Source organism: Bos indicus x Bos taurus, chromosome 5 (genome assembly GCF_003369695.1).
Source record: "Bos indicus x Bos taurus breed Angus x Brahman F1 hybrid chromosome 5, Bos_hybrid_MaternalHap_v2.0, whole genome shotgun sequence".
Lineage (NCBI taxonomy): Eukaryota > Metazoa > Chordata > Mammalia > Artiodactyla > Bovidae > Bos > Bos indicus x Bos taurus.
Genome location: NC_040080.1, coordinates 90449394 through 90555983, shown reverse-complemented (window position 1 = coordinate 90555983; position 106590 = coordinate 90449394). Strand labels below are relative to the sequence as shown.

The following is a 106590-nucleotide window of genomic DNA, read 5'->3' as shown; positions in this document are numbered from 1 at the left end:
CCAAGGAAAGAAAATCTGTCACTGCTTCCACTTTTTCCCTTTCTGCTGCTAAGTCACTTCAGTCGTGTCCGACTCTGTGTGACCCCATCGACGGCAGCCCACCAGGCTCCCCCATCCCTGGGATTCTCCAGGCAAGAACACTGGAATGGGTTGCCATTTCCTTCTCCAATGCATGAAAAGTGAAAGTGAAGTCGCTCAGTCGTGTCCGACTCTTGGCGACCCCACGGACTGCAGCCTACCAGGCTCCTCCATCCATGGGATTTTCCATGGGACCGGATGCCATGATCTTAGTTTTTTGAATGTTAGGTTTCAAGCCAGGTTTTTCACTCTCCTCTTTCACCCTCATCAAGAAGCTCTTTAGTTCCTCTTCACTTTCTGCTATTAGAGTCGTATTATATGCATATCTGAGGTTGTTGCCATTTCCCCTGGCAAATTTGATTCCACCTAGTGATTCATCCAACCCAACATTTCTCATGATGTACTCTGCATTTAAGTAAATAAGCAGGCTGACAATATACATCCCTGTCATACTCCTTTCCCAATTTTGAACCGATTATTCCACATCCATTTCTAACTGTTGCCTCTTGACCTGCATACGGGTTTCTCAGGAGGCAGTTCAGGTGGTCTGGTATTCCCATCTCTTTAAGAATTTTCTAGTTTGTTGTGATCCACAGTCAAAGCTGTAGTCAATAATTCTATCTCCAAGTAAATCTACACTCCAATTTAAAAAGAAAAAAAACAACACCTTAATAAGGTAAAGTATGCTACTGCTAAGTCACTTCAGTCGTGTCCGACTCTGTGCGACCCCATAGACGGCAGCCCACCAGGCTCCCCCGTCCCTGGGATTCTCTAGGCAAGAATACTGGAGTGGGTTGCCATTTCCTTCTCCAATGCATGAAAGTGAAAAGTGAAAGTGAAGCTGCTCAGTCGTGTCCAACTCTTATCGACCCCATGGACTGCAGCCTACTAGGCTCCTCTGTCCATGGGATTTTCCAAGCAAGAGTACTGGAGTGGGTTGCCATTGCCTTCTCCAGGTAAAGTATACTTCACCTTATAATTATGCCTAAATGCTAAATGGAACCTTCAAATGCCTCTGCTAGACTTGAAATGGACTTGCTTTTTGCTCCAGGCAGAGGTATAGTTGCTTGTTTGATTTCCTTGTTTGCAGAGGCAACTGCCCTGAGTAGTAAGATGCTTTCTTTTCTTTCTTTCTTTCTTTTTTAAATGGGAGTGTAGATTTCCTTGGAGACAAAAATGCTTTTTGAGTCATCTGTTAACATTTTTCAGGGTTGCTGTGTGTTCCACTTTCTTGCCTGGTCATCAAAGTGGATGGCTGGATACTACTATCTGCTCTTAACTCTGTGCTTGACTCCACTACAGGCTGAAGTAATTTAGAAAGCCCTGAAAGCCCTGTTCAATGAACAGTTAATCCAGAAGTACCTGCTGGCTTTTACAAAATATCCAATCCTGTTTGAGTTTAGCTACCTTTACTTTGTGACTCACTATTGCTCTAACCCATCCACATGGTACTCATCACATCTACTAACCTTATACAAAAAGTGAGGGCCTATGGTAGGCATTTAGAGGGTATCAGTTGAGTGTGTGCCTGCTCAGTTGTGTCCAACTCCTTGCAACCCTATGTACTGTAGCTCAGTAGGCTGCTCTATCCATGGAATTTTCCAGGCAAGAATACTGGAATGGGTTGCCATTTCCGCCTCCAGGGGATCTTCGCTACCCTGGGATTGAACTCGCATCTCCTGTGTCTCCTGCATTGCAGGCAAATTCTTTACCACTGAGTTGAGTATGTCACCATATATAGGTATGTGAGGACTGCAATTATCCTGGGAAGAATTTTTCCTTGCCTTTCAAGGGCTAAGATAGATATAAATATAGAGAGTGGAGACAAGAATTAGTTCCATAATCAATACAATAAAAGGATATTCTTATATCAAGAGAATGACTAGTTCAGTTCAGTTCAGTCGCTCAGTCGTGTCTGACTCTTTGCGACCCCATTAGTCGCAGCACACCAGGCCTCCCTTTCCATCACTATCTCTCGGAGTTCACTCAAACTCACGTCCATCGAGTCGGTGATGCCATCCAGCCATCTCATCCTCTGTCGTCCCCTTTTCCTCCTGCCCACAATCCCTCCCAGCATCAGAGTCTTTTCCAGTGAGTCAACTCTTCACATGAGGTGGCCAAAGTACTGGAGTTTCAGCTTTAGCATCATTCCTTCCAAAGAACACCCAGGGCTGATCTCCTTTAGGATGGATTTGTTGGATCTCCTTACAGTCCAAGGGACTCTCAAGAGTCTTCTCCAATACCACAGTTCAAAAGCATCAATTCTTTGGCGCTCAGCTTTCTTCACAGTCCAACTCTTACATCCATACATGACCACTGGAAAAACCATAGCCTTGACTAGACGGACCTTTGTTGGCAAAGAAATGTCTCTGCTTTTCAATACGCTATCTAGGTTGGTCATAACTTTCCTTCCAAGGAGTAAGTGTCTTTTAATTTCATGGCTACAATCACCATCTGCAGTGATTTTGGAGCCCAAAAAAATAAAGTCTGACACTGTTTCCACTGTTTCCCCATCTATTTGCCATGAAGTGATGGGACCAGATGCCATGATCTTTGTTTTCTGAATGTTGAGCTTTAAGCCAACTTTTTCACTCTCCTCTTTCACTTTCATCAAGAGGCTTTTGAGTTCCTCTTCACTTTCTGCCATAAGGGTGGTGTCATCTGCATATCTGAGGCTACTGATATTTCTCCTGGCAATCTTGATTCCAGCTTGTGCTTCTTCCAGCCCAGCGTTTCTCATGATGTACTCTGCATATAAGTTAAATAAGCAGGGTGACAATATACAGCCTTGACGTAGTCCTTTCCCTATTTGGAACCAGTCTGTTGTTCCATGTCCAGTTCTGACTGTTGCTTCCTGACCTGCATATAGGTTTCTCAAGAGGCAGGTCAGGTGGTCTAGTATTCCCATCTCTTTCAGAATTTTCCACAGTTTATTGTGATCCACACAGTCAAAGCCTTTGGAATGGTCCAGATGATACTAAATATTCTTAGAAAACAAAAGCACCTACAGCCAAACAAAAAGCATTTATTCTCTTAGCTCTCTGAATGAAGGCAGCTTCTTGGACTATGTCAAGGTTGACAGTAGAATGATGTGAATTTTTCTGTTGGTGAAGCAGGAAAAGGCCTGCTTTGGGACCTGAAATGATTAAGGAGACTCTGTTCATGACTTGCTACAAGGGCCAACTTAGTTCTGCCAGCTTGCAGGTCAAATCACCCCTGGCCTAAGTGAGACCTATACTAAGTTTGTTCTCACATATTTCGTCAGCAATATGTTTTCTTACAACCAAGAGGTTGAGGAATGTTACAAGTGTTTTTCTGGGAATAGGTCTTAAGACCAAGATCATGGTGTATAAGTTCCTGTGGCCTTATACAGGCCTACAGGAAGTTAGTATGTTTTTTGTTTTATCTTGAATATAAGGTAGTTACCATCAAAACTATTTGAGTTTGGATGAAAACGGTTTCAGGCATGGTTTTAGACTAGCAGCAGTGGCACGACCTCTGAGTTTGTTAGAAATACGCATTCCTGGGCCTACCCTGAACTTCCTGAATCAAAACTTTGGATGGAGCCCAGGAAACTTTTAGCAAACTTTTAGCAAATTCTCTATGTAGGAGATCAGTTCAGTCGCTCAGTCATGTCCAACTCTTTGCAAACTCATAGACTGCAGCACTCCAGGCTTCCCTGTCCATCACCAGCTCCTGGACCTTAGTCAAACTTATGTCCATCATGTCTGTGATGCCATCCAACCATCTCATCCTCTGTCGTCCCCTTCTCTTTCCGCCTTCAATCTTTCCCAGCATCAGGGTCTTTTCAAATGAGTCAGTTGTTTGCATCAGGTGGCCAAAGTATTGGAGTTTCAGCTTCAGCATCAGTCTTTCCAATGAATATTCAGGGCTGATTTCCTTTAGGATTGACAGGTTGGATCTCCTTGCAGTCCAAGGGACTCTCAAGAGTCTTCTCCAACACCACATTTCAAAAGCAAAAATTCTTTGGTGCTCAGCTTTCTTTATAGTCCAACTCTCACATCCATACATGACTACTGGAAAAACCACAGCTTTGACTAGATGGACCTTTGTTGGCAAAGTAATGTCTCTGCTTTTTATTTTTTATTTATTTATTTATTTTTTATCCTTTGCTCCTTTTAATATCTAGTTAAGTCAACAACAGCAAAAAAACAAGGATGACTACAAAAAAAGTCAAAGGTCATGAGAAGATGCTTAAGGGTGAAAGAGAAAGGAGATAAGAAGATAAGCATATGCTCTTCACAGTTTCCTGGATCACGAGGGGGCTTCCTCACTCTCTACATCTCCCTGTCCACGTGCCCCATCTCAGGACCAGAAATAGCTATTGAGATGCCAGGGCCATGCTTGTCCTAGCACTCATCTTCCCTGCTAAAAGTGCAGCTCTTAATTCTGGGGCAGATAAAAATAGAGGCGGATGACCAACCTCACAAATGTTTTTCCCAGGGTGTTTCCCTGACACTGATTAAGCAAAGGTGTGGAGTGGTCCCATCCATCTCTATAGTCCTCCACAGGGATCTCTTAAAACTACTACAGAAAATCAGATATGGCTGACTCACAGGTATTATCCTCAGAAAATTCTTTCAGCAACCTACCAAGACATAATTCCCTATTTTACAAAGTAATGAATGCACAAAGTATATAGGACACTATATACTTTGTGTCTTTGCTTTTTAATATGCTATCTAGGTTGGTCATAGCTTTTCTTGCAAGAAGCAGGTGTCTTTTAATTTCATGGCTGCAGTCATCATCTGCAGTGATTCTGGAGCCCCAAAATATAAAGTCTCTCACTGTTTCCACTGTTTCCCCCATCTGTTTGCCATGAAGTGATGGGACTGGATGTAGGAGATGGAACAAGCTAATGTCTAAGCTGTAGCACACTTAAGGCTTGAGAACCACTGGAATTAAAGCACATCTTTTAGTCTGTTCTTTAAAGTGGCTCCTTTTATTTCTCTTCTTCTGTTCCCTTTGAAACTCTACCTGCTGCAAGCATGCCTATTGGAATAAAGATACTCTGTCTTTAAACAAGATTAGTTCTATAATCTTTTTTCAGATCATTCTAGGTAGCATGTGGTAATTAACCTTGTAGCTAGGTTTGAATGGGTGGCACCCAGGGTTCAGGTTCTCCAGCAGTTGAGGATCAATTTAGAGTTCAGTGTTTTGAAGGTTTCTTGCCTATGGCTCCCCTCACTGTTCATGTAGATCCACAAAAGAGGTCAATGTTCAATGTGGAAATGTAGAATTAAGGAAGTTTGTCGGATAAAGCCTCAGGGTTTTGGAGTCTAAAGACTTTCCAGTTCTGAAGCTCACCTCTACCACTTGTTTATATAACCTCGGGCAAGCTACTCTTTGGACCTCAGTTTACTTATTCATAAAATAGTGAATAAAACACCCACTTCATAGAATGAGGAAGTTAAATACTGTGTGTAAAACGTTTAGTGCAGTTCCTGGCATATAGTAAACTTCATTAAACGTTGGTCATCAACATCTTTTTCCTTTATATACCTTCTATTTCCTTTTCCCATGAGAATAAAAGAATTTTTTTTTTGAAAGCCCACTTTAAACGATATACAGTGAAAGTGGGTTGAGATCGTGGAGAGGCAAGAAGGGAGAGAAAGTGTGGAGAGAAAAGGGAGAGAAAGCAGAAAGAACGCTGCTGATAGGCGGGACCAGCTGAGATGGAGATAAACCCTAGTGAGAAATGGGGCTGGGAGCGGGAGGGAGAGAGAGAGACATGGCCTTCCAAGGAGCAGATATCGTTTTAAGCTGGCTGGACTGAGAAAAATGTCCCCATAAAGGAGCCATGCCTGAAATAAGGGGTGTAGCCATAGCATGACGGGAGAGAGGGAGGAGGAAAAGGGTGAGACCAGAGTTGAGTGCCTCGGGGGTGGGGCCAGGGCTGGGTGGAGGCGGGGCGGGAAAGGGAGGGGAGTGGTTGGGACTAGAGGGCGGAGTCCCGAGAAGAGGCGGCGGGGGAAGCTACAGAGAGGAAGGTGGGCCGGGAGGCGGGATGGGCGGTGAAGAGGCCCAGCCTCGCGGAGGAGGCGGGCTGAGACGTGGAGTGGATGAGAAGGGGCCGGAAGGGGGTGGCCGCCGGTCCGGCCCCGCCCCGGGGCCGCCTCCCCGCGGGTTCCGTTGGCTGTGGCGGCAGCTGAAGCTGTGGCGGCTGGGGCCGCGGGGCGGGCGTAAGATGGCGACAGCGGCGGCGGGAGCCCTGGGCCTGCTGTGGGGCTGGCTGTGGAGCGAGCGCTTCTGGCTGCCCCAGAACGTGAGCTGGGCTAACTTCGAGGGGCAGGGCGACGGCTACGGCTACCCGCGGGCCCGGCACATCCTCTCGGTGTTCCCACTGGCGGCGGGAGTGTTCTCCGTGAGGCTGCTCTTCGAGCGGTGAGAGCCCGCGGGCGAGCGGTGCGAAGGGCCGGGGGCGCGGGCTGGTGAAGCCGGTCCAAGGCGAAAGACCGAGGTCCGGGACCGGAAGACGAATTGCAGGAAAGCCCGGAAGCAGGGGCCTGGGAGAGTCCGGGCCGCGCGGGAGATGCTCGGGAGGGTGGCCGCGGTGGTCGTGGAGCCTAGGTAAAGACAGGGAGTTTGGGGCTTGGTCATTAAAAGTGTGAGAGTCGCAGGGGACGCTGGACCCATTTAGTTGTAGAGCCCGGAGGTCACTTGCGGGGGTGTCTCATAGGCCTCTCCCCAACCTTCAAGGATTCTGCAGACCAGGAAACAGGTTGAATGTGAGCTGCGACCGAGAACCCGAGGCGGGAAACAAGAAAGGGCTAAGGGAACCAGAACTAGTTGGGGCCGTCAAGAGCCAAGCTGAAAGGAGCGGGTTCATGGGAAGCTAAGATTTGTGAGGGCACTTTAGTTTCTGGGAATTGAGAGGCACGGGATTAGTTAGGCCCTAAGCCTTGGTTCGTCAGCTCATGGACGTGTGTGTGTGTTTGTGTGTGTGTGTTTCAGTAAAGTTGTACCAGAGCTCGTAGGAGTAGAAATCTGGCAGGGTGTGGTGGAGCCTGAGGTTTCCAGAGCGCGAAAAGGTGTCAAATGAGTTGCAGAAAGGGCCTTGGAGGCCTGAAATGGGAGGAGGAGTGATCACACTGAAAGGATGGACAGCCTTAGGGCTTGTAAGCCTGCTGTGTTGAGCCAGCTTCTCAGCGACCATGTGTTCTTGACAGAAGTGTTTTCACTTTTCTTTGAGCGGCTCCTGACTGCTAAGATAAAGATACTCACTGAGGACTTGATGTGGTGGTGATTTTACAGTGTGAACTTGTAGCTGTGGGTGATTTTGATCAACCCTACTCACCCCGCCTGGAAAGGTGACTTTTTACATAGGTCTCAGGTAATGAGGGTGGAACTTTGACATCTTTCTTTCTTTTGGCCAGTATCTAGAGCAATAATGCCCTTTCGAGGATGGGCATATATTGCAGATAGACTACTCTGTTACTGTCTGAAAAATTAATATTAATCTGTTTTGGATTACTTTTTTGCCCACTATTTCTGACACAAAAATGTGTTATGTGAAAAAAAAAATGTGTTATGTGTTACCCACCATCCATCCGTTTATTCACAGTGTTTATGTATTTTCATCAGAGTGCTCTACCAAAGGTTTAAGTGTAAAAATAAAGATTCTTTTAACTGAAGCAATTGAAGCCAAAAGAACCAAATGCCTTTTCTGGGTCCTCGGCAACTTAGCATTACAATTCTTTAAGTATAGTCATTATATTAAGTGTTCCTGAGGTGGAGGCACAAACCACTTGTCCCTCTTAGGAGTAAACTAGGTCCAGGTACCCTCCATCATAGCATCTGTGTATGAGAGCTGAAAAAAAAAAGAGAAAGTATAATGACCAAAAAGGAAATACACAGTTCAGGAAAGAAAAAAAAAAGTTCATCATCCTAGGCAAAAGATTCTCTGCTTTTCATATAAATGTTTAACAATATGGAAGTTTTCCCCAAGTTAGTGGTAAGAGGAGATAACTTGTTGCTTATAAACACTGATTTTATATAAACTTGGATATATATTCAAATTTCCAAAGAGTTTCCCCAGGTGACTGTGAAGACTTACATATCCCCTGGCACCGCCACTGGAAAGGATCCTTTTTACCTGCGGGAATTCTATCCGAATGTTTCTATGGTGCTCCAGTGTCAGGGGAGAAGGGATGGGTGGGAATACTGATGTGAGAGCATTCTAGTATGGTATTTCTTGGATAGTAAGAATAGGTACCTTGTTCATCTCATGTTTGATCTTAGGAAAGTTTAACCCTAGCCACATTCTTGGTATTTTGTTTCTCTTTAAGATCTAACCACTTTAGTTAGCAATAGAATTTACAGCTAAAGTACTGGATCAGTCTCTTTCCTACGTTTTCTTCTTTCTCAAGTCCTACTTAGTTTCTAAAAATGATTCATATGATAACCATAGGCTGTAAGAGCTAGAACTCCAGCTTCCTTTTATATAAACAGTAAACTTAAGGCTTAGAAACATTTTCAGCTTTTCACATGTTGCATACTCACCTGAAGGAGGAGGTGGAACCAAGATTCAGATTGTTTTTCTCAGCCCCATTCTCCTTCCGCTGTACTATATGGCCACTTTAAACTTCCCTTCGAGAATTAAGATTTAATACTGCTGTTCCTAGTATTCTAGGATTTGGAGAACAGATCCATGTTCATCTTATTCTTGGTTAATATAATGTGTTTGACTTGAACTTTGCATTTGTTGCTTCAAATTGTCCGGCATATTTTAATGTCTTACACTATGCACTTTGATAAATTATCTCTGTTTTAAGAATATCCTAAAGAATAAATAGAGTTTATAGTTTATTCTTACTTTTTCTTCTCATCAGCTACACAGAGCGTTTATTTTTTTAAGTTCCCACATTCCCTGGAGAGCTGCAGCCTCATCTGATAGGGATGATTTGAAAGCCACCTGACCATAAATAAAGTGTATCTAGCCATTTCACTAAAGAACTGCAGATGGTAGATTATGTCCTACCCAAGAATAGAGGCTTTCCTTTGTGGGCCTCTGCTGAGTGGTTGTATTGTGGTGGCTTGCACCTTGTAAAATACCTTAGATGTGGCATGTGGTCAGTAAATACTGATTGAATGTTTGAGAAGGATCCACCCTCATCTACTCAGATACCCAGAGGAGTAAACAGAATCTAGATCTTCAGCATGCAATAGATGTTTGTCTTGACTGAGAGAGACGAAACTAATTCCTTTTTTCCTTAAATTTCACCATACTATATTTGCATGTTGGGCACCTTTCTGTGGTTTCTTTTTTCTCCCCACTACCCATGCACACACTCATGCCACCCTTTTATCCTATCAAAAGAGAGATAAACTCTTTCACCTGTTCTTTAAAACTTGTTATAATATTATGTTAATGATTGAGACTTGAGAGAATGAATAGTCCAAGCTAGGTCTGGCATGTTCATAAATTGGATCTTTTTTTTTTTTTTTTTCATAAATTGGATCTTAAAGGTAAAATTGTTTGAAATTTAATGTCTACATAGTCCCTGAGCACTTGTTCCTTGGGTTCAAATATGAGCTTGAGACTTAATATTGATATCATCAGAGCTACATAGGGGTCATTTATTTTGAATATGGTATTGCAGTAGGAGCTTTATGTTGCCAGAGATAATTGTTTTGTAAATTATACAGAAGATAGATTATACCTCTCCTTGCTGCTCATTTATTATTCCAATCCCCTTTTCTCTTGTTACCTCCAAGGCAACCTCACTGGCATATTGAGAAAGGAGCTTTCTCAATACCATTCTGTGGCACAGGGCACTAAATAGACTCATGTATAGTCCTGTCTTGTAACTAGAAACAAAAGCAGTGACTCTTGTGTGTGTGTGCGCGCATGCGCGTGTTTATACACATTTTTTAGCCACTCATTTCATCTTCCTCTTGTAAGCCTGGCTGCCTCTGCTGTATACTGCCTTTTCTTTTTTCTTTCCCCCATTCTTCTCCACTTCCTTTGAGTGGAGGAAGAACTTTTCCTCTTTCTAGCAGACCTGCTGCCTTCCTTCTAGGTCCATGTCATGTTCCAACATTGTGACGCAGAATTGGTCCTCCAGACTGGAGAGGTACTTTGGGAAGAATGGATACAGCTGCTGACTAGGTTGTAAGGGAGACTGCCCATTCCACTGCATTCCTAAAGATATTCTTTTGGGCTTTATTGAATTGTAAATCAGGTTTACAGATCCAGCAGAGTGAGATTGAAAAAGCCTATGTAACTCTGCCCTTATCTGAGAATCTGCCTCCTATTAAGCTCCAGATAATCAGAAGCCTTTCTCTCTTGGAAGACTTTCCCCAGCCCTTTCTGTGCAGTGGGTGTTGAAGTTCTGCAGACAACCCTGAATACTGTCACGACTAAGGTCAGGTTCCTGGTGACAGTATATTCATCACAGAAAAGAAACACGTCAGATATTTTTGCCTTAGCCACTTCCTGAGTCAGAAAACTAGGGTCTCCTAGATGGGTAAAGAAGAAATTAATGAAGAGGCGGCATCAAGGGAAGTCTGTACCTTTCCTCTAGAGTGGGAAGGGGAGCTGTACCTATTTTGACTTTCTCATCAGAGATAGTTTTAGGCAGATAAAGCTGCCTTCTAAAGAATTCACTGAGTTTTGGGCTCTTGTACTTAAATCTACTCCTACTTTATCTTTGGGAAAGTTAATTGGGATGTTACTGCGAAAGGAGTTAACCATAGTCACTTTTAACTAACAAAAAAAAATCTGAAACCAGTTTTCCTAGATATGAAGAATTCTCTGTGAATTACCTACTGCTGTGGTTTCCAGTATAGTGGCCACCAGCTAGTACAATAGCTACTAGCTTTGAGGGGTTTCAGATGCAACTGGTCAGCATTAAGATGTGATCTAATTATAAAATACACACCAAATTTTGAAGACTTAGTGCAGGAGAAAAAAAAAAGAATGTAAAATACCTCAATTTTTAGCACTGATTGCATATTGACATGATCATCTTTTGGATATATCGAGTTAAACAAAGTATATTTTCAAAATTAATTTCACCTGTTTCTTTACTTTTTTTAAAGTGGCTGTTAGAAGATTTTAAATTATTTCTGTTGACACAGTGATTTCTGCTGACAACACATTATTTCTGTTGACCAGTGTTGATGATAGTCATTCAAACAAGTATTAATAATCAAGAAGAGAATTTTAATATAGATTCACATTTGATTCAATTTTCTAGCACCAGAACGTGATTTGTCCTGGGTTTATTGGGCCAAACTTAAACAATGGGGCTTTCTTAAAAAAAAAAAAAAAATTTATAGTAATGGATTTTTTTGAATGTAAATCTTCTTCTGAATGAGTTAAATAGGTATAGTCTGTTTTGAGTCATTGTTGCATTCTAGCCAAATATTGCTTTAGAGTTGTTTTTTATATATCACCTCAATCAGAGTAGTTAATGTGTAAACAAACAAGTTTGTCAAGTACATGAAGTGCTACACAGCCCTGATAAGGCAATAAGAATAACCACACTATTATATTCTTCTCAAAACTATGGAGTTTCTTAAAAAGGGTATTACTTATAGTCTGTAGCTCTGGGTTAGTGTCAGCATTTGTAAGAAGTCTCAATTATAGGCACATAGGGTCTCAAACTAAATCACATTATTGTGGTTGTGTTTAATACTTCTTGGGGGAAGTCTCCAGTTACAGAATGAAATTAGTTAATTTCAATTTCTACTGATTCTCCAGAAATCAGTGACCTCTGACATGGAGCTGGTAGGTTATCTTATGACTCAGGAGGACAGGTGGCACATTTCCTTGAAACACTTTACCTTTTTAGTTGAGAATTAAATTTTTACCCATTTGTTCATCTGTTCATTCTTCAATGATTATGTATTGAGAACTTAGTGTATATCAGATATCAAACTGTGTGCCAAGAGTGAAAAAGTAAGTCATAGTGCCTGCCTGCAGGAAGAGAACAAGAAAAACAGTGGTTAAAATAGAGTAATGAGTGTGTGCACAGGATTAAGTCATGGGAGTTTGGAAGAGGTGGACATGGTTCCTTTTAACATTATTAACTGAAATATAGGCTTAATGTCCCACAAGCACTTGTTTCTTGAATTATGAAGGATGGTAAAAACTTCTTAAGAAAGAGCCTTTTGTTAACTGTTATCTAACCCACTCCAGTATTTTTGCCTAGAGAATCCCATGGACAGAGGAGCCTGGCAGGCTACAGTCCATGGGGTCACAAAAAGTTGGACACAATTGAGCAACTAATACTAATACTACTAATCTATCTATTATTTGGCATGCATTTGTGTTTCTGGTTTAAGCAAATTAAGTAGTATAATTCAGTTCAGTTTAGTTCAGTCACTCAGTCGTGTCCGACTCTTAGCGACCCCATGAATCGCAGCACGCCAGGCCTCCCTGTCCATCACCAACTCCCAGAGTTCACCCAGACTCATGTCCATCGAATTAAGTGATGCCATCCAGCCATCTCATCCTCTGTCGCCCTCTTCTCCTCCTGCCCGCAATCCCTCCCAGCATGAGAGTCTTTTCCAATGAGTCAACTCTCGCATGAGGTGGCCAAAGTACTGGAGTTTCAGCTTTAGCATCAGTCCTTCCAAAGAAATCCCAGGGCTGATCTCCTTCAGAATGGACTGGTTGGATCTCCTTGCAGTCCAAGGGACTCTCAAGAGTCTTCTCCAACACCACAGTTCAAAAGCATCAATTCTTCGGCGCTCAGCCTTCTTCACAGTCCAACTCTTACATCCATACATGACCACTGGAAAAATCATAGCCTTGACTAGACGGACCTTTGTTGGCAAAGTAATGTCTCTGCTTTTGAATATGCTATCTAGGTTAGTCATAACTTTTCTTCCAAGGAGTAAGCGTCTTTTAATTTCATGGCTGCAGTCACCATCTGCAGTGATTTTGGAGCCCAAAAAAATAAAGTCTGACACTATTTCCACTGTTTCCCCATCTATTTGCCATGAAGTGATGGGACCAGATGCCATGATCTTCGTTTTCTGAATGTTGAGCTTTAAACCAACTTTTTCACTCTCCTCTTTCACTTTCACCAAGAGGCTTTTTAGTTCCTCTTCACTTTCTGCCACAAGGGTGGTGTCATCTGCATATCTGAGGTTTTGATATTTCTCCCGGCAATGTTGATTCCAGCTTGCGCTTCTTCCAGCCCAGCGTTCATCCACTTAAAAAAGGTGAATATGTTTAATGAAATAAAACATATGTACATAGTTGGAAAAGGAAGAGTTATGAAACAGTGAGAGTCTTAGGGAACTGCAGCTGTTCTCCAGATGATGAAGTGGTATAGTAGGAGACATGGGTTTGATCCCTGGTTCGGGAAGATCCCCTCGAGAAGGAAATGACAATCCATTCCAGTATTCTTGTCAGGAAAATCCCATGGACAGAGTAGCCTTGTGGGCTACAGTCCATGGGGTCGCAGAGTTGGACATAGCTGAGCAAGAACACACTCACTGACACACAGCAGTTCTCCAGCAATATTTTGAGAACTGCTGCTCTATAAAATATTCATTAGCTACTCTATAATAAAACTACAACTTAGTCTTAAATTAGTTTGTGTTAGTGAAACATTTTAATATATACTCTAAGTAATTCTTAATCTCGAGACTTATTTCCTTCATAATAAGGTGTATAAGTAGAATGTTGATCCTTCTTTTCTCATGACAGTACCAAGTAGGTTCATCCAATTGCACAGTTATTAATCATCTTAATTCTTATAGATCTAAGTGAAGCTAACTGATGGCAATGGGAGTGAAGAATAGTCTGGTATAATCCAGTATATGCCTTGTGGTGGCTTAGGATAGTATATGTCATAAAGGTTTTCTTTTTTGTAGTTTGTTTCTGCTTTGTTTTAAGAGCAAATTGGCCAATTAAAAAAAAAAAAAAAGTCCTTAAAAAACCTGCAAAGATTACTTGTGCATGGACCATGCAAGAAATTTTGGATTTGGTGGTATAGGCATCCCTGAGAAGTGCAGTACCTCGTACACAGCAAGCACATATATGTGCTTGCATAGCAAATCCTGTCCTCTTAAGAATTTACTCAGAAAAATACACTGATATGGATGCATATGTTTAGGGAATATACAAAATAATATATGGCTAGGAGTCAACTGCATGTAAATGAATAAATAGTATAATTTAGAAATTTGTAAATCTTTTGTTCTCAGCATTATTTTTTTTTTTTACTCTTAAAAACTGTTTGAGGATCCCAAAAAGGTTTTCTAAATGTGGGTTACATATACCTATCAATGTTTTCATATTTGAAATCAAAATTGAGAAATTTAAGAGATATACTTATTATTTCATTAAAAATAACAAAGATAAGCCTATTACATTAACATAAATAACATATTTTTGAAAGATAATTTTCCAGACAAAAAAAATTCAGTGAGAAGAACATTGGTTTTATAATTTTGCAGATCTCTTTGATGTCTAGCTTAGTAGAAGATAGCTGAATTTTCCTCTCTGGCTTCTACATTCAATTCCTTGTAATATGTTGGTTTGGTTGAAGTATATAAGTAAAAGCTGACTTTACACAGATGTTATTGGAAAGGGAAAGTATTTCATCTTTGCTGTTATGCCAAAACACAAGAAAGGTTGGTTGCATTGTGGAATCCGAAACCATATCATTGAGCTTTTCATTCAGGTTAAAATCCACCAGTCTGTCATACACTTTGTATGGATGTCATGTATTGGTCACGTGAAAAAATACTGGTTCCCTAAGTTATACAAATCTTTTAAATGTACATTTCATAATATGGTACTAATAAAAATCATATAGTTAATCTCATTCTAACAGTCTCATTAGAAAAGCCTTGAAGTATGTATTGGGATGTTGTCGAGCTCAAAGGCAGATATGAATTCTCTAAAATTCAAACTGTCACTTAAAAGCTTGAATTTTACCAATGGAAAGAATGTTTGTTTTTGTTTAAGTAACAGGCTCTTTTCATTCACTTTTAAGAAAATGTATCTTAAGTACGCAGGTCCTGAATAACCTTAGTTTTTCTGTCAGTCATTCTTGTGGGTAAAAATGGTGTTCTTTGAAAAAAGTGATTTAGTTGAACATACAATTCAGTCAAACAAGTGCATTTCGTTGAGACAGCCATATCCCTCGGTATGCAGTAAAAGTGCTTTCTGTGTACTTCCCATCTTATCGCAGACTACTTTTTTTAAAATGTACCCAAGGATTGGCTTTAAAAAAAAAAAATTTTGTTTATTTATTTGGCTACTCTGAGTTTTAGTTGTGGTATGTGGAGTCTTTGATCTTCTTGTGGCATGCAAAAAAATCCCATGCAGCATGTGGGATCTAGTTCCCTGACCAGGGATTGAACCTGGGCCCCATGTTTTGGGAACATGGAGTCTTAGCCACTGAACCACCAGGGAAGTCCCAAGAGTAGGCATTTAATAAAATTAATCATTTGTATTGCTTCATCAAGGGCATGCTTTAGTGAAACTGGCATCGTTGTTAACCAAGAGGCTATAGCACGAAAGAATATAGTAATTACTCCTACAGTTGGCTGCCACTGCTTTGATTTGTGTTCAGGTTCTGTAAGTGTATCCACCATTGCTCTTTTTGCATGATCGTTGCAAATGTCAACACCATAACAAAGGCGAATAATGTCTTAATAGTATTAGGAAAACAGTTTTGATTTTATGGGCCCCCAGAGTGTATCTCAGGGGTGCTCTGTGAACCATACAGACTGTCTGCCATAATTGACTCAGATCACCCAGGATGAGTGTATAGAATAAAGTAAGAATCTGCATGGAACCCTGAGGAAACTGTTTTTGGAAAAGGCAGGCTTCTCAGGTGGCTCAGTGTGATAAAGTATCTGTCTGCCAAGCAGGAGATGCAGCTTCAATCCCCGGGTCAGGAAGATTTCCTGGAGAAGGAAGTGGCAACCCACTCCAGTATTCTTGCTTGGGAAATCCTGTAGACAGAGGAGCCTGGCCGGCTATAGTCCACAGGGTCGTAGAAGAACTGGACAGGACTTAGCAACTAAGGGCTTCCCTTATGGCTCAGCAGTAAAGAATTCACGTGCCAAGCAGGAGATGTGAGTTCGATCCCTGGGTTGGGAAGATCTCTGGAAGAGGAAATGGCAACACATTCCAATATTCCTGCCTGGAAAAAATCCCATGGACAGAGCAGCCTAGCGGGCTACAGCCTATGGTCACAAAGAGTTGGACACAGCTGAGCACAAGCTACCTTTAGCAACTGAAAAACAACGAAAAGGAAGAAGAAACCCAAAAGAAGATGAGGTATGATAGCCATATAGTATTTGATCGTATCAGTGCATACATGTGGACATCACCTCCTGGGAAGAGGGGTAGCCGCCCAGATGCAGGCGGTGAGGAGCCAGCAAGGTGAGGCGATTTGCCTGCATTGGCAGGTGGATGGATTCTTTACCACATAGCCAACTGGGAAGCCCCTGAAAATATCAGTAGTTAGCATTTACTAAGTACTCACTTTGTCCCAGCCACCATTCTAAGTACTGAACATTAAATCTTCATAGTAACTTTATGAAGTAGTTAGATAGTGTTGTTATTCCTCATTTACAGATGAAAAAACTGAAACAACCAGAAAAGTAAATAACTTCTCCAAAGTGCATAGCACATTGTCCAAACTAGCAGTGCATACTAAAAAATCTAGTTCTACTGGGAAAAGTGTGACAGAAAGGAAGCTAAGAGAAAAGAGCATTTCAAGGGGGAGAGCATGCTCAATAACGTCAAATGGCACTGAGTCGTCAGGTAAGATACGGGCCTGAAAAGTATCTGTTTGATTTCACAGTAAGATCATTAATGACTTTGGCAAGAGCAGCTTCAGTGGAGTAATATGGACTGAAGCCAGATGAGAGACACAGGAGGGTTCAGGAATGAGTAGGAGTTAGAAGAGAAGTCATGAGGAGAGAACTTTTTCAAGAACTTTCTTTGTGAGATGGTGAGAGCCAAAGGCTGTGAGGGACAGGAAGAGCTGTTTTAGGTTGGGAAAACTTGAGCATATTCAAGGTCTGAGAAGAAACAAGTAGAGAACAAAGCTGAAAATAATAGGAAAAAAAGAGGACTAAATAGAATGAAATTTCTGATCAGGAAGAGAATGGATCTAAAGCACAGGGATATTAGTTTTAGATAAAGTGGTTCTGTTGCACTAAGGGAAGATATTCCTTTCTCTTCTTAGTCAAGATTTGTGAGAGAGCCCTAGCTATTTCCACTTCTTTTTTTCTCTTCTTTATATTTTTACTGCTCTAACTCACTCCTGTCCTTTAGAGTCTCCATTTCACTGGAATTTATTTGGTGAAGGTTATCACAGGTCTCCAAATTGCCAAATCCAGTGGATACTGAAATTCTTGTCTTACTTGATCTCTGCCTCATTTGACACGACTCCCCCTCTGACCTTCCCACCACCTAAATTCACCTTTTATGTTGTGTTTCCTAGTATTCTTACCTTCGTTCTCTTTTTAGTTTATATTCCTTTCTTATGCAGTCAATCCACCCTCATAATTTTAGCTACCACCTGTATTCTCATTCTCTCTCTTCTTTCTCATATCTTTGTGTATATGTTATCTTAAGCCCCCTTTTCCAGGTTTATTTGCCTTACCAGACTGTTGCATTTCAGTGTTCCACAAGTACTTCAAATTCAGTATACAGACAACTCATCTTTCACTCCTAAATTTGCTTTTCTTATCTTATTCTCTACTTGGTTGAGGCATCATAATCAACTTAGTTTCCCAATCTGGAAACATAGAAGGCACCCTTGATTTTTCATTTTTCTTTTGATCCTTATATCTACCCAGTCACCAAGTTCTATCAGTTTCACTTTCTTGCCATCTCTTGGGTTGAATCCAACCTTGCCTTTCGATTTCTGTAGCCTTAGTTCAGTGCTTCATTACATCTAGCATGGATTTTTTACAATAGCCTAAAATCTTTTCAGTGACTCTCCATCAACTGTTCAAGCTTCACATAACATGTAAGGCACCTGTGATCTGGCCCCTAACTGCTTGTATAGTTTTTCTCCTATCTGTCACCACCCCCACTCCCAATCTGCACACTGCATAGTTTTCTAAGCCCTTTCTTATCTCTTCTTTAGCACATGCTATTCCCTCTGCCTGAGTATCTTTTTACTTTCTCCTTCCCTTTCAACTCTACAGAAGCTGCTCAAATTTTTTATGTGATTGGTTTATTAAGAATTCAATTGTAGGGAATTCCCTGGCAGTCCAGCGGTTAGAACTCTGCTGTATTTTCACAGCTGAGAGTGTGGGTTTAGTCCCTGATCAGAGAATCCCACAAACCAAGTGGCGTGGCCAGAAAGAGAGGAAGGAAAGATGGAAGGAAGGAAAAAGCATTCAGTTGTAAAGGGGAAGGACTTTCTGAATTTGTTTTCTATCAGTTCAGTTCAGTTCAGTTCAGTTGCTCAGTCGTGTCCAACTCTTTGTGACCCCATGAATTGCAGCACACCAGGCCTCCCTGTCCATCACCAACTCCCGGAGTTCACTCAGACTCATGTCCATTGAGTCAGTGATGCCATCCAGCCATCTCATCCTCTGTCGTCCCCTTCTCCTCCTGCCCCCAATCCCTCCCAGCATCAGAGTCTTTTCCAATGAGTCAACTCTTCACATGAGGTGGCCAAAGTACTGGAGTTTCAGCTTTAGCATCAGTCCTTCCAAAGAAATCCCAGGGCTGATCTCCTTTAGAATGGACTGGTTGGATCTCCTTGCAGTCCAAGGGACTCTCAAGAGTCTTCTCCAACACCACAGTTCAAAAGCATCAATTCTTCAGTGCTCAGCCTTCTTCACAGTCCAAGTCTCACATCCATACATGACCACAGGAAAAACCACAGCCTTGACTAGACGGACCTTTGTTGGCAAAGTAATGTCTCTGCTTTTGAATATGCTATCTAGATTGGACATGACTTTCCTTCCAAGGAATAAGCGTCTTTTAATTTCATGGCTGCAGTCACCATCTGCAGTGATTTTGGAGCCCCCAAAAATAAAGTCTGACACTGTTTCCACTGTTTCCCCATCTATTTCCCATGAAGTGATGGGACCGGATGCCATGATCTTTGTTTTCTGAATGTTTTCTATGGGTCTATACATTTACCTTTAAATATCTCAGTTTTCATCTCTCCGTGTGTGTGTGTGTGTGTGTGTGTGTGTGTAAGATGGATGGGGGCAGCATTCAGGTTCAAAATATTTACTCAGTACTCTTCATTTAATGATATGCCATCTTCATCAGTCTGTATAAGACCTTTCTCTTTTTATTGTATTTTTCCTGTCTTCATCTTGTTGTCTATTTCAGTTTCTTTGATGGTTATTTTTCTTTTTTATATATCAGTTTTGACATTTTTGTATTTTTCCAGAATTGATCTAAGCCAGTGCTTCCCAACTCAATCATGTTGCTGCACACATAGAAAATAATATGTGCATGCACAATGGGTACACGAGACCAAAGGCTACAGACAGGGTTTCTGGCTACCATCCACCCATGGACCACCCTGAGAGCTGAGAGCAACATCTTGACATAAGCATAGCCCATCTAGGGGCTTTCCTGGTGGCTCACTGGTAAAGAATCCGCCTGCCAGTGCGGGAGACACAGGTTGGATCTCTAATCTGGGAGGACCCCACATGCCGAGGAGCAGCTGAGCCCATGTAGCACAAGTATTCAGCCTGTGGTCTAGAGCCCAGAAACCACAACTCTTGAGCCCACTGCTGCAACTACTGAAGCCCATGCACTCTAGAATCTGTGCTCTGCAACAAGAGAAGCCACCACAGTGAGAAGCCTGAGCACTGCAACAAAGAGTAGCCCCCACTCACCACAACTAGAGAAAAGCCCAAGCAGCAGCAAAGACCCAGCACAGCTATAAATAAAATAAATAAATATTTTTAAAAGTAAATGAGCCTTAAAAAAGAAAAAAGTATAGTCCATCTGTGTTACCTGCCATGATACATTAGTTGAGAAACTCAATCTAGACTTTCAAATATATTTGTATATAGTTCATATTCGTCAATGATGTTGCAGTGGGTCAAAAAGAATTGTTGGTCTAGCTCTTGTCTTTAGTATGTAAGAGCAAAGTGGTGAGTAATTTCATCTTAAATTAACCCAGGCTTAGGTCAGCTGCTACCATGTATCTGGAGGGCAAGAAAGGGGCAGAATGAAATGATCTCTATGGAGCAGAATAGATATATTACAATCAGGATTTGGATCACTAGACTCATGTTCCTGGTGTGGCAGGTGGAAAGGAGGAGTTTGCCACTGTAGACCACTAAATGCCTACTTACTCAGATCTTCAGGCAAAGGGCAGTCTAGTCTTCAAATTATTTAAAACTTGGGCAACAGATTGATCTTGGACTGAACAAAAAAAAATCACAAGATAAGTTTGAGTTCTCTATGTTATCCAGGACAGTAGTTTTCAACTAGTATATCAGTACTCCTTTACACTATTAAAAATGATCAAGAACCCTAGAGTTTTTATTTATATGGATAATAACTATCAATATGTACCATTTTAGAAATTTTAAAAAATTTTTAAGTATTTACTCATTTGCTTATAAATAACAATATATAGTATTGGTAATGTTAACTAATGCTTTATGAAAACTTATTCAGCACTTTCCCAAAACAACAACAAAAAAGTGAAAATAGTATTATTTTACATTTTTGAGTCTCTTTGGCATCTAGCAGCTGTATTCTCATCACTTCTGCCTTCAGTCTCTTGCTATGTGTCATGTAAGCTGTGGAAATTTTCACTGTACACTTATAAGAGAATGAGAGAGAAATGAACTGTTATGAAACTATAGAATTATTATGAGAATAATTTTGACCTTGCAGAGCAGAGTTCCTGAAAAATGTCGCAAGTGTCCAGGCACACTTTGAGAAGTGCTGGTCTAGCAGAAATGATGAATGCTAATTCTAGGTTCTTTGGAATTAGACCAACCTAGATACCTATTTTCTGTTATTCTAAATGCCAGGTAAGTGATGCGGAATGAATGCATGACTAGTATTTGTTTTGTTCAAATTTCTGATTTGAAATGTTTTTTTGTTTGTTTGTTTGTTTTTGGCTGTGCCATGGAGCATGTGGGATCTTAGTTCCCCAACCAGAGGTCAAACCCGTACCCTCTGCAGTGAAAGTGTGGAGTTTTAACCACCAGGGAAGTCCCCTGTTTTTAATTTTTTTTAACACAGGAAAAGTTATTTTTCTATCATAATTCCTTATTGTGGGTTTTATGCTTCATGCTTTGGCACAATATCAGTGCCCAATAAATATTTTGTCAAATAAGTAGATTTTCTTAAAGTCTGTCCAGCTGTCACTGACTTGATGCCAGTAGCTCTGCGTCTTTCATTGAACTCTGAACTAATGAGGACAGGATGTGAGCTTATGACAGCTCTAGGATAGTAAGTCTGCTTCAAGGTCTAGATAATAAAGCAGTTATCTTGGCTTCGCCTAAGTGATCAGGGTACAAACCTGTCCCTGTTGTGTGAAAGAGGATTTCCTGCTCTTTTCACTTTTTCGAGATACCATCAGGGAGTACCCAGACCAAACTGTTTTTAGTAAAAATAATAATAGCTGCCTTTAATGAATGTTTACAAAGTGTCAGGTACTGGGTAGGCATACATGATGGTCCGTATAGTCAAAGCTATGGTTTTTCCAGTAGTCATGTATGGGTGTGAGAGTTGGACCATAAAGCTGAACACTGAAAATTGATGCTTTTGAACTGTGGTGTTGGAAAAGACTCTTGAGGGTCCCTTGGACTGCAAGATAAATCCTAAAGGAGATCAGTCCTGAATATTCATTGAAAAGACTGGTGCTGAAGCTGAAGCTCCAATACTTTGGCCACCTAATGGGACGACTCATTGGAAAAGACCCTGATCCTGGGAAAGATTGAAGGTGGGAGAAGGGGACGACAGAGGGAGATGGTTGGATAGCATCACCAATTCGATGGACAGGAGTATGAGCAAGCTCTGGGAATTGGTGATGGACAGGGAATCCTGGTGTGCTGCAGTCTATGGGGCCGCAAAGAATCAGATATGACTGAGCTCTACTGTAACTGTGTCATTTCATCTTTAAAATAACCCTGTGGAGCAGATATTATCATCCTCATTCTGTAGGTAACTTTCATGAAGTCTATTAGCTGGTAAAATCTGCCTAGCCCCAGGGCCTTTAATCTCCTGACTGAAGGAAGAGGCCTGCTTCAGGGAATAAGAATAGGAATTGGAAAGACTGTTTTTTTGTTCTCAGGTCTACTTCTTCATTCAGAGAGATGATTCAGTGCTTTTATCTCAGATATGATATAGCACCAACTCAACAACAAAGAATGGCTACCTTTTTTTTGGCCACACCATGCAGCTTGTGGGATCTTAGTTCCCCAACCAGGGATTGAACCCACCCAAGGAATTCCACTTCTTGCAGTGGAAACGTGAAGTTCTAAGCACTGGACTGCCAGGGAAGTCTCAAGTATGGCTGCCTGAAGTAATTACCCTTTTGGGTACTGATCAGTGCTGGGTCCAAACTGAGCTCCAACAGCAAGGGTGGAATTTGCTACACCTATCACTCAGTATGCAATTGTTGAGCATAGAACCTTGATAAATACAAAAGCAGTATTCTCTGTCTTCTCAAGGAATTTAAACATGGGCAGGAGTTTAAAATATTTATACACAGAATTATATACCAGGAAGTATAAACTAATGTTTCTATTAGTATTGGTAGTTGAATAAAAGTTTTATACTACTTGTGTAAAAGAGAAGAATGGGTTACAGATGTGGATTACTTTGTGCTCTGAATCAGTGTTTCCCCATGTCTTAGGAACTTTGGTGATAAAGGTAAAAGAAGTTTTCACAGAGAAAGATAGTAAACAGAGCTTCTTATTTTCAGTCCCTCGCTTAGAGATAAATTCTGGATTTGAATGCAGTTAAATAAAATAGGTCAAGAGCCCTCCATCTTACACCTCCCAGTTAGTGTTTTCATCATACAACTCCCTAAGATGCTAAGAGAGCTAGAACTGGTTTTGACTTATTCTGAAAGTGATTACATAAAGCTTTTGTTAGAGCTGAGGCTCATAGAAATCTTTGGTTGTGGAAAAGAGGGAGATCTTTCTTAAAGAGCCAAGGAGAATCATTCCTCAATTTTCAAATCTAAAAGTTATAAATTAATTATAATCAATGATATCATCATGGATCTTAGGAAAAATCTTTGTCATCTCCTTTAGATGACAGAACCAAAACTCAATAATCAAGTGATTTGACCAAGTTTATGTGTCTTATTGGTAGATCTGGGACTAGAACTAAGTACTAATAAGTAATTTCTTTCTTACCACTCTCTGTAGTTTCTGGATTTTTTTTCTTCAGAGCTTCTAAAGTTCTAATTATTTCCATAGTCTTTTGATTAGGCAGGAAGGTGACCATGACCAAGGATATTTGTTTAGGAAGAGGTCAGCCTCAATTCTACTTTTCCCTCCAATTAAGATCTTAATGGTTTGATATAAGGAGAACTATCATTTATTAAGCACTTCCTTGTGTCAGGGTCTTTATATATGTTATATCATTGTACCTGCAAGATTCAAATAAAGTAGACCCGCTTCTAATGGGAATATGAATGAATCCCCTGGGAATCTTGTTAGTGCAGATCCTAATTTTGCTGGTATGAGATGGGGTTTGAAATTCTGCACTAAAAAGCTGCTAGGAAAAGCCAGTAATGCTATTTATCTGTTGGCCTTATGTTCAGTAGCAAGAATGTTGATATTATTTTCATCTTACAAATGAAAAAAAACTGAGGGTTCAGTTCAGTTCAGTCGAACCACAGCATGCCAGGCCTCCCTGTCCATCACCAGCTCCCGGAGTCCACCCAAACCCAGGTCCATTGAGTCAGTGATCCCATCCAACCATCTCATCCTCTGTCGTCCCCTTCTCCTCCTGCCCTCAGTCTTTCCCAGGATCAGGGTCTTTTTCAGTGAGTCAACTTTTCACATCAGGTGGCCAAAGTATTGGAGTTTCAGCTTCAACATTTGTCCTTCCAATGAACACCCAGGACTGATCTCCTTTAGGATGGACTGGTTGGATCTCCTTGCAGTCCAAGGGACTCTCAAGAGTCTTCTCCAACACCACAGGTCAAAAGCATCAATTCTTCTATCCTCAGCTTTCTTTATAATCCAACTGTCACACCCATACATGACCACTGGAAAAACCATAGCCTTGACTAGATGGACCTTTGTTGACAAAGTAATGTCTCTGCTTTTGAATATGCTGTCTAGGTTGGTCATAACTTTCCTTCCAAGGAGTAAGTGTCTTTTAATTTCATGACTGCAGTCACCATCTGCAGTGATTTTGGAGCCCAAAAAAATAAAGTCAGCCACTGTTTCCACTGTTTCCCCATCTATTTCCCATGAAGTGATGGGACCGGATGCCATGATCCTAGTTTTCTGAATGTTGAGCTTTAAGCTAACTTTTTCACTCTCCTCTTTCACTTTCATCAAGAGGCTCTTTAGTTCTTCTTCACTTTCTGCCATAAGGGTGGTGTCATCTGCATATCTGAGGTTACTGATATTTCTCCCAGCAATCTTGATTCCAGCTTGTGCTTCCTCCAGCCCAGCTTGATGTACTCTGCATATAAGTTAAATAAGCAGGGTGACAATATACAGCCTTGACGTAGTCCTTTTCCTATTTGGAACCAGTCTGTTGTTCCATGTCCAGAGGTTTAGCAAGATTAAATAAGTTGCCCAGGTTCATACAGGCAGTAAATGGTAGACTAATGATTTGATCTAGGTCTTTCTTACTCTAAAGCTCAAAATGTGATAAAGGGAACCAGGGAAAAATGGAGAGAGAGCTTATGTTCTAATATTTCTTAAACAGGTCACTTCTCAAGTGAATCAATGGCAGAATTCAGGATTAAATCAAAAAGTTCTGGCTCCTTGCCAAGTGTTTCCCCCTTTCCCTCTTATCAGTCCCCTAATCAGAATTTTTGCTTAATGCTTAGCAAACAATTTTTAGAATTGGCTTTTGGGTTTTCTCCATTACAGGTTTATTGCCAAACCCTGTGCACTCCATGTTGGCATCCAGGACAGTGGTCCTTATCAGGCACAACCTAATGCTATCCTTGAAAAGGTGTTCATGTCTATTACTAAGGTAAGTGGGCAAAAAAAAAAAAAAACACAGGAAGATTTTTGTTAGGGTTCATCCCCCATAGGGCATGGGAGGATAGAGAGCAAGTATTTCCAAGGCTAAGGATAGGATGGGATGATCTTTCACATTTGGATAGTCCATAGAGCTATTAGGAGAACTTTATCCACTCAAGGAAATACCTTTGGGCTAGGATACCTTAAATAATTCAAAATTACATACATTGGAGATTTAGGCCTAGCAGTCACCACCACCCCTACTCCCCAAGACACACATCATATTTTGATTTTGTTTTTCCCTGCTTCAGCTCTTGTCATTACCTAGTTGCATAATCAAGATAGAGATGGTACTGATAGCCTTTACAGGTTGGATTTTTGTGTTTTTTTTTTAATTGAAGGATAAATACTTCACAGAATTGTGTTGGTTTCTGCCAAATATCAACATGAATCAGCCATAGGTATACATACGTCCCTTCCCTCTTAAACCTCCCTTCCAGGTTGGGTTTTTAATATTTTTTTTTTTACTCACTTGGGCTAGAGGGAGAAAACCAAATAGCTATGTGTATAGGGGAATGGTAAAGGTTCTTGATGTGTAAAATAGTACTTCTTACATAAAAATGACTTTGGGGATGAAACCTGGAAAGAAAAACATTACTTAAGTCACTGTAGTTATTACCCCTCTGCCACTCAGCTTGTCAAAGGGCTTTAATGAGTAGATTTGAAGAAAAAGCAATGTTCTGACTCTGGTCATACGTCTACAGTATCCTGATGAGAAAAGGCTGGAGGGCCTGTCAAAGCAACTAGACTGGGATGTCCGGAAAATCCAATGCTGGTTTCGCCATCGGAGGAATCAGGACAAGCCCCCAACGCTCACTAAATTTTGTGAAAGCATGTAGGTGTATGGAAGGAGGTGGGGAGTGAGGAGAAGGGTGGGGTATGACTGGACTAAGGTTTTCTTTTTGGAAATCACTTCTCCTCTTAGGATAATAGTCAATGGATGCAGAAGGCTAACTCTGTTATAGGCTGGAAAGAAGAGAACTGAAAGCTTGGTCACCCTTAGTTTCTTGGACATGCTTGTCTCTAAGCTAGCTGTAGTTGCATTTCGTTCACGTTTCCCAAAGAAATTGGGAATGAATTTCTCTGCTTTCACTTACGTAGGTAGATATGCACACCCTTGTATACCTTGGTAGAGATAGTTCCAGCTTGCTATAGGTTGACATTTTAATAGGAAGCATCCCTTTTCTGGACATGCTATAGTTCATTTCACTGGGTTTTTTACTGATTATCCTCTGGACACCAAGCACTATATCTCATTGTCATGCAAAAAAAAAAAATAGGCACTATCATCGGGGAGTCTGATATAAAAGAAAAGTTCACTGAAACCAGTATATATTTGTAGAAATCTATTTTTAAACAGAGGCTGGAAAATTTGTATCTCTTTGGCTTTTTAGGTAACTGTATATCATCAGTTTCTTACCAGTAAACTGTGTTATCCCCAAATGTGCAACCTTGAATTCTTTAGCTCACTTTCTTTTGAGTAATTGTTTGTCTAATTTCTACTCTTCACCCATCTAGGTGGAGATTCACTTTTTATTTATGTATATTCTGCTACGGAATTAGATTTCTCTGGTCGGTGAGTCTGAACTTTCTCTGGTTCTCTGTTGGGGTCTAATCATTCATGCATCCCTAGAGATAAGAGTTAAATACCTTTAGAGCTTTGTCCTCTACTCTCTTTTGTTTTTTCTTTTTTTTTTGTTTTTTCTTTGTGATGCCTAGAGCCCAGGTTTATAAGCTAAATAAATTGTCTTCTGTCTGGGGCCTGACATCAGTAACCTCATGACAGTTTCTCCTTAAATAATGCTAATAATAATAGTATTAATTAAATTGACATAGTACATGATGGTTTACAAGGCATTTGACAAAAGTCCTGTTCTTGCAAGGAGGAGACAGTTAAAGAAATGACATCAGTAACTCATTGAAGTAGGTATTATTCCTGCTTTGCAATTGATTATCAGAGTCAAAGAAGAATTTCAGGCTTTTTGATTCATGAGTCTTTTTTTTTCTTTCCTACTGTACCACAGTATTTTCCTCTAAATGCATAATTAAAGTTTCAAAATACGTGAAACATAAGGAAGCAGAACTGAAGGAAGGGAATAGACAATTACACAATCATATTTGGAGATTTTAACGCTCTTAATGATTGATTAAATCACTAGACAAAAAATTATCACTGAGCATGTAGAAGGTTTAAATAACAGTCCAACCAGTTTGGCCTAATTGACATTCATAGGACACCACACCAGCAGCTGAAGGATATATATTATTTTCAAGTCCATGTAAAGGATCCATTAAGATAGACCATATGCTAAGCCATAAAATTAGTCTCAGCAAATTTTAAAATTTTGAAATCTTATAAAATATGTTCTCTGACCATAATGGAATTAAAACAGGAATCAAATCAATAATAATAAGATGTCTAGAAAATATTTGTAAGTTAAACAACTCTTCTGAATAACCCAAAGAGCAAATAAGAAATCACAAGGGAATTAGAAAATACTTTTAATTGAATGATGCTGAAAATACAGCATACCAAAGTTTGTGGTATGCAGCTAAAGAATACTTTTGAGGAAATTTATAACTTTAATTTGTTTATATTAGAAAAGAAGAAAACTTTAAAATAAATGATTAAGTTTTCACTTTAAGATCCAGAAAAAGAAGAGCAAAGTAAACCCAAAGTAAGTTAAAAGAAAGGAAAAAAAGAAGAGCAAAAATTGATGAAATAGGTATTAGAAAATAATAGAGAAAATTACAAAGGTTGGTTCTTTGAAAGTTTTAATTAAAATTGATAAACCTTTAGAAAAAAACAAGAAAACAAATTATCAGTATCAGGGAGAAAAAGAGGCTATCACTATAGGTCCTGTAGACATTGAAAGAATAGTAAGACCACATTATGAACAGTTTAATAGTAATAAATTCAACAACTTAGATCAAATGGACAACCCTCTTAAAGGACATAATTGAAACTCCATTGGAGATGATTGCTTTTGACTTTTGAATCTTTGGCACAGAGAGATCTCCTTTGATTATTAAATGAAATCACTGTCTTCCTGCCTCCCAATTTCCTATATATTCCAGGTTGTGATGTTTCCAAAAGCTATCCTAGCACTCTCTTTGCTCTTGTGTACAGTTTCTCTCATCTTAATAGCACTTTCTTGTTCTAGCAAAAAAGTATAATTGTTTATTTAGCCTTTAAGGATCCCTAAATTCTGTCTAGGGGGCTTCCATTTTCTTTCCCATCTCTTTGCCCAAAGTATAGAGAAAGAGGTAGATGGGCCAGGAGGGAATTCTGAAAACTGACTTGGATTATTTGTTTTCTCTTAGTCACCTTGGTTCTGGGACACCCGACAGTGCTGGCACAGTTACCCGTATCAGGTAAGACCTGAGCCTTTAAGACAGGGGCGTTGTGTGTGTGTGTGTGCGTGTGTAGGCTGGGGTTGGGGAGAGTGCATCACCAGTCCCAGGGCAGATAGAACATTCCCTTGAGATTCTTGAGGGATTAGGGACTGAGTCTCTTTGAGTCATATGTTCACAGTATGTATTTTTGGGGTCCCCACAGCAGTGAAATCTTGTGATCTGTTTGTTCCAGATATTCACCTTAATTGGGCTGGAAAGAAAAGCAGCTTCCTGGCACTTAATGAGGTGCTTTCTGGTTCAGGTGTCCCTTTTGAATCCCATAAGAGCATCTTGGTTCTAGTCTAAAGTAGAAAAATGTCAGGGGGTTGCTAACAGGGTGGAAGAAGGAAAGGCCTCGATGTATTTAATCCCCTGAAAATTGCCCAGAATTCTAGACATACTGATTTGATTGTGCTGTGTGTGTGTGTGTGTGTGTGTGTGTGTGTGTGTGTGTGTGTGTGCGTGCGCGTGCGCGCGCTTAGTTGCTTAGTCATGTCCTTGTTAACCGTGAAAGTCACTCAGTCCTGTCCAACTCTTTACCCAGGGATCAAACCCAGATCTCCCACATTGCAGGTGGATTCTTTACCAGCCCAAAGAAGACTGGAGTGAGTAGCCTATCCCTTCTCCAGCAGATCTTCCCAACCCAGGAATTGAACTGGGGTATCCTGCATTGCAGGCGGATTCTTTACCAGCTGAGCTACCAGGGAAGCCTATCTGATCTCTAAAAGATGAGCCAAAGATGTGTATGGGCTTCCCAGGTGGCGCTAGTGGTAAAGAACCTGCCTGCTAATGCAAGAGATATGAGATGTGGGTTCTATCCCTGGGTCAGGAAGATCCCCTGGAGAAGGGCATGGCAACCCACTCCAGTATCCTTGCCTAGAAAATCCCATGGACAGAGGAGCCTGGCAGGCTACAGTCCATAGGGCTGCAAAGAGTTGGACACGACTGAAGTGATTTAGCACACAAAGATGTATATGTGGAAGGGAAGAGTTTAAGTGTCAACACCAGTCCAAAGTCTGTTAGCTATTGCACATCTTGGAAGATGATGGAGAGGAAGAGTATTTAATAATCGGGGGTATGAGTTCGCTGACACAAAGAAAGCTGGGAACATGGAATGAGTCTTTGACTAGCTGGTATCCTCACTACTTTTTCTCTTCCAGCCTCTCACAAGTGGACTTTATTACTATTATATCATGGAATTGGCTTTCTATTGGTCTCTTATGTTTTCTCAGTTTACAGACATTAAAAGAAAGGTAAGGACGTTGGCTCCCTTAACACCCTGATTTATGGCACCCTCCTTTCCGGCAGCTACCATTATTGTCATTGTGATGGATTCTCTGTCCTGATTAGGACCACAAAAGAGGGTGAAAGTAGGTTCAGTGTGACTTTTAGCTCTTTGTAATGTTCTCAGAAGTGAGCCCTGACTAGTGAAGTATATTTGAGTCATTCAGGGCAGCCCAGGATGAAAACAGTTAACCAGCTAAGAAGCATACCCTTTTCTTTGTTTTTCTCCAAGGTTCTTACACATATAAAGCTCAAGAAACTAGTCTAAACTTAGGGATAGCAAGGCCTGATCCAGGAAAAGCTTCGATTCCAGAAAAACTTTTGCCATTAGTGACCCTTGTTCCCTCTCTGTTCTCTGTTCTTGGTGACCCCACTTACTTAAAAGAATGTCGGTTGGAAGGGGTTTTAGATGTTTTAGTTTACCCTTTTCTTGCTGTTGTTTAGGAAACAGATTCAGAGAAGTGAGTTGACTTGCCTACAGAATGGCAAAGTTGCAAATGACTTAAGTTTTTTGTAAGTATACAGAAAGGGCAGAATCTTCACCTTTTATTGGCATCCACCTGACATAATGCAATTCCAGCAGCTCTAACCCTAATCTGTCACTAACTCATGGTTATCTTTGGTAAGGAAAATCAGGGTTAGCACTTGTGGGAATGGATTGACATTAATCTGGCATATTAGTTGTTGTGTAACCTAGAAGCATGATATATAATTTAAATGCCTCTCACCCTCTTTTGGTTACTCAGGACAGTTACACACCCTCCTATGAAGACATAGGTCTCCTTATTAAAATTTCATTTTAATGCATGACATATATAAAAAGGTTTATAATATGTATGTAGGTTTTAAAACTTTCTAGAATGTGTACTTGTGAACTCATCCCCAACTCAAGAGCTAGAACGTGTGATTGTATCCATCCATATGGAGAGCATAGACTTTATATCCTTGCTTCTCTGATGCAATTTACCTGCCTCCTCCCACCCTCTATCCTTCACTGGGCTGAGAAGTATTTATTAGATATATGTAATAACTCAGGTATTTAGAGATTTCTCAGGGTCTAACCTTGTTATTTGAACCCAAGAGGAAATTAGAGCTTTAAATCTGAGAGCAGGAAGTGCTTGTAGTAAGATGGACTATTTAGCATTTCTCTGAAATGTTTTGGAATAGCTTCTCCTCTCCACAAACCTCCCCTTTCTCTTAGGTCCCTTTGGTTGAAATTCCCTTCATCAATGCAGAAGAGTCTTAGATACTCAAGGAATCTAGAGGTATAAGGCTTATATGCCTGACTACCACCTGGGAAATTATCTCCAGGTATCAGCTAAGCATCTGAAGTCTACATGTTCTGCAGCTACCAAAGAAAATTGCTCTTTTCTGTGTTTTGAGCTATAGATTGAGTGTAGATTATGGGTCAGTCACTGATGTAGATAGTTTTGGGTGAAATGTTAGGCAGCTTCCTAGGGGAGAATTGAAACAAAATGAAACTCAGAAGGGGTGGGATGAGGCCCTCTGAGAACAGTACAGGGCACTGAGTTGCATAGCAGTTCTTCGGCCTTGCCTTTACCTGCGTCTGCTATTTGCATTCCTTCCTAGGACTTCCTGATCATGTTTTTGCATCACCTGGCCACCATTGGGCTTATTACCTTCTCCTACATCAACAACATGGTTCGAGTGGGAACGCTGGTCTTGTGTCTACATGATGTCTCAGACTTCTTGCTGGAGGTAAGACCCCTCAATGACTCTTTCCTCACTAGTCCTCTTTACTTTTCTTCCTATCTGAGAACTGGCTTTCTCCCCAATTCAATTCTTATCTTTCTTTCTCCAGGCAGCCAAGCTAGCCAATTATGCCAAGTACCAGCGTCTCTGTGACACCCTTTTTGTGATCTTCAGTGCTGTTTTTGTGGTGACTCGCCTAGGAATCTATCCATTCTGGTAAGTGTTAGGGCTGTGGAGCTGTGGTAAATATGTAACAATAAACTGGTCACCAGTTTAGGGAACAGACATCAAGATTCCCTAACCCTAAATATTGCTCTGCTTTTTGCTTGACCTAACCTGACCTTTTATGGATTCTTGAAGGACCTCATTTCCCCTGTACAGTATTTCTAATACAGTATGATGTAGACCGAGAGCATCCAACTCACTTAGCTATGGCTCTCCTGATTCATCTCTGAGGAATAGTCCTCATTTTATGCCTAAGTAACTCCGCTGCCTTCTTTTGCACTAATTGTGGACTTCTCAGGCTTTTGCTTATTTTCCTGCTCTATACTGTCTCCCACCCTGACCACTCCCACTCCCACACCACTCTCACTTCTACACTCACGACTATATTACAAGTCATTGACTCTGTGGGTTGGAGATTTTCCTTAGTCTGAGGGAATTGGCCATCAGCTGTCCTGTATGTGCATGAGAATCTGAATTATTCCTAGGGTTATTGTTAAAACTGTTGTCCCAAATTGGTGATACTCTGCATATTTGGATTAGTAATATGACTTATTTGAAGTGATTAGTAATCTGGCTTACTCTGTCAGCTGCTAAGAATTCTATATCTTCCATTATTCCTAAAGATAGAAAACTCCATGGGCCCCTTTCTTTACTGTCTTCTCACTGTGCATGAATATCCCTGGAACTTCAACTGATAGAAGGTATGGTGTGAAAACACAAGGTTCTGCTTTCCAGGAAATTCAACTTCATCCTTATGTGTCTGGCTTTGACTCTAGAATCTGACCATTGAACTTCCTCTTATAGGATCCTGAACACGACCCTCTTTGAGAGTTGGGAGATAATCGGGCCCTATCGCTCCTGGTGGCTTTTCAATGGCCTTCTCCTGGTCCTACAGGTTCTGCATGTCATCTGGTCCTACCTAATTGCACGAATTGCTTTCAAAGCCTTGATCCGAGGAAAGGTAAGGGTGAAAGATGGCTTCTTTCTTTGGGGTATTACCAAGCAAAAAGCCTAGAGCTCTAAGGTTTTCATCTTTTCTTTAAGTATGAATGTTTAGCCATCTAAGACATGACTTAGATGTCAGAGGCAGGATCTGCCTTCTTCCTGTCCCATAGGAATGACTTTTGTTAAATAATAAACAGGATTAGGTTTTGGAGACCATTTCAACCTACCCCTTACCTACCTACATCATGGATTTCATATTTTTATTTTTAGCATGGAAGTCTTTTTTCAAAGGAAATCATATGCAGAGCTCCAAGATGTAAGGAAATCATATGCAGAGTTCCAAGATATAAACTGTATAGAAGCCAAGATGTTAGATTGCCTAGAAGTGGTATGGTAATTCACAAGCCACCCCAAGATGGCCACACTGTGGTGTTCAAGATACAGTTTATGTAAGGAATTAAGTACCAGCCTCACTTACTGTTGCATGAGGCAGGGTCTTAAGTGAGATAGGTTTTTAGGGCTTCAAATACCCACTTTACTTCAAGAGCCCAAAAGCACAAAGAAAGGCATCATTCTGTGATAAAACTCATAACTGAATTTTGCAAATTCTGAAGCAGTCAGTCAAACTGTGATTAGCCTGAGGGATTCAGCCTTCAGTAACATACAATCCCAAGGGGAGGGGCTCTGGTAGTGGATACAGACTCTAGGACAAAGGGATGGAATGTTTCCCAGGAATACATGATCTCTTGTGACACTGTTCCTTATGGCTTTAATTGGTTTCAGAACTTGCTTAGTGTGCCTGTGCATCTTGGTGTAGCTATTGGACATCTCTCTTTTCCCTTGCTTTTCTTCCCTGACCAGGTGACCTATCCAGGAAGGATTAGACCCAGACTCTGTACTCTCCACTCTTTTCTCACCTCCTTCCTTTTTTCTATGCCTGGTGGGAGCTGGACAGTTTCATCTCTTGCATGTAAGTGTATCTGTGCTTCTAGTGTTCAGTGAAGCATGTCTATCTGAATGTTTCTCTTCCTTCCTGCTTTCCTTTCTGTTTCCCTGCATTGTATGGAGCATGCCTTCTCTCCTGACCTTGTGGGGCATTGCTGAATGGAGCTCAAGTTGCCAGATTCTTTTTCCTAAATTGAGGCAAGAGTAGAGTCTGCTGTTTTTTTTTCCATTTCTGTTTTTCCCTTCTATCCCGCCTGCATCCCTCCTTTTTGAGCTTCCCTTTAGCTCAAATCTAACACACTGCCCTCTGGTGGAAATTTCCTGACGATCAGATAATCAACTCGTGATCAGAGTTCACGAGGTTCAGAGGTCAATATCTATAATAAGCCATAGAATCTTAGAGCTAACCCAAAGCAAGTACCCCACCCTCTGGTAACAGCAATTGTTGTATTGTTTCCTTATCACCTCCTTCTGTTATTTACTTAGAAAAAAAAAAAGCACACGTTTATTATCCTTCAGTTCTGGAGGGCAAAAGCCTGACATAGGTCTCACTGGGTGTCTTTCCTTTTTACTTTTATGGTCCATGGTAGAAAATTTGAAATACTTTGCTTGGTATGCAGGATAGTTTAGATCAGAAAACACTGCTTTAATCCAAATCCTTCATTTGAAAATACAGAATAAAAAGCTGAGTTTGAAAGGTGAAGATTCATAGGGAATAGCATGATTGGGACTGGGATTCTTGTCTTGCTGACTGCCAGTCTGCTTTTCTTTTTACCATGTTGTGTATCTTCAGGATACTAGAGAGGTAATCCTGTTAGGAGAAAAAGGAAAACATTGAAGAAACAAGTGCATTGGATGTTAATATTTGGGCCCAGGAAGAGTAGAACACCTAAAAAGACCCAATTGTGGATCAACTTTGGGGATATAGCAAAACTCTAGATCACCAAAACTACAGTGGAAGTGATGACGACAGCCCTGTATTGTTGTGCTGGCCTTTTCTCTTTTTGAGGTAGAAGAGAAAGGGTATGTGAATGTTTTTAGCTCTTTTAGGCTGGTCCTGGAAGGTAAACTCCTCTACCAAGACGGCTACTTACTTCATTGAGAACAGAATTAGGGATGATGAGAGAGAAACACAGAAAGCAGGCAGGTACTCATAAGTCTCTATGGTCCCGATAGTATTTTGAGTCAGGTGCCACCAGAAAGTAGGCCAGATTGGAAACCGTGCCCAAACATGGGCTCTGTGGGCTCTGTCTTATGATTCTAGAAGAGTTCTGTCCTTACCTTTCCTACCTTTGGCCCCATCCCTCCCAGGTGTCTAAGGATGATCGCAGTGATGTGGAGAGCAGCTCAGAGGAAGAAGATATAACCACCAGCACAAAAGGTCCCTGTGGCCGCAGCTCCAGCAATGGTGCCAATCGGGTGAATGGTCACATGGGAGGCAGCTACTGGGCTGAAGAGTAAGGTGGTTGGTATGGGGACTTCAGCATAGACGGACTTGCAGGGCCACTGGCAACCTACTCCTCTTGGGCCTCCCCACATCTACATTCCTGGGTCTAGGGGGTGTGCAGGGCACTGAGGAGAATCAAGAAGCAAATATTTTCACTTTTAAAAAAAACTCTGCCATTTCGTATTTAATAGCCTCCAGGTTCTTTCAGTAATGTTATTTGCTCTGTGTGTGCACGTGCGTGTGTGTGTGTGCGCGCCTGTGCATGTGCATTTGTGCATATGCGTGAGTCTTGTTGCCTAGGTTGGGGCACATTTCTGGACTAGGGCCATTAGGCCTTGCCTGGTCTCCTCTGAACCCACCTCAGTCCCAGATTTGGCTGCATCTTGAATTATGCTGTTTCCAGAGTGTCCCCTCCCTGGTTGCCCATGGCTCTTGAGCCCTGACCATCTGAATGGAGCAGCTGAATTTAGCTCCACGTTTCTGCACTGTTTCTTCTTTGGAGCTGGAATATTTCCCATGAAGTTGTATGCAAACAGACAACCATGAAATGGGTGGCCAGGATTGCTGCGGCCCCTAGCTAGATCCCCTTCCTGCCACCTGGTAGTGACAGGGACAGCTGCTGATACCCTGCTCTTTATTCAATGGTACGCAGGAAGTGGGGGTGGCGGGTGGGAGGAGTGGGTGATCTGAGGGCTGGAGGACAACAGCTACTGGGTGAGCTGTTAACGGTTTATATTATTGTTTACTCTTCTGTGATTAAAAGTGCTTCAACCCTCATCTGCTGTCTCAACCTCTTTAGTGACTCTATCCCCAGTTCCCTGAATCCATAGTCTGATTAATAACTTTTTCAGGTCTGATTCTAGAGGCCATTGGACACCCAAGTTTTTCCTTTCTGTGCATATATGCTAGAGAGAGAGCACCTTCATTTTAAGGCTTTATATTTTAACAAAAAATAAACATGTGTAGTGATCATAAGAAAAAATACTGAGCAAATAAAAGCATGTATATTGCCAAAGCAGCAAAGACTGGTTGAAGAGCTAAGATACCTGAGTATTTCCTGTATGTCCCATTTTATTGAGTATAGAGACTGCCAGTTAATATCTTAAGATGGAGATAAGTGAGTCTAAACCAGTGTTTTCTGTTTTAATTCTGGTTTCTCTTCTAGCCCATGGAGAAACAATTTTCCTAATCTAGATTTTTCTGTAGTTGAGGTTTAGGCAAAATTACCAATAGTAGTATTTATCTCTTAGAATATTTTCCATTCAGTGAATATTCAGATTATCAAAATATTTCCAGATGTTCTTGTGTACATTAAGACATATGGAATGCTTCATTGTTAAGGAGACAGATAAAAATGGAAAGAAATAGGTTATTGTAGGTTATTATTCTAAGAATCAGATACTCATTTGATGTTCATTGACATTACTGGGATACTGACCCTACTAAATTTACCTTACTGAGTGGCTGGATTTTAAAAAGACTTACTATATATATATAGCACAAGGGCAAATTAAGTTCTAAAAAATTTTACGTAGTTATTTAGTCAGAACTAGTCAGGAAGACTAAAAGACTAAGGTCTTACATTTAATTCCTCAACTTACCATATTGTTGAATAGTAATTGTGAAATATGAAAATACTTTGGAAAGTCAGACAAGATATGTATGCCTTTTGAAGTTGGAACAATTGCTTTGTAAATACGATTGAATTAGTTGGCCCAGTTAATCTGACACGTGGTATAATTAAAATAATAACAGTTAACACATAGCTCTTTATTACATACCAGGTATGGTATTGAGCACTTTACAGAGGATTAAAATACAGCAAAATAGGCTAGCTTTGCTAAATTCAAACACCCAGTAAAGAATCAAACTCAGAGTCTCTATTCTTAATCACTATACTGTAACACTTCTCAAGACTTTATGTAAGGAAGAATAGTTGTTGGAGAAACATCTAGCCAGAGGCATAAACTGATGAGAGTTAACTTTGGATGACTGAATTGAGATTAGAGTCGGTTATAGGAACAAGGCTTGTTCTGAGCACAGAGTTGGAATTGGAGGGAAGTGAGAGAGTGCTAGAGGGTTTGAATACAGAACTGGAAGACAATAGTGTTAACTGGGATGGCAGAACTGTCATGAGGCCAGATTTACAGATGGCCTTGGAAGGTTTCATGCCTGAGAGCAGGTTAGATGCAAACACATCATCCCTACCTGAGAACTAGGAATATTTATAAGAGAAGCAAGGCATTACCTCTCCACTGTTGAATATAAAAGAATTTGAGAGACCCCTGGAGGTCCAGCCATTAAACTCCACATTTCCGCTATAGGGCGTGTGGGTTCGATCCCTGGTCAGGGAACTAGATCCCACATGAAGTTTTAACGTTATTATTTACTGAAAAGATAACACGTTTGTATAGTGCTTAACTGCTTTGAAGATGATCTCACAACATCAAAAAGCGAACTTCAGAACACTTTGTAAAAGTAGGGATTATTATCTGCATTCTATAAATGAGTGTTTGAATTGTACCTTGACCCTAAGTGGGAAGCTGCTATAAATGGGGAAGACATACCTGGTATTCCCTGATAGCTCAGTTGGTAAACAATCCGCCTGCAGTGCAGGAAACCCTGGTTCAATTCCTGGGTCGGGAAGATCTGCTGGAGAAGGGATAGGCTACCCACTCCAGTATTCTTGGGCTTCACTTATGGCTTCCCTTGGGGCTGGTAAAGAATCCACCTGCAATGCGAGAAATCTGAGTTTGATCCCTGGATTGGGAAGACCTCCCTGGAGAAGGGAAAGGCTACCCACTCCAGTATTCTGGCCTGGAGAATTCCATGGACTGTATAGTCCGTTGGGTCACAAAGAGTCAGACACAACTGAGTGACTTTCACTATGTCCACCTAAAATATAATGGTGTAAAACAACAGTTTATTTCTCATGGTTTGATTGGATGAATGAGCCCAGTTAGAAATACCTCATATGGTTACAGTGAGATGGCAGCTGGGAATGGAGTAGTTTAGAAACTCAACTGAGCTGGATGTCAAAGATGATTAATAGTCTGGCTAGAAGTTAATGCTGGCCATTCCCTAGGAACTGTCGGGGCTGTCAACTAATACACCTAAACATATCTTTCCATGCCTTGAGCTTTGCTCAAAAGGTTGCATAGCATAATGCAGGAAGCAGACGTCACTAGGCCAGTTAGTGTTGATTGAGGGAATTCTCTGGCGGTTCAATGGTTAGAACTTGGTGCTTTCACTGTGGTGGCCCCGGTTCAATCCCTGGTGGGGAATTAAGATCCCACAGCCTTGCAGTGTGGCCAAAAATAAAGAATGTTGACTGGAACTGGCACACATTATTTCCACTGTATCCTACTGATTGAAGCAGTCACAGGGACCACCTAGATACCAGGGAGTGCTGAGGTAGATTCTACCTCTTGGTAAAGGATTGGTGAAGTCACTGCAGAAGAGCATGGGAGAGGACTTCCCTGGTGGGCCAGTGGTTAAAAATGCATCTTCTAATACAGAGAATGTGGGTTCAATCCCTGGTTGGGGACCTAACATCCCACATGCTGCGGGTCAGCTAAGCCCATGTGCCACAATTAAAGAGCCCAAGTGCCATAACTACTGAGCCCACTTCCTCTGAGCTCATGTTCCGGCCCCTTGCACACCACAACTAGAGAAAGCCCACGTGCCAAAAAATGAAGACCCAGTGCAGACAAAAATTTTTTTTAAAAGAGCATGGAGAATGGTTGCATTCACCTTTGAAAAATTCAATTTGCCACAGTGACAAAACAGTCTCAGAAGTTGTTCAAAAAACACAAACAGATTGCCTCTTACATATCATGAGCTTTCACAGTCCTAAAAACAATCATGAGTGTAGTTAGTGGGTGGTAGTATGCTTATTTTAAACCAAGTTCTTCAGACTTTAGATCCAGTATGTCTGCAGGAAGATAATTTCACTTCAATTAAATATTTATCAAGTGCCTACTTGATGATAGGCACTGTGGCAGAGAAGCTAGAGACACAAAGATGAACAAGATCTGGTTTCTACTTTCAGAGAGCTCAGACACCAGTAAGGAAAGGAAAAAAAAAAAAAAGATACAATGTGATAGCAACTGTTCTAAATTGTTCTTGGCAAGGTGGGAGAAAACTTGAAAGTGGAGCTGGACCATTAAAGATGAGTAGAACTTTGCCAGGAAAACAGGAATAGGAAGGTATTACGTTTAGGAGAGATGGGAGTATATGAAAGATATCAGTTCTGGTTGATATGAAATAACTTGAGACAAACATCTAGAAATGGTGGGTAAATGAGGTGGGTTTTTTTCTTTTTTTCCCTTTAATGAGCTTCTAGAAAGTGACACAAAAGATGCAAAGCAGTTGAAAACTAGAGCAGAAGCCAAAACACCTGATGCAGTTACTGAAGGAATAAAGACTTGGGTTTTAATGCTGACAAGAGATAAGACTGTGGCCCCATGCAGGAAGCTGAACTGAGACCTCGAGTTAAAGCCACAGCAAAAGGAGAAAGCAAAGAAAAATACACGCAGTTGGCAAAAGGAGAAAGCAAAGATGTTTGAATGCTTGGGCTTGTGAGGTCAGGATGCTCTTGAGAATATTCTCAAATTCTGGGCCCATACTTCATGTGAATTTGAGAACCTAAATGCATACTTCCTTTGTGGTCTGGGAAACATCACAACCCCCAACCCCATCCCCAGGTAAGAACTTGAAGGAAAATTGATCTCAGATTAATTATCTCTGGGCCTGTTTTGGGAAGACCTGTACATAATAATGCAGACAATGCTGGAGTTCTTACTAATACACTACCACCAACACCCCCCACCAAACAGAAAAGTTCCAAAAGATTATCTCAAGTCTGCAGCACATATAAGCACATATAAGTATACAAGCACATACTTGTATCCAGAGTGTATATAATTAAAGAAATGACAAGGACAACCCAATAGGAAGAAAAGGAGAGAGGGGAGGGAACAAAGGATATGAATAGGTAATTCCTAGAGAGTGAATATGCCAATGGATAATCAATAAAAAGGTGATCAACCTTACTATAAATCAATGATATGTAAAATGAATAGAATCCACTTTACACCAACAGAATGAGGAAATGTTGCCAGTGTGAGTAACATTGACATAACTTTTGGAAAAGCAACTTAATAACTAGTAAAGCTATCTTTTGTAGAAACTAGAACAAGGAAATTAATCGCATTGCTGTTTATAAGTGGGGGAAAAGTGGAAAAAGATCAGTGATCTTTCTACTAGAGAAATGGAATAAATTAATCTACTCATGTAATTGGAATATTATACAACATGAGCTAAATTTTCCTGTTAATATGGATGTGTAGTCCAAACCAGTAGGACACATATATATTTATGTATGAATTTTAAAATATGTTACAGGGAATTGTTTCATGTGGATTTGGAGTCTGAGAAATCTCAGGATCTATAGTCAGCAAGCTAGAGATCCAAGAAGGCTATAGTTTATGGTATAGTTCCAATCTGAGTCCAAAAGCCTGAAAACTAGGAAAACCGGTGGTGAAAGCTGCAGTCCAAGTCCATAGGCAGGGGAAGACAAATGTTCCAGCTCAAAGACAGTCAAGTAGAAAGACTGCCCTCTTACTCTACCTTTTAAGAAAAATTAAAGGGACTGCCCTGGTGATCCAGTGGCCAAGACTCGGCACTCTCAATGCAGGGGACCTGGGTTTGATCCCTGGTCAGGGAACTAGATCCCATATGCCACAACTAAAGATCGAAGATCCCACATGCTGTAACTAAGACCTGGTCAGTCAAATATTTTTTAATTAAAAAAATTAAAGTTATTGATTTATAATAGTTTGACATATATATATTTTTAAAAGATTCCACATATAAGTGATAACATAGAATCTGTCTTATTTCACTAAGCATAATACCCTCCAAGTCCATCTGTGCTGTTGCAAATGGCAAATTTTCATTCTTCTCTTTGGCTGAGTAGTAGTCCATTTTTTGTGTGTATGTGTGTATAATACATCTTTATCTATTCATCTGTTGATGGACACATTGATTGCTTCCATATCTTGCCTATTACAAATAATGCTATGAACATTGCGGTGCATATTGTCTTTTCAAATTAGTGTTTTCATTTTCCTCTGGTTTATACCGAAGAGTGGAATCACTGGATCATATGGTAGTTCCATTTTTAGTTTATTGAGGAACCTCCAATACTGTAGCTGCACCAGTTTACATTCCCACCAACAATGTGCTGGGGTTCCCTTTTCTCCACATCCTTGCCAGCATTTATTTGTGGTCTTTTTGAGAGTAGCCATTCTGATAGGTGTGAGGTAATATCTCTTTGTAGTTTTGATTTGCATTTCCCTGATGATTAGCAGTGTTGAGCATCATGTGCCTTTTGGGCATCTGTGTATCTTCTTTGGAAAAATGTCTATTCAGGTCTTCTGTCCATTGGGTTGTTTTTTTATGTTCAGTTGTATGAGCTTGTTGTTGTTCAGTTGCTAAGTTGTGTCTGACTCTGTGACCCCATGGACTGTAGCCTGCCAAACTCCTCTGTCCATGGGATTCTCCAGGCAAGAATAGGGAGTGAATTGCCATTTCCTTCCGCAGTGGATCTTCCCGGACTGGGGATCAAACCTGTGTCTCCTGCACTGGAAGGCAGATTCTTGACCACTGAGCCACCAGGGAAGCCTTGTATGAGCTTACTTTACCTTTTCTATTTAGGCTGTCAATGGATTGGATAAGATCCAACCACAATGGGGAGGGCAGTTGCTTTATTCAGTCTACAGACTCAAATATCTATGTCATCCAGAAACACCCTCTAAGATGCACCAGGAATACTCTAACCAACTGGCTGGGTGTTCTATGGCCAACTCAACACGTAAAATTAACCTTTGCAAAGGATAAATATCAAAAGCATAATGTTGAGTGAAAAGGCAAGCTGCAAAAAAAAAAAATATATATATATATATGTCCCATCTGATGCAAAGTTACATTACTTGTTTAACCCAAAAATATATTTAGGGTATTTCTGTAGAAATACCCTAAATATAGAAACATACATACAGAAACATACAAGGATGGATACTGCCTATCTTTATGGAGGGAGAGTATGCATTTCATATGAAATTTTATTTTTGGTGGTCTTCAATAAGTTTGGAATAATTCATAATTTTTAAAAGTTTTTCCAATGTAAAAACAAGTATGTGGCATTTTCAGGGAACTCTATAATCTGTTGGAGTTGGACCAAAGTAGCAAGAGATGAGAATAAGAAGGTGGCTTAGGACCAGATTGTGAAGAACCTTGACTATCAGGCTGCCGGGGACCAGCCCCAGCTGATCCAGGGTATTCGAAGGAGAGACGGCCTAGGCGACTATTTATATGCTAATTAGAGATATAAAGAATAATAGAATGAGGATAGCTCAGTAGGAAAATTCAGTGGAGAAAAGAGGCTGAGTAGTTTGGTTTACGGGGGAGATCAATAAAACTTCAAGACAAGAAGTTTGCACCACTTACGTAGGCCGCAGGCGCCCTCTCGAATAGCGGAAGGTGCCTCACCCTAGACACCTTCTCGAGTGGGTCTTAGAAGCCCAGGCATAATCAGTAAGCGTGGTGGGTTCCGCGCTCCAGATGGAGACTCAGCTGGAAGTTAAAGGGAAGAATGACATGGGGAGACCAAGCATTGGTGAGCAAGGCCCGTAGCTTTATTTTCAACAGGGGCTTATATACCCTAAGTTACACATAGAGGATAATAGGGGATGCAAAGTCAGCAGTCTTTGATTCTTATCAAAAACCAGGGTTTCTTTCCTGCAAATTTATCGTATACAAATGGTTTAGGTGATTTACATCATCTTCTGGCCAGAAGGCCTATTAACATTTTATGACTCTTGACAAGGACTTATCAACAAAGACTTATTTTCTCTAAGAGTAATTATTTTAAGGTTTGGCACCATCTTCCGAAGATAAAATTGCATTCCTATAGGTCGGATGTGTAATGGGTTTACAACAAAGGAAAGAATTTATTACCTTAAGGGTCTAAAGTTACTAACACCAAGGCCACTACTTATTTTTTCTATATACCAACTATTAATTAATACATATTCAAGGATACAATTCAGGGGATGTGAAAACTTGGCAACAAACATTGACTCATCAATGAAATCCTTTACTAGTCTTATTCTGACAGTTTCTAACTCTCTGAGAGGCTCTAAGCTATTTGAATATCTTAAGCTTCCCGTGCCTCTGGAGGCTGGGAGACTGTAAACAATCGTATGCATAGCTGCAGGAGTCCGGGTAAACTTGTCAGGCGAGTTAGAGAGCCATCTGAGGGGTTTGGATTTAAACACTCCTAATTGCCCAGGAACTTTATTAATTGGAGCTGTAAGTTAACTCTTTGACAGAGAGAGCGAGATGGTGGTAGGGGACAGCCCCCAGTAAAGTCAGAGGTGAGAGCACAAAGCAATAAAGTAGGCAGACTCTGGTTTTTTGGGGGAAGATACTCGAGAATATCCGGGGAGACTCCCGAGGCTCGATCCCGCCTTTGCGTATGCCGAGCCTCCTTCCTCATGACCTTTGTCACGAGCGGAATGTCTCTCGCCGGCTCCCGGCATCAGGCTAGAGTTAAATTTTAGCTGGTAGATCATGGGAGGCACAAAGTTTTAAGTAGCAAGAGGAGTTTTCTAAAACTCCTCTTGTAGAAGGGTTATCCTAGGATTTAGGTGCTGACCTTAAAGAGGTAAAGGAAATGGCTTTTTTAAAAGGGGGCCTACGAATTGGCTTAGGTCTATACATAGTAAGGTTATCTGTACCACCTTCACCCCAGCCATCAGCATACAATTCTGTTTTTCCTTTTAGCTCAGTAAGGTCTCTTGTAAGGCAGGCCTCATCAGGAAGAGTTTAGCCATAAGCCCTAGGCCTATAGTAGATTAGGAATCAACCTTCACTCAACTGGCTTCTGTGAAAGATGTTTGGGAAACAATATGAAACTTTCTAGCAATAACATGACTTTCTTTGCTAGTAATAATTTATTGTAAGGAATTGTGGCTCGCACAGGTGTGGATGTATTCCTTGTGGCTGCTAGTAGTATGGCTGTTCTCTCCCTACAGTAGGGTTCCCAGGACAAGCTGTGGCTCTGCTACCAAAGCTGATCCTAACACAGAGTGGGGAGAGCTGTGGGGTCCCAAGGTCTGCCCATTAGTCCTTCTCTCCTGAGGCTTTGGCCTCTGAATAGTTGAAGAGACCAGATAAAAGATAATTCAATCAACATATATTTCTTTATGTACATGTAAACACATTGAAAATGGTAATAGGAACATACCAAACTGTTAACACAGGTAATTTCTGAGTAGGGAAATAGGAAGGGTGTTGGGTAGGGGGCGGAGGGACAATTATTTGTCTATATTTGAAAATATGTTACATTGAGGATATATTCATGTACCTTAAGAAACTTAAAAACTAGTAGATATGATACAAATGAACACTTTTTTCAAAACAAAAAACCTGTTGAAGCAAGTCTGGCAATATGTTCAAGTCAGTTAAAACTGAGAAATAAGTATATAAGTGTTATTTCTAAGTTCCCTCAGCTTTCATATAACTCAAAAAATATTTTTATTATAAAAATCAGATATGTTCATTGTAAAAAATGCAACTAATTAAGTACCTGACCTCTCCATTCACCCTAATCATTATTAACAGTTTGGTATATAGTCTTCTGGGACCACTTATCAGATAACCAAATGTATACAAATGTGTTTCTTTTAAAACAAAAATGAGAGATCATACCATACATATTCTGCTGGTTTTGACTGATAACATTCCATTTTATGAGTATACCATTATCTGTTAACTAATTCCTGAACTTATTTAAGTTTTTCTTTACTATTAACATAATACTGCAGATAAGACCTTTGAATGAATATATCGTACAGTTGTGTGGCTAGAGTCCTAGCACAGAAATAACTAGGTAAGAAGATATAGACACTTAAAAATTTTTTTTGATAGGAAAAGAGTATACAAACTTGTATTGCCATTCATTAACAAAAGATTTCCTTGTATTATTTAAATATTAAAAGTGCTGTGAAAGGGCTGGTTGCTTGGGAGTGTAAAAGAGGTCTTAAATGTCATGACAGGGAATCTGACCTTGACCCAGTAGCCAGTGGCTTTTGTCTCTATTTTTAAAGCCCATTACCTTGCACAGGCATTTAAGGGCATGTTTCCTGACATGACCTTGGGCTGTATCCTGAAGTTTTGTATGAAATATTGTTTTATTGCTTTTAAAGAAGGTAAAAATCTTCAGTTTTGTTTTTTCCCTTTGATTTGAAGGTTTCCCAGGAATATTTCATTTCCAAGTAGTTGAGGTTATCATTTATTTATAATTTTATTGGATGTGATCAGAGAATACTATCTGTAAAATTTCTACTTTTAAGTTTGTTTTAAAATTTTTTGAGTAGTTAAATAATCAGTGTTTATAAGTATTCTATAGATACAGAAAATGATCTATTCTATATTTATTATAAATACACATACTTGTGTATCAGGCTTGTTGTCTGTATTATTCATTTCTAATGTTTTTATTCCTCTAGTGGTGTTCAGTCCTGAACAAAGTATAATACAGACTCTCACTATAATTGTATTTTTATCCTGTTCTCTCTCTATTCCTAAGAATTTTTCCTAAGAAATTTTCCTAAAAATTCCTAAGAATTTTTCCTTTAGTTTCTTAGTTGCAGACAAATTTATGATAACCACCCTTCTCCATAATTTGTCTTTTTATATTACCAAATGATCTATTTATTCCATTTAGTGTTTTTTAACTTTTCTTAATATTACCACTATTGCTTTACATTGGTTTGCATTTGTCTGATACGTCTTACCCATCTATTTTCAACTTCTCTGTATTAGTGAGTATGTGTATTGGAAACTATATATATTTTGGATTTGCCTTTTTAGCCCAAATCTATTAGATTTTGTCTTTTAATGAGAGAATCCAGTCCATTGATACTTAGTGTAATAACCAATGAACTTAATTATATTCCTTCATCTTAATTTGACAGCACATAAGTCTATATTTTTAATTCTTTTTCATTAAATACATACAGTTCATGCTCAGTTTAGTTCAGTTCAGTCACTCAGTTGTATCCAACTCTTTGTCACCCCATGAATTGCAGCACGCCAGGCCTCCCTGTCTATCACCAGCTCCCGGCGTTCACTCAAACTCATGTCCATTGAGTCGGTAATGCCATCCAGCCAGTAATGCCATCCAGCCATCTCATCCTCTGTCGTCTCCTTCTCCTCCTGCCCCCAATCCCTCCCAGCATCAGAGTCTTTTCCAATGAGTCAACTCTTCACATGAGGTGGAGTTTCAGCTTTAGTATCAGTCCTTCCAAAGAAATCCCAGGGCTGATCTCCTTCAGAATGGACTGGTTGGATCTCCTTGCAGTCCAAGGGACTCTCAAGAGTCTTCTCCAACACCACAGTTCAAAAGCATCAATTCTTTGGCACTCAGCTTTCTTCACAGTCCAACTCTCACATCCATACATGACCACTGAAAAAACCATAGTCTTGACTAGATGGACCTTTGTTGGCAAAGTCATGTCTCTGCTTTTTAATATGCTATCTAGTTTGGTCATAACTTTCCTTCCAAGGAGTAAGCATCTTTTAATTTCATGGCTGCAAGTTCATGGGGTTCTCAAGGCAAGAATACTGAAGTGGTTTGCCATTCCCTTCTCCAGTGGACCACATTCTGTCAGACCTCTCCACCATGACCCACCCATCTTGGGTGGCCCCACACGGCATGGCTTAGTTTCATTGAGTTAGACAAGGCTGTGATCCGTGTGATCAGATTTACTAGTTTTCTGTGATTATGGTTTCACTGTGTCTGCCCTCTGATGCCCTCTCGCAATACCTACCATCTTACTTGGGTTTCTCCTACCTTGGACGTGAGGTATCTCTTCAAGGCTGCTCCAGCAAAGCGCAACTGCTGCTTCTTACCTTGGACATGGGGTTGCTCCTCTCAGCCACCGCCCCTGACCTCGGGCTCGGGTTAGCTCCTCTCGGCCACCGCCCCTGACCTCAGGTGCAGGGTAGTAAATACCAAACAATTGCTTGAATTTAGGTTTTGACAAGCTGTATTTGAAAAGACAGTAGGTACTCCAAGTGAAAATGAGGTAGGAGAGGACTGAACCTAGGCAGGAAATAAGACTGGACAGATAAATATTGGCATACTATATATTGGTACTCTATTAGAATTCTCCAGAGAAACAAAACTAATACATTAGAGAGAATAAGAGTGAGAGTAAGATTTATTTCAAGGAATTGCTAATACAACTGTAGGGACTGGTAATCCTTGAGATCTGTAGAGCAGGCCAGCAGGCTGAAAATACAGGTGAAAGTTGATGTTACAGTCTAAGATCCACAGGCTGGAAACTCAAGTGGGGTTTATATCCTACAGACTTGATGCAGAATTCCTTCTTTAAGAACTCTGTCTTTGCTTCTAGAGCCTGAGCTGATTGAGTGAGGTAAGATCCACAGGCTGGAAATTCAGGTAGGAATTCAGGTAGGGTTTATATCCTACAGACTTGATGCAGAATTCCTTCTTTAGGAACTCTGTCCTTGATCTTAGGGCCTCAGCTGATTGGGTGAGGCCCATCCAGATTATGGAGGACAATGTGCTTTACTCCAAGTTGGAGTTTAATTACATCTAAAAAATACCTTCATGACAACATCCAGATTGATGTTTCACAAAACAACTAGGCACCCCAGCCTAGCCAAGTTGAAACAAATTCAACCATCACCCAGTACCATAGCAAATGTCAACCAAATATGAATGGATTATTTCTAAACCATCTACTTTGTAAAACAAATATTTGTTAACACTCATTTTACTAGCCTTAAATGCAATTAACATTTAACTTAGCACATGGAATTTTTAAAAATCAGCACAATATCCTATGGTAATATAAAGGATACTTTTTGAAAAGAATTTGTAATAAAATTATTTCCATACATAAATATTGGGCATAGTTATACTAGCACTCCGATGCTTGCACTTTTGTACATGCACCATGAATATAAGGGCTACAAATGGAGACTGATACTATTGTGTTTTGTCAGAGAGCCAAATGCCAGGAACAGACTCTGCCATCAGTGAAATGGTTTTTTTAAATGGTGAACAAAAGTTCTAAATAAAGCAAATACTGTACAGTCTCTCCTTCATTTCTACAGTAGTTGCATACCTAGAGAATTCAGAGTATACCAAAAACTGTACCAAAAATACTTTGTGGGAGGTTATATTCTCAGCTAATTATAAATTGTTTTTTCACTTAAATATTTATGAGGACATTTGATAGCTGTGTAGGACTTGGGACAGTTTGTTGTGCAAGACTATCCCAGGCACTGTAAGAAGTCTAGCAACCTTGGCCTCCACCTACCAAATGCCAGAGATGCTTCCCAGTCATTGTGACAATCAAACACTTTCACCTTTTCCCAGTCATTGCAACAATCAAACACTTTCACCTTTTCCCAGTCATTGCAACAATCAAACACTTTCACCTTTTCCCAGTCATTGCAACAATCACTTTCACCTTTTCCCAGTCATTTCGACAAACACTTTCACCTTTTCCCAGTCATTGCGACAATCACTTTCACCTTTTCCCAGTCATTGTGACAATCAAACACTTTCACCTTTTCCCAGTCATTGCGACAATCAAACACTTTCACCTTTTCCCAGTCATTGCGACAATCAAACACTTTCACCTTTGTCGTGTGTGTGTGTTTGAGGGGGGGAGTGCCACTTCTGCTGAGAACCTCTGCAGTAAATAATAGGAAGCTATCAAAAGTATTTTTCTCCCCTCAACTCTTTGAGAAACTGGAATAAAAAGAGAAAAGCGTAATGTTACATGCTCTCATATTTCCAATCCCCAGAATCAATACCGCTAACATTTTGTCTTACTTCAAATCTTATTTGTAAAAGAAAAAATTAATAGCCCTGTGATATGATATAATATATATTTGGTCTTAGTCCCAGGTTCTTGGCACAGAGCCTCTAAGACCTTTGGGAATCTGCAGAGTGATGTGTCTTGATTTGCTAGTGAGTACTCGTGGTGAGCCCCTAAATCATTTCAGGATGGAAGCTGGTTGCCAGAGGAAACAGACAAGACAGATTAGAAGGCTTGAACTTTCAGCCCTACTCTTTTGATCTCCTGGGAGGGGAGAGCTGCTAGAGACTGAGTTAATCATCAGATGACTAATGATTCAATCATGCCTATATAATGGAACCTCCATTAAAACTCTTTTAACAGTGGGGTTCAGAGAGCTCCTGGATTTAACATACTGAGGTGCTGATAGCGTGTTGTGCCCTAGGCATCTCTCCCATTTAGCTGTTCCTGACTGGTATCTTTTATAATAAACTGGTAATAATAGTTTCTCCGAGTTCAGTTATATAAGCCATCATAGCAAACTGTCCGGAGAAGGCAATGGCACCCCACTCCAGTACTCTTGCCTGGAAAATCCCATGGATGGAGGAGCCTGGTGGGCTGCAGTCCATGGGGTCGCCAAGAGTCAGGCACGACTGAGCGACTTCACTTTCACTTTTTACTTTCACACATTGGAGAAGGAAATGGCAACCCACTCCAGTGTTCTTGCCTGGAGAATCCCAGGGACGGGGGAGCCTGGTGGGCTGCCGTCTATGGGGTCGCACAAAGTCGGACACGACTGAAGCGACTTAGCAGCAGCAGCAGCAGCAAACTGTCAAGCCTGAGCAGGAGTCATGGGAATGGATCTATAGCTGTCAGGCAAAAGTGGGTAATCTGGAGACCCACTACTTGTGAATGATATCTCAAGTTGGGGGTAGTCTTCTGGGATTGAGGCCCTTAACCTGTGGTGTCTGTGTTAACTCCAGGTAACTTAGTGGCAGAATTGAACTAAGGACAGTGTCTGGTGAGTTGGAACATTGATTGGTGTGGGAAAAACGTATCTGGTGTTCAAAGTTTTGTGAACAGAGGAAACAGTTTCCATCTAAGGCCTCCTTCAGCCTCTACCCTGTTCCACATTACCTCACCCCCAATATAATGACTACTGTTGTCCTTACAATCCATTTTTTATACTTTACAACCACTTATGTATCCATAACAACAGAGACTATGGGTTTCCTCGTGGGTTTGTGATATATCTTCTCATATTCAATTTCTCATATATATATATGTGTGTGTGTGTGTGTATATATAGATAGATAGATAGATAGATAGATCTGTGTCTGAGTTTATTTTTCTATGCCATTGGTCTGTTTGTCTGCTCCTGTACTAATACCACAACACTTAATTACTATTAGCTTTCTATAGTGTCTTGGTATCTGGTAGCCCCAACCCATCTTCTTTCTTTTCAAAATTGTCTTAGCTCTCTGTGCTTTTAAAGATTTTTTTTTAAGAGAAAAGGTGGTGTATTCTATAGATATTTGGCCCAGCATGGGAGGGTAAAGGGTCAGAGAAACCTTTTTGGAAAAAGGATACTGTAAGATGGAAAGGAGGTTCCATTTAAAGAGAAAGCATGAACAAGCATGGAGACAAGAAACAACGTGCAACCACACAAGGGGTTTGATGTTACGAGAACCTAAAGGGTGAGGTAGGAACGTAAAGGTGGGTCAAATCTGAAGGACCTGAGGATGCACCATACTAAGGAGTTTGGACTTGACCATATAGGTGAGGGCTTCTTTAACTCACTTGGCTGTGATGGGTCTCAGTTGTGGCATGCAAGATCTTCAATCTCTGTTGCAGTATGTGGGATCTTTAGTTGTAGCATAAGGGATCTAGTTCCCTGACCAGGGATGGAACCTGGGCCCTCTGCATTGGGAACGTGGCGTCTTAGCCACTGGACCACCAGGGAAGTACCCGAGTCAGCGATTCTTAACCTGATGTCTATGGTTGAGCTTCAAAGAGATCTGAAGCAGGAGAATGCCATGATCTCCCTTTGTTGCCAATATAGATCTAATTATCAGATAACAATGCAGCAAATCTGATGAGGTAAAGATTGGAACTATGAACTAAAAATCTGCAAAAGTGTAAGCAAGAAATGACAAGGGTAGAACTGACCAAATGGATGTTTAAATGGTAAAAATTAGTAAGACAATTACTTGGTTGGCAGTAGGATACAGGGAATAATGTAATAAAACCCCTATATTCCTGACTTAGATGATAGTTGAAAATAAGGGGGAAAAAACACGAGTAGGTCCTGGCGATACGAAGAAATGCTTAGTTGTAGACATGTTATGTAAGAGATTCAAGTGGATATAGCAAGCAGCTGGTTGTTATCTGAAGCTCAAAAGGTAAGCCTGGAAGATGCAGGTGTGGAGGGCAGCAGCAGGTTTGAATAGGTGACACTTCTTGTCATGTACCAGAGTATTAAACTTAATATGAAATCTCTCATTCAACTTCAAACCAGTCTTTTAAATTAGGAACTACCACTGAAGCACGCGTATCTACTGAGGAGGAGGAAGAGGGTGAATTAGATAACTAAGGGAACAAGGTCTGGGGCTAAGGGTAAGGCTGGAGGCAGGGGCGCTATTAAGAGGATTGGCTCTGGGTACAGGCTGGACAGGGAAGCCGATTCGGCCAAAAAGGAACAGATGGGAAGAAAAGAGAAGGAATCCACAGAGCTAAAGTCTTCAAGTCTTAAAACAGTGAAAATGAGAATGTAAGAAAGCTCCTCAGAAAGGACTACTTTTATTGGAAGTGGCATTGGGGAGCTGAGAAGGCAGTGAAGTCCTTCATTAGCATGTCCAGAAAGGATGAGAGGAAAAGGGTTGAGGATAAAGGAAAGCTGAGTTTCTAAATCCTGGAACAGGGCTTTCAGGTGATAGGTTTAGGAACAGAGAGACAAAAGTCAGAGCAGTGTGTACACGAGAGCAAAGAGAGGACAGGTGTCAAATAATGGGGGTTATTTGGGCAATTACCGAGAATGACATGAACAAGCAAGTCTCAAAGCTCAAAATGAAATGGTAAGTCTCTCTTCATAGTTGGGTTTTACCTCAAATGCTGTTCTTTCATATCCTCTTTGCAAGAAGAGAAACCGAACCTGATGCTTATACCCACTGTCCCTAAGGAGATAGACTGCATTACTATAGGCTGCCCAGAAGTCCTTCACATTTTTTAAGAACTATCCCTCTTCTACTTCATGCAATTTTGATACAGCTACTAAACAAGAGCCTCTGCCTCCCTTGACACGTGTGGCCATGCTGACCACAGAACCCCATTACTTGGACATAATAACTGGTCCAGAAATGGCCCCTGACCGAAAAAGAGCTTTGGTCTTTACAGAGTCTTCTCAGGGGATTTATACAGGTGCTGGGGCAGTCTTTTCATTGAGATCATGAGAGTTGAGATTACTATTCCTAGAACTAGTTAATAGGCAGAGCCCAAGATATGGAACTCTAATCCGTGACTAGAAAATGGGTAGTCAAGGTCCCACCTCTGTGGTCCACACCCTATTCAAGTAAACAAAAGCACCAAGACACAGATATGGCAAAGTATTTAATGTCTATAGGTGTGCCTCACCCTCCCATTCCTGTTTTGATTTGATAGCCTCTCCAAACTGGCTGCACCACAGAAAACATGGGCATTTTCCACAGAGCAGAGTTTGAAAGCCAGTAAGGCCCTGGTCCTCTTGACTCAGAAACGATTGCAGGTGCAGTCTTTCCACAGCATGCCTCAGGCCTCTCTGCTCAAGGAAAAAAGCCCCCCAGTTCTATAGGGCTCCTGAGGTCTTCTGTTCTTCTGCAGCCTGGCGCCGGGAGCTGCGCCGCTGGAAATAGTGGTAGGCTCGGACACTGCAGAGGTAACCCCCGTACACAGTGAGGAGCATCATGGAGGTGGAGAAGGTCTTGTAGCCAATGTCAGCTAGTTGCTTGGCAGTTGGCATGTTGTCCCCTATAAAGACAGACTGGATTTAGACCCAAGGATAAGGCCTCATCTGCCCAGCCCCCTCCCCTGCTTATCTGGCTGCACTGTATTCTGAATAGCTGCTACTCACATGGCAAAGTTTGGTAGCTCAGCTGGTAAAGAATCCACCTGCAATGCAGGAGACCCCAGTTCAATTCCTGGGTTGGGAAGATCCCCTGGGGAAGGGATAGGCTACTCACTCCAGTATTCTTGGGCTTCCCTGGTGGCTCAGCTGGTAAAGAATCTGCCTGCAATGTGGGAGACCTGGGTTCAATCCTTGGGTTGGGAAGATCCCACGGAGGAGGGCATGACAATCCACTCCAATATCCTTGCCTGGAGAATCCCCATGGACAGAGGAGCCTGACGGGTTACAGTCCATGGGGTCAAAAAGAGTAGGACACGACTGAGCAACTAAGCACAGCACATACTGGAAGATATTGTTGGGAACTCTTAAGATTCAAAAGGGCAAACAAAGTCTGCATACAAGGTACAGAAACATAGCTCAAACCAGGTGTATATGAATGACATCACAGCTAACACTTGACCCTCCATGTTTATGGAATGAAGCGACTGGTATGGACCACCTAGAAATGTTCTTAATTGGTGTATTACTTTAGGCACACATCAGTTTTTCTGGCCAGAAAGGAATTAATGGAAATAGCCAGAGATTAAATATTAGCAGTATATTATTCTGTCATAGGAGCCTTCTGGGCAATATCCAATTTGTTTTCCCATAAAATCATCTTATTTATGGCTCAGATTCCCAGGTTGGTCTTCAAGCATCTGTTAAAGCCATAGTATCCTTGAAGTAGTGCCAATAGTATGTTTATATTGTTTCAATTAGACATAACCTTCTACAGCATTAATTCTAAGTTTCAAACATAAAACCAAGAACCTATCCCAAGGGCTAAAAACAAACTTACTGAGGCCCCAGCAAATGTTAACTCACATGTGCTTCAGATAAATTACTTCTAATTTGTGTTCCCTGGATAGTCTGAGCTAGGGAACAAGAGAAAGAATCTCTCATCTTGAACAAAATGTTCCTCAATCTGGGACTCTGCTGAGAGAATTAAAACTCTGACTGCAGTTAGTGAGAATAGGTTTCTTAAAAGTAAAGAATTTGAAAGAAGAGAAGTTCAGAATTAGCTGGTTGAGGGGATCTCGAGTAGGGTAAGATGTCTAATTACTTTCCAAAGTAAGTCCCATGAGTTGAATACTGCCTTTGAGCCAGTCCTTGAGGGTGGATCCCAATGCTGAGCTGAGGCACAGCTTCCTTGAATCATAATTCCAAGTGGCTATTGAAAGTAACATTAAATAATGTCAGAGGAAGAAAACCAAATGGCACAGGGGCAAGATAAGAAAGGGATGTTTTCAGGTTATTTGAAGTTTGAAAGGCCTCTAAGCTGTGAGACAGAAACACACACACACACACACACACACACACACACACACACACACACACAGGTTATTTGAAGTTTGAAAGGCCTCTAAGCTGTGAGACAGAAACACACACACACACACACACACACACACAGGTTATTTGAAGTTTGAAAGGCCTCTAAGCTGTGAGATAGACAGATACACACATACACACACACACACACACACAGCAGGACACTAAGGTAATAAGCTCCCAGTTGGCAGCCTTCAAACTCCAAACTTATTCTTTCTCATCCTATCCCCCATTATCCTGGCCAGACACTAACCACCTCTTCTCAGAGCTGGAGGAAGAAGGCTGGAAATAGGATGGTAGATCTTGCCTAGAAGAGTGATAGAAGATCTACTGATGAAAATTTTCTAGAATCTCTTCTCCTGTCTAATCCAACTTGAGATTTCTATTTTCAAATTAACAAAAACTCTTCAGACCCTGAGCTAAAGCAGGGCAGTAGTAAAGGAGAACACAGATGAAGAAATTATTCTGGAAGTAGAACAAGGCTTATTAATTGGATGGGCTAGGGCAAGGTTGATGTATCTGCAAGTTAACAACTGAGGAAACTTTATGGAGTGGGATACCGTTAAAAGAGAAGAAACAGGTGTGTCTATATGTGTGTATGGGGATGGTGGTGGAGGCAGGAAGCGTCAGCCAAGATCATGAATTGGACACGTTCAAGTTAAGATGCTTAACGCAAAATTCACATGATGATGTCTGCCAGACACGTGGATATACAAATATGGAACAAATCCTGGGAAAGAGGCTAGGCTACAGATACATATGGAAATAACAAGTGATACCAAATTAGAGGATAAAACCAAAGAGAGTGAAGTCAAGGGAACACCAGTTTGAAGAAAGAAAACAATTAGGGAAGGAAAACAGGTAGCAAATTCCAGAAACACGTGGAATGCTCTTTCATTTAACCGTGACAATGGTTGAAAATCACTGCTCTATCAAGTTACTGCCACTAACAGAGGTATGCTTTATCTTTCGGGTATACTGGGCCAGAAGGAAAAAGGCCCATGAACCCCAACATGTCTATGCATTTTTCTAGGATAGAAACAGATGATTAGAAGGATCATAACCCCCTTTCACCCCAAAGATAAGAACCGATGTTGTGATTTGCTGGTTAAGGGAATGGCAATGATAAGAATAACACAAGGTCAAGTAAATTCTAGTTTTGTTTTGCTTACTGATAAGGAGATTTGAATGTTTTCAGAGAAGAAGTTCAATTCAGTCACTCAGTCGGATCCTACTCTTTGCGACCCCACAGACTGCTGCATGCCAGCCTTCCCTGTCCATCACCAACTCCCAGAGAAGAAAAGAAGAAACTGGTGGCTAAACTGAGTGAGGTGGGTGGGATGGAATAAGATCTAGGATGGCCCAGAAAAAGAGGAAATTAGAAGTCCAAGTAGAAGGATTAACCTTGAAAATGAAAATTTTTGAGGTTAGCAGGAGAACCTTCTCATCTATGGGGCATCGGGTTTCTCAATAAAGCTCAAGGGTCTGTTATGGGGTTAGACTGGTTTCAGAATAACAACAAAAAGAAAACAAGAACCATAATGAAAAATGACACAAGGGTGTAATCTATAAAAACGTTTTCAAATTGTGGCTCTTTTTTCTTTTTCTGCCCCCTGAACACGGGAGAACCTCAAAGCTCAGATCTCTCTCCTCTGGAAAACTCATTTCCTCAAATGGGTCCATGCACCTTAGCTTAGATTTACTACTCACTTATCTACCTTTCACTCGGGCTATGTATGAAGGCTGCAGAGAAGGTGGCTTCTGTCCCAAAGGAGTTTATGGTTTGATGCGGATAAGCTGTGCATCCCAAATTCTGTTAGACAAAGTAGAAGACAGCAGTGACTAGAAAAAAAGAGGCATTTTGAGACTTCAGTGACAAAGCGAGGGCTCAAGAAAAGTTAGCAGAAAGATGGAGACGGGCGGGCAGCAGTCGTTAGAAGGATTGCGAGGATTTACGTCAGTGAAGAGGGAGGGAGAGATATCCCAGGAATTGAAAGCAGCAAAGGAGTGGAGCCAGTTAATCGATAAACAGGAACGGGTGCCCGGGAAAGCTGCATTTCAGGGCACAGCGGACTACAAGATGAGAAAGGGTCAGAGTTACTAGAGTCAGAGCGTGGAGGACAAAACGCTTGGTGGAGTCAAGGCCTGACAGAAACCTACGGCCTCGAGGAGGATGCTGGGCTGGAAGCAGCGCACGATACGCGGTAAACCTCAAGGACACCGAAGACTGGGCATGCGAGGATGCGGTAAGCAAAGGCCGGCCCCAGCGGGAGCGCCTCAGCACACCGGAGGCCCGGGCTCCGGCCTGATTCAGGGCGTACCTGGATGCTGCCGCTCCCTACCGTCCGACCGAGGCCTCCAGCCTGCGCGACCTCAGAGCGTAGACGGAAGCGGCACCCGGGACCAGAACGAGTAAGAAGAGTGGCCCAGGAACAACACTGAATGCTGAGGCGCTATTGGTGCCGAACACCACCCTTTCTCCCGCCCCCTCGCCCCGCTTACCCTCTAGAATTTGGCTCCCGACGAGGGTAGAGCCCTGCGCGTCGGACGCAGCATAAACCCGCCCATGAAGGCGGGAGCCCGCGCCGGTGGCAGCTCTGATTGGTTGCCGCCTTTGAACTTCCGACTTCCGGGTCAGGCGCCTTTAGTACGCATCCTCAGACGAGTCTTCCTCTCGGAGAGGCCTGTTGATTTCTGGGGGTTGTAGTCATTCTTCACTGAAAAAAGGTCTTTGGCGACCCAAGTTCTGTAACCAGAACTTTTAGGATAATCAGTCACGAGAGAAAAGGCGATCTTTCTCTCCAACTCTGAGGAAACCAGCCAATCCTCAGCCTGTGGCACAGTGACGTCTCCGGTAGCTAGGTAGGTTCTCTCGGAGTCAGCCCTCTGAAGGGGACTGTGCGCCCCCTACAGATTGGAGCTGCCCTCTTCCCCGCCGCCGGCCCTTAAGCCCAGCTCAGGTAGGAATCCGACCCGCACCGCGAGGCTTGGGCCGCCCAGGACTGCGGCCGGTGTAGCCATGGGCACGGAGTGGGCGCAAAGGTCGCATTTCCGTAATGTTTCTGTCCCATATGTGACCTCCCCGCTTGCAGGCGGCGTGATATAGCCCCAAAGCGCCTGGAAAGGATTGGGGGGGATGCCACTTGGGGAAAGCGGGACTGCGTGGGCACCCCAGCAAGGGGCCGGGAGTGGCTAGGACAATCGAGGAAAGATTTCTTTTTTCCTTTTTCCCGTGGCATGATTGCAAACATACGCATGTAGTGATGCACACTGCACATGCACCGCCACGTGCAGTTAAGTGTCCTTCCCCAACTTGTTTCTGGAAAAACCAAATCGGTTTTTGGATAGGCAAATAGGCCTGATTCAGAAGCCTCAGATTCAGTTAATGGTGAACAAAAATAAGCAAAGGTTTCTGACTCTCCAAGAGGGTCGCAGCTGCAGCCTAGGGAAGGAGCTGTCATTTTGCCCTGACTTTGACCTCCTAGAGAGGCAGTTTCTGGATCCAGTCAGCACCAGACCTGGGCCCAGCCTCACTGCCTGACCCAGGAAGCTCTGCCCTTCACTGGTGAGGGTGACTCCTCTTCTCAAGCACCTGCCTGGTTTGTCCAGGAGTAAGGGAAGATTAACTTAATGCTGGCCAGAGCCAGTGTGCCAGGCACTGCCACACAGGAAGCTGAGACCCTCTGCTGGACGTGACAGGAGCCCTTGGGCTCTATTTATAGCCAGGGGCTCAAACTGCTGACCTGTGACATTCCCCTGCTGCCTCATTCCAGCCTGGAGCAAGGCCACTGCCAAGCACAGACCTCTCCTTCCTCCTCTCACCCCAGGGGGTAGTGTGGTTTGACTGTTTTTCCTCCTCCATGAATTTCCCAGCTCCTGAGGTGCTAGGGAAGTCAATACTGCATGAGAAGGCCTTCCGGTGACAAAGGAGAGCTGACCTTGGAGTGTCAGGACCACCAAGATGGGGACCTGCTCGTCCTCCCTTACCCACTCTTTGGCCCTTTGGCCTCCAAGTACAGGTGCTGATTAGCTGCTCTGGCTGTTCTAGGGGTAGCTGAGAATTGGGTATAGGGTTTAGGAGGAGGTAAGGATCCAAGATGTCTTGGGGAGACAGCAGCAGGAGGGACCCAGCTGACACCTCCCCCCACTAGAGCTCCCAAGAAGGGAGGCAGGGCAGTTACAAAGGTCAAAGGGAGCAGGGTGATCTGAGTTTGCTATGAAAAGGTGTAGCTCTGTCAGCAGATTAAGTTCCTGCTCCCCAAAGAGGGTACTGGCGGGGAGGGTGAGAGAGGCTTGGAAAGGTCACGCATGGTAGGGAGAAGCTGGCAAAGAACTAGGGACCGGGAAGTCCCGAGGGAGAATGACAAGCCCCATGGCCAGAGATGCCAGCGTGGCAGCAACCCTGGTGCCAGGGCAGCCTGGGGGAGGGGGAAAGGGGAGATGACCAGAGCTTTCTGAGGACGCAGATGTTGCTAGGAGAAGCTAGAAGGCGGTTGTTTGAGATCTTTGTATTTTGTGAACAAACACTGAGAGATCCATTGATGCCCTGTGGGGCCTGGCAGAGGTCAGAGCAAAGGGGTCCCTGGCGCCATGTCAGCTCAAAAGCCCAGACCCCTCCCTGCAGCCCTTGCCTCATCCCTCTTGTAGCTGAGGCATGGGGACAAGAATTCTGGTCTATGTGAGGCAGCACGAAGCAGCCCTTGCCTTGCCTCCCTTTCCCTCCCCTCCTCCCCCGACAGGCCCAAAGCAGGCCACTCTGGGGCTGATTCTGCCCCTCTCACAGGACAGGGAGAAAGCTCCCCATTTGGAGAGGGACTAGGCAACTCCATTTCTGGTGAGATGTGATGGCCGAGAGGTTGTGGGCTGCTTCAGGATCTCCAGGCAGGAACCCGGGCCCTCAGCCTCCTGTCACTCAGTGAAAAGCTGAAAAGACGCTGCTCGTGGGGAGTCCCGGAGCTCCTGGTGGCCAGGCACCCCAAGCTTCTGCCTGTCTCCATTGATAAAGAGGCTGCCTGGCCTGGGCCTCAGGCCTGCTCACACATGTTCTGGATGATTCTGCAGGCAGTGGATGAATTCCCCCACTGGCTGGTTCTCGTAGCATACCTTGTACACAGCTGTGAACAGAGGGAACCTAGAATGGGGAAGGACAGAGCCAGCTTGGCCTCCAGACAAGCCCCCAATCCTCCAGCCCCTAACCCTGTACTCCCTGCTTTCCCGCCTTCAAGCTCAAGCAGACCCTGGCTCTCAATTTCCAACTGCTGAGAATTTGAATTTCCTAGCCCTGGGTTTTAGGGTCAGGTTCTTATTGCCCGTCTCCCTATCATATTGAACTTGCCTGCATGATTTCCTGGCATCAACTTTCTGTTCCAACTTGGCAAGCCACTTAACCTCTCTGAGCCTCACTGTCATCAGCTGTAAAAGGGAGTCAGTATAACAAAGTAGTGAAGAAGTGATTATGAGTTATGTGAAGGTGCTCAGTAAATGCCAGTTTCCTTCTTCCCAGGCTGCTCCTTTTACCAGGAGGCTTTACCTGACCAGTCATGAGCTGATCTTTTGAGCTTGTTTCGAATTCTCTTGCTCTATGATTCTTTCTCAAATCAACAGAGCTCTGCTCTGATCAGTTCATCACCCCCACTGTCGCTGTGCTCCCTGAAAAGAAGACTGTCCTTTTCTGCACACCTCACCACCCAGGACAGTATTTGGAGACAGAAGGGATGGCCTCAAAGAAGTGGCTTAGACTGAGGGTGATGGACAGAGAGGCAGGACAGTCACAGAAGCTTATTCCTGTCCACTCACATAGCAGAGGACAGCAGAAGGCCATGTAAAAGGTCCTAGCAATGTGGTATAAAGAGCACTAGACTGGAAAGAATTCAAAGACAATGCACTAGCTGGGGACAGTGGGCCCACTAGACCCTCTCCAGGCTCTTGGCTCTGTCTGCAAACATAAGAAAACCTTTCCCTCTCTGCCTACTTCACATTGGGCAGTGAGGAGGGTTCAGGAAGATGATGAACGGGGAGAGCACTTCTGGCCATGGTTCCCTCAAGAGTGAGGCTGGGCCCGACACTTACTTGTCCACCATGCCTTTGTGCTGGAGGATACTGTGCAGTTCCCGGGCTGTCTGGGGCCCCTGCAGCTTCTGTCCATTCAGCATCTCTTTCTCCAGCTGCTCAATGGACTGTGAAAAAAATAGGACGGGCAGATGGAAATGGGAGAAGGGAGTTGTCAGCGTGAGATGGAGAGACTGGGGCTCTGGCAGGAGGTGGGTCTTAAGAGGAAAGAAATGGGAATGTTCACAACAATCTTAATGTTTGTGCTCAAGAGATGCCACAAGCCAGGTTCCTCTGCCTTAACACCTACAGGGCCCACCCTCCCTGCTCCATTCTCCCTAGGGCCCACCTTTCCTGTGCGGGCGAAGGCCTCGGCCACCTTCCGGTTCCGCCCTCCGTAGCAGGTAGTGATGAGGTCAGCAACACCGCAGCTCTCCAAGAAGGTGGCAGAGGACACGGAGCCACTGCAGAAGAGCTTGGCGAAGGCGATCATCTCCATGAGTCCCAGTCGGATCACAGCTGCCTTGGTGTTGTCGCCAAAGCCCAGGCCATCACAGAAGCCAGCCCCAACGGCCACTATATTCTTTGAAGAGTGGAGTCATGGGTGAGAAAGGATCCCTCCCGCAGGCCCCACTTGGGACCCTCAGCACTTGCCTCCTGCTTCTTCCATCAGCCATGACATGCCCCCTTCCTTCATAATGAAGGTGGGTGGGCTCCTCAACTCCTTCCACTCTTGGTTTCCCCCCTTGCCACTCCCTTCTTTTAGCCTGGACTTGTGCTTCCTGGCTCCCCAGCCCTGCCCTATACTCCATCCTTGAGGACTTTCCCTGAAAACCAGTCTACCTGGCCCACCCATCCATGGCTGTTTTATGTCCCTGATAGTCATCCATAGCTCTGTCTGGGAGCCAGAGTTCTGGTCATCAGTCTGTCTGGGTGTCCTGGACATCTCATCTCCCGTTACCCTGGGTGCTCTACCAGGGCATCTCCTCTTTCCCACCAGACCAGCCCTTTGAGCCAGGGATAGGGTGTCCCACAAGGGGCTACAGAGGAAAGGAAGAAGGGAGCCCAGTGTCTGAAGTTAAGCGATTGCAGGCCTGAGTGATCCTGGCTTTGCTTCTGCAGTGCTTCCCATGTGTCCTGTACTCAGTGAGGATGGGGAGTGAGCACCTGGAGTCCCAGCAACGTTGTACAGCTAAGCTAGGCCTTCTTTCAGGACCTTCTCCCCACCCCATAGCTGCCTCTGTGCCCCTCTCACCTTTAAGGCCCCACAGATCTCTACTGTGTCCACCTCCTGCACCACCGTGATGCGGAAATTGGGTGTCTGCATCAACTCTTTCAGAAGCTGTCCATGAGCCTGGTTCTTGCTACCTAAATTGAGGAGGGGGTAGGGCTTTAAGAAAGGGCTCTTGACTCTTCTTCCCGCACCTGCCTGAAGCAGGACCTACAACTCTTTCCACAGGGGCGTCCAACCCCCCTCATCTCTAATGCTGGGGTCTTCTTCCTTCGCCTGCCTTCTGGGGAGAAGATGGCTAGGTGGGTGGGAAATAAAGCCTGGGGAGGGGATATAACTAGAGTTGCACTATGTATGTAGGTGGGTGGGGGTCTCACCAATGGTTGTCTCACAGAACTTCTCATCAGCCACCTCGTTGGCAATGTTGGCCCCCATCAGCACGCTCATGGGGATGCCAAGGCGCTCCCCAATCACTTCAGAGATGAGCTTCAGCCCCTTGGGGCCTTCGTCTACCCCCTGGGCACAGGATGGAGCTCAGGACAGGTGCCTTTTACCCCAACTGAGGGCTTCCCACCCAGAAATCCTGCCCCTTCCAAATTCACTGTGCGTCAGTGTCCCTCCCCAAAGGTCCTCCCCTAGTCCAGCGCAGCCAGAGCTTGCTGTGAGGAGAGCAGGTAGCATTTTCATGTGAAAATGAAAGCATCCCCAAATCCTCCTGCAACCTACTTCTCCGAGGTAATGTACCCCTCCACACCCCTGAACACCCCACCCCCGAGTACTCCAAACCAGCTTCCATCCCTTCTCAGCTCCTCAAACCAGCCTGCTTCTCATATCCCCTAGGCATCCCTCGTACATCTAAATTCCCTAAGGCACCTACCTCCAGATTGACACTTTATCTACTCCCCAACCAACTTCCTCTTCCCAGTGGCCCCCGGCATCTGCTTCCCCAGCCTCCCCAAAGCGAACTCTTCTCTTCAGAAAATCCCTGGCCTACTTGTGCAGTTTTCTGTCTCACTTCACCAACCCTGAGCCCCACAGCAGGTGGCTGTACCCCCTTCCACAGGAAGGTGTCTCTGGCACCTTAATAAGAGACACGCCAATGGTGTCGGCCTTCAGGTGGCCCTTGAGCTGATCACAGATCTTGCCGATGAACTGATGGGGCACCACAAAGATCAGGATGTCGGCATCCGCTGCAGCCTGGACCACATCAGGGACAGCCACCTGTGGGGGTGACCAGTACTCATGGGCCTGCCAGACTGCTTCTAGCCCCTGTGGAGCCCCATTCGGGAGATCTAGGAGCCAGAGTGAGGCTGGTGGGGAAGAAGGACGGGTAGTTTGGGGGTTGAATCTGGAAGGGCTGAACCTGGAGGAGCAAGACACTCTATTCTCTCCCCCTCACCATTATTTCTTCTACACTTCAGCTGTCCTGGACTCTTGAGAGCTCCTGGAAACCTCCTCCCAGCCCTCTCCTAACCCTTGGCTGTGGGACAGTGAGATCTGGGCTTGGCAGGAGGAAGAGGACAAGTAAGATTTCATCACCCTGCTCCTTAGGGCCCCCAGCTGGGAATGGAGAGCCCCAGTCTTCCTGCTCTCTTCCCTGCTCGCCCTTTCTAGGTGGGGAGTAAGCCACATGGATTTGACCAAAGACCTTAAGTCCAAGGAGCAGTCTCCATGTCTGCTAATCACCCAGTGAATGAGTAACAGGATTAGAGCCCGAGGCAGGCACTACCCGAACCCCAAGTCTGGGAACCAAAGAACCTGCCTTTGGTTGTCATGGAGACCAACTTCCTCATCTTTTCCCCCTCCCTTTCCTCCTGGGAGCCCACCGGGCAAAGTGGAGATGCAGGGGTATGCACTCGGGTTGTCCTCAGTCCCAGAGTGCTCTGGGAGCTGTGCACGAGGGTACCCTGTGCCCGGAGGAGCCCTCCTGAGATGCTTCTCAAGTCCAGTGGCACATGAAACGGCCCCCGCCTGGCAGGAAGCACCCCCTCCGCTTCCCTCTCCCTTTCTACGGGGTGTTGGGGCTCACCACATTGGGGGGCAGCTTGTGCCCTGGCAGGTATTTGACATTCTCGTGCTGTGTGTTGATGATCTCTGTCAGCTTTCTGCCCCCGATGTCTTCCTCAAACACCCACATGGTCACCCGTGGGTCAAAGTGTGCCAGCTGGGCTGCATTGCCACCCACAATCTTGGCGATGGCTGAGCCCCTGGCGGGAGCGGGGAGCACAGAAATTGGAGGAGTGAGGCAGGAACAGTGGCAGGGGAGGGGACAGTGCTCCACCTCAGGATATCACAGTATCCACTGGATTATTTACTTGCCACCTCCCTTGTCACCCCTTCCCCTATGACACCGTGTCTCTAATAAGCAGGCAATAGAAAGGAGACTCAGTCTCCCTGACACTGCTGCTTGAGAAGGGGGCCAGCTCTCTGATCTCCCAATACTGCCCCCCACCCCCAACCCTACCCCTGCCACCCATGCAGCTTTTCAGGCAGGGAGTCCTCTGGAGGCTCCCTTCCTGTGGGGGAAGGTACAGGTGCCACTGCCGAGAGGCAAGGGCCAGGAGGGGTCGGGGTGCCCTCTGTCCTGGTGGGGTAGGCAAGAGACAGCAGCGGGAGCTGGAGCACTTCCTGCTCACCAAGCCTCCCTCCCTGACTTCCGAAGACTTGAGGGAGCCCCCCTGCCCTCCAACACACTCCTTGACAGAGCTGCTTACCAGTTGCCAGAGCCTACAATGCAGACTTTCTTGCCGGTCATGGTGCTGCTTCTCTGCCTGAGCCGCCAGCTGGGTGCCACTCTCCCCAGCTCCCCTGCTGGCTGGGAGCATATAACTCCAACACACGTGGGTGCAGCCAAGCCCCGCCCTCCAGGGGAGGGAAGGCGGGCACCCAGGGAGACAGAGTCTGGCAGGGCCAGGGAAAGGGGGGGAAAGGAGAGAGACAGGTGGGGAACAGGAATGGGGCACAGACCAGGCCCACTTTTCCTCTTCGGTTTGCCAGCTGACGGTGCTGGCAGGCTTCTTCCCTTGGCTCCAGCCCAGGTCCTCACCCCCCTCCCTCCCCACAATGGGCTCATCTTGAGGTCTGCCAAGAGCAAGCCCAGATAAGGAACAAGTGACCAGTCTCCTGCACTCGCTTCTGTCCCCTAGCCCTGGAATAAGCTGTATTCAGTCCTAGCAGCAGACACAGGCATGCTTGGTTTTCCAAGGTAGAATTGTCCCATGTGATCTCCCAGGACCCCCAAAACTGCTCTGCAGGTTTATCCTCTGGCAGCGATGGGTCATGTGTCACTGGTCCCACTCCAGCTCCACTGCAGCGCTGGCGTGAGGAAGGTGGGGGTGTGAGCCCCTTTATGCAAGGCGAGGCCACACAGAAGGTGAGGGGAGGGCCTGCTTTGGGGCAGCCGAAGGATAAGACGACCCCGCTAGCCTGAGAAACAGAACCCATCAGTGGGCCTCTCCTCACCTGAATGCCTTCCAGAAAGGAGGGCTGCTGCTGCTGCTAAGTCGCTTCAGTCGTGTCCGACTCTGTGCGACCCCATAGACGGCAGCCCATCAGGCTCCCCCGTCCCTGGGATTTCTCCAGGCAAGAACACTGGAGTGGGTTGCCATTTCCTTCTCCATTGCATGAAAGAGAAAAGTGAAAGTGAAGTCGATCAGTCGTGTCCGACTCCCAGCGACCCCATGGACTGCAGCCCACCTGACTCCTCTGTCCATGGATTTTCCAGGCAAGAGTACTGGAGAGAAAGGAGGGCAGGAAGGGTTAAAGTTGGACGCAAAGTGGTCCACAAGTCTTTTGCAGACTCTGGGCTTGAGGAGGACAGGAGAAGGAAGGCAGCCCAAGTGTTCACTGTCCTTGAGAGGCACTGAGCTTCCTTCACTTCTCTCTTGGGTTTCCCAGCTACTACCATGCCAGGGGCTCCTTCAGATTAGTGGCTATTTTGCAGAAGCCAGAAAGGGGAGGGAGGCAGGACCTGGGGCAGCTGTGACCTCTGTAGAGCCTTGTGGTCTCAGATGCTGTAACTGAGTGGGGTGTGTGCTTTTGGGAGGAGGGAGAATGCAAGGGGCACACTGAGTAGCTCGAGGCGCTTTGTTGCCCACAGCAACGTTTAAGCGGGAGCTTCGGTTTCTAGGCTGATGTGGAGAGCGGGGCAAAGGCCCCCAACGCTCCAGCTGTCTGTGCACCTTGGCCTGGAAGGCAGACACCACTGTGTGCTCACGTGCCGACCTCCTGGCTTGGCCGACTGCTGAGTGGGTGTTTCCGTCCCCCTGGGCTGTTGCTGGCCGCAAACTGTGATAAGCACTGGGCCAGAGGGGAGTCTGTGTGCAACCACTGAATCAGGGTCAGTGGCCCTGAGAGCAAGACTGGGGAGAAATGGTTTTCTAAGTTCTAGGGACTGCCTGGAAAAGCCCACCATACTCTGCTCCCATGGCCAGGGAGTTCCCTTACAGGGACATAAATGAAATCAGTAGCTGATTGTTTCTCTTAGGAAGAAAATTAAGCCTACTACAGAGCCAGCTTCCTGCAGATTACTGTTATTGCACTGGCATCGAGAAAAAGGCACCAGTGCCAGGCTGCCAGCTGGGAGCTCCGATTACGGGTGATGAAGAGAAAGAATGCTTCTGTCCCTGGCACATAGGATGAGAACCCCAAAGAATGGATGTTTATGCATAAAATAACCTCCTGTTTTTGCCTAACTGCTTCCATCTCTCATTTTGTCCCTACCATCATTTTTAGTAGTATGGAGACAAAGAATTTGTTCATTTATATAGGAATGAAGTGTGCAGAGATTCAGAATTGGCTTGTCACAGGAACTTATCTGTTACACAAGAGTTCTTTTCCCAAGAGCAAACTGTATTTGCTTGAAATTAATAATGGTTCATCAGCCATTCATTACACATGTAATTAGCCTGGGTGAAAACAGATGCCATTTCAATGTCCTTGACATCAATTTTTTCCACTTCAAGTTATCACCCACACACACTTCTCTCTGCTTTTCCTACTCAAGTCTGATAAACCCCCACATTCCAGACTGCGAACAGTGGTTGTATCCTTGCTGGGTTTGACTGCACATAGGCAATACTTGAGTATTCACATCCACGGAGGCAAAGGTTAACTTTTTAGTTACAGTTTTGAAATGTGATTGCCTTCGTCCTGAATCCTAAATTCCCTTCTTGGTTAGAACCAAGCTAGATAATGGCACAGAGGAAGAAAGGAAAGAGCCACCCGGTGGGAAGCAAGCCTATTATGACGGCGACAGAGGCAGAATTTCCCGCTTCTGCTACTGGGAACCAATCCTGAGGAGAGTGTTAGTTCTACCAGTGAGGGGTTGGCCATCTACAGTACAAGGATGATTGGAGAGCACGTCCATGCCAGTCTTAAGAACCAAAATCTTACTCAGGGTTGAGAAAGTGGACCCTTAGAGTGACAGGCACAGAGAAGACAAACATCTCCAGCCCTGATACAGCCCTGGCCCGTGTGCAGATGGGAGCCCTGAGCACTCGAGAGGCTCAGGGTCATCGAGTGTAAGGGATCACAGGTGCCCAAGGATAGTGCATTTGAGCCAGCGGGTGCCCTGGGGAGCGCAGAAGGGCAAGGAAGAGGATGGCAGTGCCACTGTCTTGTCAGAATGTTCCTTAACAGGAACTGAGGGCAGGACTCAGATGCAGTGATGAAGCCTGCTAATCTCAGCCAGCATCTGCCCTGCTTGGACCACTGGGGCTGACAGAACAAGCTCTAAGGTAAAACTTTGAGACCCATAGGGTAGAAACCTTATTTTCCACCACATCCCCAGTGCCTGGAACCACAGATGGCGCACAGCAGGTGCTCAATAAACACTTGTCAAATGAACAAACACCATGAGCATGGCTAATGGCACTGGGAACACTCAGGGAAGAGCTCTCCATCAGTACGGAGGGGGACCCACTCTTCAGAAGATTCTTTTATTAAAACTGGGTGACATCGATAAGGGGGCAGTACAAAAAAAATTTTGGTCCATGAAAAAAACATAATAATTCAGTTAATAAAAACAGTTATCTTCAACAGGGACACTGTAGGAGTGCTGAGCTTCCTTCTCATGGTTCCAGCCTCAGGGACAGAGGTTGTCCAGTGTCACTGTGGGGAGAACCTTTCAGGGAGGCGGGGATTAATAAGTGGAAGAAGATGAGGAGCGAGTCCTGCTGTACCCAGCGTGGAACAGGCAGGGACACAGGGCTGGGGGATGTGCTCGCAGGAGCCTGAGGAGGGGGTGGGGAAGCAGGGGCTTTGTCAGTTCTGCAGGTTTACAGCCCATGCCGAACGGAATTCCCCCTCTGTGCCCAGCTGTCTCCCACCCTGCTGTGTTGAGTCTGCGAGCCTGGGATATGCTAACTCGGGGGGTGATACAACCTGGAAGAATTTGAGGCGCTCCTGGAAAGATGCAAAACCATCTCAGTTCCAAGGGGCCAAGATCACACAACAAGGTCCTGCTGCTACCTGAGGGGTCTGAAGCTTTGAGGGCAGGGGCTGGGGAGTCACAATCCTGTGAGGCAGGGAGAGGGGAAGAGTCACAGACCCGAGTCAGAGCTCTCTCCAGCCCTAGGCGCTTTCACTCCTCAGTGCCCTAGCAGTCACCAGCGGGTGTCAACTGGGCAGACAAGGGACAGGAAGACAGGGGTGGCCCAGGGCTTTTACCCGTTTGATTGCAGGCCTGTTTCTCCAAGAAGGGATGGGGGAGGCAGGGCGGAGTGAATGAATGAATCACACCTCCACACTACAGCAGAAAGGAACAGCCTCCGCTGGCAATGACAGCACCCTAGGTGAGGTCCCCGGGGCTCTGACACGGAAAGGCAAGATTCCCCCACCCGAATGCCCTCAGTTGGGACAGACAGGAGGGAATCCTCAACAGCAGCTACAGGGAGTGTGCTGGGAGGGAGCAATACTACTAGAACAAACTCTAATACTGATGTGGACCCCCTGTAAGGGAGGAGAGAAGCACTGAGACAGCAGGCCCCTCTGGAGGGCTGCGGACTGACCTGGGGCTCAGTGGAGCCCGAGAGCCAGGGTTCCTTTAGTGCTAGAGAGCAACAAGTGAAGGGAGAGTTTGCTCCAAACCTGTGGAGGGAAGGAAGGAAACTGGATTCTGTTATCAGGAGAGCCAAGATCAACTAGCTCATAGAGTGCCCCCAGGCCTGAGTCGTGGAGAAGGGGCTACAGCTCCCAACTCCTGGGTCTCTGAAGGGCAGGATCAGTGTAGCTGGTCCCCTTGAAGACCACTTGGCCTTAGGCCCAATCCATTCAATGCACTGATTACCACTACAGGTTCTCTCTCTAATACTATCTAGAGGTCTTATGCAGACCAGGGGAGGGGAGAGGCACATGGGAACTTTGTGGGGCAAAGGGAAGCTGGGGATAGGAAGGGATGGGGTGGGAGAAGAGGAGAGCCGGTGTCACGTGAGACCCTCTTCATTCTGGTGTTGTCTTAGAACCGACAGCATCCCCTGGAAAGCCCCAAGCAAGACCAAGGCAGGTGCCACGAGGCAGGCAGCACAGGGCCCAATAAAGAAATCGTTGCAGCCAAATCAGGGCTGTGGGAGAAGCCCTATGTATTTCGGATCCCCAGGGCTTGCTCTAATTCTTGTCGTCTCTGCTGCACCTAAGGAAAAAATAGTGGAGGGAGTGGAGGATGAGACAAACCACAAGTTGTTCTTGACGCCACTGACCCCCACCAGGTGCAGACCTCTTGCCTTTTGTCAGTCTCTCCTCTGCACCCTAGGTGCCTACCTTGGAGTAGAAATATCGACACACGGCCTCCTGGGCCCAAGGCTGGAAGTAGAACTCTGCTCGGCGCTCCTCCTCTGAGTTACCCACCACATCAGTCATGACCTGAGAGAGAATGGGAAGCAGGAGAGAGAACAGGCTTGTTTCCTTCCTTGTCGTCTGTTATGGACTGAACAGTGTTCCCTAAAAGATACTGAAATCCTAACCCCCTGGTACCTGTGAATGTGACCTTCTTTGGAAATAGGGTCTCTGCAGATGATCAAGTTAAGATAAGGTCGTTAGGGTGGGCCTAATCCAATGATGGGTATCTTTATAAAAAGGGGAAACTCAGACACAGACAGACACGTAAAGAGGAAAGACAACGTGAACACACATGGAGAACACCATCTGCAAACCAAGGAACACCTGAGTGACTAAAAGCCAGGACAGAGGCCTGGAACAGACTCTCCCTCCCCACCCTTGGGAGGAGCCAAACCCTGCTGACACTGTGACTTCAGGCTCTAGCCTCCAGAACTGTGAGACCATCCATTTCCCTTGTTTAAGCCACGGGGCTGTGGTACTTTACTACGGCAGCCGTAGCAAACTACTAAAACAGCACCCCAAGCCACCCATGCTGTGGACAAGTCCCTGCCTTGTTCAGGGATCCTTCCTGGCACCCCCGGCCCCTGCTCCTCTGGTCAGGCTGACTGCAGTCAGCACAGGACAGGCGAGAACTGAGGGCGCGCCTCACGTACTGTGCTCATTCCTACCTTCCTGCTGAGCTTGCGGTGCTCCTCGCTCTGGGAGCTCCTTTCAGAGAGCACCCCTCCCTCAAATCCCAACTTCTCCAGAAAGCCTTTCCAAGCTATCCTAGTCTCACCAGTCTCCCTTCTCCTTTGTTTTATCTTATTGGTACCGGTGAAATTCTGATAATGTCGTACATGATTTACTACTTTTAAAATCCCATTAGCTTGGTTTCTCAAACAGAATGGATGCTACTTTGAAAGCAGAGGCCGAGTTTTGCACTCTGTATCCCCTACAACGTGCACAGTGACAGCACACAGTAAATATGAGATAAACACTTGACGGTTTCATTTCCACTTCCCTACTGGAACACGCTGAAGAAAGCCTGGCCCCTCACCTCCCTGGCTCTCCGCCACATGCCACAGACACAGAGCAAACGCGTGCCTCTCAGGCCCAAGTCTCTCTGGACCTGTCCCTGGTTCTCTACCTTGAGGTCCCGACACTGCGACTGAAGCCAGTCATTGATGAAACCCTGAGGGTCTCTGGCAAAGCTCAGCATGAACTCCCGCTGGGTCTTCAGCTGATTGATAGTCTCTATTGTCTCATGGATCTGAAAGGAAGAAAGGAAGGAAGTTCATAACATTTCCACGTTGGGGAAAAGCAAAGTTAAGTGGCAGGCAGTGTATGACTTCTCCTTGTGCCTCTCCCAGCCAAGGAACAGAATGCAGCCCAAGAATGGCACTGCTGCCCAGGGCCCCACCTGCTCTGGCGCTTGGCGCTGTCTGTCCACCGCCCGTGAGTGAAGTTTTCCTTACAGTCTGCACCATGTCCACTGTGGATGACACTACATGGGAAATTTTTAATCCACAGCACAAATGGGCCTGGAAACTCTCAGGCAGAAAAGGAGTGGTACACAGGGCTGTCTCTGTAGCTGTGGTCCGTGGGTTTTGTTCACTGATACTCCATGCTCTTCCTGGCAATTTCATCTACTTGTATGTCTTCCAGCACCACTGACAGGGTAACGAGTCCCCAGGCTGCAGATCACAGTCCATTTTCTAAGCTCCTACTAATACATCTGCTTGACACCTCAAGGGACCTTAAACTCCCCAAAACAAAATCACTACCTTTTCCCAAGACTTGCTTCTCCCGCTCCCAATCTGAAGGAGTACAACTGCACACTCCAGCTGAAAACCTGGAGGTCTTCATAACAACTCTTCTCCCTCACACCTCACCCCACCTCTCCATCCAGTGTCCAGACCCCTACAGTTCCACCTCAACACCTTCCAAACCTAGCTACTCACGTCTGTCCTCACGATCAGTGCTGTACAGTTAGGCCCATACCATATGTCATGCGCATTATTGCACCAGCCCCCACCTAGGCTTCCTTCCCCCAGATCCGACCCCCTTACAGTTCACCTCCCACCGTCCTGCCAGTGAGCGTTCTAAATAAAACAGCACCAGGCCCTCCCATTTTCAGGACAAAGTATAAACCAGTTTACCCTGCCTCAAAGTGGTTTCAGGACTAGGTTCCTGTTTCCCTCTCGTTTCTTCTCCCTGGCACCCCGAGCTTTATCTAACACAGTGAAGAGCTTGTATTTCTTCACTATGCCAGGTTCTCTGCTCACCTTTGGGCCTGCATATACCCTGCTCCCTCTTTCTGGGCTCCCTCTGCCCCCCACGCCCTTAAGTACCATCATCCTTTCTCCCCTTTTGTTGACTCCCATCAGTTCAGTTCAGTTGCTCAGTCGTGTCCAACTCTTTGCGACCCCATGGACTGCAACAAGCCAGGCCTCCCTGTCCATCACCAACTCCTAGAGCTTGCTCAAACTCATGTCCATTGACTTGGTGATGCCATCCAGCCATCTCATCCTCTGTCATCCCCTTCTCCTCCTGCCTTCAATCTTTCCCAGCATCAGGGTCTTTTCCAATGAGTCAGTTCTTCGCATCAGGTGGCCAAAGTATTGGGAGTTTCAGCTTCAGCATTAGTCCTTCCAATGAATATTCAGGACTAATTTCCTTTAGGATGGACTGGTTGATGTCCTTGCAGTCCAAGGGACTCTCAAGAGTCTTCTCCAACATCACAGTTCAAAAGCATCAATTCTCTGGTGCTCAGCTTTCTTTATAGTCCAACTCCCATGTTGACTCCCATGTCCTTTAAGATTAGGTTGGGGCATCACCTCTTCCAAAAAAGCCTTCCTGTCTTCCTTTGTGTTCCCAGAGCCTTTCTGGCTTTACTTGCATGGACTATGTCTAATAATGTTCATGGTAATAACAATAGAAGCAGCTGCTGCCATTTGCTTTTATGTGCCAGATACAAGGTCATGTCTTCACATACACTGTCTCATTTAATCCTCATAACAACTTTAGAAAAATAGGCATTATGGTTTCACAGATCAGAAACTGAGGCTCAAAGCTATTAAGAGGTATAGTTAAGAATCAGAACTTATGTGTGTCTGGCTCCAACCAGCACCAGAGTGCCCAGCATATACTGAGTGTCAATATATTTTGAACAAATATCAAAAATCAAAGAAGCCAAGAAGCTGTGATAGAGGGCTGGTGACACCCAACTATCCAGGCCATGATCCCTACCTTGTTGTCTAGAGTAGCAATCTCCTGCTGGCTGGCAGTAGACAGCAGAAAAGAATTCATCTGGGTCTTCAAGGTATCATCCACTTCCACATCAATGTCATAACAAGCTGTCTTTTTCTGATCATTCGGGTCAACACTGAGGAGGAAACCAAGGGGGCCTGGTAAAGGACTTGTTCCCTAAGACCTAATTACACAAGTCTTAGACTGAAGAGCAAGGGCTGACTGCAAAAGGGTACCAGAGACCTTGTTGGTGTGACAGAAATGCTCTATACTCTCCCTGTGGTGGTAGCTATAGGACGTGCACATTTGTCAAAAATCATCAGATTTTAAATGGGTGCAATATATTGCATATAAGCCTCAGTAATAACGGTAAAAAGTCAAATGGTACAAAAGACAGACAATGAAAAGTAAGTTTCTCCTTCCCCACAAAGAAACCACTGCTACAGTATCTTCACTTATTAAACTGACTCTGAAAATACATTCAAGTAAATACACACCACACAAAATACAACATGGCCTAAATTTAATCACATGAATATAGGACAAACTAGCTTCTACTGACCCAGCGTATGGGTTGTAGGAATTACTATCAGCTGAGTGATGATGGTTCAGGTCTAGTGAAAGGAAGGCTTTCCTGGAGTTAATATGGAGTAAGGGAAAGAAGGCAAAGACTATGTAGAGCCAGAAGACATGGTGCTTTGAGGAGAAAGTGCCTTCTTTCACTCTGTATCTGCCTAGACATGCCTTGTTCACCATCTTCTGAACAGAAAAGCAGACAGAGGTAATGGAGCTGGAGTCTCAGAATGGAATGTCCTACCACCCAGAGAAAAGACAGGAGTTCATCAGTGATGAGCTGATAAATTCTAATAACTGATTCTCCAAAAGAGAAAAAGAACAAAAAGAAAAAGCCTGACTTGGAGCATTTGCTAATTTCTGTGTTTTAAATATTCTCAACATGGTTGATTTCAAGATGCCAACATTATTATATCACTGATCGAGGAACTGGGAAGGGATGTGCAGTAACATCTCATTAGATAGTATTTCCACCACACAGACAAAATCAACAGAAGTAACTTCGAAAACACACACACCAGGATGTGTATGTCAGTGGCTCAGTCGTGTCTGACTCTTTGAGACTCCATGGACTGTAATTGGCCCGGCTCCTCTGTCCATGGAAATCTCCAGGCAAGAATACTGGAGTGGGTTGCCATTCTCTTCTCCAGGTGATTTTCCTGACTCCGGGACTGAACCTGGGTCTCCTGCACTGCAGGCAGATTCTTTACCTTCTGAACCACCAGGGAAGCCCAAACACCAGTAAACCAACATAATAACTCAAGAGATGATGACTGAGTACATTTACACTTATTTTTTATATAATGTATTTAATCGCAAGTTTATGTAATCCTAAATAATGACCGTGTTTAACAACCTGCTTATCATTTTCCTAAACTCTGAGAACTGACTTGTGCAGGTGGTGCAAGCCAGCTCCAGCACACCACTGCCTTGCACACACACACTTACCTGATGACATGATTTATGATAATGGGCTCAGGTGGCATAAGCAAGGCATGGAGCCGTTGGGGAATCTCTGAGAACTTCATACGCTGAGACTCAAAGATCTATGGGAAAGAGGAGAAGCAGCTAAGAGTACAACTAGTGCTGCAGTGGACTTGAGAAAAGAATGGAAACTTTTCTTACCTGCTGGAGGTACTTGTCACAAATGACAAACTCCCGCTCATGTGGGTCCTGGAGCTTGTGTGTCTTAATATATTGCCACAGTGCTTGAATGATCACCGGACGGGTCTGGGTGTGGATGCCCAGGAGCCGAGCCAGACGAGGGTCTAATTTAAACTGAGGAGGCTGGAGAGAACGAGGGTATAGAGGTGAAGCTAGTGAGCTGAGTCTATGTGCTATTATGGGGCACCTGGTGTGGCCATACATTCATGCCGTTCAACAGGCATTCATGTTGTGCTCTCTCTGGAGCAGAAAAACAGAAGAGGAACTCAGAAATGACTAAGACCCTATCCCTTAAAGATATTTAGGGAGCTAACAGTCTGATGGCAAATTACCTGCAACTAGACTTAAACTGCCTTGAAATGTCAGACTGCTGATGGGATGGGGTTGAAAGCTGGGCCTCCTCAGGGCAGCACAGATACCTGGTAGTCCAGCATCAGCAGGACAGTGCACCGCACATTCACGTCTCCTGGCCGTTTCACCTGGAAGCCGTCCGTCTCCTGGGTAGTGGCGGTCCTGTGCCACTACAGAGAGGAAGATGTCAGGGGGTGCTCTCCCAGAGGAAGAGCTGGGGTGGGAGGGAAGAGCTTCTGTAATGACTGAATTTTCAACTTTGATTAATGAGGCTACTGGAGAAGAGCAACAGCATGAGACATTTTAAAACACTGCATATGACTTTGGGATTCCTGTCTATAAGTAGACGGACATTTTAATTCTGATTGCTCAGGGTCACATTTAAATTAGCCTGTATTTTCAGTGATAATTTTATCCACAACATGGATAATATACACATGTACAGTAAAATAACGTAGCTATCATCTACTGAGTACTTATTATGTGCCAGAGTATTCTAGGACATGTACTTGGATTATCACATTGAATCCCACAACATCCACATGAGAGAGGCACAATTAAACCTATTTTACAGATGAGAAAACTAATGCTTACAAGAATGAAGCAAGCTGCCCAAGGTCAACAGCCAATAAGTGGTGGAGCTGTTATCTGAGCTCTGGTGTGTTGGAGTCCACAGTCCACATTCTCAGGCACTATGCTCTACTGCTATAAAGTTAAATATATTTACAAATTTCTATTGATTCTATGACTTACTTCCCTTATTAGATGGTAAAGACCTTCCCATGTTTCTTAGTGGTTGAGGTTAAGGGGCTGCGGCTACACTGGCAAAGAAAGGAGCAGGTTAAGTTCACTTGGAGTGCTAGACTATCTCATTCTGGTTTTGACTGTATCACAAAGAACACTGTTGCTAGCATGGTCTTTAGAACACTATGTAATCAGGCATTATAATAAAGAATTTCTGATGATTTGGAATGTGAATCTAAACAAAGCAGGAACCAAAAGCAAGCAGCAGAGGCTGTAAAAGTAGCCTTGCTGCTGCTGCTGCTAAGTCGCTTCAGTCGTGTCCGATTCCGTGCGACCCCATAGACGGCAGCCCACCAAGCTCCCCTGTCCCTGGGATTCTCCAGGCAAGAACACTGGAGTGGGTTCCCATTTCGTTCTCTAATGCATGAAAGTGAAAAGTGAAAGTGAAATCGCTCAGTCGTGTCCGACGCTTAGCGACCCCATGGACTGCAGCCTACCAGGCTCCTCCGTCCACGGGACTTTCCAGGCAAGAGTACTGGAGTGGGGTGCCATTGCCTTCTCCGAAAAGTAGCCTTGGTAAGGACTAAATCCTAACCCCCTTAAACAAAGCACTTGTTACCAGGAAAAAAGATGAATGGCGTGTGGATAGCTACATCTCACCATTCCTGGCATGTATAAAAAGCCTCCATTAAACTTTCTCTTGAGAGTGGGGGCAGCGATCAAGATAATTAAATTAAAAAGGCGGGACAAGTCAGACTATAAGAACTCTTGGGTCCAAACAGTACCAAAACCAAACAGCTAGTGCCACCTGGAGGCCAATGTGCAAACTGCACTGGAGGTACCCACCCCCACTCCCTCCCTAGACATTAAAGTTTAGCTCCCAAGTCCATCATCCTCTACTGATAAAGTCAAAGTCTAGAGAACAGAACTACTCACTTCTACCAGATGGTTGTCTGGTCCATACAGGTCTTTGTCCAGTTCGATCACCAAGGATTTAAAAAAAGAAGAAAACTTCCTCTTTTGTTTGGTGGCATCATATTTGGACAAGGCAGACTGGAGAAGAGAGATGAGACGTCGTGTTAGAAAAAGCCAGAAGAAATTCCCTAAGACATAGTCCCGTAAACAAGGAACCCACAAAGCAATGGGAATAAAACTCAAAAATGTCTTCTGAGTGTATCTTAGGAGATGGCAAGGTAGGTGTCTATTAAACAAGTTGCGGTAGCAACAGAACCCTGAAGCAGCAGCCTATAACGTGTATAGGGTCATTGCCTTGCCCACCTCTTTTTCCCAAGGGAAACAATGCAAGTTAAGCCAAACATTTACACATAATAAAGCGAGTCTGAACAGAGAAAATTCTGACTCTAGAGGAGAAATGAGTCACAGGTAATAAGCAGCCAGAACAAAAACAGCTTTATTTGGATGACACGACACCACTGGCAGATGGACTGGACCTATACAAAGAAAACGGAGGCTGACATTGACCCCTGGTTCTTCTGAAAAATGCTTTCATACTGGCTTGCCTGTGAACAGCTAAAAATAGAGAGCCAGAGAGTATAAGGGAATGGCAGGTGAGCTTCTCCAAGGAGCTTCTGGGGTGGGAAGTTTGGGGGCTATCACCTGACAGCTGATGTTCCCCATGAAACAACAAAGAGCTTGTCAGAGAAATCAATCCCACATAAACTGCAAGCTGTTTCCAATAGGAGCTGGGAAGACAGAGAGGGCACAGCAGAAATCAAGGACCTCAAGGACTCAGGGAAGAAAGCATGGCCCAAATGTTAAGTGCAAATTCATTTGGTTTAAAAGAAAAAAAATAACTGAAAAATCTGCAGATACTGCCAAATCCAATGGCTAGCAGCATCAGGAGAGAGGTAAACAACAAATCAAATCCCAGGACAATAAGGTTCTCGATGTGATACCACAGAGAGGGCCAATATGTGGGAGCCAGACACAAAGAACCATTGTCTGTTAGTGCAGAGAACACAGTGACCCTCTCCCTGCTGTTCCCAACAGGAGCTGTAAGCACCAGTCAGGCTTCCTGCCAACCAGACAATACTGATTGTTCCCAGAAGCTCCCACCCTAGACGCCGACCACAGTGGACCTTGAACTCACATCCTCCAGGAGCCGTCCTTCTACCCGAAGTTCCCAGGAAGCCACCGTCCCTTCCCCATCCTCGGCATCTGACTTAGCCGGATTGAAAGTGTTAGAAATGAAAATTCGCAGCTTCCGTTTTTGCTGAGGAAGGCAGAAACAGGATTGACAGGAGGCTTCAGTGGTTTGATGTTGAAGACAAGGGTCTCCCCAAACCCGACAATGACTCCTAACAGACTGGCTTACTGTCTACCCAGTCCCTGGGGTGGTTGGATGGAGATTCCAATGAGAAGAGGAGCACAGGCCACTAGCCTGAGTGCAAATGCATTCACCGGGATGCCAGGTAGACAGTCATGCAAGATGCCAGGTTCCCAAGGTGGCAGAGGAGTTACGGCAAAAACACCAACAGGGTATATTTCTGGTGCAAGAAATATCAAAAGCCCCTCCCCCTTTGCTGTTCCGTTCTTATGCTTCTAATGTAATTCTCAGTTCGTAGGCGGAAGAGATGTAATTTAAATGCCAAGGAAAGCTGTGCTATGCCTTTGATTTCTCATCCTAAGCCTGCTGAAGGTTCCCGAGTCCTCTCCTTTGGCTCTCTGCCTAGTACTCTCCTGTGTTACCTTGATGGGACGTTTCAAGGCCTCCTGGATATCTAGCCGTTTCCTCATGATAGTCTGGTCCAGTTTCCTTTCAAAAGCCAAGAGATCCATATAGGCCTGGGATTCTGGTACCAGTTCACGAATCTTAGGGAACAGAAAGATATCATTGGGATCTAAGGCTGACCATCTCTACTCTCCAACTCACCACACCCTCAAGAAGGTCTATAGCCTGGACTCACCCTTTGAGGTAGAATTTTGTCAGCCATCTTCTTTTTTTTTGCACTGTTTGGAATAAATACTGTTATCAGGTTGGGATGGAACTAGCCAGAACATGAAGACAGGCTGTCAGCACCTCCATTTATAGTAAAGTGAAGGAACTGCAAAGCTTGTCTCAAATCAAAGACACCCCCGCCCCTAACAAACACGAAGCAATTATTTCAAGAATGAGCACCGTCTGCTGACACAGCACTGCCACTTCTCTGCTCAGGTACCCCAGCACCTGCATCTGCACAGGCCTCCTCCCTCCCTCCCTCCACCCTGGGATCATCTTACTTGTGGTTCCGATTTTGGACCGCCTGCTGCTGGACCTGCTGGATCTGCTGAGGCGCAGGTCTCTTGCGGGACTGGTCCATCCCTGACTGGGCCAGGCCAGGTCGGACTGAAGGGTTCCCCCCATAGCCAGGGGGTCCCATGGAAGGTCCCTGAGGTGTCATTCGGCTGCCTGGTAGCATACCTGGTCTCTACAGAGGGGAGAGGACCTAGAGATGTCATGGCTTCCCCTGCAAATCCCACCAAGAAAGGGAAAGTGGGGGAGGCCTGAGTTCTTTGAATGAAACAAGGCAGTGGGGTGGGGTGGAGCACAATGGTGAGGTGGGAGGAGAGCCCTCTACCTCTCTGACATCTAAGTAGTTGGAACTTCCACTCTCCAGCCCTGACTCCACAGGAGAATATAGCCCCAAAGCAAAGACAGAGAGACTATACTCAAATTCTCCCCCGTCTATTTTGTGTCTGGCACACTGGACATCTCTTCTAGTGCCATATTTACTCAGAGAGTACTGTCAGGCACTATCTCCTCAGAAGCTGACCTCAATTTGCCAGCTACACCTTCTGTGCTCCTGGGCACTGGAGCTGCCTAGGCCATTTGCACTCAAGGTCTCACAGGCCCACGTTTGGCCTCACTTCGTCCACCCTGGTTTTACATCCTGACTCCCCAAGAAAACAATGCCTCTAGGAGCAGGTGGGGATGCTAACAGCCTCCCTTCCCTTCCCCGCAGCGTCTCCCCCGACCCCAACTCGGCGCCCGAATCCCTCCCGGGCGCGTCCCTCCTCCTCCTCCCCCCACCCCTGTCACTCCCAGGCCCCCGCTCGGCCCCGCCCCCGGCCCGCGCGCCCCTCCTCCTGCCCCACTCACCGGATAGGCCGCTCCAGGCATCGGGGAGCGGTATAGCCCTTGACCCGGCGCCGGCCCCATTCGCACCGGAGGCCCCGGTGTCCCGCCCGGGCCCAGGGCAGCCGCCGCACCCGCCCCTCCTGAGGCTCCGGCGCCGCCGCTCGGAGCCACAGACTGGAAACCCGCCCGGGCCGCCATCTTTCCCGGAGCCGCTGCTGCAGCTGCACAAAGAACCGGAACCGGAACTCCCCCCGCCCCCCCGCGCGCCCCTCGCGCGCCCTCCTGTCCGCCCGGCCGGCCCGCCGGCCCGGGAGGCTCAGGGCAGCGAGACTGTGGGCTAGAGGGGGGCGACTAGGGGAAAAGGCGTGTGACCACTCCCTCCAGCCTTCACGATCCGGGAGGGAAAACCATCGAGAAGAGCTCTGGGATAGAGAAGCCGTGCGAAAGGGCGCCCCCAGGCCGACGGAGGGAGACAAGGACCTGGAAAGGGGGACCACTGCACCATCCCTACGCGAGGGTGATGGAGTAAATGCTTTATCTTGGCGCAGTGCGTTTAACTTTCCAAACGCAGTGCGTTTTTCCTTTCTCTTCCGGTTCTAAGCCCAGCACGCTGAAGAGAACGCACTGTTTATTCCATTTTACAAACAGGCGAGGTGAACTCAATAAATAACTTGGTGAAGTCAACCAAGTTAGCAGTAAAGTCGAAACCTAGGATCCAGATCTTCCGGTTCATAGTCCGGGGCTCATTCCATAAAGTTCCTCAATAACTACAGGAACTTCAACCCAGCTTTGCCCCTGACCTTTAACCTAAACTGCTACCAGATTTTAAGCTTATTTCGAAGTGTGACCCTTCCTCCTCGCCAAAGAATCCTTTCTGCTAGAACTTCTTTTGGGGATCTTTGTTGCCTTTGACCTCTTCCTCTTTCCCTGCCCAGTGGTTCAAACCATTCCTAGTGTGATGGTCAGCCTGTCCCATCCCAGGAGGACCAGAGCACCCCTGCTCCCGCCTCCTTACTCCTCCCCTGATTGTGTGGCCCCAAGCCAAAATCAGCTCTAGACACTTAGTGGGAAGGCCTAAATACTATTCAAATAAGAGAAGAACGACATTGAAGAAGAGATGGTTAAAACCCAGTTTATTAGACCAGAGGCATGCGTCACCTATAGCCCTGCCTGCTGTTCCCCATCCACTGCACACCCTTTGGCCTTGCTCCTGCTTCCCTCTGGAGAGGTTTGATCTCTAAGGAACTCCTGGGAACCAAGAGTTGCCAAAGATCCTATGGCCTCACTCTCCAGCTCCAGGCGAATGCACAGATGACCTGCCACAGGTCTTGTTCTGGGGTTGGAGGCTATGAGGCAGCTGGACAGAGAAGGCCTGGGAAGGGGCAGGGCTCTGGCCTGGGAGGAGGGCCCTGATGGAGGGGGCATGGCAGGTCCTCTATCTCGCTGGTTTCTCATTAAGGGAGGAAAGGAGGAACAGAATAGCAGAGCTTTCAATGTCCCCTCTAGGTCTGTCTCTTTCATTCCACTATCAAACGGTACCTCACCAGAAAAGTATAAGGGGTGGGCTTGGGTATTAGGTGAGCAAAGAGGCCTGGGCATCCAGAAGGAGACAAAGGCCGCTGACTGAAGGCCTCTGCCGGTCCACACCCTGCTGCTTCTGCTGCAGTCATCAGCTCACAGCTCCCTCTTGCCTTAGTGTGCAGAGCAGATCTCCATCCCATGGGTGGGGGCTCTCGCTGTAGCAACCCCTTCCCTGGGGAGGCTGCAGTCAGCCAGGCAAAGGACAGTGGGGTGGGTGGAGCAGGGGAGGGAATGTTAAGGCTGCAGGGAAGGCAAAGGAAACCCAGGCTGGGGGGACAGGGTGAGGCCAGAAAGAGGCAGAGCTTGTAATTCACAGCTTCCTTTATGTCGCCACCGAGACAGTGCAAAGGTTACAATGCGCGTGTCGTCTCCTTGTGCTTCTTAGAGGGATGTGTGTACACAGTACAGACACCAGGGGAGAGTCCAACTCTTTATACAGGAGAAGGCATTCAGAGACCAGGGAAGGGGTGGAAACACAGAAGGGGAACTTGTAGGAGGGGTGGAGAGGGTTGTTCTTAGAGACACAAGGGGATGAAATAGAGACAGAGTCGGGGAAAGTATATACAGAGATATAGCAATATAGAGTCTGTATCGTATAGAAATAGAAAATGCAGATGAAGTTGTTGAGAGAAGCAAATGTTTCAGAAGAGGACTTAGGAGAATTCCATAAGAAAATTTATGGATGTGGCCCTCTGCAGGGGCCTGGGGGAGAGGGACCAGTGAGGTTAGGCACCAGTGCCCGGCTCCCTGAGCTGGAAGCCAACCAGCTGGATCTCTTATGGGACAGCAGAGGAGGGCTGCCTCTTGCGATTTCTCTCCAGCAGCTCTGGGGTGGGGGGTGAACTTGCAGTTATCAGAATGTGGCCTACAGCACCAGGGCCACATCGTGTCCCAGCTCCACTTCTTCAGGGGATCCCCCACCCCCACCTCCCTAGAGACTTCACAGGTTACCAGGTGGTGGGGGGAGAACAGACAGGACTAGGGTTCCTGCCTGGAGACTTGGGGTTGGGGGGGGGCCACTGGGCTCAGAGGGTCTCTTAAGGCTGGGGAAGCCCCCCCTACTAGCCCTCCCCTTCAAGGTACATTCTCTGGTTTAGGGCCAAACTCCAGACCCCAAGGGATCCCCTCCACCCCCCATTGGAAGGGGGCTTTGGTGACTGGTGGCAGCAAAATGTAGGTGGACACTCAGATGACAGACAGCCGGACAGACAGAATTCAGGCTGGGAGCTGTGGGAGGCAGCATGGAGCAGAGAGGGGCAGCCTGAGGTCACTTGCCCCATACTCTCTTTTTAAGTTTCTGTTTTAGATTAGTTTTGTTAAAAAAAAAAAAAAAAAGAAAGGGATTGAGGCGGGGAGAGGACTCTGTGGTTCCAGACTCCTTCCTCACCACATTCAAGAGGAAAGGACCGCCCAGGAGTGGGGGGCTGCCTTGGGAGAGGGGAGTGAGTCCCCAGGGCAGATGTGGGGGGCAACTGGGGGCCCCCTTGCTCTCCTAGCCCTCCCCATCTAGGCCTTTGGTACAGTGGCCTTCGGGGCTCAGCAGGTAAAGTCCTCAAAAGTGCCTCGGGCCGGATGGTGAGGTAGGATGTTGGCCGCATACGTCATCCCGGCAGGATGGCCCCGGAGGCTCTCGCACGGGTTCTGGGGGAAGGGCACAGGACAGGGACTGGTTATCGGAAGGGCCGCAGGTGCCCCCGGGGCGTGGGGGAGGCAAAGGAGAAGAGGTGGCAAGGGGGGTGGTCCTGGGGTGGTCAGGTAAGGGATGGGGCTGGAGGGCGCGCCTCTCTCGCTCCCTCACGTGTCTTTTGACGTCATCCAGGCTGAGGGCCACGCCCTTGTCCGCGCTGCTCCGTTTGGCCTCCTTCTGGCACTTCCCTCTTCTGCACAGCTTGTGTTTTATGACCTGGGACGGAAGTAGGGTGGCGGGTGGGTGGGCAGTCTGGAACCCCGCCCCTCCCGTGCCCCGCCCACACCCCACCCCACTCACCTCGTAGGCGTAGTCAAAGAGTTCCAGCACCGTGAGGATGCTGGCCCCGATGAACAGCCCCATTTGGCCTCCAATGTCACCTGCAGGGGGGCCCACAGGAAGGTCAGGGGAGTCAGGACACAGTGGGAGCGGCGGAGCTCACTGGGACAGGAGAAGGCCCCTGGGGCAGGCAGGGGAGGAAGCCTTGTGGGACAGAGGTGAGCAGCCCGCTTTGGGTGGTAGGGTGTCACACAATGCCCGTGTCGTGGGAAGGGGACAGGTGCTACCAGCAGCTCACCCAGGAGCCCTGCAATCTCATAGGCCTTCTTCTGCTCAATGGTCTCATAGTTGAGGACTTCAAAGAAAATGTCCAGCACCAGGATGTTTTCCCTGCAGAGGGGGTGGGAGAGGAGACCTCGGTTCAAATTGCATTTTTGTCCCCTACTAGCTGGGTGACCTCAGCAAGCTATCCTCACCGAATCTCAGTATCTATAAAACTTGCTGATGTGGCTACCTGCCTGCCTTTTAGAGGTGTTGTGAGGATTAAATATGATGGGGTAATTGAAAAGCCGCTCCACACACAGGCAATTGTGAGGCGATCCCAGTTATAGCCATAAGGATGAAGAGAGGAGGAATGAGAAAGGGGTGCCTCCTTAACGTGTTCTGACTTGATCTTCCCTCCATGCCCATCTGAGACTCTTTGGTGGCCTTCCCTGTGTTGTCAGTTTGGTCCTGTCTGCCAACCCCAACAGGGCCCATCCCTTACCCTTCACAGCCAGAGCCCTTACCCTATGTACTGCTCAGACTTGTTGAACTTCTTGGCCAAGTATTTGGCTGACGCTTTGCTGGGGATCTTGACCATGGACAGCTCCTTGCCATAGCGGGTCAGGTTGCAGGGCATTTCACACACACAGTATTCCTGGTCCTTCTCCACCAGGAAGTCTGTGCCAGCCAGGTGAGAGGTGCCAGTTGAGTGGTGCCCTTCTGCCAGCACCTTCCCAACACCCACAACCTTGCTCTGCCCAAAGGAAGCCTGAGCCCCCTTCTTTTTTTCTGACTTGTCCTTCATTACAGCCATGTGCCCAGCAGTGCCGATCCCTCACCCAGCCTCCCCATGGATATTTCTTAATCCTCATATCTCCTTCTCTCAGGGCACTCCGGGGTCAGTCAGCTGAGGTGCTGATGAGAGCTGGTGAGGGCCACCAGGTGACCCCTGTCCATTTTTCACAGGGCCTCTAGAGATGCTATGCCCAGCCTTGCCAGAGTCAGACAGGAGGGTGCACACGAAGCCTGATCCAGGAGTTATTAGAAGCTCCTGAGAGCTTGCTCTGAGATCCCTATGCAGACAGCTGGCAGCACCTCCTTCCCTCCCCTGACTTCCTTGGGCCAGGGGCACTCACCCAGAGCAGGATCTGCACACTCCTTGTACTGCTCTGGAGTGCAGTATGGGGCGTCCCCTGGAAAGGAGAAAAGACAGCAGTACAGGATGGAGATGAAAGGGGTCTTATGACTGGTGGTAGCAGAGGCCTAAATGCTGGGAGCTGGGAGAGGGTGGGAGGGCAGGAATAGTCGGTGCCTAGTCTGTACTGGAGGTGACCCATGCTACAGTCCATCTCTCCTGGACCCTTCTCACCAATCCCTATGGGTCCAGCCAGGAGTTGAGGTCAGAGAGGCAAGAGCCATATGGGATAGACTGTGCTGGACCCGGGGTGAGGAGAGGCCAGCTGGTCTCACTCGCCTGTTGGCGGGAGGCTGGCCTGCACGGGGAGCTGGTGGGGGGCACGGCAGGCTGAGGGGCCCGGGGCCTCACCTGGCATATGCACCATGCGGCAGTTACAGTTCTCCACCAGGTAGCGCGTCTCACAGTCGATGCGGCAGGCGGTAATGCTGTAGGAGTCGAAGAAATCCAAGTCCATGGTAACAGCTTTGCAGGTGCCCCAGGGCGGGGGCAGGTAGATGAGCTGCTGGGAGAGCCGGGGAGCTGGGGGGTGTGGGGACTTCTCCCCGAGTCACCTTGATGGACTCCTCTGACACGATGCAGAACTCAGGAGTCCTGCCCCCTCTCCCTCTGCAGCCTCTGAAGGTCTCAGAGTTTACGGAGCATCCCATTCATTAGACCAGTCATGCTCCTGACTAGTCAGATGGCTACCCAGGCTCTAACTCACCTGTCCTTCCCATTATTGATTGCCCACCACTCCACCTCCATCTTGAGCCCCCAGGCCCCACCCTTGGGACTAGCTTCCTGTGGCCCTCTCACCCGCTGCTCTTGGCAGGCCACAAAGGTCTGGAACCCTGGGGCTACGCCAAAGCCCAGCTGGTCGATGAAGGGAGGTTCATCCTGACTGTGGATCTGCACTTTGATGCCTGCTTCGAAGGACGTCTCATCTATGGGAATGAGAGGGGTGTGTGTTGGGAGGGCTTCTTCTTCCTCCCTAACCTTCTTCAGAGCTAGGGGCCTCCTCCCTCTCTTGAGACGACAACGATGAGACTAGGGGAGGATAGTTAGTCCAAGGAGTCCTGGCCCTTCCCCAGGGAGCTGCTGCATGACGTTTGCTCCTGGATTCACCAGCCTCATGCTGCCCTGGTGACCCCTGCATTCTACACACTTCTTCTCTTACTTGGCTTCCATACGTATCTCATTGTTTCAGATTATTTCTCACTGTCTCAGAGGCTCTCCATTGCTCCCCCTTGTTTTTTCCCTTCTCCCCCATCTCTCTCTGTCCCAAGGCCCCTGAGACCAGACAGACGGCAGGCAGCCCAAGAAGAGACAGAGTTATTTATAGAGTGAGTGGCGGCCACGGGTGGAAAATGATGGCTGGTTACCTTGGAGAGTAACTGAGCCAGGAAAGGGGAGCCAGGGAAATGTGAGTGTGGCCGTCAGGTAGAGTGGGAGCTGGAGATACTGGGAGGAAGGGAAGAGAGTCCACGCCCTGCCTCAGAGCCCCTGCCAGAGGCTGAGGCCTGGAGCCACAGGGAGGGGGCTCCCCCGGAGAGAAGTGACATACCGGTTTCCCCCCACACGGGCAGGTACTCGTCCTGCTGAATGTCCAGCATGATCTCCAGCCCGTTGCCCGTCCCACCCTTCATGGTCTTCAGCCGTGGGCGCCCATCTCGGCCAGAGTTGAACGTGTAGCACTTTCCATACCGTGTGAAGACCTGGCCAGGGCAGAGTGGAGAGCCTGAGAGTCCTGCCAATATGCTCTGCCCTCCGGGGACTGTCTCCGGACCCTCCAGCTGGTGGAGTCTCATCTCTTTAGGAATGATCCCTCCTGAGCAGCCCATTCCCCATCTGTCCTCCTTCCCACCCACTCCGTAGTCCTTTGGCCGGCTGTGTGCCCTGGAAGCCTGATCCCTGCAGGATGCACTGCCTGTGCGCCTTTGCTATCCGACTGGCTTCAGGTTGGGTTCCACCTATTAGAGGTATCAGTGAGGGATCAGAGGATGGGACGAGGGAGCTGCTGCATGACGTTTGCTCAGTCGTGTCTGACTCTCTGCCACCCCATGGACTGTAGTCTACCAGGACAGGAGGGAAAGACCGGGCCATTTATCTGCGAGGGTTCTGAAGGTGGCTTAGACCCTTCCTGACTACAAATCCTGCCAGGGGGGCTCCCTGCCTACCACTGTTGCCTCTTTGTGTTCCTTTAGCTTGACTCTGATAATTTCCCACTATTTCTGGTGCCCCAGCCCCCCTCATTGTTTTTCTTTACTCTCCTGCAGCTCTGTAAACAGTCCCTTTGTTAGTCTTTCCAACTAAACCATCCGAGGGGTAACCCTTTTCCTGCAGGACCCCTGCATATATAGCTCCATCATTTGACCCCATCCCTGCCACACCTCTGGTCCCTCCTGGGACCCTCTCCTCAGGCCCAGGGCCTTCTGAGACATATCTTCTCTTCTCCTAAATCCCCCCCCCCCCAACCAGGCATTTGAAACCCTGCTCTGCCCGAGACCACGCTAAGCATGCTCCTTTCCTCTGCCATTAGCCCCTCATGGCCATCATTGTCCCATTATCACCAGAATTATCCAGGACCTGGCATATTCGCTAATGTTGGTGCAGAATGGTGAGGGCTACAGAAGAGATCTCAGCCCTGGGGGCAGGACCCCCCCCCCAACTCCATGTCACAGAGCAGCCCTTACTGCAGCTCTGATTACACAGCCACAGAGAGAAAAGTGAACCAGTTCTTCATGGTCCTTTCCCCACAGCATCCCAGAATGCCTCCAAGTTCCCCTATGTGAGGCGAGTGTGTTTTCACTCCTGTGACATTGTGACAGAGTCCACAAAGCAAGTCACAAGGTGAGTGCAGACACAGCCCAGAGAAGGAGAGACAGTGTCAGGCTGGACTGGGGTGGGGACGGCGTGTGGGTTGCTAGGCAGTAGAGTCTTTGCTCCCTTCCTAGAACAGCCTCCTCCTCTCCCCTCTGGAAAAAAATAACAAAAGCACTCCCCCATTTTGTGGGTGAGGTCCAGAGATGAGGTAGAGAACTCCTGATCCCCCAGCCCCACCACCAGGCTTTGTGGCATTTAGCCACAGAGTCCAGGCTGAACACGCACCCCTGCCTCCCCCTCACCCAGGGAGTGAGGAACTCCTGGTGGCTGAGATGGGCTGGGACCTGCAGCCCGAGCGCCGGCTTTGAGGGCTGTGCTGAGGACCAGTGGACTCTGCTGCCACCTGGTGGTTCTGCTTGAGAAGTGCCTCCTCTACCCTTAGATCCCAGAAACCAGATTGACCCCTTCCTTGTCCCGTGTTCCTCTAACTCCCTGCCTGTCTGAGGTCCAGAGCCCGAAACCTCCAGGTCCCTGTCTGTCTGTAGTCAGTCCACGATGCACCGACATGATGACACCCACCGGCCCCTGTACTAGGGAAGAGGTTGGGGGCTGAGAGATGGCTGTATGGGGAGGAGAGGCCTGGCATCTGGCACTTGTAGGGGACAGGAGGGCACCTGTCAGGCCAGATGAAACTGGAAGCTGAGCTGGGGAAGAGGATGGGGTGTCATTTGGTCCTTCACCAGGGAAGGCCCTAGCCGTTCCTAGGCTTCCCCTAGGAATCGGGTCCCTGGCCACTTTGAACTGGAAGCGGAAGGGGAGGATTTGGAGGAGACCTGTTATTCTCCCTCAGACACACGTCCGCACACACACGCACACACACACGCATGTGCACACACACACATGCACACAGGTGGTAGGAGAAGCACAGGAAGGCCACGTGAGGATGCTGCTGACGGGGGTGCTGGGGTGCAGGGGGTACCCCTACCCCTCTGCCTCCCTTCCACACCCTTCTCCTGCACCTCCAGAGACCAGGTGGCACTGGTCCCAGCTCCAGTCCGGGGGTGACAGTCAAAATTGTTAAGGCCACACATAGGCACTGGCCACCAGATCGAAGGCTGACCTCAGTGACAGAGTCAGGTCTGGACCCTGCTGGATCACAGGGAGGTTTGGGAAAGGGCTGGACACGCTGGAGGATATTCGGGAAGACACTGGAGGCTTTGCGGCAGCAACTAGTTACCAGCTGTGTGTCCAGGATTCTAACAGGGAGGGCAGTCCTGGCACAGCCCTGGAAATGGAGCCCAGCTGCAGACCCTGGGGCTCCCAGGTGAGGGCTCTCTGAGGCATGTCACAGGAGCGGGGTGGCCTGGGGAGGAGGGGCGGGACGGTCATCAGTGCGGTTGCCACGCTCACAGTCAGCATGAACACGGCAGACACCGCGGGCTCCACTCACCACCGAGAAGTTGTGAGGGCCACAGGGCCCCCCGCAGTAGGAGCAGTAGAGCAACATGTCTTCCAGCCGATGACAGGAGCGATTGTAGAAGCGGTGCAGGTTAAAGGGCTCCCCCGAGAAGGCCTCGGGCCCTGGGGGGGCGAGCGGCACCCCTGGGTCGTCGCTTTCGTCCAGCCCCAGCATGGGGGCCAGGTACAGCAGGTCGGGGTAGCTGAGTTGGGACAGCCTCACTGCATTGGTGTTGCAGAGGGTGACCGCTGGGAAGGCCAGCTCCGTGGTGGCCACTTCGTCTAGCAGAGTCACATGTGGGTAGCTGAGGTAATAGGCAACTCGATCCCCTACCTGGCACAGGAAGGCTCCCAGTGCCAGGACGAAGGCCACTGCCCACAGGGCCTGCCGCGGCCCAGGACCCCCCTCCACGAAGATGTGGTTGGTGCCGTGGAGGGTACAGCTGTTGGCGAAGGCCACCAGGTCCATCGGTGAGTCCGCCTCTCTGGCCTCCTTCCTCTCTGCCTCCTTTTCCTTCTCTTCTTCCTCCTCTTCTGAGTCTGAGCTGTCCCGTTGTTGCTGCTGACGGGAACCCCATACATCTCCCAAGGGCCCGGGGGCCTCCTCTCCAGAGGAGAATGACACGGAGCAGAAGATCTGGATGGGCATCTTCTCTGGGGGCTTCCTGGCCCCGGGAGGTTGGCGGGAGAGTGGGGACGGGGCTGTGACCCTAGGCAGGGTCCTCCGGTCCTCTGATCAGGTCTCTGCCGCCCGGCTGGCCGTCCCCCCTCTCGCCAGGGCCTCTGTGGCAGCGTGGCTGAGGTGGGGCGGGGCGTGGAGAGGAGGGCCAGCCTGCCCTGCCAGGGAGGGCGGGTGTCTGAGCCCATGAATAATTGATGGCAGCGAAAAAGGGAGGCTGATGGAGGGAAGGGGGGCTGGAGCCCCTTTCCTGTCGCCAGCTCCAGCAGGACTGACAGGGTCAAGGACAGACTGGAAACCCTGGAGAGGCCCTGGGGCTCCTGGTACCCACCTCTCCAGGTGAAATGAGACCTAGCCGAGTCCTCTGCTCTCGCTCAGCCAGCAACAGTCTCTGCCCCTCCCCCAAGACACACACACCCCCTCAGTCTCCCTCTCACCCTCCAGTCATCCCTCAGCCTTCTCACCCTCATTCTCACCTGATCTGGCCTTTCCTCTGAGTTATCTGAGCCCCCATACTCACTCAGTACCTCTAATTAAGCTCTACTTCTTCTCTAACTCCCCCTGATTTATAATCTCCCCAATTAACTAATTTATCCCCCACTTCTCCCCATACACTCTTACACCCCAGGTCCCCTCTAATTTTTCCCCTGACTCTAAACTCGCTTCTCATCACTGAGCTGACCACAGTTTACCATTGGTTACTCCCTGAACCCCTAATCGCTCCCTCAGCCTCCAGTTCCTTCTAGCCATCCTTGACACCATGGATCCTCCCCGCCCTCCCCTGACCCCTGCTCTGCTTCAGTCAGCACCCCGCCACACACATTGAGCTGCACTCCCTTCTGTGGCTTGGGGGGCAGCCCAGGTTCCATTAGCAGAGGTCTCTCACTGACCACAGACTCATTTATAGCCATTTCCCGGCAATGGGGGGAGGGACCCTGTCTCTCGCAGCTCAAAAGCTTCCTGGCAGATCACCACTCCCCCTCCCAGCTTGTCCACCCCCAACAGTCCAGGAGAGCAGTTGCAGGCCTCCCCTTCTGAGACACTGACACAGGGTCCTGGGTCAGGTAGAGAGAGTGCTGGGAATCAACCTGGGGTACCCCCAAATCCTAAGCCTCGCAAGTACCGCCAGCCCCTGCGTCTCTGATGCTCTTCTTGCTCTCATCAGTCCCCACCCCTAGGCCCCTGGCCCCTCTGTGCTCTGATTACTCAGGGCCACTGGTTGAGGAACTTGAGCCATCAGCCAAGTCTCCAGGGCCTAGAAAGTGACCTGAGGAGGGGCGGGGGAGGGGAAACGAATTAACCCTTCCTCGGCAGGGCCAGAGGAGGGACAGAGGGGGTCAGGCAAGTCTCCTTGGGCCTTTCTAGTCCTTAACCAACCCACAGCCCCAGGCTCCCTCCCCTCCTTTTCCTCCTTGCCCCTCCTTGTTCCCACACATCTCTCCTCCTCCATTTGTATGTAGAGACCCTAGAGTGTGTCAAGGATGGGAGGCAGGGTGCCAGGCTCCAGCAGAACTGACTGATGTGGGACCTGTGGCCTCAGCTTTGCTGCCAGGGACACAGAGGCCCCAGAAGAAGAGCAGCCTTCGAGATCTGGTCCCTCTCCACCCTTAAGCCACTGCCCTCAGACTGGCCACCTCCTCTTTCCCCTAAACAAACGCCTCCCAGCTGGTGTCCCTCACTCCCTGCCTCCCTGCAGTTTCTCCCCACCTTTAGTCCATGCTATGTAATTCTGACCATTCTTCTGCTTCAAGACCTCTCACTCCCCAGGGCCTCTTGGTAAAATTCAGTTCCCCACCCCTGAACCCCTACCCCACACCCCGAAACCTACAAGGCCTTGGCAGTTTATCCTCCAGCCTCACCTCCCCACCCTCCCCAGTCCAGCAACCAGCGCCCAGCCACCAGGCCCTCTTTCATTCCACAGACACACTAGGCTCATCCACAGTATCATGCCTTCCCTGGACTCTCTGGAAACTTTCTACTAATTTTTCAAGACCCTACTCACATGCTGTCTCCTCCAAGAAGCCTCCCCTGATTCCAGGGCATAGTGAGTGCCTACTCAGAACAGACTGAAGGATCCAGGGATGCTCAAGTCCCTTTGGGCATGCACAGTCATTAGTAGCTCCTTAAGGAAAGGGGCCATGAGGATGAAAGAGCAGGACCCAGGGACCACGTGGAGAAACAGGAGGGAAAAGACCAGGAACATCCAGGCCAACCAGAGCTAAGTCACTGTAGAGATGAGGCGAGACCTCCAGCATTTAGCTGCTGTCCTCAGGCTTCTCCTGTATGAATTTACGGGTTCTTTTTCTGGTTCCCGTCCCCTGTGCAATTCTTCCCGCTTACCAGACCTCAGCTCTTGGAGTGCTTTGTACATGCCCAGGATGCTGTTGTTTCAGAGGTGAGTTCCAGACTCGGTTGGGGGTGGGCCAGCCTAAACTGAGGCTTGGGCTGGGGAAGCTGCAGCTGCCCTTGCGCCCCAGGCCCACTAGAGGGCATCGTTCCCCTCCTGCAGCCTCCCTGGAAGAGGGAGTAGATTGGACTTCCAGAGGGAAGAAACTAAGGCAGGGAAGTTCCCTGTGCTGGGCCTCCGCAGAGAGCAGGGCAAGCACACATGGAGCAGCTCCTGAGGGCAGCAAATCTGCTGTGGCGGTACACTTCTTCCCCCACTTGAACACAAAGACCCACACCCACACCTACACAGCCCTCTTGTGGGCAGGGAACAAACACACACACACACACACCCCTCAACTGCTCTTCCTCCCTCCTCCATCCTCTAACATTCTCTCCTCCTTATCTTGTTCCGGTAGGTAGATAATCCACATTTGTCACAGTAATAGGGAGATGAGGAACGGGTTAAGCCGAACACACAGACTCCCCCGCCAGCACACACAGGGGACCCCAGGAGAAGTGCCCAGGCAGCACACACCCTGGGAACACCCTGGGAACACCACTCAATTCTGCACTCTCCGTCCAAAGACACAGCTCCTCCCCTCATCACTGCCTTCCCAGGACCTCTCTCAAGCCGAGCCTGGATACCCAGCTCTCTCTGACTTTCTCCACATCTCCCTCTAACTCCACCCACCCCTCACCTCTATGGAAGTATTTCCTGCTTTTCAGTTGATGCTTCAGGGGATTCATATATAAAACCCAGCAAAATAAGCAAGTTTGAGTAATCTCTCCCCATTTGATAAATGGGGAAACTGAGGCACAATGACCCATTCAAGTCTCATGGAGAGCAAGCAGTGGGCTTGACACTATAAGTAGGTCATTCCTCACTAAATCCCTTCCGTCTCCATTTTTGCATTTACTCATCAAATCTTTCCTGAGTGTGCTTGTGCTGAGCACTGTGGGAAAAAGATAAAGGACTGGGCCCTTATGGAGCTTATTATCTAGTGGGGGAGACAGTGTTTGTTTGTTTTTTTTAATTGCAAAAATAAATACTTAATTGCAAAGTATGATAGGTGCTATGAAAAAAATAATATGATTCCGTGGAAGTGAGTGCCAGGGGAATCTGACCCAGACTAGAAACTGAGGAAGGCTTCTCTGAGACAGTGATGTTTGGACTGAAATCTAAAGAATAAGGAGGACAACTTCCCTGGTGGTCCAGTGGTTCAGAATCCACCTTGTAATGCAGGAGACAGGGGTTCGATCCCTGGTTGGGGAACTAAGATCTCACATGCCACAAAGCAACTATGCCTAAGTGCCTCAGCTACTGAGTCTGTATGCCACAACTAGAGGGTCCATGCGCCACATGAAAGGTCCCAAATGCCACAACTAAGACCCAACACAGCCAGGTAAATACTTACAGAATAAGGAGGAATAATTAGGTAAAGGTCTGCTTATGTAAGTGTTGGTGGGGGTAGGGGTGAAATTCCAGAGCACAGAGTCACTGGAAAGTCCCAAGAGGAGACAGCTCAGAGGAGGAGGATGTAGCCAGAGAGCAGGCAGGACCAGACCCCTCAGGGTTAGGATTCTGGTCCATTTCCCCATGGAAGGATTTCAAGCAATCAGAGCAGTGTTTTAAAGAGACCACTCTGGAAGAGACTGAGGGGTTCTACAAGTTCTGTTAGGAAACCATTGGAGCAGTCTAGGTGGGACATGGAGCCATGGGGTGGCCTCAAACATGGAGATGGAGTGGAGATATTCAGGAGGCAACACTGGGAGACCTGGGTAGGGAGGAGAGGGAGATGGAGTGCCCGGGATGGTTTCTAGTTTGCATAAGTGGGTGAATGGCTCACTAGATCAGCAACACAAGTACAGGACAAGTTTGGGAGCTAAGATGATGAATTTGGCTTTGCATATGCTGGGTTCTTGGAGCCTTGGGGAGATCCAAGTGGAGATGTTAAGTGAAAAATTGGCCACTGGAGCTGATGCTAAGAGAAGAGAGCTGGGCTGAGATATACATTTGGCAGTTGTCTGTGTGTACATGGTGATTGAAGTCACGAGTGAAGACGAGACCGCTCAGGAATAGAATATAAAGTTTTTTAGAAAAGACAGAAAAGTGGCCTGATTTGGTAGGATCCATTCAAGCTAAACAGAATCTTAACTTATGATTTAACCACAGCTCCTAGTCCTTGCGCATGCATGCTCAGTCCCTCAGTCGTGTCCAGCTCTTTGTGACCCTATAGACTGTGTAGCCCGCCAGGCTTCTCAGTCCATGGGATTCTCCAGGCAAGAAGACTGGAGTGGGTTGCCATGTCCCTTTCCAGGGGAACTTCTCAACCCAGGGATCGAGCCCGAGTCTCCTGTCCTGCAAGCATATTCTTTACTGACTGAGCCTTCAGGGAAGCCCTCCTAGTCATATACCCAAGAGAAATGAGTGCATATAGCAACCTAAAGACAAGTAACAGCATGTTTACAGTAAATTTATGTATAATAGCCAAAAACTAGTAACAACCCACATGTGTAGCAAGAGTAGAATGGATAAATTTTATGCTATTTACATAATGAGGTACTACACAGCATTGAAAAAGAACTATATATTAACTCAGAGACTGAATCTTCCAGACGTAGTCATGAGCAAAAGAAGACCAACACAATCATGTATATATTGCATTAAGGTTACATAGTCTAGGAAGTTCAAGAACTGGGGAAACCATCACAGTATGGTAAAGTAATTATCCTCTAATGAAAAAAAAAAAAAAGCTGGTGAACCTTACCTCCACTGACAGGAGCCAGAACAGTGGTTAACTCTTGTGGGTAGGATTGACTAGGAAAGGGTCTGAAGGAACTTTCTGGGACTCTAGACATGTTTTACAATTTTAAATCAATGTAAGTACACACTGATGTAATATATAAAATATTACATAAATACACCAGTGTAAAAATATACGAATGAAAAATGCATCAAGCTGTACCATTAAATCACAATTTAGAAGAAGAGGAAAGCTTGAGATTTAGATTTGGGTAGTGCCAACATTTAATGGCCAAGTGGAAGAGAATGAACTGGCAAGGACGCAGGAGCACTGAGACAAAGCAGGGGAATCAAGCGAATACCGTTATCAAGCAATACAGTCATGCGAAAAAGAGGTTGTGGGGGACTCCCCTGATGGCTCAGTGTTAGGAATCTGCCTTCCAATGCAGAGGATGAGGGTTTGATCCCTGGTCAGGGAAATACTGGGCTTCCCTGATAGCTTAATTGGTAAAGAATCCACCTGCAATACAGGAGACCCTGGTTCAATTCCTGGGTTGGGAAGATCCCCTGGAGAAGGGAAAGGCTACCCACTCCAGTATTCTGGCCTGGAGAATTCCATGGACTGTACAGTCCATGGTGTCACAAAGAGTCGGACCCGACTGAGCGACTTTCACTTTCACTTTGGGGGAAATACTAAGCCTGCACGCACCAACTGGAGAGAAACCCCCCTGCGCTGCAACCAGAGGAAGCCAGGAGACCTCCATGAAGAGCCTATATGCCGCAGTGAAGACCCGAGACAGCCAAAAATAATAACAATAAATAAATAAAGCAAACCTGCTTAAAAAAAAATAAAGGTGGTGGTAAACCATTTTGAATGATTTTCGAGACATCAAGGATAAAAAAATGGTTGTGGATTTTGGACACATGGCAGTCACTAGTGGCCTCCGCGAGAACCGTTTTGGAGGAGTGCTGAGGACAGGGGAAGAAGGCAGCCTGAGTGGATCAGAGAGTGAGATCGAGATGAGAAAATGGAGATAGTGGAATCTATTCATCAATGTTAAGGATATTGTCTGTGAAAGAAAGCAGAGAGAGACTGTGGGAGCTGGGAGGGGCGGGGGGTTTAGTGGAATTGAGAGATTTTTTGTTTTGTTTTTATTTTAACCTAAAGCCTGGTACATAGTAAGTGCTCAATAAATATTAGCTGTCATTATAGGTATACATTTAAGATGGAGAATCTCAAGCATGTTTCACTATCAATGGGGAGGTTCCACTGGAGAGAGACTGACTATAAAGAAGGGAGAGGCAGGATCTTTAAGGTAAAATTCCCACAAAAGTCAAAGGAGATCAGACGGTAAGAATAGGTTGAGATTTCAGCTTAGATAAGATGGATGTTCCCCTCCGGGGGCAGGAACCCAGAGAGGCAGAGAGATCTTGTCTGAGGCTTCTATCTTCCCTGCGAAGCAGGAGGCGAGGTCATCTGCTGAGGGTGACAGCAGGGCTAGGAAGGGTGGCACTTCGAGAAGCATGGAGCAATTTACAGTAATCACAGGAGAGCAGGTTGACCAGGAAAACACTGGGGTTGCCAGGGCAGCGCTGCAGGCCCTTATAAGGATGTTGATCATGAGCACAATGTGATTCTGAGCCTGCCTGTCATGTGACTTCCTCTGGTAGAGCGTGGCTGAGGAAGCCAGTAGTGGGTCCATCTAAGGCTGTGCTCTGTATGCTGTGCTAAGTTGCTTCAGTCGTGTCCGACTCTTTGCAACTCCATGGACTGTAGCCTGTCAGACTCCTCCGTCCATGGGATTCTCCAGGCAACATACTGGAGTGTTGCCATGCCCCTTTCCAGGGGATCTTCCTGACCCAGGGATCAAACCCATGTGTCCTGCATTGGAATGCAGATTCTTTACCACTAGGGCCCTGGGAAGCCCCCTCTAAGGTTGGGACTTGGCCAAATGGTGCAGCGAAGAAGCAGGAGTCACAAGATGGTGCAGTCATCCTGAGGCTGGGGATCTTCTCTTTTACATCCTTTTGCTTCTCCTTCCTGTCTCACCCCCACTGTCTCTTTACAGATGGGGAGCTGGGCACCCTCTTCCACTACACACATCCCCACTTCTGTGGTCACCCACAAAGAATCAGGCATAGAAGATCTGAAGTCAAGCTTACGCTCTGGCATTTACTGGCTCTGTGGCCTCAGGCAGGTCATGTAACACTTCTGGACCTCAGTTTCCTCATCTTTCAAGTGAAGATATTAACATCTTCCTGCCTCCCAGAATTATAAGGATCACAGGATTTAAAGGGAATTTGTAAGCTGCAAAGCATGACTGAAAGAGAGGATTGATTTTGCTGGTATGTGCTCTGCATGGGGCCGAGGTTCATGGGCACACATGCTCTCTCCCGCGGCCACATGAAGTGAGCTGCATGTGCCCCCACGCACATCCATCCCTGTCCACATCACAACCTAATCCACATCCACACACTCCCACTTTCAGACATACATAGAGAGGTGCACACGGGTTCTCGTACACCTAGGGCACATGTGTGGCGTGTGGTGAGGAAGCCTGAGCTGGCTGCTGTCCAGGGTCAAGGCCACTGCAGCATTTTCTCTCCCCAGGGATGTTCCCAGCCAGGCACGAAAGAGCCGACATACCAGAGACACTCGATACTCAGCCATAAAGCCCAACCTCCCAGGCTTCGAGGACTGTCGGCCACATGGAGGGGTTAGGGAAAGGGTTATCTTTCCAAGAATTCATAGGAGCTCAGAAAAGACACAACTTGCCCTCCTTCTCCCTCAGGAATGGCATTGGAGAGCCTGGGGTGAGCGTCTCTGTCCTTAGAGTTCCTTAAGGAAACTTCCCCTCAAGGTGAATGAAAGTACACTGCAGTTTCATGTTCATTTCAAAATTCTCCACAAAGAAGATGCCTGATGCATATATCTGGGAAACGTACTGCACACCCATTCCACCCATGGGCCAGCAGGGGCTAGCCAGAGAGTCCCAGAAGCTGAAGGAGAAGCTGCCCCCTGGCAAATTTAAAAATCCATTCAGAGCCCCCTTGGCTCACAGGAAATTGAGAAATGGAGCCAGATGAAACTATGCCCAAAAGAGATCCCAGGAGTGCCAGTGCCCAGCCACACTCTCCACCCAAACCAGACACCCTTCTCCTTCGAGCTGTCTCCTTCCCTGCTTTGCCTCCCAGAACCCCTTGCCAGAGTTCTGATCCCAAGTTTCTCAGCTGGAGGGTACAGACCCCTGGAGCCACTTCAGATGGACAGTGAGGGACAGCTCCTGCCTCCAGAGCCTGACCAAAGACAAGGACCCTTGAGGGAGAGAACTAGACTGGTCATCAGTGGGAGGAGTCTGGGGTTGGGAGACACCATATTTTCTGTAGAACTGGAGTTTCAGAATAGCTGAGCTGGGCTGGGGAGATTGGAAGGACTCTACCCAGATGATGAGGGTCCTCTCATGCTTGGCATGTGATTCTCTGCTCTGAAACCCTTAGGCTTCCCTTCCTGCCCCTGCCCTCTGTGCCTCCTGGGGTTACAGCACGTGGCTCTAAGCTCCCTGAGGGCAGGGACACCATCTGCCTGCTCACCACTGCCCCCTAGTGCCCAGCGCAGGGCTTGGCATTTCTAAGGGGCTCCGAGGGTCACAGGAAGAATATCAGCGAAGCTTGACTCTCCCAACTCCAGCCCTCGTGCCTAACATCCAGTCTCCCTCACCATCCCCAGGAATTCAGATTGCCTTCCACAAAGTTAAAGCATGCTCCGAGCCACCTCCAGAGTCTGCCAGCAGAGACATTCAGACCTCTCAGCAGGCCTCCCCTTTGCTTTCTGGATGCACACCAGGTGCCAAGGTGGCCCTACCTTAGAGGTAGTTCTCCGCTGGCTGGGGCAGAAGAAAGCCCAAGGCTTGGAAGCTGCTCCTCTGCACCCCTCCATTTCCGGCTCTGCCCCCAGAGGCACTTACTTACATCAACTCCCTATTACTTTAGCCAACAGCCGGAGATCAATTAACTTAGAGTAACCTCTTAGCTGACAGCAGTCTGGGAGAGGGGCGGAGTCAGAAACAGCAAGGGATGGGGGGCGGGGAGGAGACGGAGGCGGTGAGAGAGGAAACTGAGTCACCCAAGTGTTAATGTGTGTGTGTGTGTGTGTGTGTGTGTGTGTGTGTGTTATGAGAGAGACCCCAATGCAGGGTCCCCTGGATTCTTGCAATGGCTCTATTCAGTTGCCTCCCCTCCAACCTCAGACACTTCTGAGAGCGGGAGCGAGAGACGGGAAGGGTAAGGCTGAAGGAGGCACCCAAGAATGCCTGAGGGTGGGGTGCCCCTTCCCCAGAGCTAGCTTCTGCCCGCCAGCTCCTCCTGTCCCTCTGCAATCCCTGCATGCTCCCCCATCTGCCCCCACTTCCCCCGATAGACAAAGACCACCAGGCTTCTGGACACGGTAGCCCAATGACCCTCCTTCCTCTCTTTGAGAGTAGCAGTCTGAGCAGCCCCCCACCGCAGCCCCTCCACTCCCTGCCCAGCTGGAGGGAACAGACCTCAGGAGTGAGGTCAGGCCCTCCCCAGGGACCCAAGTTCTGAGCTGCTGTGGGGTCGTATGGAGTGAGGGGTGTCAGTGAACCGGAAGGGCCAGCCCTGGAGATAAGGAAGCTCTCATTGCTAGTCCTGGCTCTCCCTGGGACCCACCATGCCTGGCTCTGCTCGCTTTAAGATGACCTCTGCCACCACGCTCTGGGTCCCAGGATCACCCCTCTCATATCAGCATCTCACCTCCCCTAGGTGCTCCAGAAGCTCCCTGTCCAGGTCCAGAGCCTTGAGGGGATTTATTTGTCCACCTCCTCACTCCACCTCTCCTCTGAGAGGCTTCTGCTGCCACTCCAGGGTCCCCCAGGGATTCTTGTCCCCTATCCCTTGTCCCCAGGTCCACCCCCTCCTGAAAGAAGACTATCCCCCCTGCACACCCACCCCGAGATTTCCATTCTCTTCCCCTCCCTTCCATCTCTTGCAGGGTTCAGAGATGAATTCCCACTTCTCTGTCCCCCAGGCGAAGGATCTGGGTCTCAGCTGGAGAAGGGGGGTGGCACAGGGCACACTAGGCCACCATCTGCCAGCCCCCTCCCCTTGGAACTGTTCAGCATTCCAGCCACATCGGCGCTCCCACTGCCAGGGACAGATAAGGTGCAGCTGGAGGCTGGCACCAGCTGCGACTGTGCTCGCTCCCCCCTGGCCCCCACCCAGACACCAGCAGACAGCTGCACCCCCGGCCCCCTCTTGGAACCCCTGCCCTGCCTTGGCCTGGCTGGCCTCAAAGTGGGGGGGGGTGAGTGGAGTCTCAGACCGTGTTGCCCTGGCAACCAAACACCCCATCAAGAAGGAGAAGAGGAGGCCAGGGAAGAGGGGGCCTGTGGGTGGGTCTTTGGTAGCTCAGGAGAAAGCTATTGAGGTCAACCCAACTGGGCTGCTGTGGAGAGCTCTTCCCCATGGCCCTCTGCCTTTTCAGTCCCCAAAGGTTTCCAAACCAGCTTCTCCCAGATTTAGCCCAGGTTCCCCTCACTCTCCTGAGCTGACTCTGCCACCACTGGGGGATGGACCTGGCCAAACCACTTCTTCGATCACCATGTCATCCCCTGAGGTTGAGCAGGATTCAGAAGCAGATCTGGGGAAAACGCTTGTGACTGCAGACCCCACCGGGGGAGCTGGTGGACCACAGGATGCCGTTCCTATGCCCCCTGCACTGTCCTCCAGATTCAGGGGTCCTGTTTTTGGATGAAGGTTGCCCTTGGAACCTGCGGAAGAGTTCACACGTGTCCACACACGCTCTATTTTGTGAACACGTTGAGCTGGCATTGGATGCCCTGTTAAGAACCTCTACTCTCAAGGGAGCAAAAGATGCCAGGATGGTCTCCCTAAGCTCTGATCTGACAGACTGATGTTTTCTGACAGTGCTTCATCTGTCCAGGGGCTGGATACACGCCTCTTGGCTTAGCAGAGACCAGCAAGGATGGAGAGGCAGATGTTAATTAAGAAGGAAGAAGGTAGAATATCAGGCATGAGTGTTTTTGCCCCTTAGGGCCAGAGAGCTGGAGAATGCCAGCACCCTTCTCCATATAGGGACATCCCTTTGGGCAGAGTAGAAAGGGATGCGGTGAGGGCAACCTGAGAGGGTAGAAGGAAGGTCTGAGAAGTTTGGATCCAGCGAGATTCAGGTCAGGTCTTTCACATGGGCTTAGAAACAGCAAAAACCTAATCTTCCCTGACAACGCAGGACCAAGAAGTGCCAGTGTTGGAGCAGTGGGATTCTAGCCAGGCATCTCTCCCCAGCAAGAGGAAGAAATCTCATTGCTCTGGAACTCTGTGGACCAATCATATCTCCATCTAATTGTGTGGGGCTGTCCCCTCAGACAACATGGACCAATCACATTTCAGTATCTCAATTTCCATGAAACAAAATATATGTTAGCATCACCACTTGGAATCTTCCTGGATATAAAGGACAAATGAAGCCTCAACTATACACTTTCTATGACCTAATGGTAACCCCACTTTTTGCCTTAGCACCTTCCCAGGTCGAGCCAACAAATTCCTGTCCTTATCCAAACACTACAAACCATTCGATCTAATAGGTTTTCTTTTTTTTTTTTTTTTAATTGTTTTGGCTGCGTGGCATGTGGTATCTTAGTTCCCCAACCAGGGATTGAACCTGCACCGCCGCCACCCCCCCACCCAGTGGAAGTGTGGAGTCCTAACCACTGGACCACTAGAGAGGTCTCCTCTTTTTAAAAAAATTAATTTATTTAATTGGAAGCTAATTACTTTACAATATTGTAGTGGGTTTTGCCATACATCGACATGAATCAGCCACGGCGCACCTGTGTTCCCTCCATTCAGAACCCCCCTCCCGCCTCCCTCCCCATCCCATCCCCCAGGGCCATCCCTCTGTCTGTCTTGATGGTCCCTTTTGCTTGTGTGAAATATGCTGCAGAGGAGGAGGGCTCTGGCTTTCATTTCCACCTTCATCTACAGTTCTACTACCCTTGGAAATATAGTTGGTGAGTCTGGGAGCCCTTTGGTCTTGGGCTTTGGGGAATCTAGCACTCACCTGCTTTGAGGAAGAAAAAGTGGGAAGGAAATGGTTCTTGCATCACACTAAGCTCCCTATTGGAGAAGGCAATGGCACCCCACTCCAGTATTCTTGCCTGGAGAATCCCAGGGACGGGGGAGCCTGGTGGGCTGCCGTCTCTGGGGTCGCACAGAGTCGGACACGACTGAAGCGACTTAGCAGCAGCAGCAGCAGCAAGCTCCCTATGAGCTTGGCTCAGCAAGGACTGTGGTCATGTAAACTTTGTCCAGCAGGATTGACAAAGGCCCATGAAACTGGTCTGAGAGCAAGGCTTAAAGAGATTGGGAAGTCTTGTATAACTTCAGAGGAAAAAACAAGCATGACCATAGTTCTAACCTTTCTACACAAATGCAGTTCATGCTCCCCTAATGCTAGAGAGGAGCAAGCGTGGGAGAAAATGGGCAGGGAGCAAAGGAGGAGGATCTGAGAGTGGAGAACTAGGAGCAGACATGGAGAGAAAACTGGAGAAGGGACTGGCAACCCACTTCAGTATTCTTGCCTGGGAAATCCCAGGGACAGAGGAGCCTGGTGGGGCTACAGTTCGTGGGGTTGCAAAGAGTCGGACATGACTGAGCGGCTAACACACGCACACATAGAGAGAAAAAGAATCCTAAGGAGACTGGGCTTTCAAGAGCAACGGCCAGAATTGGAAGTGAACATGGTGACTCCAGGGTCAGCAATATTAATGCAAAGAGCACACTGCGTTAGGACTGAATGAGACATGAGTTCTAATCCTGAGTCTCTCACTAACCAGCTCTGTGATCTGGGTAACACACTCTACCTCTCTGTCTCAGCTTATGCACTCGTTCAATAGAGATAAATATGACTATTCATCCAGGGGATTGAAGGAGAGCCTAGAGAGTGTTCAGAAGAGTTCCAGGCATCATCCTCACATTTGGTACTCTTCTTCACACATGGCTCCAGTTCCTCTGGCCCCTTTCCACACTCTGCCTGACTTTAACCCTCCAGCAACCTGTATGACTTACTCATAATCACCTGTCACATGAGATGCCAGTCAGCTCCATCTGTGGTGGCGGGCGGGGGGCATGAATATTTGTGGGGCATCTCTACTTCAAGAAGCAAAGGGAGTCTCCAGTTCAGCCATACTATGAGCCCCAAATCATCTCTTCTTCCTCAGACCCTGACTATGGGCTGGCAAGGGGGGAACCCAACCAGACACTGTGTGTGTGTGTGTGTGTGTGTGTAGTGGCCAGGGGCAGGGGTGGCACAGAGGGAATTACCTGTCCAATTTTTTAAGAGAAAGCTCCTTCCCTTACTTCCCATGTTTCATGCTGCAGCTCAGACTTTAACTCAAACCACCTGAGGATTTTGTTAAACTGCAGATTCTGACTCAGTAGGTCTGAGAAATGGGGTGGCAAAGTTCTACCTTTTGTTCAAGCTCCCAGGTGGTGGTCCTTGGATCTCATTTTGAGTAACAAGGCTGCAGCTTACCCACCGCCACCCCCAGCTCTGACACCTGCGGTCCAGAAGGTAAGCTTGATGGGGTGGGGGGCTCTGCTAGGCTGTGTGTGTGTGTGTGCGCGCGCACACACACATCCATCTATGCACTGTAGGCTCTCTTTCCTGCCATCACAGACACAAGGCTGAGGCCCTCACTAACAGCAAATGCCCCCCTGAAGTAAACAAAGTCCCGCTTCTGCCAGGAGTGAACCCTAGGAACATACAACATCCTCCCAGAGGCCCTGCGGCTCCTAGTCTCCTCCTCCTCAGGGGTCCGGCTGACTCACGACCCGCCAGCCAGGGGGACTCACTCACCACCTTGAAGTCCTCGGCGCTGCAGACCTCCCCCCGGAAGTGGCAGGAAAGCAGCATGTCTCGGATGTCGTGCCCTGCGCGGTCATAAAACTCGCGCATGTTGAAGGGCTTGGGCTTGAAGCTGCGAAAGTTGGCCTTGTCCTGCAGTATCTCCAGCTGCTTTTCATCTGCCATCTGCGTGTCTGGTATCTCATACCTGGAGCCCAGGGGTGAGCAGTGCATGGATTGGCAGGATCTTCAGTTCCTGCCTCCATTCTGCCTCCAGTGTCCCATGCCCAACTCTGGGGGAAGGGCAGCATCCAGCCCTGGGCAGAGGCCCAAAAGAAGATCTGGGCGTGTCTAGAGGATCTGCCCCCTGGGGTCTGAGAAGACAGAGGATCTGCACTGGCTGCCCAGGGGTCGGGCATCTGAGCACAGGGGTAAGGGTGGGTGGGCAGAGAGCTCAAGGCAGGAACTATGGCTTTCATACCATGGTTTCTACCCTTTAAAGACAGCATGCCCGGATCTCCCAAGAGAGGAGAAAATTGAGACGTAGTAGCAAGAGGGTGGGCAGAGGTCACTCCAGAGAGTGTGACCATGTCACACAGCTCAGGCTGGATAAGGGCGGAGCTGTTTTGAACCACGCTAGGATCAGAGATTGGGTGCCCTTAACTGGGTGCTTGGCAGTACCCCAATTCCTTTGCTCTGAGTGGCAGGTTTCGGGGGCTGGAGGGCAGGGTTGTCTAGGCTGTATGGTGGGCTAGAGAAGAAGCACCCAGATGGGGTGTCTGGGAGTGGGGATGGGTGGGAGCCCCCCACCTGTTGTTCAGCAGGGCCAGCAGCTCCCCGGCATGGTACAGGTCATTCTTGGAGACTTGGCTAAAGCGGAACTCGTTGAGGTTGCACAGCGTGACGGCAGGGAAGGTGAGCTGGGAGGCAGCCACCTCATCGAGCTTGGTGACGTGGTGGTAGTGGAAGTAGTACTGCACACGCTCGGTGCACACACACAGCAGCACAGCCAGGGAGCCCAGGAAGCAGAGGGCCCAGAGCGCCCGCTTCAGAGACAGCCGCTCGTAGGAGAAGATGTGGGCCAGGCCGTGCAGGGTGGAGCTGCTGGCGAAGGCCTGGATGCTCACCGGCTGGAGGCCACCCACCTCCTCCTCCTCAGCCTTCAGTTCCATCCTGGCCGAGGGGATCTAGGGGGAGAGGGGTGGGGAGTCAGTCACTGCCCTGGGTTAAGAGTGCACATGGTGTCCCTCCAATTGGGTCCATCCGGAGTCCCCCCCTCCAGAGGTCACTGCCTCTGGGGGCAGAAGACTTCTCTGGTGGGCAAGCCCAAAGGTGGCTGCCCCGTGGACACCCTCCCAGAAGAGGGTTCCTGCCAATGCAGGGACTTGGAGGTCAGTTTAGGCCAAAAGAATGCCCTCCCAGGGAAGCCTCCTGGGCCAGGGGTGACCCCAGATGTGGTCATCCGAGGACGAGAGGGAAGTCCCCATATCCCCACAGGCAGGCACAGGAGTTCCCTCCAGATGTGGGGTCATTCTGGGACAGGAATGTCCACCCCATCCTGGAGACGGAAACTCCCCCAAATGGGCTGAACCCGGCCTCAGGAGTTTCTGGTCAAGGGTGTCCCTAGGACTGGGTTTTCATCCCTGCCCCCGACCCCACGAGCTAAACCTGAGTCAGAAACCCCCAGGGAGGCAGAGAGGGGCCCAGCCTGTGTCCACACCTGCAGGCGTCTCCAGTTCTCAGAACGGCGCAGGCTGTAGGTGTGCATGTTTGGGGTGGGGGGTGGGGGGTAGAGGGCAGCCCGAGGTGGCTGCACAGAAATGGGGGGGGGGGCGCGGTTCCCTATGACAGCGAGCTGTCCCCGCCCCGGACGCAACCCCCCCACCCCAGTCTAGCTTCTCGACGCAGCCAGATGCCCTGCTCGGCCCCCGCCCCCCTCCCCAGCCACTGAGGCGCCCCAGAAGCTGGGGAAAGCTACAGGGGAGGAAAGTCCCGGCTTCCGGGCGCTGGGGAGTCCCGCAGCCAAAGGCGGGGGAATCGGAGACCCACCTGAGGGGGCTTCGGGAACCCGGCAACCGGCGGCGGGTCCTGGGGCGCGGGGCCGGACGTGGGCTCAGCGCCGAGCCGCGGAGGGGCTCATGGCCCGGAGCGGGAGCCGGCGGCCGCCGCGGCACGCCGCGCAGAGCCCTGCAGGGAGCGGCCCGCCCGGCCCGGCTCGGCTCGGCTCCGTCTGCCCGCCCGCCGAGCGCGCTCCCTCGCTCGCCTCGGCTCAGTCCGCCCGGGCTCGGCGCGGTGCGCGGTGCTCTCAGCCCCGGGATCTGCAGGGATCCATCGTCCGGCCGGGAGGCGGCGGGAGGGGAGGCGGCGGGGGAGGGGAGAGGGTGCGCGTGCGCGCCTACGAGTGTCTGCGAGGGTGTCTCTGGGCCGGTGTGCGCGCGGGGACCCCGGACCGGGGAGCGGGATCGAGGGTTCCCCCCGCTGCCTCGCCCCCTCCTCCTGGCCGCGCTCGGCGGCGCTGCCTCCCTCGGGTCCCGGAGCCGTCTCCCTGCTTGCGAGGCCCTGTGGCTTGTGTCTGACTGTGGTATGTGTGTGTGTGTGTGTGTTTGAGTGCGCGCGCGCGCGCGCGCGCGCACGGGAGGGAAGGTGTCTGCCCCCAGCGTCCCCCTCCCCGCGCTGTCTCCTTCGGATCGATGCTCCTGCCTCTTGCTGCTGCTTCCTCTGGTGGCACACAAGCGCGTGTGCGCGCGCGCGTACCCACACACACACACACACACACAAGCTCCGA

The 106590-nt window shown here is 46.9% G+C and overlaps 5 protein-coding genes and 2 long non-coding RNA genes across 20 annotated transcripts; 2 read left to right on the top strand and 5 right to left on the bottom strand.

The window, feature by feature from the left end:
• Positions 1-5913: 5913 nt before the first annotated feature.
• CERS5 (ceramide synthase 5) lies at positions 5914-35986 on the top strand. 4 transcript variants are annotated; one of them, XM_027542827.1, is made up of 11 exons: positions 6171-6483; positions 25099-25204; positions 25959-26089; positions 26773-26830; positions 28579-28629; positions 29811-29903; positions 31525-31653; positions 31757-31863; positions 32677-32833; positions 33679-33787; positions 35074-35986. In XM_027542827.1, exons 1-11 carry the CDS (start codon positions 6287-6289, stop codon positions 35079-35081), a joined length of 1146 nt encoding a protein of 381 aa, XP_027398628.1. In that variant the 5' UTR covers positions 6171-6286; the 3' UTR covers positions 35082-35986. The 4 variants fall into 4 exon arrangements, with proteins under 4 accessions (XP_027398629.1, XP_027398628.1, XP_027398627.1 ...); XM_027542828.1 differs by lacking the exons at positions 6171-6483; positions 33679-33787 and adding an exon at positions 5914-6089; XM_027542826.1 differs by lacking the exon at positions 33679-33787 and having other exon boundaries at positions 6183-6483.
• Positions 34385-37821, bottom strand: LOC113893121. The gene is made up of 2 exons (XR_003511229.1): positions 37777-37821; positions 34385-34573 (listed from the first exon to the last, which is right to left on the bottom strand). It is a non-coding gene; the product is annotated as an uncharacterized LOC113893121 (long non-coding RNA).
• Positions 37822-52709: 14888 nt separating this feature from the next.
• On the bottom strand, positions 52710-58639 carry LOC113893117 (cytochrome c oxidase assembly protein COX14). Of its 9 annotated transcripts, none has more exons than XM_027542825.1 (4): positions 56905-57018; positions 56302-56396; positions 53222-53259; positions 52710-53118 (listed from the first exon to the last, which is right to left on the bottom strand). In XM_027542825.1, the coding sequence occupies exon 4, from the start codon at positions 53108-53110 to the stop codon at positions 52937-52939; it is 174 nt and encodes a 57-aa protein (XP_027398626.1). In that variant the 5' UTR covers positions 53111-53118; positions 53222-53259; positions 56302-56396; positions 56905-57018; the 3' UTR covers positions 52710-52936. The 9 variants fall into 9 exon arrangements, with proteins under 9 accessions (XP_027398626.1, XP_027398622.1, XP_027398620.1 ...); XM_027542821.1 differs by having other exon boundaries at positions 53222-53378; positions 56905-56956; XM_027542819.1 differs by lacking the exon at positions 53222-53259 and having other exon boundaries at positions 56302-56425; positions 56905-57009.
• A 436-nt stretch (positions 58640-59075) lies between these two features.
• On the bottom strand, positions 59076-66349 carry GPD1 (glycerol-3-phosphate dehydrogenase 1). Its single transcript, XM_027542816.1, has 8 exons — positions 64577-66349; positions 63892-64069; positions 62943-63083; positions 62240-62378; positions 61887-61999; positions 60981-61214; positions 60653-60759; positions 59076-59714 (listed from the first exon to the last, which is right to left on the bottom strand). Exons 1-8 carry the CDS (start codon positions 64933-64935, stop codon positions 59618-59620), a joined length of 1368 nt encoding a protein of 455 aa, XP_027398617.1. The 5' UTR covers positions 64936-66349; the 3' UTR covers positions 59076-59617.
• Positions 61153-66556, top strand: LOC113893118. The gene is made up of 2 exons (XR_003511228.1): positions 61153-61235; positions 66349-66556. It is a non-coding gene; the product is annotated as an uncharacterized LOC113893118 (long non-coding RNA).
• A 1212-nt stretch (positions 66557-67768) lies between these two features.
• Positions 67769-80428, bottom strand: SMARCD1 (SWI/SNF related, matrix associated, actin dependent regulator of chromatin, subfamily d, member 1). The gene is made up of 13 exons (XM_027542815.1): positions 79861-80428; positions 79002-79189; positions 78689-78731; positions 78471-78593; positions 77872-77994; positions 76698-76814; positions 75086-75187; positions 74628-74789; positions 74451-74548; positions 72930-73065; positions 70828-70950; positions 69621-69722; positions 67769-69492 (listed from the first exon to the last, which is right to left on the bottom strand). The coding sequence occupies exons 1-13, from the start codon at positions 80035-80037 to the stop codon at positions 69439-69441; spliced, it is 1548 nt and encodes a 515-aa protein (XP_027398616.1). The 5' UTR covers positions 80038-80428; the 3' UTR covers positions 67769-69438.
• A 527-nt stretch (positions 80429-80955) lies between these two features.
• On the bottom strand, positions 80956-105943 carry ASIC1 (acid sensing ion channel subunit 1). 3 transcript variants are annotated; one of them, XM_027542814.1, is made up of 12 exons: positions 105855-105943; positions 104616-104992; positions 103818-104013; positions 86392-86542; positions 85644-85771; positions 85197-85347; positions 84787-84843; positions 84175-84328; positions 83685-83776; positions 83408-83487; positions 83219-83323; positions 80956-83061 (listed from the first exon to the last, which is right to left on the bottom strand). In XM_027542814.1, the coding sequence occupies exons 2-12, from the start codon at positions 104975-104977 to the stop codon at positions 82957-82959; spliced, it is 1581 nt and encodes a 526-aa protein (XP_027398615.1). In that variant the 5' UTR covers positions 104978-104992; positions 105855-105943; the 3' UTR covers positions 80956-82956. The 3 variants fall into 3 exon arrangements, with proteins under 3 accessions (XP_027398615.1, XP_027398613.1, XP_027398614.1); XM_027542812.1 differs by lacking the exons at positions 103818-104013; positions 104616-104992; positions 105855-105943 and adding an exon at positions 89101-90168 and having other exon boundaries at positions 85197-85350; XM_027542813.1 differs by lacking the exons at positions 103818-104013; positions 104616-104992; positions 105855-105943 and adding an exon at positions 89101-90165.
• Positions 105944-106590: the final 647 nt, after the last annotated feature.

Coding starts and splice junctions, on each gene's coding strand:
- CERS5 (XM_027542826.1), top strand. CDS start 6,287: ATGGCGACAGCGGCGGCGGGAGCCCTGGGCCTGCTGTGGGGCTGGCTG. Junction 6,484..25,098: donor GTGAGGCTGCTCTTCGAGCG/GTGAGAGCCCGC, acceptor TCTCCATTACAG/GTTTATTGCCAAACCCTGTG. Junction 25,205..25,958: donor TGTTCATGTCTATTACTAAG/GTAAGTGGGCAA, acceptor ATACGTCTACAG/TATCCTGATGAGAAAAGGCT.
- ASIC1 (XM_027542812.1), bottom strand. CDS start 89,757: ATGCCCATCCAGATCTTCTGCTCCGTGTCATTCTCCTCTGGAGAGGAG. Junction 85,772..86,391: donor GCCCGTGTGGGGGGAAACCG/GTATGTCACTTC, acceptor TCATTCCCATAG/ATGAGACGTCCTTCGAAGCA. Junction 83,062..83,218: donor TGGATGACGTCAAAAGACAC/GTGAGGGAGCGA, acceptor CCCTTCCCCCAG/AACCCGTGCGAGAGCCTCCG.
- GPD1 (XM_027542816.1), bottom strand. CDS start 64,935: ATGAGCCCATTGTGGGGAGGGAGGGGGGTGAGGACCTGGGCTGGAGCC. Junction 62,379..62,942: donor TTGGCGTGTCTCTTATTAAG/GTGCCAGAGACA, acceptor TCCTGTGCCCAG/GGGGTAGACGAAGGCCCCAA. Junction 61,215..61,886: donor AGATCTGTGGGGCCTTAAAG/GTGAGAGGGGCA, acceptor CACTCTTCAAAG/AATATAGTGGCCGTTGGGGC.
- SMARCD1 (XM_027542815.1), bottom strand. CDS start 80,037: ATGGCGGCCCGGGCGGGTTTCCAGTCTGTGGCTCCGAGCGGCGGCGCC. Junction 79,190..79,860: donor TGCCTGGAGCGGCCTATCCG/GTGAGTGGGGCA, acceptor TCCCCTCTGTAG/AGACCAGGTATGCTACCAGG. Junction 70,951..72,929: donor TTGCTACTCTAGACAACAAG/GTAGGGATCATG, acceptor TCTTCCTTTCAG/ATCCATGAGACAATAGAGAC.